This window comes from Drosophila eugracilis, unplaced genomic scaffold (genome assembly GCF_018153835.1).
Source record: "Drosophila eugracilis isolate 14026-0451.02 unplaced genomic scaffold, ASM1815383v1 contig_408, whole genome shotgun sequence".
In the NCBI taxonomy this organism is placed as follows: Eukaryota; Metazoa; Arthropoda; class Insecta; order Diptera; family Drosophilidae; genus Drosophila; species Drosophila eugracilis.
This window is the reverse complement of record NW_024573270.1, coordinates 341-139,859: the sequence shown is the minus strand read 5'-3', so window position 1 is coordinate 139,859 and position 139,519 is coordinate 341. Positions and strand designations below refer to the sequence as shown.

Below are 139,519 nucleotides of genomic sequence, written 5' to 3'. Positions count from 1 at the left end.
TTTTTAACTGTTGCTATATTATGGCTAATATTATTATTATTATTTGTGGTTTCTGTTGCGGTTTTAGTTTCAATTTCGCCAGCGTCGCCTGCGGAAAAGCGAACAAGTTGTTGAAACTCGAAAGGAAAATTTGAAAAAAAAATGGAAAACTCATCCATAAAAGGAGAACAAAATATCTATATATCGGAAGGACGAATTTTCAGTAATTTCAGTAATTCAGTAAGTAAAGCAACACGAAAACTGTTCAGTCAATAAATATTATTATTGCCTTTTTATTCGAAATATTTCTGAGTGTACTCTATTTTCTGTTTATTTTTCAATTTTTATATTTTTAAACATTTTGTTTTATATATTATATATATATGTAAATATCGTTTGTATATATTTCTTAGGTTTTTTCTTTCACACACACACTTTATGTCTTGCACTTTTTACACTTGAACAAAAAAAATTACTGGTCACACTGCCTATAATATCTCACTGGATATTACACAGTAAAAAAAAAAGAACTTGGTATGCAGAGCAGAGCTTCAGAGCTGCCAGTCGCGATGTTGTTTATGTTTATGCAATGTTCGCGCGCACGTGAAACGCAGAGCAGGCTACAAAGGACACAAAAGGTTATATTGGGGGGGGGTAGGAAAACGTCGAGCACTGAGTACTGAACACCGAACAACGAGCTACGAGAGTCCTGACTCTCTGGCTAAAACTCCATTTATATTTTTTGGAGCGACAAATGCAGCTGTCTGCTTCGCCGCAACTTCCTTTTACTCGAATTTGCCGTAAAAAGGAGCAGCATTAGTATATGTGTGAGGTCCTTTCGCCTTATGGCATATACACCACCCCGAAAACTTAAGTTGTTGTCAACACAGGTTTTGTTGTGCTACTCCACACCACCCCTTTTTCGCCGCTTATCCTTTCGCCTAACGCTATTCGCTGTCGTTTTTCGTCTTTTTCTTTTTTTTTTTTTTAAGAGAGAGACTTATTCTATTTTTAGGTCATAAAGCCGATGCCTTTCTCGATTTTCCACTGCTTTCCTACTAGCTTTGCCTACCCAAAACTCAAACTGCAACAGTGGGCCATTAGTTTTGTGTTTCTTTTTTTTTTTCTTTCGTCGTTTCGGTGGACATTTGGCACCAGTTGGACTGGTCAAGACCGACTGCGTTCATAACTTATGAGCCACGAATATGGAACACTGGTTATAATCACAAATCATGCTGCTGACCCGCTTTTCAGGAGGGGGTTCGGACAGCATTTTGTACAGCCAACCAACCAACCAACCAACCAATCGATCCAAACTTTATCCATTCAAGTTGTGGCGGGGTCACCAAATCGTCACCAGCTAGCACACACACTGCGTTTCTAATGTCCTTATAAATACTACATATGTACGAAACAAATTGGGAACAATAGAGTGAATGAGTGTGAGTGTGAGTGTATATGTTAACTGGATTGGGGTCACTAGTAGGGGAATTTTCAGTGGTCAAATAGTAGTCCTTATAGAGTCCTTATTTGAGTTTTCTAACCATAAGATTTTCTATCCATACAGTTTATAATCATCCCTTTGATGGCTATAATTTATAGTATTTTGCGGTTCTTGAGTAGAATCAGGTCAATAGAGTAATTGTTGGGAGTCGAGAAATCGTGGAGCTATTATCGAAATTATAGGATCTGGGAAAAGGGACATTTGCCAACGTCTCACCCAATTCACATGGAACGTTTTAAACTTAAATAATGGGATTTATATCCTTGTACTATTTCTGACTTAATTTATGCAAAGAACTAACAATTCTACTTTAATTACAAAAATCTCTTCGATCATTTCCCAAAAAAAAAGAGAATAAAGAAAAACTAGCAAATCATAGCAAATAGCCGTGGCCTTGGTTCCTAATTGAATTTCCAGTGAGGATCTCCGCATTCGACATTCGATTTGTCGCAGGTCACATATGGGCAATAGTTCCGAGAACGAGAACGAGAACGAGAACGAGAACACAATCTCCTTATTGGATTGCGTCCTGATTGCAAGCCCTGGGGGATTCGCACAATAGCACAGAGAACTGCACAGCACATGGCATTTGAGTTTCTGTTTGCTTTGCTCGACTGGGTCTCTCGGTCTCTCCTGGTCTTTGACCATTTGCACGTCACGTATTTAATAATTTATTTATGCGGCAATTTGGGTTATGTAAATTTTTTACACCGAAAACCAAACAAGAGCGGGGGCTAGCCTAGCAAACACTGAACAATGAAAGGAAAACCAATTGAACACGCACAGCCCGAGGGTAGATGGAACAGTGACTGCTGCTGCTGCTGCTGCTGCTGGTGTTTCATGGTTTTGGCATGGGATGGGGGTCCTGTGGCGCCTTCGCCCCAGGACGAGAACTGGCAATCATAGGCAAAGGTGGGCAAGTGAGAATGCTTAACCGAATCGAATCGCCATGGGCCCCGGTCTAACCCGCTGGGCCTTGGCCGAGCCACAAAGTTATCGTAGCCCCATTTTCGACCGGTCCCAATGCTGCTACTTCTTTCTACTTTTTTTGCTTCTTTTGTTTTTTTTTTAGCGCCCAAAAGTCGCGAAACAAACACACAGTCACACAGTCACGAATGACAGTTGGTAGTGCGTCGAAAGTTTATAGATTTTGGCCAAAGAAAGGAACATTTTCGCTTTCGATTATGGGCCACAATTGCGTGTCCTTTCGTTTTCAACGAGCTACTTAGAAGTTCTCGGAAAACTTTGCACATAAGCTTATAAAAGGAGAAAGAAAAACGAACGATTTGGGAAGGCAGAGAACTTTGTTAAAAGTAATTCTAAAAAAATAAGAAAAAAATAAGCTAATATTAATTGCTAAAAATATGTAGAAGAAATGCTTTCATTCTTTCAGTTCTTTTACATAATTTGGCAAGCTATTCTTCTGCATTATTCTTGACAAGTCTAGCTTTTAAATAATTATTAAAATATATATATATATTTTAAGCACAGAATACCTCTGGGTAATCTCCTAAAACTATATTCAAACTGTTTATTTATTGATTTTAAACATAACTGCTAGTTAAGATAGTCATAGTTAGTAACAAAAAACTTGAAATTAACCAAATTTCAGCCTTAAGATGCTGCTATATCCAAATCTAAATATACGAGTATCTAAATCAAAGATAATTCAAATTACTTTTAAAAACAAAATACATATGACTAACTAGCTTCATAGTAACCTCAAAACATTGATGTTTAAGGTATTTATTAGCTTTTGAATAGCTATCTTAAATCACTTTCAACAACCTAAAGCCAAAAAATAATCCTTAAAAGTTAATTTTCTAACTAATAAACCTTCGAAGGGACTATAATCATTTTCAGGTTTCATGACAGCACTTTCGTGACAATAACTGCCATTAATGGCTGTTGTAAATCATATATGAACAATTACAATTATCCGATTTTCAGGCAATTAACTGGCAGTCATGCCTGCCTATAATGCTGTGTCTTGATATATAGGGTTTCTATATATATATATATATAGCTAAGTACATAATATAAGGCCATACATTTTTCACTAGACATCAACTTCAAACTTCTAAAGCGTTGCACAATTTTGTATTTTTTTCCGTTTTTTTTTTTAGCCAAACCAAGGCAATTTGAGACACCCTTGTCCCTTTTACGCCAGAGACTCTGGCTCACGCTCTCTAATTTTCTACCTCTCTCTCTCTCTCTCTCTCTCTGTGTCGCTTTGAGTGCGCTCTCTCTTTTTTTTTTAGCTCTTTGGAGGGCTCCTCGTGGCCTCGTCCTCAGTCTTCGGTAACCCGGTACCCAGTCCCCTGAACCCACTAGTTTTGAGTACCCAGTCCACCGAGCCATATTGGGCCTCGGCTCTTTTTGCGCACAGCACGAAACAGAAACGCGATATGGCACACGCGCGACTCGAATCGACTCGAATTCGAGCAAGGAAAAAGCACAGCAAAAGCAAAGGCAAAGGCAAAGGGAAAAGCAAAAGCAGGATGAGGCTTTTAGCTGTACCCAGTTAGCAAAGAGGCGCCCAACTGACTGACTGACTGGCTGACTGACTGAGTTTCCAGCATGCCCCATGTCCGCTTCTAGCCAAATCCTCGCCTGGCCACTCCTCCTCTCTTTCTCTCTTCTACATTCTTTTTTTTTTTTTTTTTGTTCTCTGTTGATTTTCGGGGCGAGTTAAGTTGAATTGTGTTGTGTGTTGTGTTGCGTTGTGTTGAGTTTCGTTTCGTTTTAGGTTCGTGCTAGCGCATATGCGCGCTCCAAAAAGGAAAAGGCTGGCAAAAAGGACATGCCAGATACACATAACCTAAACAGCAGGCGAAATCCACAAAGAGTGGAGTTCGTAGGGGTTACGGGTGGTATGAGGGCCAAGAGGGGCAAAAGCGGGGCGACATCGCCAACAGTAACAACAACAACGCCAACAAAACCAACCAAAAACAGAAAGAGGAAACAACAAAGGACACTCGAGAACATATACAAGAAAACCGAGTCACGAAAAATCGAAAGTCCGCGGCACACACATAGTCAACTTCTGCTTTTGCTTCTTCTTCTTCTTCTTTACCCTCCTTATATCCCAAATAAAAGTGTATAAATGTGTGTGTGTGTGTGAGTGTGTTGTCGTCTGTGTGTGCGTGTGTGTCCTGCAATTTGTTGTAACCATTTTCGTTGCCTACTTTTCCGAGCACTTTGGTCTAAACAACAAACCAAGACTTTTCAACGAGGGGCTTACGAGGGGGGGTCCGAGGGGTTACTCTGCGTAACACGTTGTGTGTGACGCACACTCACAAGAAGCACAGACACACATTCTCGCACACACACACACACACACACACACACAGAGAGAGGCACACTAGGCGTATACGCAATCGTTGCTGCTTGCGGCCACATCAAGTATACGCCATGGCAAACACGCGCTTTTACACAATTCAAAAAAAAAACTAACCGAAATTTGGAGTTCACAAAAAAAATACAAGTTTTCTTAAGAAGATTTCACACACATTTGAAGACACTTGATTTGGGATTTGGGACTTTATATAGATTGTGGGCAGCGCAGCTATATAGTTTATTTGATTTTTGTGCTTTCCTTCTAGCTGGGATGGCTGCTGCTGCTGCTTCTTCTTCTTGCCTTCCTCATCTTCTTCTTCTTTTTGATTATTTTTGTTTTTGGGTCACACTCACGGAAAAAAAATATATAAAAAAAGGTGCCTGATTGAGGAGGGAGAACTTATGTAAAACTTTCTTTGGACTTGGCTCCTCGCTCGTCTGCCTGCCTGCCTTCCTGCGCACAGCTCAAGGCACTTGTATATTAGATATATATATATTATATACTATATGTACATATATATATATCTAGAAGGCATGGCAAGTGTATGAACTTTTTTTTTTTTGGTTTTCATTTTAAACAGGACTTAGTGCTCGAGGTTTTCTCGCCTGCTGGAATTTCATAGCTCTGTTCGAGGTTTCTCTTGAAGTTTTCTGTTTATATCTTTTCTTTTTAAATATTTTTTTTGTATTTTGTTCTTTCTACTTTTTTTTTGGTGTATGCTTTTTTGTTCTTTTATTTTATTCTCTGGCTGCTGCTGCTACTGCTGCTGCTGCTGGTGCTGTTTCGTTACCCGTAATCCGTTCGTCTCCGTGGTTTACTGAAACTGTCAGCTGCCGCAGCGCGTGTGCGTCCGCAGAGTGCGACTTTCGTTGAGTTTGCTTCGTGTGGCATTCGTTTGTGACTTCGGCAAAGCCTCGATTGGCATTCGTCACTCCTCGTTGAAAGAGCTCGGCCTGTGCCACTTTTCACTTACAGGGACTCGTGACGGTCGTGATGGTCGGTATATTCGACATATTCGGGATTCGAAATCGGCTGTCTTGCGACTTCTACGATTCTGCGGCTAAGAGAGAGCGAGGCAACGCGACGCGACACACCGCCACTCGGTCATTGGGACAGGCCCAAGAACAGGCCCAAGAACCCAAGAACAGGCACAAACAGCCCAACAGCCCAACAACCCAACACAAACCCAGGCCAGAAAGGCTGCAAAAGGGACACGCCAGCTATGCCATCTACCAGGCCAGGATAACAGTGGCGGCAAGTCCGGGGATGTTGGGAATCGGGGAGACCGGGTATCGAGGATTGAAAATCAGCGGGGCGGGTGGCAAGTGGCAAGTGGCATACGTCAGGCAGCTTGGCAAAGACAAGCTAAGACTCAAGAAGCCGAGGCGGTGGCAAGACCAAATTCACGAGGAAACCATGTGGCTTTGCATGGGGCATACGAAAGTACGGCTGCACTTAGAGCTTTGGCGAAATGTTTCTTTAAAAATATTTGTTGAAATGTTTTTAAGTTAAATTTCAAACAAAATTAAGCAGAAATGTGACTCCTATTTTTGATAGAAAAGGAATGTATTAATAGCTAATTAGGAGAGCAAGGACACTAAGCAGCTTTCTAACTTCACTGAGAACTTCAACTATTTGCAAGGTTAACATAACTATTAAGAGATTTAGAGTCCTTACCAGACTTTTATGCTAATTTATTTCCAATTTAAGTTTTAAAGATCAAAGTATCATATATTCTATAAACTTAAGCCAGGGCCTTAGTACTATAGTTAAGGCTATGTACACATGTGTACATTTTAGCAGAACGTAATTTAAGAACGTTCTATTTTCGTTTCATCACTGTTTATACTGGCTGTGTGGCAATGGCAATTGCGGCAAGATGGGCTAAATGCCGCAAATACTTAATTGTTTTCTTTTGTGTGAAACACAGCCGTGGCATTTCGCCCCCCAATTAGCCGGAAGTGGTAATGGCCCCCAAGGCGATGCCGGCGATCGGTATTCGCCCTCCTGCCAGTTGATCTACCTAATTGCAGGCAAACATTCAAATGTCCTTTAAGGACTCCTGTGTACGTCTGTGTGTGTGTGTTAGTGTACGTGTAGTTGAGGGAATTTGAACAGCGTCAAACGGACAAACAATAACTTCAATGTCGCAACAAATGACAATATTTACGCCAACAACAGCGACCAGTCCCGCCCACAAGATATTAGCCTCCCCCTTTTACCATACCCACTGCTCCTTTTCTCCATTATCCTGCCCCATGAGTGGTTGCGGATGATGTCAGCGAGTGTGGCGCAGTGTGTGTGCCATACAGTCGCATGTCCTCGCAGACACACACACTCACACGCACACGCTCCTTTCGCCGCCTTCTCTTCGCCTCTCTCTCTCTCTCTCGCTCTATATCTCTCTTGTTTGAATTCCCTTTTCTTTCGCGTTTTTTCCCCCCATTTCATTTTGCGGCCATTGCGGTTGTTGCAGCACTCGCAAAAAAAATGTTCTACCAAAAAATTATATGGTAATTATAAATAATAGAACTGACTAAGGTAGAAAATTAGCTAAAATTATAAATCAAGCCATAAGAAATCTAAAAATTTAACTGTTTTGTTCTTAAAATCTTTATCAAACTTTAAAATTCCATAACAAACATCTTCTTATAAACATAAAATATAGTTTTCCAGAAATATCTACCTAATAATAACCACTTTTAAAGATTTCCCTTTGAAAAGCACACACTAACTCCTTGAGGTATGCAACACAATTTGCAGAACTTTATGAAGTTGCTGATATTTTGTATTAGTATTGGTTTTTCTTACTGTTGTTGCTGCCGTATCGCCGTACCTTCTGCTACTGCTGCTACTGATGTTGGGTAAAATGTAAAAAGGCGCACATTTCATGAATGAACAATGACGACATTTTGACAGCGGCAACGTTTACGTTTCCCAACCCAACTCCTACTCAGCCATCAACGACACAAGACCGCTCTCCATCTACCAGCCAGATACCTTTAGCCCATGAACGGGTTTCCCACAGGAACCACCATCATATACCATCCTATATCTCATATACCATATATACGATATACTTTATAACATATAATGTCGAATGGAAATAAAGGAGAAGTGAAAGTGGGAGTGGCATTGCAGCGGTATCTGTCGTCCATCATCTTGTCAAGTGCAACTAAATTTTCTAAACCTTTGTTAACACACATTCATATACACAGGTTGTGTGCATGTATGTGCCGCCAGGCTAGAAGGCTACTTTATAAGCAGAAAATCGGAAAAGGTTTTTAAAGTTTCAAAAAAAAGAAAACTATATTTTGTAAGATAATTGCAATAATTATTAGCGTTTTCTTTTTAATAAGAATTATTTGTGAATTTATCAATTTTTTAGATAGATCTTTTTTAAGAAAGTTTCTGCTAGAAAATGAATGAAATCTACGCAAACTTAGGCTTAGTGGGGAAATAAACTTTCTTCTTAGCAAAATGTTTAATATTTTGTTTTCGATTTTGATAGTTAGTTAGTTAAAAACACAGTTTCTATTAATTTTTGATGTTAAGCTGCTTTGGCTGTATGATTTTTATGAACTTTTTTTAGCTACTTAAATGATAATTCAGTTTTATTACCTTAATTCGTAGTGAAAGTCTTCTCAAATTTGTAACCACAAATTACACTATCATTAGTATTATTAAATTATTAAAAAATATAACAATTTATGAAATTGGATTTGTAAAGCTCTTTATGAATGTGAAACAGTCTTTTGGTCTGCTGGTCGATCTCAAATGTATCCGGCTGGGCAAAAGGAAATTGAATATTTAATTTAATCGCTTTCGGTTATGGCAAACACTTTCCACTTGCACTTTCCATTTCCATGAGGGGATGGGCGGGGCGGTGGGTTATTATTAAGAATGTGGATGAGTAGGATGAGTATGGTGTGATGTCGGTGGACAGGCGACCCCCATAAATGCCAAAGCAAATGCAACGAATGTGTAATGTACACCTGTGCGTACCACACCCGTACTCAAACCAGCCACGAGTCCTGCACATTAGCATAACCTTACATTATTCAACTGTGCGTTTCCTTTGCACTTGCCACTTGGCTGGAGGTTAGTTGGTATACGATGGTTGGGGTGTTTAGATGCCAAGAAGGACAAGGCAGGAACGGCAGGGTAACTAAAGGACGAAGCGAATTTGCATAAATGTTGGCTCATGAGACGCGCACATGTTTAGCGTCCTGCCTTTTCTCAACAAATTATTATTTGTCAACATGGGTTATACCCTGTTTTGGGTCACAGATTGCAAGATTTTCAAAGACAAACAAAGCAGATTTTTAAATTTCATAATAAAGCCAGAAAATCTTTGATTTTCTTCCCAAAAACAAGAGTTCTTTTTTTTTGGTAATAATTTTCAAGAACTTTCTGACAATTTAAGGGGTATTTTATGCTTTGATTCTATGGTTTTTCCGGCTCAATATGCGTTGGCACATCGAGGACTGTATTCGAAAACAACAACAACAACAACAACAACATTTCCTTATAATAAGCGAAAACACAAGTAACAGGGCTAATTATGCCATCGCCATCTCGAGCGCCATAATTACGCATAATATTTAAGTACACGTGCTGGGGATAATTGACTTGAATTTTTTGCTCTCCTTTTTTTGGCAATTTTTTATGTATTTTTTCCCCCTATATCTGAGTTGCAAGTGAATTTCCTGGCAGATTTTCCACGCTTTTTCTTGCTGTTGCTGTTGTTTGTGCCTTGAAATGGAGACAGGAAATGAAGAGCAGCGAGAAGCGATTTGCCAACGCACCTTCCTCGGTTACCAAATAGGTTAGATGCCAAGCACCAAGCAACGAGCACAACCCCCCACACTCCACTGGCCACCTGTCACCTGGCAGGCAAACATCCAACCACCCAGCCGAAGCCATCACTTTCACAACCCACCATCACCCACCCACTGAAATTTTGTGCCCCACTGCTCTTTTGCATTGCATTTGCAGTTCGTGTTGTGTTGCTGTGGCAACCGTCAACTGAAAACGACTAGCGTTAAAATGTGCGCCAAGCACGCGATTAAAGTCGGCCAGAGGGTTAAGAAATGCAAGGAAGCAGAAGGAAGCACGGGGGGAGGGTGGTGAGGATTGGCTGTGTGTGTGTGTGTTTTTGGCCAGGAAATAGGCAGAAATCATCCAAATGTCACGAAACGAAACGAAACCAAATGCTTTGCTTTGACTTGTGGCCCCACTGCCAACGCCTGATGCCACTATTTACCCTTTGTCCGCCCCTTTCAGCAGTTTACCCATTTACACCAACACCCACCCAACCCCATTTTTCACTAGCCACCACATGCCTCAGTCATGCCCCAACCATCACCCATTCCATTCCGCACATTTCACTCAAGTGCAGTTGTACTGGCAATGGGGCAAAAGCCCAGCTGAGAATGAAATTGCCTCATCGAAAAACTGCTGCAACTCCTTTTCAAAGTTGTGTCTTGGCAAGGCACACAAATGGAACACTATGTGTTCACTGAGAAGAATTATGGGTATTCTAAGTTATAAACACTGAAAACTTTAGGAGATCTTAACACGAAACAAAAAGGATTCCTCGCAGGATTACAACATTTTCTGGAATACTAATAAGCGAAAAAGAAGAAAAAAAAACCAACTAACCATTATAAAACAAACTATTCGCAGTGTACTTGCTGCATTGTTCGTTTCGGGGTTAACTGCAATGCGCAGCAGCAGGCCAGAACGGTCAATGGAATCGCATATTATGCTGCACCAGGATATGGATAGGGATTGGGATTGGAAATGGGATTGGGATAGGTAGCAACCCAATCCCATCCTTTACTCTCCTCTCCACCATCCACATATCCCATACGGAGGCTAATGAAATCTCGAATGTCACTAAATCGCTGCTAAATGTGTGGCTTAAAAACCATACACCGTCACTTTTTCAATGGCCCTCCAGAGAGAGGCAATCGAGTTTTGGCCAAAGGAAAGGGTGTACATGTACGGTATGGTTAGTGGTTTGCATTTTTTGGAGCCGTAATCAAAGTCAGCAAACAAGCAATGAAATTCAATCAATGGCCAAATAGCTAAAGGGAGTTGAAACGAAAAACGGTTTTTGAAAAGTAGCAACATGCCTTGTAATGTTTGATAAATGGAAATTTAAAGGCTTAAATAGTGAAGAAATTGCTAAGGAAAGTAACCAACAAAAGCTTTCCCCTAATGCTAACGACATTGTTCTTTCATCAGGCAAGCCATAATAATATTAATAAACCCCTCAAAATTATATGGTTTGCTAATGAAGTACAAAATATAATTTATGTTCCAGTTAAAGATAGTTAGTTAGCTTCCTGTTAAAGTACGGTGTACACGTTATGTCATTTACCAACTTTGAAAAAGGTATTTATAACCGAAAAGACATTGTCAGGGCTGGCTAACGAGGTCGGCTGGTGGGGGAGGGATCGGTGGTTAGGTTGATGGTTCAGCAGGTTCAGGAGGTGTATGATGGGGCTCGGTAATGCGTTCCGCGCGTGAACCGTTAGTTGACCACGCACACCAGCACCAGCTATACAGCAGGCTGGCAAAGGTAGCACTTATTTTTATATCTTCTTCCCTACACAAACTCGTGTTTACATATATATATACATATAGTATATATAATATATATATATAGGTACTATATGTACTATATGTACTGTATGCCATGTTCGTGTGTCGTAATTGGCAGTCCTGCCTGCATCGCAACGAACTAAACTGATGACATCATGCGCCACCTTCCTGCGTTCCCCAGTGTCGAGCTTGTTTGTCCAGCGGCCAATGCTCCAAATTCCTAGTACATACGCAATGACCAACAGAACGACGTTGGCACACAATTTTATTTTATTGCCCTGCGCTGACTTAAAACCCAAATTTGCATGTAAAACGGACAAACAAACATGCCCCTATTAGAAACGTTTGAGTTTGATTTACCCGCGCTAAACTAAAGCCAATGCTACCAAGTGAAATGAGAACAGTGATGCCAATCATGCCAAAGCAGAAATCCCCTTTGGCGCGTTTTCAAATTATCGAATTATCGAACTAACGTTTAAAGTTATATGGGAAGCTTATACAAGCTTACAATTATATGAAATTACAATTTTTAAATTAAGACTAACTACTACTACTACTGCTACTACTACTGCTACTGCTACTCCAACTACTACCTCAAGTTCTACTTCTAACCTTGACTTAAGGCCGTTGGTAGACATCACTCTCGTGCTCCGCTATCAGCTCCTTATGATCAAAACCATCCGCATCTTGCCGCTTATTCCAGCCAAGGCAACGCCGTATCCCATAGAATATAATCACCAGAACTAGTGACATTAACGAAGATGCAATGGGCACCACCAGAACAAGATCCAATTGCGGTTGTTCTAGCTGACTAGACTGCAGCAGAACAATAGGCATAGTCATGTTCAAAACACTAGCTTCGATGGCCAGGGTCAAGGAGTCGGTGGCCGATCGACAGAGGAGCTTCGACAGCAGGTAAGTGACGAGATAACCGGCGAGGGGCAGGCAAACAGCTGCCACCAAAACCTACAAGGCACAAACTCATTAGTTTTTGGAAATTTAATGCAAAAACTTGAATACTACATTTTTATTTTACTTACGTGGGATTTGCTTATGCAAATCTAATATTTTTAGTACTCACCTGCCAGGTAAACTCGAGAAAGACAAACCAATTGAGACCCACGGTCAACCCCACCAGGCACAAGCTGAGTACCACGGACAGTGGCTTCAGGAAACGGAAGATGAACCGCGTGGTCTTTGGGACGCAAAGTCGCAACATGACACCAATGGCCAAACAGGCCACCAAGGCAGCAGCTCCGCCAGATATCTGCCCAAATGGCACCGTCAGCTCATCGTCTTCGTAGAGTAGCCTGCCCAAGACCATGATCCAAATGGGCAAAAAGGCCAAAGCCAACAGACTATTGATCGTTGTGGTGGCCACGGAAAGATTAATGTTTCCCTTAAGGAAAACGGCGCACACATTGGCCAGTCCACCACTGGGCGCCAAGGCTGTGTAGAACAGGGCCAATTGCAATGGCCATTGATCCGGCCAAAGACAGCGACCCAATCCAAAACCCAAGGCGGGCATTAACACAAATCGACTGACCACACCCACCACGGGGCCAACAGGTCGACAGATAATCCCCGCCAGTCGCTTCATATCCAGCACTGTTCCCAGATTCAGGAACATCAGCAAAGCCAAGGCGGCGGACACATAGGTAGTAACACGTTCGTCCACAACTCGCGATCTTAAGACTACAATTTTCAGAGGATTGCCGTAAATCTCAATCTCTCCATTCGAATGCAGTTCCACTTCCAGGGTACTGTATCCAAATCGTACAGCCGTGACATCAATCAATCCCTTCCAGCTTCCCAATATATCGAACTCTTCTTTCCATATGAAAACCTTCTGATCTGATAACTGATCATCCTTAGAGTACACCATAAAATAGTAATTCAACGACGAATCCTTGGGTATTACATTGTATATATGCAATTCCACTTGCTGACTTTCACCCTCCACCATTTGTAGCTTCTGCTGACCAAAATCCACTGACCAATTGCCAGCCAGATCACCATATTCAGCAATAACTCCTTGGAGTCCCAGGATCAAAAGTAGACCCAACTGCAGTCTGCGATTTGTCGTATAGCCCATGCTGCGTCGTTATTCTAACTGGCGAGAGCACTCCAGCCAAGTTGGGAAATGTATCGATCACAATGAGACCCTTATCTGGCCATTGAGTAGACGGACCGGATTGGTCTTATCACTCCACTTCACAGGTGCCGGACCGGAGGTGGGTCAATGGGTATGAATAATATTGGGCCCGTAAATCAGTGAGTTTTTTAAGTGAAAAAGTCGCGAACTACATTTTTTGACTTGACTCTAACTGCAACTTATCATAACTTATCTATAAGAAAGCCAAAAGAGTGATTAATAGTAGACAGAAAAAAAAAGAACTAAATTATAGAAAAATTGAAATTTGAAAAGTATAAAAGAAAAGATTTGATATAATTCTGAAAATAAATTTAAGAAAATGAAGAAAGAAACAACAATAAAGAAAAATGTATAGAAACTCTGAAAGTAGATTACAAGTTAAATTTTGAAAAACGGAAAGAAGAGACAGAAAAAAAGATCAAATTTAAAATTTAGTACAAAAAATATTCAAAAAATATGATAAGATACATAATATTTTGAGCTACTTAATAAATTATAGAAACTTAACATCAATATAAAAAATAATACTTAATAATTTTAAAGTTAAATAGAAGCTTAGTTGGGAGTTTTCTTGAAAATGGTTTATTACCAAAATGAAAACCTTCAAACATTTAGATCCGCTCCGTTTAGCTTTAAGAGTTTTATATTCTAAATTTTCTTTGTTTGTTGTTTTCACTTTATATTGCATTATATTGCACTTTATTTAGACGAATTTATATTGAGTATCGAGTATTGTTGGGCTACTGATTACGACCACAAAAGCAGGCGAATGACAACATTCCCATTGTTAGAATACCATTTTTAAGGCAATGGCCATAAATTGTTTTATTTGCTGTGGAAAATTGGAAGCGGACCGGCCATAAAACAGCGCAGATTGGATTTGTTTTTTTTTTGTTTTTTTGTTTTTATTGTGATTCTTGTTTTGTTTTTAGTTGGTAAAAAAAACCCAAGTCATTTACGTTTCAGCTTTAGACTACAGTATACTTCATACATAATTATGTTTATTGCATTTACTTATATAATTGGCATTCCACATTCATTATAAATATAAATATATATATACATATATTTTGATCAGATATACATAAATATATATATATATATATATATATAATATATATGCCGATAGTTAGTTTCGCATTTATAGCGTTCGCTTTGCCCCAACAATCATCAAAATTGCAACTAACTAGAAAAGGCAGGTGTAAAGGAAAATTAACACAAATTAAACACTTTCGGACTTTGATTATATTTCGTGTTTTTTTGTTTTTCTTTCGATTATTGGGCAAAGAAAAAATAAATGCATAAACTTGTGACTGACTTGGTTTATCTTTGTCTATTTGGAGATAACCCAGAAATGCTTAGATTAAGGCTGGGTGTCGTCGGTTCAATCAGTTTACTTTAGTTAACGAAAAAGCAGGATAACTTTCAACTTTAGCCCTCTCGCTCTCTCTCTATCTCTCTATCTCATTCTGTCCTGTGCAACTCCCTCGCCCTAATATTTCTTTCTTTTTTTCTCTGTCTCATCCACACACATACACACGATTTATAATCGCTGCTACTAGCAGACTTGGCCTAGTTAATACTTAAATGTGAAATACTCGCTTGAAATGAAACATTTTGCGTTTACAAAAATATCAATATGCACTCTAGTGGTGCAGAAAATGTATATATATATATATTATTCATCGAAATCAAGATGATAATCATAATAATCAATTAAATATACTAATCCGGGTTTACACAATTTTCCCCTACTAATCGGGTTACACTTATTTAACGCTCAGCTTGCGGCGAAAGAAATTAATTACAATTCATTGTACGGAAATTGAGTATGTCTGCGATGTATGGTAAGCTAAGACAAGTTAGTTAATGGACCGATCCTGCTCAACAGACACGCGCCGCCCACTCTAGAGCAGGCACACATAAAAACAAAAAAAAAAAAAGTACACACACATTAAGACAGATAAATCACGCGAAACGAAAATTTTTCAACTTATACGAACTAGCCAAAAGAAATTTGTACACTTGTTCATCGTTTTTCAAAGGGTCTTCACACACTATCTCACCACTATCCACCGCCTTTAGTGACTGATCTTTTGCAGCTTTTGCAACACTTTGAGGCCCTGTTCCTGGTACTCCTGCTTGGACATCCAGAAACCGTCGCGATCCTTGGTTACCTCCGCCAGCACAGCACCGCCGATGAAGACCATGTCTTTGCGCCGCGGTGGATCCTCAATACGTATTTTGAATTTCTAAAAAAATTATAATAAAATTTGTTAAAAGGGTTGTCAAGAAAATTAACCAAATATTGGTAAGAAACAAAAATATATTTAATTATCGACCTACCGCCAGCTTTTCCGTATCGTTTTTGAGTACTCGTTCCAAGTACAGCTGTTTGATCTCTCGCTCTAGTCGACTGGGAAGACCTGGATACATGGTAGAACCACCGGATAACACTATGTGCTTGTAGAGTTCGGGCCGGATATCAATGTCTGCCGCTTGGATAGTGTTGAAGGCCAATTCCGCAATACCGGGACCCTCAACGTTTATTAAATGGGGCTGGAAAAGGGCCTCGGGCGCCTCAAATCGCTCGCCACCAACCTTAATTACCCGACCATCGGGTAGCGTATAGGACTCCACCAACACTGTCGTCTCGAGGGCCAATCGTTGCTCCATCTCGATGTCATAGCCAATGTAGCAGAGCTTCTCCTTCATAATACGCACCGTTTCGAAGTCAGCGGAATGATTGAAAGCGTAGCCACGCAATAACAGTAACTATTGATTAAGTAAAACAAAAATATTAGCATGTAATTTAGAAAAATTTAGAAAATTTACGAGGAAATACCTTAATCAAATAACGAGTGATATCCCGACCGGCAATGTCCAATCGACGCGTCAGATGAGGCAAGGCAAACTCCTCGTAGACGGGACATATATGAGTTACACCATCACCCGAATCGATCACAACGCCCGAGATCAGACCCTGGGCATAAAGCGTTAACACAGCCTGAATGGCAATATATGTGGAATCAAAGCCGTATTTCTCGAACATCACCTGTAAAACAATAAGATTTTATGTCAAGTTCGATCGGGTTACTATATATATATTCTACTCACCTCGATCATTTTCTCGCGGTTCTTTGTGGGGTTCATTGGCGGCTCTGTTAGCAGGATTTTTGTGTTCGTTGGATCGATGTCCATCTTTTTGGGCCCAAACGTGTAGTCCCACACGTGGCACATGTCATCCCAGTTACGCACCACACCGTTCTCCATGGGATAGGAGACTTCTAGAAGGGATCTCAGCTGTGATGCCTCATCACCGACCATCAGATCCTGTAAATTCGTTCGTCAGATTACGTAGCATTAGTCTCCGTGAATTGGTCAATGGGTAAACAATGGGATTTGGATTGGGATTGGATTGGATTGGGCTTGGTTACAGGCGGGCTTTATTTAGTGACTGGGATGGTAAGCGTTAGTCTGGACATTCACAAGGTGGTTGGGGAAGGCACAATAACAGCAATAACTAAACTAGGCTAAACAAGCAACGATTAACAAGAGGCAACCATAAGCAAGAAACTCTAGGAAGAGAGTCCTTCCTCTAGGGTTAACATAAACTTAGACAAAACACACAGACGTGCAAAACAAACTGAGGTAATAAACTAGGCTTAAGCAACGAAACACAAGACATCATGCAGTCAAAAAAAAAACGATCAAAGATAATTAATAATATAAACAACAAACAACTGAATTAGGTAGCCTTAACGTATGTACAACAAAACAAAAGGGTAAGCTGGGTAAAAAAAAAAAAAAAAAACTAACGTTTTTGGTAAAAACAAAAGGAATACAAAGTTAAATAACAAAAATTATATTTACGTAAGTTTGTCATTAAATTGAATAAGATTTCATTTGAATTCATTTTTCAACACACGCCTCAGATTGTTCCGATTTAAGATTCAATAGATTTTTGTTGAGCTTGTGTATGTGTATATGGAGTACGATTATAGATGGTGGCCAAAAGGAAGCAACAAGAGATAGTTGGAATAGGGCCGGAATATAGTTGGGAAAATATTCAAGGCAAAAACAACTAGTGAAAATGTGAACAGTTAACAGTTAATTAGTTAATCCTAAGTGCGTATCTTTAACTAGAATTGTTCAAGAAAATTTCGTAATATTTTGTCAAGCGTGTGTGTTGTTTGGTGTTTTTTTTCTTATTTTTTGTGTGTGTGTAAAACGTATAAAAATTTTTATTATTTAAACTTTGCCGAATGAAATTCGATTTTTGTGTTGCTTGGTGATTAGATTTCTTAGTGGTAGTTTGGATTTTTTTGGTTTTTGTTTTTTGGTTTTTTAAACTATACAAACTTGACTTACATCGACATGTAAATCCTGCAAAATATTTGTTTTCAAAAAAATATGTAAAAAAAAGAACAGAAAAATGTATAAGAATATTAAAAAGAAAAGAAAGATTACAATTTTTAAAATATATATATATATTTTTTATATCGATTGTTTGTTGCTATATATATATCAAATTTGTGTGTGTTTTTTTCAATGAAAGTTTGTTGTTTTTTCTGTCTAAGACTAAAGTAACTGCTAATAAGGATCTAAGTGAATATAAAGTGGTGTTTTCTTTTCAAGAATATCAATATCAGATATGATGCACTAAAAAAGCTTAATGTCTTCGTGGTCCGGCCTCCATATCCATTAATCTTTGAGCTAGGCCTAAACCTGGGGGTTTCTAAGATAAGATATCCTCTGACCAACGTTTACCATAATACATATATAGTATGCATATGTATATATTATATAATAGATATATTATATGAAAGACCCACACACCGAGACCAATGCAACTCAAGCAAATATGCAATGTTGGGAAAAGTCCCCGTGATGAAAATCAAGATGAAAAATGAAATGTGAATGTAGGGGTAGAAATCGATAACAAAATGATATATAGATAGATAATAATAATAATAATAATGATAATAAGTAGATATGCCACACTAATAGACAGAATAGAAAATAGAGCAATTTGACTCAAAACTCAGATGGATTTGGGGTGGTGAAAATTATGGTGGATGGTTTTTGGGTGTATAGTGAACTTCTATGCGCTAAATGTTTGTTTGTTTTTTTTTCTTGCCGTTTAACTAGTCATGGATAAGTTACATCGAAAAAATGATATAATATTTATTAATGTATTTGATGGCCTGTGCAAAATTCGATATGTGTGTGTGTTTATGGTTGTACTATCTTCTTATGTTTGATTATTAATAATTAGTTAAATTGGTAAGTACGATGGATCATACCTTGACTTCGATATCGCCGATTTTGTTCACTGCCCGGATCATGGGTCGTCCCACCATCGAGGGGAAAATAAAGGTGGGGAAATTGCTGCCGGCATATCCGCACTTGACGAACTGCAAGAGTGTAAAAGAAATGGTAAGTTTTCTTTTCAGATATCGAATACATGATTAATGATTAAAATTACATAAGAAGCCCTGCCTCTATTGATTTATTATTTTAAAAATATTATTTAAATCAAATTTTATGTCAAATAGCTCAAAAATTGAGTAAGCAAGCAATTCAGATATAAAATACACAGAAAAAAAATGTAATTCCAATGCTAGCCACTAGTCAAAGATAATGAAATATATTCAAATTTAAAAATTATGCCATATGAAACTTTCTTAGCTTAACATTTAAAAAATATAAATTTGTATCTTAAAGACACCTGCTATATTATATGTTTTTAAGGCTATCTCCTTACTTTTCCTCAGTGTATCATATTTTTGCTCTTTAACAGCTATGGTTTATCGAATTCTTATCGAAATCGGGGCGTAATCACTAAACAAAAATTCTCGGGCTTGCCGATAAGAACTGAAATGTTGGAAATAGCCGTGTTGTATGTTGTTTTTGTTGCTTTTGTGCCGCTCTTTTTGGTTAAATATGTATGTAATACGTAGGTGTGGAAGCCAGTGTGCATGTGTGGGAGATACTGAGTAACGCGACTGGAACCTCTGAGTAATCGCCGATCGCTTGTTCCAATGACTAAAGCTAAGCGTAAAGAAGAAGAGATGCGAAGGAAATTGAAGAGAAAGAGGGACGTGCGTAATTGCAATTGCCGCAAACTGCTTGATTAACCGCGACGTCAACGTCCGTTGACCGGCAAGCAGTGTTCAAGCTCTGCTTAACCTACAAGAATAAGAAGAAGTGCAGCAAGAACAACAACAACAACAACGCGGCTCCACAACTGGAAATGTGTGTCACACACAAACAGTGTAGGTGTAATGCTAGCTTGCGGGTGGTGCGGGGGGTCTTCCCGTAAACTTACCCCTGTACCGTTATCACAGACGATAACATTGCGACCCTTGCTGTCCATGTTTTAAGGATTGTAAACTGGAGCTGGAAAACCACTGCTTCTGCTGCTGCTACGGCCACTCACTGCCTTTCCACTTCCACTGATGACGCGACTTGGTTGCCTTTCTGGGTGTTGGTTTCGGTGTTTTTTTTTTTTTTGTGTTGTTTCTTATTGGTTGCGGCGTCTCTCCTTGATAAAACAAAACAGAAACAACAACAAATACAGTTTGGCGGTTGGAAGTTGAACGATCGCGTTTCCTGCTTTCTGGCTCAGTCGTTCATTAAACACTACTGGTGAATGATTCTTTTTTTTGTGGGCCGCCAGAGAGCGACTGCACTTAATCACACACTTTCCACTTTCCTACACTCACACACACACACATGGACACCCGCCGCGCACTTATACATTGACAAACACGCGGGCGGGAGCATTTGTTTTCCGACTCTGCACCACTATATCTTACGTTTTCTTGCCGCTCTGCTAGTTGTTGCTTGTGTTATCCACTATTATTGTGCACTACCAATTTATTATAGCCAAACGGCTAGCCCTAATTGACTTTTAACACTTATAATTTACTTATTTTGGGCGGTCCACAAACTCGCTCTTCACTTCTTAGTGGTGGTATAGAAATCGATATTTATTCGATACTATCAATGGTGCCAGACAACTAAAAAATACTGTAATTAAATACTAGATATTTAGGATACCGTATTTCACTTCCCGGTTATCGAATGAAATTAAAATGTATTTCTCAATTTATAAATTAAATAATTAAAGATTTAGAAAAGCAAAAGGGAAACAAGACAAATAGTTACGCAATAAATAATCTCAAAACAAATATATGTTAAGAATTTCTCAAAATTATTTAATTGGTTGTTTTTTTAAACACTACATGAAAAATCGATTTATCTGCGCAGGTGCAACTTTTTAAGGGGATTCCCAAGGATTTCAAATTTCGAAAAATATATTGTTTTTATTTCAAATAAGACCCAAAATGTTCATTTATCAATATATTCAGAAACTGTTAAATAAAAATAATTTAATAGAACTTTTAGAGCTAGTACGACAAAAAAATTGTTTATAAAAAAGATTTTCTTCGATTTAAAAAAAAGATAAATCAAGAAATCGACCGCCATCAAATGGAAAGTTTGCTGCTGATTTATTTTATTCCGTTTATATAGTATGTATATGTATGTATAATTTAATAATATAATAAACGTTACTCATTTGTTATCTTTATAATTGCTTTAAGAGGCGAAATGTCTTATATATGTATGTATATATACCATGCAGCCGTATCGTTCCCGCATTTTCTTTTTGATTCTGCTTTTGTCTGGGTATTATTATTGTTATTATTATTATGCGTTATCTTGAACGTTTTTAATGCGTCTTTTAATAGTTCCATAAGTATGTCGGTATGGTCTTGATGTATTATCAAAATCTACTCATCTCCCTTTGACGGCCTATTAATTTATTTAGTTTTACTATGTGCCGGGAAGTTTGTTCTATGCCTCATGCAGTAGTTACTTTCATTACTCAAGGGAGCTAAGCAAATATATTGTTAGTTATAAATAATGTAGAATTACTCCTTAGCATAATACTTTACCATGGCATTTGATACACTCGGAATACAAATCGCCTTAAAAATTGAAAATTTACAATTAATTTATTTCAGACAAACATCTGACAATTGCCCTATGTTTAATGGCCTAAACTGTTTAGTTATTTTTGGAAAATTTTGTTATGTTTTTCTTTAAGAAATTATAATTAAATAAATAAAATATTTAAATTTGAATTACTGATATATGAATATTTTGATAGTTTTAATATGATTTATATACTAAACGTATGCAAAATTTCAAAATTATTCCAGAAATATTACCAATTTTTAACATTTGCTTCTAGACTAACAATATATTTTTTTTTTTAAATGAATTCTTTAAGAAGAAAAATACCGTAGTTGTTAAAAATATTTTCCACAAATATAAATGGCACCTTGACACCAAAAATCCGGCGATTTTCTAAGATTTATGCCGATTGGTTTTCTGAGTGTATACAATCATTACTTTGTTTTTTTTTTTTGGTATTGGTGTTCTCCTCTGTTTCATACTTTTGACTATTGTAATTAAATTTGATTTGAGGAGATTCCCCATTTCACTCGGCACTAACTAAATATTCATTTGCAGCATAACAGCATCAACAATTTAACCATATAGAAAACAGAAACATTGAAACTTAAACCTCGCTCATATCTTAACCTTTTCAATAATTATATAGTTATGGTTGCGGATTTGAAAAAAAAAACGGTATATATATATGTGTTTATATTTCTCAATTAGTTAAGTACGTTGTTTTCCGTTTTCCGTTTTTCTTTTGTTTTTGTTTTTTATAAAAGCTAAAGTTTCCCTCCTAGACTGTGGCTCATCCTTGATTTGTTTCTTTTAGCTACGATTTAATTAATCTTGGTATTGTTACGATACGTGCATAGATCACTAAAAACTAATTGTTTTCCAATTTCAACTCGTTATATAATATATATCTGTATAAATATTTTAGATTAGAGTTTAATGCAGTTATTGGTGGTTGAAGAGTCGAAGCAAAGTACAGCATAAATATTCTTTCTTTTTTTTTTTTTTTTTTTTGGGAAGTTGGATTTAAATGTGATCTGTGGATGAAGGCATTTCTTGCGTGTGTGAATAAATATATATATATATATGTATATTTAGGTTTTGATTTGATATTGATACTGATACTGGAGAAGCTGATACCATCAGTTTTGGGAACAGGTTGTTAGCGGAAATTGAGAAATTGATTGCCATCATTATCATTGAATTGATCTGAAACGCCGAAACTCATCCGTTTCTCACGTGTTCCATGCCTTATACTTACTTAAATACATCTCATATTTATTTTTGTTTTGTTTTGTTTAGCTTAATCATTTTCCAATTAGCTTTTTAAAAATTGAATTAGTTGTGTGTGTATTGGCTTATGTATTAGCTTTCAACAAAAATCGTTTTGCTAAATGAATTAATCTTTTAGTTCAATTTACACGCAGGAATATATTATATGTTATTATGTTTACATAGTAATTTATTAGTTAAATATTTGATTTGCTATTTAAATGGTAAACGATCCGTTTCTCTGTGTCTATCTCTGTGTGTGTTTGAGTGTTTGTTAAAAATGCATTTACTGTAATTAAATCGATTGATTAATTAGCTAGACTTGATCCTCAAAACAGCGATTATGTTTTATGTTTGTTTTTTTTTTTGCTTGCCGTTTTTAATTAGCCAAAACAACTGATAAAACGCAAGTAGTTATACACACACAGTCGTACACGTAAAAATTTAACATATTAAGTCGAAAGTTAGATTATGCAACAATTATACATATATATATATATATATATATATATATTTAAAAAAAAAATAAACTCTGTTTTCACTTTCAATATTTAATTCGTATAAGGAACATTTATGGACTATTGCGGCACATATTGCAAATGGTTTTTGAAATTGTTTTTTGTTTCTATGCAAGATTACATTTCTAAAGTTCAAGGATTACGACTATTACAAAAATGACCTTTGTTCATTTTGAATTTCATTACACTTTCGGTTCTATATATGCGTGTGTGTTTGTGTGTGCTTCGATCTTTCTATATAATCATATGTATACATATATGTACGCTTCTTTTTGGCGCTGCTAAATGTTTGAAACAGATTAGCGCTGGATTTTTTTTCCCATATCTTCATTTAGGTTAGTGCTTCATGCTTCTTTTAACATTTTATATGTTTTCTCTTTTCTTTTCTTTTTTTTTTTTTTTTTTTTTGCGGGTATGGGGTTTGCTTTAGGTTTTTTGTTCATTTTTCATTTTTAAAATTTGACCATTTCAGTTTTATACATTACAACTTAATCTAGGTTATGGGGTTGGGTTGTTTTTTCTGCTATTGAGAAAAAGGGGAATTTTTCTGGTTGCCGGCGCGCCAAAGTATGCCACATATAATTCTAATATCCAATGTGCGCGCGCCTGCGTAAAAACAAATCTCTGCTACATGCCAATCGGTTTGGAGGCTCTCTGGGCCATGGGCATAGGATCTAGGGCATGGAGCTGTCGCGGGATCACTTACGAAATGCATGGGGGGTTATGACAATTACTTAGAATTAGAATTAGTTTTAGTATTTAAGTTGTTGCTCTGCCACATTAAGCTTAATTAAGGTTCCGTTCGGTTGGTGTTCTTTGTGTTGCCTCCGCTCCTCTCCACTCAGCCCCTTCCTACAGACCATCTACTCGCCAGACGCCTCCGCGCCGCATCTGCATCCTGCGTTTTCTGCAGCCGCATAAAATGGCACCAGCTTACCCATGCCCTGCCCCATTGTTGCCTTGTTGACTATGCTGCCCCGACTGATGATGTGGATCCTCGCTGGGCGTTGGCGGCTGGTCCCGTCGCGGCGGCATCCGTTCGTTGACAGCATCCAGGCCCTTGGCCTCCGCAAACGAGGTAATCTTGTGGTTGGGCGAGAAGCCCTGCATGGCATTCTTGAGCGACTGCTTGCCGCCGGATAGGGCGCCGAGGGGCAGGGCGCCCGTGGGCGTCAGGCCCTTCAGCTGCAGCACCGACTCGGACTCCTCGCGCAGCACAGAGAAGACACGCGCCATCTTGCCGATGGCACGGATCTTATTGCGGATCACCTCCTTGCGCAACGCCGCCTCGTCGTCCGAGAGTGGCTCCTCGCTTTCCTCGGTCATGAGCTCATCATCGGAGCAGATGTTCAGCACGTTGACCAGCATCTCGGTGACCTTCTCGCCAACGAAGGGCAGCGACCAGGTGAACACGTCCATGAAGTTTGGCAGCCAGTACGGATGCGGCGAGCAGTTGAACTGCCGGATGTTCATCACGTTGTTCTCGTATTTCAGCACCGCTGCCTTGTTGTTGTACACGTCAAGATAGTTGGGCGCCGAGAAGATGGTGATCAGCGATGGGAAACCGGTAGTCTGGCTCTTGCGGTACATACGGTAGCCGGCGTCCTGCGCCTCGTGCGCCCGGATGATCGAAAGCAGGTTGTTGCTCTGCAGGAAGTCGCAGCAGGCGGCATAGCTGTAGAAGTACGAGCAGCCGCGCACGGAGTTGTGCGTATAGAAGTCGGAGTTCTTCTCATTGCCAAAGTCCTCCAAGGGATCGGACCACAGAAGGTCACACATAGGGCCAAAGGCTGGTGGCTCTTTGAAGCGATCGAGCTTCCGGATGTCCTCCAGTTCATGTATTTCGGGCGACAGTCCGCCGTGCACGCAGAGGAACTGCTGGTTCATGAGTGCCGCCAGCGGCAGGCAGTCAAATGCGTCCATGCAGGCGTCGTAGACACGTTCCGAGTACTTGATCTTGCACTCCTGCTTGAAGGTGAAGTACTCGGTCAGATGCCGGCACTCGTGGTTGCCGCGCAGCAGGAACAGCGTCTGCGGATAGGTGATCTTCAGTGACCACAAATACAGGACACACTCGATGCTGAAGTAGCCCCGATCGACGTAGTCGCCGAGGAACAGATACTTGGTGCTGGCTGGCGATCCGCCCACTTCAAACAGCTTCATCAAGTCATAAAACTGCCCATGGATATCACCGCATACCGTTACCGGCGCCTCGATATCGATCATTGTCTTCTCCTGCCTTAACAGTGCGGCACCGTCCTGGATGATTTTCAAAGCGGGCGCCTCCTCGATCCGGCCCTCCAGAATGAAATGCTGCTTAAGCAGCTCATGGTTTGGCTTACCGGTTCGCTGGTCGAACACCTCAGCCAAGGTCAGCTTGTGGCTGGGCGGGAAGGGAACGCTATCCACCACCCGTTCCTTGGTGTTTACCGCCGTGTGGCCACCGTGCAGCTTTCCAGTGCCCGTTCCAGTGGTGGGACTGCCGCTGTTGTCGCTGTTATTGCCCGCTGCAGCGGTACTGCTGCTATTGTTATTATTATTGTTGTTTGAGGCGGTACTATTGGCATCTGTGGCATCTGCTGCGGCGCTGGAACTGGCGGTACGGGCACTTGTTGCCGCCTGGCCAACGGTGCTGCTGCTCTGGTTATTCGAAGACATGTTCTGGGCTTCTGTTTCTGGGTTTCTATTACGGGATTCGGAATCGGAGTGCTCCTCTCCCGCTCCCACTTCCACTATGGTTCTTCACTTGCTCTCCCTTTCGCTCGGTCGCTCTCTCTCGGCTCAGTTCAGTTTCCACTGCCCACACACTTACTCACTCGCTCACTCACACGAACGCACACACTTGCACTTTCCCTGGCTGCTGCTGCTGTGTTGTTGTTGTTGGAGTGCCTGGTGAGCCGCTTTATCGCCTTCCAGCTTTGATTCGCTTTCCTTTCCGCTGGCTTTGATTTTTGAACGCTAACTCCACTGCTTTCCCTACCCTCTGCCGCTGGCCTAGCCGTTTACCAAAATGCTGCTTTCACTTAACAACAATCATAGTCACTCTGTCTCAGTATTTGCTGGTTTTTTTTTCGCTACGGGCCTGCAGACGTCGTAATTTCTCTCTTTCGCTACTTTTTTTTTCGTTTTAATGGAATTTTCAGCAATGTGACCGTAGCCCAAAAGCTCAAATACACTGCAGGGTGCATGGAATATATTATAGTTGGGACTTGAACCTGGAATGATTTGGAACTTGTCTAAAAGAATACATGCAAAAGTATATATTCTGGATACACAAGTCATTTATATTCTTTATAATTTATAGTTATCTAAATTATATAGTTATATATATTGTTACCTTTCATTTTTGCTATTCAAAAATTATGATAAAAAAATATACCACAAGGTGTGAAACTCTGCTATATGCCCAGAGCCATGTTTTTTTAGTTTAAAAAAAAAGTAACGGTTATCCATTTACGGATAATCAATTCATCCAAACTATAACTGGCAAGGTCCTGGAGATAATCCACTCCACCAATTTTTGATCTATCAGAAGAATGTCCCATTGAATTTTGGATAGTAAATCCCCAGGTGGCGAAATGGACTTAAACGAATTTTTAGAGGAAATAATAAATGTGCGCGCATTTTATTCTCAGGATAGGTACTTGTATATTTTTTTAATTTTTTTGTATTTGTTTTTGTTTTTTGCTTGTTTTTTCCTTTTTGTTAATATTAATTATGTTAATAACATTGATAATCATTTTGTTTTGTTTGGTTTTTCATTCATTTTGTTTTGCATTCACTTAAGGTTAAAACTTGTTGTCTGCATTTTGTTGTTGCCTTCATCATTTATTCTCCATCGTCTACATCCTCCATTAACTTTATGTTGTAAATTAATTTGTTATTCCTTGTGGATTGCATACAATTTGTTGTCACAACGGCGCAATTATTATGTAATTTTTGCCAGCCAGCTGCCCGTTGCAATACAGTTTATAAATTTGTTTATCCATTAACTTTTGTTTCGGTTTAATAATAAAATTGAAAATTTTTAAGAGATTTATCTAGATGTGATGTTTTTTCTTGTTTGTTAATTTGTTATGTTGCATTTTTAATATTATTTATTTTGTTTTTTGTTTGTTTTTTTTGTTTTTTTGCTTTCTTTCTTTCATTTGTTTTTTGTTTTTAATATAAGTATATAAACTTTTTGCTTGACAAAGTTTTTCCAACTTATATTTATCATACATGTTATATATAAATAAATGTTTAAATATATATAAAATATGCATTTAAATTGATTTATCCAAAAGGTAAAGTTTTAATTCTTTTTTGGTTTTTTTTTTTCATCATTTTGGTTTTTCTTGTTTTTTTGTTTTTCTTTGTCCTTTCAATTTTTTGTTTTTTTGGTTTTTTGTTTATAATATATATTAAATTGTTTTTTCTTTTTTTTCGTGTAAAGTTTTAAAGCATTCGAGGGCAGGAAGTAGATGTTGAAAAATACATGTATCAAAAAAATTAAGGTAACGTATATAATTACATACATACATATACATATGATGAAAAGGTTTTCATTTGCATTGCAATGGAGATGAGTGGAAACGAAAAACAAGAAATCTTCCCATTTTCTTTTTATTTTCGTTAAATTTAAAAGTGTATATACGTTTATATATATCTATATATATAAAACAAACAATTGGTTAACAAAATGGCTTACTTAAAATCGACTTAAGTATTTGATTGTACATAGTAGTTCAAGCTAATCGACAAACTAACAGTAGAAAAATGAACTCAAAACATGTTCAATATGCGTTCATTTTCTTTCGATATCAAACTGAAAGTGGAATTCATTGTAATCGGGTCTTTTCTGAGTTCAACTTTCGATAGAAATTCCAGTAAATTACTTATTGAATACCATTTACTTAGCATTCAAATCACTTTGAAAAATTTGCACAAATGTATGCTATAAAAAAAGATGAAGTTCATAGATCCTTCAGATGAGCTGCATCTATTTTTTATAGCATACATTTAAGCAGATTTTGAAGTGCCAACAAACTTCTAGCTATTTACTGTATACATTAATAACTGTTAAGTTCTACCGGAAGTAAAATTCATAACCTACCCGATTCGTTTTGGTTTTGAAATTGATTTTATTTTGTTGTTAGCTGTAATTGGTAATTTTGTTTTTGCTTTATATTCGCTTCTCTTGTATTTCATATTTATATATATGGTGTAGTAGAAAATGTACCGTTAAAAAGTGTTGTTTTATTCCCATTTGGTTTTGGTTTGGTTTCGCATTCTTGCTGGGTTCTTAGGTCACCGAAAAGACAGAGAGAGAGAAAAAGACATAGAGAGAGATAGAAGATAAAGGGTCAAGGTCGAAGTTGATGTCGGAAGTTTTAGAGTGCGAGGGAAACACATAATCAGAGATAGAAAAGGATAGAAGAGCGCAAAGAGCAGGACGACAGAAGAATGGAGTGGGTAGAGCGAGAGGGGGAGTCATAACTATAATTTTGTTTCGCTTCTGTTAAGTTCTTAGGCTTCGTGTATATAGTATAAAAGTATTTGTTTTTTTTTTTTTATATATTATTGGCTTACTCGTAATATGTTATATATTTTTGGTTTCTTTTGGATTTCTTCTCATATATGTGTATATTAATTAAATTTACTTTGGTTTTTGCATTTGCTTTATCTTTTATTTTAGAAGAGCGCGCTAATTTGTAAGTTTTCATTTTTTTTTTTTTTTTGGTTTTTCTTTTTTGTATTGTGGGAACGTTGGAGGAGAAAAGTATTCAGTTATATGCTATACATATGTATATGGGTTGCGGTAATTTAGTTAAAAATGTTCTCATTTACTTTAAAAATAATAGTAAGAGCTTGCTTTGCTGTAATCCTTTATTGGCTGTAATTATTGTTTATAATATTTGTATTATTCGTATTCTTGGTTTTTTCATTGAATCGAAATGCATAAACGTCTTGTAAATTGTTGTTTTGTCTGTGTATGAGTGTGTGTGTGTGTGTGTGTGTGAAACGCTTAACTTTAGATCGGTTTATATTGTATATGGATATATATATATATATATATGTAAATATATATAAATGTAAATCATCTGTAACCATTAATTGCTTGATGACGTAGCTGCTGCTGCTGCTGCGCATGGGCACCCGCGCAAAGGCAAAAAACACGCGAGGAAGAAGCGAAAAGTGGAAAATTGGCAAGAAAACGGAGCCAAGCATGCTTTTTGAGTGTGCTTGCCAAGCATGCTTTCCATCCCCCTCGCTCGCATAAAGCAATGCTGCGTGTGTGTGTGTGTGTGTGTGTATGTGTATTTATGGGTGCCTATCAAACTTAATTTGAATTTGTCATCGACTTTTAACTGTCCTTTCTGATTGCTGTTGCACCGTTGCAACATTTTGCATTTGCTGTTATCTGTTTTGGATTTTTAACAGTTTCGGTTAGCTGCCGCTCGCTCTTTATCTCCTCTTCTCTTTTCGTCACATACTTGTCCTATACGCACGACTTATTGGCCAATAATAACAAAAATGTATCGATAACCAATTGTTGTCCGATTAATTCTAGTTACTTCCCTTATTTGCAAACTAGTAAGTCACAAAAGCTATTACGGATTAAAATCTTATTTGCAAATTGGAAAATCAAAAAAGTTTGATTTTTTTTATTTGCATACAAGCCGTGCGTATAATCAACTTCGACCCTTAACTATTTCAAATATATATATATATATATATATATATATTTATATATATATATATGCGTGTATATACGTTCTCTTAGGCGTATGTATGTATATTTGTTTATAAAGTACTTCAAATTGCTATAAGTTTGCATTTTGTATTACATTTTTCATTAAACTTTAAATTGGGTCTGTTTGTTGTCTTCTCGAATTTGAAAAATTGTTTGTTTTTAGTTCTTTTTTTTGTTGTGTTTTTTGCATGCTGCACAATTGTTTGTTTGTTTTTTTTTTTTTTTTGGTTTCAACATATTTTTTTAGTTTTGTTAATGGTTGTAAACGTCGTTATTTGGTTTAATTTTCATCTTGTTGTTGTATAATTTAAACTTAATAGTTAATTCACATAGTTCGGTTTTTTGTTTTGTTTGTTTGTTAATGATTTTTCCCTTACGTCTTATTGTAGAATATAATTATTTTTGTTTAAGAAAACGTTTTGCCATTTGCCCATTGTTTTTGGCTGCAGGCGGTTTTTTTGTTTTGTTTAATTTTTCATTTTATTTAAATTCATTTAATTAAATTACTTAACGCTTATAGAAAAAGGTGTTGTAGTAAACAATAATGAAGTAGAAACAACAATTTAGTTTATAAATATATATATATATTTATGTATTTATATATTATGTGTGTTTTTGCTGATTGTATATATATATATATATATATATATATATATATATAAATAGTTTACAATAAATACAAATTATAAAAAAGATAACAAGAAATATTTATAAAAAAAAAAATTCAGAAATAACAAAATTCCCATTGCACACGTTAATTACATCATCTTTCTTAGTTAGGCGTCGCTTTATATATTTTCTGCTCTGCTCTTTACTGTTCTGTTCACTTTTTTCATATCCCCCGTCATCCTCTACATCGTCTAATCGTCTTTTTCTTTGACGTTTTTTTTGTTTTGTTTTTTTTTTTAAAGTAACTAAAATTCCATTAAGTATAAAAAGGATTTGCACACGCAGACGACTGTGAACGACGCAGGCGCAAATGTCGGAGGGAAATTGAAAGGAGATTGAAAGGGAGTTGTTGGTTAGATTGTAGATTGGTTAGCCTATCGACACGTTTTGAGATTCGATTATTTCGATTTGGTGGCAGGCTTGGAGTTGGTTTTGGGGCGGGTAGGCACAACACTGGCGCCTGCATCGCTGCATCGATGCCCATGCAAATGTATTAATTATATATTCAGCTAATGACTACGACAAAGATGGCACGTATATAAAGACCACATACACAATCACCAGATGAGAGAGTGTGAGGCGACAATGGCGACGATAAACAATTACCGATAAACGATTGGCGAGGTGATGATCAACTTTGAGTTGGATCAACGCCCCGCTTGTTTGGTGTATGTGTGTGTGTGTGTGTTTGTGTATGTACGTTGATGTTGTGTGTGCGAGAGAGAAAGAGTCGGATAGTTAGATAGATAGAGAGAGAGATTCAGTCGTTTCTTGTTCTTGTATTAAAATATTGTAGTAAAATATTGTTGCTGTTACTGTTGTTGTTGTTGTTGTTTTTGTTGTAGGAAGTTGTTTCTTTTCATTTAATTATTTAAATTTATTCTTTGCTTTGTTTGGTTTTTTTGTTTGCCTTTTTCTTTAGTTTTTAGTTTTTAGTTTTTGAGAAGAAGTCGCCGCAGACGCCACACAACGAAAGTAGTTTCGAAAGTTTCAGTTTTTTAGATGCTAGAATTAGTTCTCTTTCGCATTTGTCACTCAATTTGTTTTGTTTTTTGGTTTGACTTTACAGAGATGAGAGTTGGTTTTCGATTCGTTTTACAATTTGTTAGCAAATAATTGAAATTATCTAATTTGCTTGTATTAAGTTTAAGTTTGGTTTTCCATTTTGTCATACATATATATATATATATATGTATATATATATATATATAATTTTTTTTTTGAATTGGGGGAATGCGCGCAACTTGCAACTGCATCTGCAACTCTACTGCTTCTTCTTGTCAACTGCTTGCCAAAAGCTGGACTTCTTTCAACTTTTGCTTAGCTTTTACATTTGCTCTTTTGATATAACGTTGCACAAAATTTTGATATATATATATATATATATTTGTTTATATATATAATTCTATAATCTTTCAACTTTTATAATTATCTTCCATTTACGAGGGATGTTCTTGTTTTTCGCATTGTTACTGTCAATTGTTTTTGGTTTTTCCTTTTGCATTTAATACCAATAAGTACTCGTTAACACTTGCTGTGTGTGTATATATGTGTGTGTGTGGTTTTTGTTGTTGTTGTTGTGGTGTCTCTGCTCTTTGATCCTTACTATCCTTGACCAATTCCGCCTTCTATATATATTATGATCTTTCATTTAGCTGTGTGTTTTGTATATCTGTAATGCCCAGTTATCAATCTCCTCCTTTTGAGCCAAACTTGAGACTATTCTTATGTTCCGAACTGTTTTGCTGACTCCCTCCCACCGTTCGCTGCTTAACTGTCGACTACTAACTGACTTTGCTGCTCCTTCTCCTCCAATCCTTTGATCCTCCGATCCCCTGGATCCATTGACCCATCGATCCATCGATCCGACTGACTAACTTGACTGTTATTTAGCTGTAGCTGTAGCTTGGTGCTAACTGACTTAGAATTATCCATTGATTGAATTCGCATTTGCATTGGCCGCTGCTGCTGCCGCGGCTGACAGTGATTTCTGGCCCTCCTCCGCCGGCGATGGCGTTGCGTCTCGGCGCGGCGGCATACGTTCGTTGACGGCATCCAGGCCCTTGGCCTCCGCGAACGAGGTAATCTTGTGGTTGGGCGAGAAGCCCTGCATGGCATTCTTGAGCGACTGCTTGCCGCCGGATAGGGCGCCGAGGGGCAGGGCGCCCGTGGGCGTCAGGCCCTTCAGCTGCAGCACCGACTCGGACTCCTCGCGCAGCACAGAGAAGACACGCGCCATCTTGCCGATGGCACGGATCTTATTGCGGATCACCTCCTTGCGCAACGCCGCCTCGTCGTCCGAGAGTGGCTCCTCGCTTTCCTCGGTCATGAGCTCATCATCGGAGCAGATGTTCAGCACGTTGACCAGCATCTCGGTGACCTTCTCGCCAACGAAGGGCAGCGACCAGGTGAACACGTCCATGAAGTTTGGCAGCCAGTACGGATGCGGCGAGCAGTTGAACTGCCGGATGTTCATCACGTTGTTCTCGTATTTCAGCACCGCTGCCTTGTTGTTGTACACGTCAAGATAGTTGGGCGCCGAGAAGATGGTGATCAGCGATGGGAAACCGGTAGTCTGGCTCTTGCGGTACATACGGTAGCCGGCGTCCTGCGCCTCGTGCGCCCGGATGATCGACAGCAGGTTGTTGTTCTGCAGGAAGTCGCAGCAGGCGGCATAGCTGTAGAAGTACGAGCAGCCGCGCACGGAGTTGTGCGTATAGAAGTCAGAGTTCTTCTCATTGCCAAAGTCCTCCAGCGGATCGGACCACAGCAGGTCACACATAGGGCCAAAGGCAGGCGGCTCCTTAAAACGATCGAGCCGCCGGATGTCCTCCAGTTCATGTATCTCGGGCGACAGTCCGCCGTGCACGCAGAGGAACTGCTGGTTCATAAGTGCCGCCAGCGGCAGGCAGTCAAATGCGTCCATGCAGGCGTCGTACACACGTTCCGAGTACTTAATCTTGCACTCCTGCTTGAAGGTGAAGTACTCGGTCAGATGCCGGCACTCGTGGTTGCCGCGCAGCAGGAACAGCGTCTGCGGATAGGTGATCTTCAGTGACCACAAATACAGGACACACTCGATGCTGAAGTAGCCCCGATCGACGTAGTCGCCAAGGAACAGATACTTGGTGGTCGCCGGCGAGCCGCCGATTTCGAATAGCTTCATCAGGTCGTAGAACTGGCCATGGATATCACCGCACACCGTCACCGGCGCCTCAATGTCAATCATCGTCTTTTCCGTGCGCAATAGCGTGGCACCCTCCTGTATGATGCGCAGGGCGGCGCTCTCCTCGATCCTACCCTCCAGGATGAAGTGCTGCTTGAGGATATCGTGCTGCGGCTTTCCGGTCCGCGCATCAAATACATCTGCGCAGGTGAGTTTGCGACTTGGTGGAAATGGCACACTGTCGATCACACGCTCCTTTGTCGATATTGTGCTGCGCTTTGTGGGGCTCGATGGTCCGCTCGAGGTACCAGTTCCTGAGGTACCGCCCTGGCCCTGCTGTTGTGTGCCCACCGCCCCAGCTGCACCAGCTCCACCGGCCGCTGTCCCCGTCGTCGCCGTAGCATTCTTGTTGTCGTGTGTGTTATTGACATTAGCCTTTTGATTCTGCTGCTGCTGCTGCTGCTGGGCTGCGGACTGCGACTGGCTGCTGCTGCTGTTGCTCTGCGCCGCCGGCGAAGACATGGTTGCCCGTTCCTCCGACTGCCCCGCCTGCGTCCTCAACTCTGCTGACTTCGGTTTAGCTGTTAGCTGGCTGGCTGGCTCTTCCCACCTGAGATCACGTGTCACTGCCCCAGATGCGCCAGCTTCTGTTCCACCACCTGGTGTTGTTTGCTCCTTGGTCTTTGTTAGTTTTTGTTACTGGAATTCCCCTCTCTCGCTAGCTTGTTATTCCTTGGGCTCTGCAATGAAAAATGGTAAAGACACGTTAGCATTTGTATTTATATTCATGTTAGCGCACAAAACACTGGCTGGTATTAATAATAAAAGAGCCACAAATCCCATCTAGCATATATAGTATATATATTTTTATTCCTTTCCTTTCATCACGAGCCCATGAATCAGACACATTGTGTGGCGCATTCGTACAGTGCGTTTCATGAAGAACTTACTAAAGGATAAAAAAAAAAAATTAAACTATCTAAGAAAGAACTTAAATCTTAGCCCACTATATTTTATAATTTTTATTTTATTAGAATATTATAAAGTTCTATCAACTTGACCTCAACTGTTTTTCACACACTCTTAAATGTCTTACAGGTGTGTGCGTGTGTGTGTGTGTGTGTGTGTGGGTGGCATTTTACAGTTAAACAATTGCCCACAATTGCAGCAGTTTATTAGCCAGAAATGAGGAACGAAAAATCATTTCATGGCAACAGCAACAGTAAATCAAGAACCGAATTAGATGCCACAAATTATATAATTTATACAAAATTTGAAATGCAAAAACTACCTGCTGAAAAATACAATTGAAAGTCGAACAATGTTTCTAATTCTAATGTCAAAACACACATTATTTATTTTAATTTATGAGAAACATTTGAAATGTCAATGGCGGTAATAAATCAAATTCAAAAAGGGCATAACGAATTCTAAAGGTTATTAAAGGTTAAGGGAAACCGCAATAAAACAAGCAGAGTAAGACAGTAAGACTAATAAAGAAAATCATAACTTAAAAAAAAAAGCTTAAAATATAATGGAAAGTGCCATTTGAAGTTATAAAATAAATCAGAAAGAGAATTTATATTTCCTAAGCTTAAAATAAGTGACTAAACAACACAAATAACTTATTTTTGTTTACAGAATTTTTAAATTATTTTGAATAATAAATATTAATAGTGACAAAAGTCACACGACTGGTGTCAAGTTACAGTTAATTTGTGCTCTGAATTGGCAACAACCTGTTACCTGTTTCGCACATTTCGACGTTTTTGGCATCGTTTTTGGCCTTTTTGATTAATTGCAGTGTTTCGCAATAATGCCAACAGGCACCTGCACACATTTTCCTTTTGGTAGCTAGCTAGCTGGCTGGCTGGCTGACTGACTGACTGGCTTGGCTGTCATTCTTTGCACAAATGCAAATATGTGCAGATAAATTAGAAAAATAATCAACGCAGTCTGAATAAATATAGCGCTAACAATCACCGCAGCGGTTGCAAAACACACACACAGACTGTAACTTTTAGCAGTCTGCGAGTGACGTATTGACTGACTGACAGACAACTGCAGAATAATAGTAGCAGCAACAACCACCAGTAATGGCTAAAACAATAGGGCCCAAAAACACGTGCGTCCCTCCTGCCGACTGAACATATCAACCATACGCCCTGTGGAACCACAATACCCATACCAGGCAAATTAAAATTGAACAGCCGATGGGAATGACGCAAAAATTAACCTGCCTTTATATTCTATGTAAATCTTATTGGATTGTATAAGTCAAAAAGAGTGAAGTTTGGTATCAAAGTGTATGAAAAACAAAGATTTAAAAATGAAAATTTCACTTTCAAAAAGCAAATAGTAAAATCCAAGATAGCCAACAAAGTTTCAGTACTTCTTCTTTTTTTTTTTCAAAAATCAATTACCTTCTGACAAAGTAGTTTAACGACATAATGTCATGATTTTTCGCTGCAAGAAAGGCCATGAAAATTGATGACACTTACTACCGAAAACTGATTACCAGAGCAGCTTTATGGTTTGCAGTTAACTTGACTGCAACTTTGAAAGTGATATTTGAAGATTAAAGATTGTTAAATGCAATGTTAACAATCGGAAATCAAATATTTTTTAAGCACAAAGTATTTTTTATGCTAATTCATAAATGCTTTTTGATGTATACATCAAGATATAAAAAACACAAACAGGCACGAAGAGAGAGACTTGAGACTTGAGTGTGTGTGCTGATTTTTAATTATTAAACAAGTTTGCAAAGTGGAGAGAACAGCATTTTATCACTGCCTACACAGCTAATTTCATGCATATATTCCATTTGTTTGCTTATTGTTAGGTTTTTATTGCTTTGCGCATATTTTTGCGTTTACACGATCGCATCAACACACCCACAATATACAGGGGGTGGGGAAGGGGGGCTAAAAATGTTCGACATTCCTTGGGTGGGAACGTGTGTGGGGAGCACACCCCCCTTCCTTGCATTCAACAAAAAAGGGGACTCCCCCCCTCCCCACCAAGAACAAAATAAAACAAAGTCGCGAGAAGATACAACTACCAGACAAACTGAAATTATAGCAGAAACATCGTCGAGCAGGCTAATGAAATACAACATTTTGTTTACTTCCACAGAGTCTGTGCTACTTTTGCAACGATATTGGCTAGACAGTAGGCATTCTGAAACGTGAACCTTTTATTTTTATAAAAATTACTTTAGAACTTAACAAAAAAAAACTATAATTATATCATCTGCTATTATGTTACAAAATTGAAACGAAGTTATCTTAACTTTAAGTTACCACTTTAGCCACTAACTACTGTAACGATCTGTTACACATCTTGCCTATATAGATATATATATATTTATATATTTGCCTCTACAATGTGTGCTTTTATATGGTAATTAAAAGGCAATTATGCAAACATTACTCTATTTCTGAGGCTATTTTCGTTGCTATCAAAAGCAAACAGAGTCTAATGTGAAGGTTTCTTAACCAATCCAAGAATAAAAATAACATTCAAAATTCTTTAAAATCAGCAAAACATAAAATGTGTGTCTAAAACTCCAAGTTTATGAGACCAATCAATTTCCGTAAAACTAAATTGACTCCAAACTCTTGTCAAAATTTGTATAAAAGTTTTCCAATCAATTAATTTCGAAACCACTTAAACAACAGTGTCCTGTTCGGTTTAATACCTTAATTAATGGCTCATAAAATGTTACGGATTTTATTGAATTAATTCTGGCTGTCAGAATATGTACGAGATATGTGCATTGCACGACCCATATTAGAGGGGCTCGTCCCCAACGTGCAATTTATGTGCGCTATACGTTACGTTACGTTGTACACACAGAAACTTACACACACACACACACACACACACACAACCACACCAACACATACATTAATGTGCATAAATGGGCATGTCTTCATTTTGTATAAAGCTCAGCTCACATGTCGGCGTAATTATATAAGCACTCGTTATTCGATTCTCTGGAGTGCAATAATGTGCAGCGTTGGGCGCCACAAATCGAGAACGTGCGTCCAAAAACTAATTTGATTGTCCCAAAATGGTTTCACTACCAGTTTGCCGTAGGATAGCAGCAAATCCGATTTCGATTCTATAGATAAAAACAAAAACAGTTTAAAAAAAAAAAAAAGTAGAGTTAAGTAATTGATTTTATAATCATCCTGAAAGACATTACAAATTGTAAATATCTCCACGTAGAGTATATCGGATACGTGAATGACGTTGATCCAATTGGCTCGACTTTGGCTTTGGCTTGGCAATGACGACTTAACCGATAACCAACAACGGCTTCAAATTAGCACTCAGACATAGGAGGCAAAGGCATTAATAATTTAAGGAGGGGCGGCGGGGGTTGAGGTTTGGGGCGAGAGCGAGGCCAAATGCCGAAATGCCGTAATTGTTGAAAGGGCGACGTCACATGGGTAGTGGTTTTTGCGGCTGCCGCTGCGGCTGGTTGCGCGGTTTCTAATCGACCATTTGACGCATCAAATTGAACGCAAGCGTTTTAATGGATATGCATTGACAGTTGCAATAAATTTGCGCCATAGTTATTAACCTCAATTTTAATGCAAATAAAACACAGTTTGACCGCGTAATGAACACATATGTACATGTAGATTTTTTTTGTTTTTGTCTTGCTCTCCATCGCCGTGTCAATTGTAATTTGTGCTAATGTTTTTGCTCAATTTATTGCAATAAATATATTGGCACGCGTTTCGTGTGCTTTCATTAAAATGTCGTACAGTGCAAGCTGTTGACATTTAGCCATAACATATTTATAGGGAATATACATTTTCACTGACATTGGTTTTTGAGTTTCGTAAATGCATTAATTAGCCAAGGTCATTGGTAAAAGAGTACAAATTCATTGAATTTTTATATGGAATTTACACTTACACATCGATATTATCGATAACATTCTCTGGTTGAATACCAATAACTGTTCCTTTAGTTATCAGAAAATTTTAACATTCATCATTAACATACTTGGCAGAAGCTCTCCTTATAACAACTCACTTCTTTTTGGTTAGAATTTACTCTTATCGATATCTACATTTGATAACAAAAACTCGATAGCCAATTTATTTCCCCCCTCTAACAGCACTAATGGCAATCATTTGAACTTGACATTGGCCGATAACATAATTGGGCCATATTCTCACAATAATCGCTTACTTGCTTATCGATGGGATTTACATAAGTCCTTGATAGCCACAAAACTGAATGAACTGAACAGACATAACTTACATCGATTAGACGATTGGCTCGGGCATTTAATGCACTTAATGCGTCTACTCTCCAAGCGAAGCGAAATGAACAACAGCGGAAAATAATAACAACATCGACTGGTAAAAACAATTTGTACAACCCATTAACTTGGCATTTAATAGCCCACTTGGCCTCACTTATTGACGCTTTGTACAGGTGTCAGTCCGTCCTATAGAGACAAACTTTTTTCCCCCGCTGTATTTGTATGCCTTTCTTCTGCATTTGTTGTTCCCGTTTCGCTTCTTCGGTATTTTATTTTTCGTTTTAGACGGCTGCTAGGCGGGGTTTTGCGGTTTAAATTCTGGCAGGCATTGTTCTACGGTCTACGGTTTACGGTTGGTCGGTCGGTCGGTGGTTTATATCATGCGATAAACATGTGTGCCAGGTCTGGCAACCCAAAAAAAATAGAAATAAAAACAGCACCCAAACTCTTCTACACCCACCCCCAACCCACACATTTGTAATATTTCGACTGAAACTGAATCCATAAATTCAGTGTGTTCTGTATTTTGAATGTTTATCCAACAAGTAAATACATGCATGCCTGCATCTTTCGATTCGTTCGATTGTTTGTAACACAATTTGGTGCGAAATAACAAATATGCATGTATCGGTGGTTTAGGGTTGCCACCGTCACAATTGAAGCACCCATATCTTGTGGGCAAGCGAAATGAAAAACAAAACTGAATATAAAAATATGTAAATATTTATTGTTAAATGCAGGGAAATCAAGCGATCCAAGCCAACAACAAGTACAGTAAGAGCAATAGCAATATCAACAGCAAAAGGCCTCGTTTAATTAAAGCGGGCAGAGTGTGCTGTATTTGCTTACAACTATTTGCGAAATGTGGCAAAACTAATTAAAAAGTGTGTCGAATGCCAATGGCAAGAACAAAAGGCTAGACACCGAACCGAACCAAACCGAATCGAAAAACGAAACACGAAACACATTTTCTTGCTTAAGAGGGGTAGGGCAGCAGCGAAAAAGCAGCTGTTTGTTTCCATGCTTCTGTGTTTGCTTTTGCGGTGTCTGGTAAAGAGTAGTAAAAGAAAAAAGAAAGAAAAAAAAAAAACTGAAATATCAACAATTCTTGTTTGCATTTATGAACACAATAGAACGTTATCGAAAACTCAGACAGCATGACAATAATAATTAAGTTCGATTTGCATTTGAAATTGGTTTGGTTTTAATACTTGGCTTGAGCTCAAAATCAGCTATCTTTTCGACTCTTACTTTTATGATAAGCTAGAACTAGGTTTTGATTTGCAAACCTGTTTAAAATATGAATCAAATATTAGTTAAGTTTATTTCTTTAAGGTTGTTCCAAGCCTAAATTTAGTCAGAAAACATACCACAAGAACCAGAACAATCTTCAAGCAGGAAGCATATTTGTATTACAAAGTTAAGGGCACTTTGTGAAAGCGTAGAAAAGCTTCGATTATGTATTTGGAAAGGCTTAAACCTTCTTTACACAAGCTTAGTACTCATTTTGCTTGTAAAACCAACTTTACGGAAAGGAATCCCATAAAGTACCAATTTATTTCTATAAAAAAACTTCAAAAAACTTAAACCCGTTCTTAAGATACTTGAAAAATGGAATATGGGAGACACTTATATCTTTGTAAGATATGAAAATGGAACACGGTCACCGCGATAGATATACAGATGGACAAAAGCTGGTTGTCACAGCAGCCATTGGAACACCGTTATGTTATCCCTCGTCGCTGTTCTTGGCTTACTTAACATTTGCATAATTCCGCTTTCATGCGCATAAAATGGCTTAGCAATTGTTCTTATTCATTTTTATAAGCAAACATTTACGTGTTATTCTTTGTATTTTACTGTAATTTTTTTTCTTCTCCTTTCTCCTTTTTCACTCGTGTATTATTCCATCTATTGTCTGTGCGTGGCATTGTTTTCCACTGCTGGATGGCTGGCTGCCTGACACAGGGCGGCGCATGAGACACATGAAGGAGAAAAAGCGTTTTATAAATGCTAAATTATTCAGCTAAACTGGAGACTTTTGTCGCCCTTTTTTTTTTTTTGCTGAAAGAACCGCGTCAGAGCGTTAAAAGGGCTAATTTAAATGAGGAAGGAAACTTTCTTGCACAACACTACTATTAAAGGATGGCCCACAAAAGATTTTCTTCGAGCGTAAACTTAACCATTTCGTAAACCGCAGACCTTCTACTAAATATCTGACACATTGACAATGACATTCGAAATTTCAAAGTCACAATTATCGATAGTTTAAAAAGCAAACGCTACATGGGCCATGTACTTCGCAAAATGTGCATCAAAAATCTTGAAAAAGAAAACCCTAGAACTTTCGAGAAAGTCTTACCCTAATTTCGCCTGTTGAACCACAGCTAAAGTTTTTCTCCTATTTATTTTTGTGGGCGTGTTGCGTGCCTATTTGGTTTCTATCCCCCCTTTTTTTTTGTTTTGGCGGCGCTCTCAGTTGTTGTTCTTGCCAATTAATTATAATAATTAAGTTAGAAATGCGTTGCGACTAAGCAACAGTAACAGCGGCAACACCAAAAACCAGGGTGAGATAGTACAACAACAAAAACAACAACAACAAAAAAATAATAGAAAAAAAAAAGAGAGCGACAAAATGGGGAAAATGGAAATGTTTGGTTTCTACACGCAAACGCATTTTACGGCCGAAGCCAATTTGCCGGGCAATTCTTTGACGTTGCTTTATGGCTAGAAAATGTTTGCACAAAAAACCGCAAAAACGGAAAAACGGAAAAAACGCTCACATGAGCACACATAAATATTCATGCAATTGTTTTTCACGTTACGCAGCCCCGTCGACAATGATCATGTTTTATCATGATGAAGTCACGTTGTTGCCAAAAGAAAGAACAAAAAAAAAAAAAATGAAAATAAAAAAAAAGAAGTACAAAAAGGCCGAAACAAATAACCCAAAAACAAACAGCGCGCAAGTTCCGAAAACTCAACAACCCACCCACCCGCACATGCACATGTCACCGAGAAAAGCCTCACCACCCAACCAACCAACGAACCACCCACCTTCAAAAGCACACACACACGCACACATGGATACACACGCACACATGGATACACACACACACGACGACAGACAGCACGACGAGTAAAATTTTTATTTTCACATAAACAAAATGGGAAAAAAACGAAACACATACGGGCGTTAAAAACATATTTGTTCGAAATTTGAAGCGGATTTTTTCCTCTTCATTTTTTCTTTATTGTTTTTTTTTCTTTTTCTTTTCTAGCCACACTTTCTGTCTCGTTCTGTCGTTAGCAATTATTCTACACGCTGGTCGCACGCCATTTGGCCAATTTTTACCGTTAGGGCGCGCAAACAGAGTGTACAGTTACCCGAGGCATAAAGCCCAACAAGCACATACACCCATACAAGCAACACCCACACATATAAGCCACAAAACATTGGACACACGCACGAAAAAAAAATAAAGCTACAGTGTATATCGGTTATAGAAGATATAAACCTACTATACTTCTTAGGGAGTATTTTCGTAAAAACTCTTTATTGGAAAATATAAGAAGTTGGCTTTGAGTTTCCACTTTGATGGGCGGCACAGGGGATACAGAATGATGGTTTTATATGGGAAGAGTTATGACTTTAAACTAGCTTAACAAAGGTATTAGGATCATGAATCAATCATATAAAAATATATATATTAATGAACAGACTAAAGCTTCTAAGATCTTCCTTACTCAAAACAAACATAGACACCCACAGATTCTCAATCATTAATAACATCCTGTTGACTTGTTGACCCAAAATTTATAATCCATTTGTTTTACTCTACAAGTTTTGGGCATTCAAAATTTGAAATGCCAATTCAAAACTAGCTGCACATTTATAATAGTACGAGTATAATACTTTCCGAAAGCTAGAAAAAAAATGTGACATATATTCAGGAATTATAGAACATGCTTATCGCACTCGCAGTCGACTGTATTTAGCTTTTAATATATACACACTTTTCAACGTACAGAGACTTTTTTGTTCAACTAAATGTTTAACTTAATTTATCGTTTCTAAAGAGCGCACCACACCAAGGAAAAAAACAATAACAAAAATAAGTCCAAATCAACGCCTCGCACTTTTTTGGTGTCCGTTTGATTGACAGCTCTCGGACTCTCGACTTCACCTCCCTGAACCAGTGATCACCAGTCCCAAGACCCCAAACGCCCCCATTCATCTTAAAAAGAAGCAAACACACAACCACCCACCCCCTGTGCGGCTGCCTGCTCCAATAACTCAAGTACTTTTTTCACTCTGAGCGATTTTTCATATCCTATAAGTGTGTGTGTGTGTGTGGTAGTGTGTTGTGTGTATTGTTTGTTTGGTGCATGAAAATTGTCGCACAGCAAGATTATTTTTGGCAAATTGTATTCTACTGGCTGTGTTGCTGCTGTTACTGCTCGACCTAATTTTAGTGTGCTTCATTTTCATGTGTTTTCCACCTCACTCGCTTGCTTTTCCTTCTGTTTCTGCTTTCCCACCCGGCAATTAGCATTAGTCGTCCACTGCTTGCTGGCTGCTCAACTGGCGGCGGCGGTTTCAAGTGGGTATGGGAATGGGGCCAGGGCAGGGAATGTCCACCAATGCAGATATCTAGGTGGGTGCAGTTATACATAGGAGGGAGGGTTTCTGGCTAAGGTGTGCAAAGTGGCCAGCTAGAATGCGCATGCAATTGTTTATAAATAAATCCCTGCTATTAAGCTGTCTCTTTTAATATGCACTGGCATGCCCCTTAAGCAGTGCAAACGATCTGCCTGAATTTAATGGCTAAAATGAATGTGTAAACAGCCACGAAAAACACCGACACCCACAGACCACAAAATGAAGTTCTTATTGTACTAACTAAGGAATTTATTTAAAAATACAAGCTATTTCTGATATATAACAATAGTTCAGAAACAGAAAAAACAACATATAGTTTAGTTTAATCAAGTCTTTGATAAATGGAAGTGCTTAGGCTATGTTAATCACATTTAAACAAACACTACAAACTAAACTAATAAAACAAAGACCAAACTATCTATAGTTTTCTTCAATTAAATGAAGATATCTTGACATTTTCCTTAGACTACTACTGTCCCTTTGAGCCACCTGCAACTACTCGCTGAACTTTGAAAATGCCATATACTAAAAGCTAGTTAATCCCAAACCAAATAACGAACATAAGACCTTTTAAGTTAAAAGGATATGATACTAATATGATTTCGAACACAGCTAAATGCGACTTAAGTCGAGGCAAACAGCTGATGTGCGTATCGTGACCACATTTAAGCAATCACCTAAGACACACAGACACACAAACACACTTATACATACACAAACACACACACGCACAGAGCGCAAATCTTGTAAAATGCTTCGCATAGGTGTCAACGACAGCAACAAATTACCTATAAGCTATTTAAAAGCATTAACTTTAACGAGTAACCATAAACTGCAACATCACGTATACGCACGCACGCACACGCACAAGCATAAGCGTACAAGCACGTTAGAAAAATGAGAAAAGAGACGGGGCTATAGCTTGTCGTTAGACAGGGACAGCAAAGAGGACATGTCATTGACAAAGCCCGTTGGAAGGAGGATAAACGGCCAAGGCAACGTCATCATTACCATTATCCTTCCTCGCACAGTGGCGGTCATAAAAACTGCAGCAGCTTAGCCAAAATTCTTCTTCTTTGCGCTGTTTTTTCTAGATCGTTTTTTTTTTGTTATTTTTCCAGTTTTTGTGTGTGTGTGTGTGCAAATTTATGCAAAGCAGCAAACAAAACAAAAACAAAGCCAAGCTAACAAAACCAAAGCATCCGCCTTTGTTGCTGGCTAACAGCATTGTTTGCATGCTGAGTGCACTTACACAATCAAAGCGAAGGGAGGCCAAAAGGAAAAGTAGCTCCGCCACTCGATGCTGGCCAAGAGCTGAGCACAAAATCAAGCGGCATGACCAAAACATATACCGAAAAACAAGAATGTAGAAAGCAAAGATGCGACTTCTTTCATACCCTCAGGGAAGACCACAGAGACCACGATTGTTTCTATAACCGTCATTTGTTTTTTGGCCAAGAACATTATAATTTTATATGTGTAAGCTTACAAATTGTTTATACACAACACATATTAAGAACCCAGATTATTAACACTAAAGATGGATTATAGAGAATACTTTTTAAGGACCAGAACGATTCTCATATCCTCGTTACAAACATTGGAATGCTTTCCTCTAACCAATAAAGGGTATAAAAATGGGAATAACAACAACACACTGCAAAGTTTCCGTCATACAGCATAAAATACTTTGGCCAACAACTTTGCAAAATGCTGCCAACAAAAAAAGGTTAAGTAGCACAAACGCAAAACTTACACAGAAAGGCACCAACGCACTACCACCAGAAAAGCAAAAAAAAATAAAACAACAGCAACAGAAACAAGGAAGCAACTTTTCACTATGCACACGAATGGGTTAAAGTCTACAATAGACGAAGGCCAACTGGAATACCCTCACTAATCTACTCGAAATATTTGTCCTTTATGGATAAAGTTTTCGAACAGTTTCGAGAGTCATTGGGCATTATCGGTTATTATTTGAAGAGCTTGGATTGAGGATTAAGTCAAATGAAACTCCTATAAATGCTTGTTAATATAGAGGAATATATATAAATTGTTTGCTGATTAAAGTAAAATAAAAATTTCACCAGTAACATGGCCCGATTTTTACCATAATTATTTAATTTGAAGTACTGCGAAGGGTTAATATTGGTAGAGTGAAAGAAACATAATCTTTAACCTGGATTCCCTTTGTTCGAAATTCTCGACCCACTCACACATACACACTTGCACATACACACACACATATATACAAAGAGCCCCGGAACGGAATTCCCCAAGCGGTTTTTGTTGTTTCATTCATTCGCGTTGCGGTTTTTATGACCGCCAGTGTATGCGTAAAGTAACTGTAACGAAGCTCCCGGAGAGTGCGTTAAAACGAGAGAGAGGTAGAGGTAGCAGGAACAGGAACAGTAGCAGGACCAGGACCAGGAGCAGGAGCAGCTGTTTAAAGTGCGAAGCTGAAAGCGAAAGGGCGAAACAAAAGCAAGCCGAGAGAAAACACACACACACACACACACACACTCAGCTAGAGATGAAGGAAGAACTGGGGCGGGATGGGGGGTAAAAAGTCGCTTTTGAATATTTAATATTTATAACTTGAGCAACGAACCGAGAGATGATTTATATCCCCACCGGAAGCTAATCTCGAGTTGGTCTAACTGGGACGAGAGGGAGAGGGCTAAAACGAGAGACAGGTCGAGAAAGAGAAAGCATGACTGTGGAGCTTTTGATGGCGCAGCCATAACGCGGTTTGAGGTTATGTGCGATGGGTTGCCCAAGAATATAAAGCTGAAATATAACACACACCGTACCCAGTGGCTCCCACACAGAAAGAAAAGCCCCCGCTATCATTACATTGAAATGCGCAGGTCAAATAAATAATTACATTTCTAATACTTTCAGGGATTTCCAAATCATTAGTAAAGTTGTCCAGAAGTAGACAACGAAAATATTTCTTTCGAAATCTTGTTTATCAGTTTTTCTTCTTTACAAATATAATATTAAATGAATTTTTCTCTGTGTAGTGCTCAGTATTCTGTATCTGTAGCTGTGGCTGTGTGTATACGTAGTTTAAAGCATGTTGCACCAAAAATCCAAATAAGTATGCTTTATCGATTCCCGCAGAACAGCAACTCACATACAAACACACACACACACACACACACAGACCCCGAAATCCAATAAGACCAAAGAAGCGCGCGGATTTCGTTGGGATTCAGCTTAATTTCGTTGCCGTTGCGCTGGCTTGAGGGTTACCGAGGGGTTACGTGGGGGTGATTGCCTGGGTCCTGGGCTCTGGTTCCTGGTATCTTCCCTCCATTCGGCGGCCTCCTGCAAAAAGTCAACCCTGACCGCTGTTGAGGCGCATGCACGAACCGAGAGATACGGCCATACAGGGGCGCATTTAAGGTCCCACAAACACAGGCACACAAGCATACACGCACACGCCCGCCCAGGATCAGGATAACAGACGTACGCAGTCACTCAGTTAGTCGGTCATTATGACGACAACGATGTGGGGATGTGGTATGTGAATGGATACCTATCCCTATGCCACCCACTGTTTCTGCCTCTGTTGCTGGTTGCTTTTGCGTGTCCTGCGTCCAAAGTCCTGAGCCCTGTGTCCTGCGTCCTGTTGCTGGCACACGAGCAACAGAACAACAGAGCAACAGAGAACAGCAATAGCAAGAGTAACAGAGCAGCAGCGGGGGAAAGCAAATACAACGGCACGCCAATAAAAATGAAAACAATGCAACGTCACCATGAAAGAAAAACACCAAAAAGCTTAAACGAAAATAAGCGATATGAAAGGGCTACATAAACGTGAATATGTAGGTCGAAGTTTTTCTACTCTCAAAGGTTTAACAAAAATTTAAGAGTAGGTAAATAAATTGCTCAAATTTCAAATTTCAAAGGTAATTCCTAAATCCATCACTACATTTTCGGAAGTGCAATAATCAACAATCTAGTCTTTGGAAACTTCTAGGCAAATCTTGAATACCCCCAGAAAGAAAGAGCATGAAAAGCTTAATTGACCAGCAACGATTATGGTTATAAGCCACAAATTAATATTAATCGTGACTGGTATTTGTAAATAAAGTCAAACTACAACTGTAGTTAGCTAACCCTAACAAAAGATTAATTAATTAAACTACATTAGTAAAAGTTTAATTTTACGTTAGTTTATTTAAAACTCATTCCCTCATAAAATAGTGGTAACCTTTATGCCATTTAAGCTTATTTATTTAAAAACATATTTCGTACGAAGTCTTCCTTATAAATGAATCGATTTTTAATTGAGCAAATAATTGGTTTTTCATTACGAAGGCAAAGATTTTGAATTGTTACCCATATTTCGAATTTTAATTTGGGCACTTCATATAAAGGCCAACGTGAATTTCCTTTTATGTTTATTTTTGTTAGTACCTTTTTCCCACTTTTTCAACTTTCATCCTCGCTCGTATCCTTTTTTCTTGGGACCGAAACGTCATCTGCAGCAGAAAAGGATGCGAAGGATGAAGCAGAAATGGGAAAATGTGCCAAGTACAGTGGATCACAACGGTTGGTGGTCGGGCATAAAAAAAATGATGCTGATGTCATAAACAACAAGAACAAAAAGAGGCAACGGTTTCGAGAATCAGGTGGCCGCATATGAGTTAATACGAATTAAACTTACACTAAGCTTTGCCCATTTGCACCTTCTACCACACTTTTCGATGCACACAGAAAAAAAAAAAAGGTTTTTTTATTTGAAAGAAAATCAACAAAAAATTTTCCTTATTTACAAAACCTTTAGATACGATTTTAAGTTCTTTACATATCTGATCAAAAATTAAACTTAAAACCAACAAAATTAATCATAATAATTGGATTTTTTTTCTTTCTGTGTTAAAAGCTCTTCTTCTAATGAGGAAGTGCAGACGGCCCACGCATATCGTTAAATATTTATGGAAATTTTATAGGGGTGCGCGCTTGAAAACTTTTCTAAAAACTCAAGCCAAGAAGGAGCGTAACGAAATCAAGGCTCAATGTTTGAGCTTATCACGCCCATAGTGCGGTGACGTTTGGGTGATGTAGAGAGAAAGAGAGACAGGGCGCATGAAGTGGGCGGGTGTTGTGAGTTCGAATGAAAGTGTGGGAGTTGGATTGAGACAGAGAGAGAAAGCAAAGGACGAGGACGAGAACGAGGACGAGGGAGAAACTGTGTCAGTGTCTGTGTGCTTCTATATACACATGTATCTGTGTGAGCTTAGGCTTTGGCTTTAGCTCAGGCGATTTGTTGCGTGCGCTGCCGCGGCCTCTGCCAACGATAGCAGAGTTGCCGTGTTGCTTGTTACTTTTTGCGAGCTTTTTCCTTTTTTCCCCCGCCTCTGCTCACACAAACACACCCACAAAAAACACAGATAGCTGTGGGAAAACGCATATATGTATGCGTGTTTGTGTGCAGCACTACACTAAAAGTCAATTGACCCGAAACTGTTGGGGATAACTGTATATATGTATGTACATACACCTGTGCTCACAACAATAGCAACTTCAAAAGGTCCTTTGTGAGTATTTTTCTAGGAAAGCAAGAAAAAAAAGTTCGAAATTTAGTAGATATAAATCAATTTTTAAACGTTTAAACTTTTTTATGTTTAACTTTTCCTTATTGTATGATTGGTATTGGCCAACTCTTCGTATACTTAATATTTGTATGTCTGTTCGTTCTACAAAATGGTACTGATATGTTGAGCACGATTGTCTTATGTACAGTACATGAAACGTTCGCCTGGGCATGCCAACAAAAATATTGGCATTCCCCAACAAACAAACGTTCATTCAAACTTTACTCAAAATGCAAATGGGTTATATTAATATTTAATCAACAATTCAAAAATTATAAATTGTTATTCGTTCATGGAATCCAGGTCAACTTCATATTTCATCTAGTTTATTGCTAAAGTTGTCCTCTCATGCTTTGTAAATTTGAAACCTGATGCAGAAATATTTGTAATGTTCAAATTATTTTGAAATGGTTTACCAACTGACAAGTAATTTTCCAAAATTTCAAGTAGAAGCAATCAAAATTCAGAACTGACATTGTTTTAATAAAAATCGTTATTTTAGCTATGAATCCCTATAATTTTTTGAAGTGCAACATTTCATATATACATGAGAGCAGGGAAAACTAAACTGCAGCCGATTTGACTTCTTAGATTCCTATTCACGGAAGATTTCCACCCAGTTTTGTGGGCTTTTTTTAAGCATTTGGCCGTGTTGTTGTTATGTTCGCGTTCCTATTTTTGCGTAGAACTCTCTGTACTTCTAATAGTTTCTTCTGCCGCTTTTCTTCCGCTATTATTAGCGCAATTTGTGTGTACGAAAAGCAAGAGAAAAAAATATAACAAAAAAAAAATAGAGAAAAATAAAAAAAAAAGCCAACCGACCGCCGACCATCTTTTGTGTTTGCCATTTGCTTTGAAAATTCTGTGTGTTGGCGGGTGCTTTACTATTCAATTTCTATTCTTTGTAGTTTTGTTATTTATTTTTATTTTATTTTTTTGTTCTTTTTATATTTTCCATTTCTATCTCGTTTCAATTGTATTGTACATTCGGTTCTGTCTGTGCCTGCTTGTTGGCCATTTAAGTGAGTCACTTCTCATTGGCTTCCCACGCAGCCTCTCGTTACCACTTTCGAACAGCAATTGTCGGACAGCTAATTGTTCAAAAAAAAAAGCGAATGCATTTTGCACCTGCTGCCAAAGGGTTTGTCCCAGTAATTAGCTAACTGATAACTAGTAACTGTTAGCCGTTAACCGTTTGCCGTTTAGCTGTCAAACTGCATATTTGCATAGGTAATCACCGAATCGACAATTGGTGCATTTTCAAATGACAACACAGCCGGAACTCGAGTCGAAAAAAAACCCCTCAACTGCCCAACAACCACAACACACAATGCGTTCATGATGTTTATGCCGCTCACTCGGGAATTTGGGCAAATACAATTCGCGCTGTTTTCTTTTTTAAATTGAAGCACCTTTTCAATTGAAAACAATCGATTGAAAAACACAAGCGAATATCTTAGGTAAATTTTTTTAAGAAGATCTAAAAATAAACTATGTTAAAAACTATTGCTAGTAAAACAGATCATGTTAATTGTATGTCGAATTTCTTGACGCATAAACTCATTGATATCAGCTTTAAGGCACACACAGTTGGCGACAGTTTGTGGGCGCTGGACTTTAATTAGGGGGGCTGGGAATTTCGAATAGCGAAACGCTTGAAACGTCGATGGAGCAATTATTCGATGATTGCATTGGACGCCCCGCAATTATTAATGAATTGCAGCAGTTCCCGGCACAAGCTCGCCACTTGACACCTCCTGGCCGTTCCTCGTGGGAATCCAACCAGCTAAAGCTAGAAGAAGCTTGAGAGGAATGCAGGAATGCACACCGTTAGGGTTGAGGATGCAGTTGGGTATTATTTCGGGGTAACAATGGAGAATAAGAAGCAAAAGCGACGAGATGAGCCAGGGACCTTGGGACTAAGCTCTTGGAAAGAAAACACGCGCACAGTGGAACCTTGTGGCATGTCCCTGGAGTTGAGAACTCAGGAGTCGAAGGACAACAAATCGCAAGGAGGCTAAAGAGAGAGACAGAAAAAGAGAGCTGACAAAGAGAGACAAAACGGTAAATTGGACAAACAAATTTCAAAGTGCCACACAAATGTGTGTAGGAAAAGGAGAAGAATAAATATTTATATGGTATTACAAATTAATAGCAATTATTATTACCGCCCTTTAAATTCAAAAATGTCATGTTACTTTCATAAAGGTTTGACAATTTGTATAATCTTGTTACCACCATTTTAAACATCAAATTAAAGAATTCTAGAAAGTTTCTATAAGAAATTTCAATTTTTTCTTGCTGTGTATTCGACGTCGGCAGCGACTGCGCAGCAGCAGAGCAAGGAAAAAAAACAGAAAAAGGAGAAAGAAAAAAACAGAGCAGAAACACACACACACACATTGAGAAAAGCGAAGGAAGAACCGTTATATGCTGCTGCCACAGCATGAAAATTTTCGTAGCTTTTGCTTTGGTGTCCTGCCGCTCACATACACACACACATACACAGACGCAGGACGAGGAGAACCGTAATTTACGTGCGGCTCTCTCCGAGAAAATCTCTTGTTTGCACACACACACACACACACATAGGCACAAACACGAAAGTTTTCTTGTTGAATTTTACTGATATTTCCATTTCAGTTGCCTTTGGCAGCCTTTTACCGTTATGATTCTTTTTTTCACTTTTTCTTGCTGGTTTTTGCACACGAAAAAAATTGTTTTGGGGATGTACGAACGTACAGCTTCAGCTGAAATTTCATCGCTTTTCATGACACACACACACACCAAAGATGACTAATAAGAGAAAAAAATGTTGCCTATGTATACATATACATATATGTGTATATATATATATACATACACACACACACACGTATGTTGTGTGTATCATGTTATTTTACCCGTTGCACTCGCGTATTTTTGCTGTTTTTTCCTTTTTTTTTGGGCCAAAAATCGACAGGAAAATTAATTGAATCGGGCATGAGCGGACATTGACATTGCGTTTTTTCTTCCTTTTTTTGGCCCGTTTAATGCAATTAATGTATGTATGCACACACAACAAAAAAAAACATTTCACGTCTTGGCTCGTTCTTACAGTACATACATCTGTATGTATGCATATGTATATTAGTATATGTATATGCGCGCGTGTGGCTGGGCATGTGTGTGCGTGTGTTTGTTGGTGGTTTGAAACTGCTCCAAGCCTCCCATTTGCGTCTGTGTGCGTGCGTTTGTTGCACAATTGAATGGAAGGGGGCGGGGCGAACTGTGAAGGCGGGGGCGGGATGCGGGAGGATGAGAAGTAGAAAATAGCACAAAAAAAAAACAGAGACTGCTTGCAATTTACCTTAGCTTCGCTTTGCTTTTAGCTCAAATTTTCTATTCGTTTTTCACTCTCGACGTTTTAGGCTTTTGCTTTCTTGCTTTTGACTTCTTTTTTGTGTGTTAGCGAAGCGCGTTGGAAATGCACACGAGAGAAAAGCGCTGCGATATCTGATTTATACGGGAGATTAATAAAAAGTGCACGCGCGCAGCAGGGCAAATCGCAAATGTTGCACTCGATAACACGCTCGTTCGTTTTCCTTTCTTGTAATAAATCGATAGAGGCGTGATTTGTCTGGGCTTATCGAGGAACGATTCCGATTGGACTGAAGTGGAGTAGCTAGTGTTACCGTTTCGTGTTGTTTGAAAATATAGAAAAGCTCAGGCGAAAAATCGAAACCCTAGAGATTTATATTCTAACTTGGTAAAAATATGGTTAAATTAGGTATTTTAGTGTAAATTTGCGATTATCAAGTTAAGATCAACACAGCAGACCGTTTTAGTTCATACACATAATTGAAAAGTATTGTTTAAGAAACTAATAATAGTGTGAAACTAATAAAAGTGGCGCGATATTTAAATGTCCCAACCATAAATTCTAGCATACTTTTTGATGTCCATGCTTTAAGTGCAACAAGAATAAATAATTCCTATCAGAATCATAACGATCTAATTAAAAAAATGTTCTGCCCCTTGCTGTCTTAACGAAACTTTTTAAATTGTGTTGTGTAAAATCAAGATTGTAATCCAGAGTTACCAGGCGGTACAACTTTTTAGTATATTTTTCTAAGCCGTTTGGTATGTGTCTTACTATACCGCTTACCTTAAATCAAATTTTTGTAAACCCTTTCGAAAAAGAAATTTGCATATATTTAGATATAAATACATAATATAAATAGGTATTTTACCTTTAAAATAGTTACATATGAACAATCTTAAATTTTAATCGACACTCAGTTCAAACGTAATATCGATATATGAAGTGAAGTGGAAACATCGATAAATCAATTTGCGAATCGATATTATTTATGTATTTGTTGTAAACAAAAAGAGCGCGATTTTATGCAAAATCGCTGTCTACTATAATAAAATGCACATCAAGCAGGTAAGTTGAACTGCTCGCCATGCCCTGGCCAGCCTGGGAGACATCATATATCTTGATTCCCACTCGCAATTCCAGATTATTATACAAGGCTTCAAGAGTTACAAGGACCAGACGGTGGTGGAACCATTCGACAAGCGCCACAACGTTGTGGTTGGACGTAATGGCTCCGGAAAGAGCAACTTCTTCTACGGTGAGTAGCAGTGACAACAATAGCATCCATGTTCCACCTATCTCTAACGTGGTCCCTCCTTTTGCAGCTATCCAGTTCGTGCTGAGCGATGAGTTCACCCACTTGCGGCCAGAGCAGCGCCAGTCCCTACTCCACGAGGGAACAGGTGCCCGTGTCATATCCGCCTATGTGGAAATCATCTTCGACAACTCGGACAACCGAGTTCCAGTGAGTAGTTCATTACAGAACCTCTGAAATATAATGTGGACATGGCCCTGTGCCAAAACTACTGTCTTGGATGTGGGCTTGGTCGTAATATGAGTTTTGATAGTAGATGGGTGTTTCATAACTTGCCAATATTGTCATACTTTGAACGATCTTATGTACAGGTTTATGCTTTTTTCTAAAACTATAGTTAATTTACAGATCGATAAAGAGGAAATCTTCCTGCGGCGCGTGATTGGTGCCAAAAAGGATCAGTATTTCCTCAACAAAAAGGTGGTGCCCCGCAATGAGGTTGTAAATTTGCTGGAATCGGCTGGCTTCTCCAGCTCAAATCCCTACTACATTGTGAAACAGGGCAAGATCAATCAGATGGCGACGGCAGCCGATTCTTATCGCCTCAAGCTGCTCCGTGAGGTTGCCGGAACCCGAGTCTATGACGAACGGAAGGAGGAATCGCTGAATCTGCTGCGGGAGACAGACAGTAAGGTGGAGAAGATTAGCGAGTACCTGAAGACCATCGAGGATCGTCTGCAGACGCTCGAGGAAGAGAAGGAAGAACTGAAGGAGTACCAGAAATGGGACAAGACGCGGCGCACTCTCGAGTACATTCGCTACGAAACCGAGCTAAAGGACACCAGGAAGGCTCTAGACGAGCTCCAGTTGCAGCGCAAGTCCTCCTCGGATAAGAAGAAAATCTATAACATCGAGATCCAGAAGGCGCAGGAGAAGATCAAGGATGTGCAAAAGAACCTGAAGGAGGCCAAGAAAAAAGTACAGGGCACCAAAGAGGAGCGCTCTGTGCTGATGACCGAGCAGCAACAGTTGTTACGCGAGAAGACCAAATTGGACCTGACCATCGTCGATCTTAACGACGAAGTTCAGGGAGACAACAAGTCCAAGGAGCGGGCTGACCAGGAGCTAAAGAACCTCAAGGTAACCATAGCCGAACGGGAAAAGGAACTGGACGACGTAAAGCCTAAGTACGAGGCAATGAAGCGCAAAGAGGAAGACTGCTCTCGGGAGCTGCAACTCAAGGAACAGAAGCGCAAGGAGCTCTACGCCAAGCAGGGTCGGGGTTCCCAGTTCTCATCTCGCGAGGATCGCGACAAATGGATTACGAACGAGTTGAAATCCATTAGCAAACAGACGCGTGACAAGATCGCCCATCATGCTAAGCTGGTGGAGGATCTCAAGAAAGATGCCACCTCCGAGAAGGATTTGGGCCAAAAGATCGAGGAGCACTCGTCTGAGCTAGAGCAACTTCGACTACAGATCGATGAACACAACAAGAAGTACTATGAGCTAAAAAAGACCAAGGACCAGCACCAGTCTATGCGAAATGAGCTGTGGCGCAAGGAAACTCAGATGACACAGCAACTGCAGACGCACAAGGAGGAGCTATCGCGGGCCGACCAAGCGCTGCGCAGCATGGCCGGCAAACCGATCCTCAACGGCTGCGATTCAGTGAGAAAGGTTCTCGACAGCTTCGTAGAACGTGGCGGTCAATCGGCGGAGATTGCGCGAGCCTACTATGGACCTGTGATCGAGAATTTCAGCTGCGACAAAACAATCTACACGGCCGTCGAGGTAACGGCCGCCAATCGACTGTTTCATCACATTGTAGAGTCAGAATACGAAGGCACACAGATCCTTAAGGAGATGAACAAACTGAAGTTGCCGGGTGAAGTGACCTTCATGCCTCTGAACCGCCTGCAGGTAAAAATACACGATTACCCGGATGATCCTGACTCCATACCAATGATATCCAAGCTGAAGTACGATGAACAGCACGACAAGGCTTTAAGGTATATCTTTGGCAAAACGCTAATCTGCAGAAATCTAGAGCGTGCCACTGAGTTGGCGAAGAGCACGGGACTTGATTGTGTAACGCTGGATGGAGATCAGGTATCATCCAAGGGTTCCCTCACAGGCGGTTATTTCAATACATCACGATCCCGTCTGGAGATGCAAAAGAAACGAACAGAATATACCAGCCAGATTGCGGAATTCGAAAAGAAACTCGGCAAGCTGCGCAATGAACTTAAGTCCACCGAGAACAATATCAATTCGATAGTATCCGAGATGCAAAAAACGGAAACAAAGCAGGGTAAGTCAAAGGATGTGTTCGAAAAAGTGCAGGGCGAGATTCGGCTAATGAAGGAGGAGCTTGTGCGCATTGAACAGTACCGGGCTCCCAAGGAGCGCTCCCTGGCTCAGTGCAAGGCGTCATTGGAGTCCATGACTAGTACCAAATCTAGTTTGGAGGCTGAGCTTAAACAGGAATTGATGTCCACGCTGTCTTCGCAAGATCAGCGGGAGATTGACCAGCTGAACGACGATATTCGTCGTCTTAACCAGGAAAACAAGGAGGCATTTACGCAGCGAATGCAGTTCGAGGTGCGCAAAAACAAGCTGGACAACCTGCTAATCAACAATCTATTTCGGCGACGTGACGAACTCATCCAGGCGCTGCAGGAAATCTCCGTGGAAGATCGCAAGCGAAAGCTTAATAACTGCAAGACGGAACTGGTTTCCGCTGAAAAGAGAATAAAGAAGGTTAACTCCGATCTAGAGGAGATTGAAAAGCGGGTGTCGGAAGCAGTGCAGCTGCAAAAGGAGCTGCAACAAGAGCTCGAGACACATGTGCGCAAGGAAAAAGAGGCTGAGGAGAACCTTAACAAAGATTCTAAGCAGCTGGAGAAATGGTCCACTAGGCAGAATATGCTCAATGAGAAAATCGACGAATGTACGGAGAAGATCGCTAGTTTGGGCGCCGTGCCGCAGGTTGATGCTGCCTATACCCGCATGTCACTGAAAAATATCTTTAAGGAGTTGGAGAAAGCCAACCAGCACCTAAAGAAGTACAACCATGTGAATAAGAAGGCCCTGGATCAGTTCTTAAGCTTCTCCGAGCAGAAGGAAAAGCTCTATAAGCGCAAAAAAGAGCTGGACATCGGTAACCAGAAGATTCACATGCTCATACAGTCATTGGAGATGCAAAAGGTGGAGGCTATCCAGTTTACGTTCCGACAAGTAGCGCAGAACTTTACCAAGGTCTTCAAGAAGCTGGTGCCCATGGGCGCTGGTTATCTTATCCTGAAGACCAAGGACAACGAAGGCGAAGAGATGGAGAAGGAGGTGGCCAATTCTGATGCCTTCACAGGGATTGGCATTCGAGTTTCTTTCACTGGCATTGAAGCTGAGATGCGTGAGATGAATCAGCTGTCCGGTGGACAAAAGTCCTTAGTAGCCCTGGCCCTGATTTTCTCCATCCAAAAGTGTGATCCAGCTCCATTCTACCTGTTCGACGAGATAGATCAAGTGAGTAAATGGCTGATCTTGAGGTATTTTGGTTCTTGACATCTTGACAAATGTTTCCTTTTTATCTAGGCCCTGGATGCAATGCATCGAAAGGCGGTAGCGGACATGATTCACGAGCTTAGCGACACGGCCCAGTTTATTACGACAACGTTCCGGCCGGAATTGCTGGAAAACGCGCACAAATTCTACGGCGTGAGATTCCGTAACAAGGTCAGCCACATTGATTGTGTGACCCGAGAGGAGGCCAAGGACTTTGTCGAGGACGACAGTACCCATGCCTAGGAGATTTCCCCTGCCAAAATCACATCCTCAAACCCACCACACCCACCCCTTATCCCAGCCGGCAAACCCGGAACAATTATTAGTTTCTTAAGCCTAAATTTGGTTTCACATTCTTTTTGAATCATATATATATATATATTTAGTTTTTTTTTATTAAGCATAATTGCTACTTGTAATTTTCCTTAACAACGAGAGTTAGTTTTCGATATAGCCGCCTCCTTTGCGTCAAACACATCGGGCAGTGGTGGAAAATCGAGAGTTAAGTAACTCTGAACCCAGATCAATATGTAATAAAGCACATAGAGAAGTAATCTTAACTATATTTAAAATAAAAAAAAGTGTATTAAAAAATCATATACAAAACGAATCGATTGAGGCGTATGTGGGTAATATGGAGTATTTTTTAAAGTAAAACTTGACTTGAATGGAATATGATAGTCGTAATATTGATAACAGCGATGAAAGTTTATTACCCATATACTTAAATAAATATAAATAGTATATCATTTTTAAATGGAGTAGAATTGATTTATTTTACAAAAGAATTATTGATCAACAATGTACAGCTAATAAATTAAAGTCAATCGTAGACAAGAGAAATGTGCCTCAGATAAGGGTAACCAAGGCACCAGTCCTTGGTTGCCCGACCAGCTGACCTCAGCTGGCCACTGCATCCAGTTGTTCCTGGATGGCGTTCAGCGCAAAGATGGTGCTAAAGCACATGCCAATGGTGGCTACCTCCAGCTGGGTGATATTGTAGTGCAGCGGCAGTCGCCACAGGAAAAAGTGATTAAGTAGTATAAGCAGCGCAAGGCCAAGTGACCACCAGTGCTCGTCGACGACGGCAATGTGCCACAAGCAGAAGACATTCCAAACCACACAGAGACCCAACTGGGCCGCATCCAGTTTGATGAATGTTGCGCCTAGCGGACTGCGACTACTGCCAAACCACAAACTTGTGACAGCCAGTGCTAAAACACCACTCCAGAGTCCAAAGGCCAGACGCTCCCAGTCGGCTCCAAAGAAGTCACCCATTCGGGTGGCAGGATTCGCAGTCTGCAATTCACCAACTACCAGGGTAACAAACAGGACGCTTGAGTACCTCCTCGACTTCTCACACAACAGCCGCTGCACTGCCCCTGGATTGGGATGTGTGTGCCGCAGCAGACAGAGCAGACTATGGCCAAAGTAGATCCCAAAGGCGGCCATCGCCTGGCTGCCGGTGCTCCGTTTTAATCCCCAGCCGGAGATCACAGCCAGGACGAAGTGGATCAGACATACGGCAAGGCGGGAGGATCCACAATTGGCACCCGACAGGGGGCCATTATCCAGCGGAGGGCCACGGCTGTTTACCATGGTTATGGTAGCCGGTCGCCGGTTGATTTAACTCCAATTGGAGGATTCCCGTGTCCAGGAGGGACTGAAGAATTGTATCTATCGACTTATATGCGGTCGAGTTTAGGATCTTTAATCTAATTTAGTTAATTATTTGTTATCAACTTTGTTATTTTGACGCCAAGTTATCTTCGATATCAAGAGGCGTTATCGGGCCCAATAGTTCATCGATATTCTATAGGCTTTCCTGAAAAAAACAATTTTTAAATCCACATATTTACATATTAAAGACTATTCTTTAGAAAAAGCTCTTTTATTGAGCGGCCTCAAATGACAGTTAAATTGATTTGAATTTTTATGAACCGTTATAAATAGCTACCAATAAGGGGTATATTCAACCAATTGTTATTTTTAACAGGTCAAAGGCAATCTTCCTTTAAAATGATATTTTAGTTTTGTTTTATATATATAAATAAATGTATTATAACATCAAATTAGATTGTTAAACTAACTATTTTAGTTGCTGATTTTTGTTGGAAATGGATGGTCACATTGGATTTGTAACGTAAGACTTATTTATTAAACGTAAGATATGTTTACCTAAGTTTATGAAAGGTTTATTTACAACATGGAGCTATTCTAGGATTAAATTAAAATTATTGACGATATGAGACAAGCCAAAAAAAGAATATTTTAAAAAGGTAATGAGTCAACAAAGTACTTAATCTAGAAAAGTTTGAATACGACCACTCTAACTTATCGATAAGTAACGAATTCTGGCATCGAGTTACTCAGAAAATAAAGTCAAACCGTACATATAGACTGCCATTAAAACCCATTCGATACATTCGATATAAATAAACACCGAAAGGCTTGTGTTTATTATATTACGACGTGTCTGCACTTGACCCCGTGCCCAAAGATCTGGAAAGTGCGCGATCGCCACAGACACAAGAAGGACACCATTCCGTGGTGGAGCAGGAGAAGGAGCAGGAAGACTAGAAAGGGTAGCCAACGGTAACGCTAAGGAAGTTGGCAAGGCATCAAGGATGGCTGGATCCGCGTTGCGCCGCCTGATGGCGGAATACAAACGTAAGTGCAAAACTCTATAGACCAATGAAGTTTTCTCCATACCAATCCAATCTGCGATCCTCTCCAGAGTTAACACTTGACCCGCCCGAGGGCATTGTAGCCGGCCCCATCAGCGAGGACAACTTCTTCGAGTGGGAGGCATTGATTGCGTGAGTGAAGATCTGCCTATTTGCAGATATTGTTTGGTTAAACCAAACCAGTTTTCATCTCTTGCCCTTTGCCCTTTTGCAGTGGACCCGAGGGCACTTGCTTCGAGGGCGGTGTATTCCCCGCCCGCCTCGTCTTTCCACCCGACTACCCACTTAGTCCGCCAAAAATGAAATTCACTTGTGATATGTTCCATCCCAATATCTTCCCCAACGGGCGGGTCTGCATATCAATACTTCACGCGCCTGGCGACGATCCCATGGGCTATGAGCTGTCCGCGGAGCGCTGGAGTCCTGTCCAGAGCGTGGAGAAGATTTTGCTCAGCGTGGTCAGCATGCTGGCAGGTAAGGTGGAGTCACTAATGGGTTGGTTGTTGTTGCCTTGTTCATTTTTGTTAAGTAAATCTTTGTTAATTTGCTTACATGAGCATTCTTAGTAAGACACTTAGGCCAGACGGTGAAAGTTTTTGCATACAATTTTCTACGATGACCATGAAATTACATTTGAACGAAAATCAATCGTAGTAAATTTACATAGTTTGACCATTTGAACTTGGTTTAAGTCTTGCTAAGCATTTTTTACAAAAGAATGTCCCCATTGAATAATGGGTGGTAGAGTCAAAATACTTTTGCAAAAGGTGTAATACAATTTAAAATCATGTAAACAACCAGTGATTTAAAAGGAAAAGAATATTAAATATGTATGTTCTCTTAATTAATTCTACCGCTCATGAACAATACACCCTCAAAATATTTTGTCTTATTTCCAATCACTGATCTCGTTTTTGTTTTTCCACCAACAGAACCTAACGATGAGAGCGGCGCCAATGTGGATGCCGCCATAATGTGGCGCGAGCGGCGAGACGAATTCAATGCCATCGCCCGACGACTGGTGCGCAAAACCCTCGGATTGCCGCCGTAAATGATTTAAAACAAATTGGAAATGGACCATGTCCGCCACCGTCGACCCAAAACAACAACACGATTCCAAGATTGCGCCCTACACGAAATGCTAACACCACAGTTCCCAACCCATAACACCCTCGTTGAGCTAATCGACAAAGACGTTTCAAATTAGCAAAAATAAATAACCTAGAAATAAAATCGACTGTTAACCAAAATCAGGCAAACAGCAGTGATCCTTGGCTGATTCAGCGAATCTAGGAAGAGGGTTTTTTTAGCCACCAGAACTCACTAGGCAAAGTCTGAAGAATGTGAAAAGTCCGTATAAAATGCTTATATATCCTATAAATAAATGTTTATTTTTTATTTTTACATTTTCTGCCCGAAAAATAACATTAGTTATTGACCTTCATCGGATATAAGGAATAGGCTATCCCGATTATAATAACTACTTAATCTTAGGATCCACTGCACACACAAAGAAAAGTTGTAGGCAAAGTTAACTTTTATTAGGCTTTCTATTCAGTTTGTATAGGTCTTTACATACTCAATTAAGTCTAATTCCATTATTCCCAACTGATCATTAACCGAAATCCCACAAGCGAACGATCGTCGACTAGAAATTGTTCTACGTAGTCTTCATATCATATATATATATATATATATATATATATGTATATATATATTTTACTACACAATTGTAAATGTTTTTCACTTGATTAAGTAAATTGATTAATGTACACTTTGATAAGGCATATATATGACTGTATAGATATATAGGTATGTGGTAAATGCATTCTTATACGTTGGTTAAGTTTCTACGGGAGTGTGGGTTAGTTATAGTTATCTAATTGTTCAAGGTTACTAAGCCACTCGAATTTCAATTGACCCACTACGCATAAATTTATGCTCTCTTTTGCCATCAGGTCGAAAATGTTCATGTACAGCGAGCACTAGTGACTTTTATGGCCCACTGTAGGTTTCACCAGTCTTTCGAAACCTTACCAATTATGGAACCAGTGTTTCGGTCTTCAAAAACCCCACTGCACGGTGGGTAAAAATCAACAATGACTGCTTGAAATGTCTACTTGATGATCTAGTTTTGTTTCGTTTATGTTAAAGTGCAGTTCTTGTTGTAATTGGTCATTTATGGATTATTTTCTATTTAGATAATGGAAAACACTTCAAACCATTATCGTTTTTATGTCGTTTTTCTACAAACTCGTGGTTTTGGTTAAAAAACGCTTCTCTTTTGCTTAAAACAATATTTTAACATATAAGTTAAATGATAACTACTTATTTGTTGTAAGTTAGCAAGGATTTTTCTTATATAAGCTATTTCATTCTTCTATGTTTTGTGGAATCATAAGTTCTTTTAAAGCACTTTTTGAAAGGTAATACTTATTTTTAAATAAAAATAAAACAAATATGTATAGATAAATTCCCAACCTTATTATTTTGTTAATACGGTTGAAAGAAATCAAGTTAAAATATCGTTTTTATATAATATTTGTTCTACATTTTACTTTAAAAACTTTCAAAAATATCACTTTTCAGACTGCGGTTCTTAAATAATTCATAACTCTCTCTCTCATATTAGTTTCCAATATCATAAACTTGCAAGTTTCCGTGGAACAGCCATAACCTGGACTGGAAAACCAAATTGGGCCCAATATGCGGGTGTGTCATAGCGTAAATATGTGACTGTCAGTGGCGTAATTAACCTTTTGCGAAACCGGTTAAATAAATATATATCTAATGCCATGACACCGAACAAATAAAAATAACAAAATGACAACAGAGAGTCGGATAGAAGAACAAACATATGCAGACGAAAGCAGGATTCTTTGGTTGGGGATTGGGTGACTGGGAAAGGTAGTAGTAAACACAAACATGATTGGTTGGATAATTGTATAATTACATATAGTAAACGTTATTTTGAGGGTGGCGCTGAGTAAACAGCCAACACAAGCAAACTTAACATGGTCAACAAAAATAATATTCTGCACAGCGAAGACTAAAGAATAAAGATGTCCAGGGCCTCGGCCAGCTAGTCAACATGGTACTCCGTCCGATGGGGGGAGCCATGTCGCTTCTCGGCCACAAAAACGCCACTGACACCGGCCAAACTGGTAACGCCACGGACACCAGTGCTGCGGAAATAGATCAACAGATACTGTTCGCCGTGGCGTAGTTCCACATCGTCAGCGAAATCGAGACGCACCTGCTCCTGGGCATTCGCCTCTTGTTGGCGTCGCAAGCGTTGACGATTCTTATGATGATGACGACCCCTACGGTGATGTGAGGGTGTCTCAAATGGATCCGGTTCATGGTTAGAGTCCGAGGATGTTGGTGACTCAGCCTGATTGACGTACTCGTAGGCAACGTAGTCTGCCAAACTGGCATACTCAACCGGATAAATTCCAATCCAATCGTTGGGACCCTCATCAAACTCCGCCTGCTTGCGATATTCCACCGTGTTCTCGTCCCCAATCTTCCAGACCGTCAAGGGGGAGAACACTACACCCGGTGCACGTACATTAGGATACAGTTTAATGGTAAAATCACTGGTCACCGGCTTGTGATCACTGATGGTATACACGGGATGGGATTTGTAAGAGCACTGTTCGATGGACAATTGCATCCCAGGTTGTCTGTTCATTGGCTGCACCGCATACATAATCCGATCCGTCCACGCTGGGCGCCGTTTTAAGTCATACTCGGAGGTTCCCTCGCGGAACTTAAAGGTGGGCGGAAAGGCTGGCAATCTTTCGTGCATAACCTGAAAGGCCTGCTGCGATTTCTCGCGCACCTGATATAGTTGATCCCGCTTAATAAGAGCCTCATGCTGGGTCTCATCGCGAACCAGCTCACGGACTTCCGTCGAGGAATCCCCGCCCTGCAGACGGAAGTTGAGATCACCAAACCAAAAGACATAGTCGTGATCGTAAATCTCCCTGAAGCGTTTGACATGGTAATGATGATTTTCTAGGATCTGATTATAGTCCTCAATGCGCTCATCCAACTGATGATCATGGGCAGCCAGGTGAGCCACCACGAATGCTAAACCGCAACCGTAGAGGGTGAATCGAACGCTCACGGCTCCCTTATTGCCCCAAATGCCACCAAAACCGGTCCTCGTGAACTCCGCCTCGATGTCCTGCAAGTGCTCTACGTGCTGCCTCCGTACGAACATGCTCAGAAGGAGTCCCTGCATCTGTTCCGTCTTTACAGCCACATAATCATACCCACGAAGCAGTTCCTTAGCCTTGTGCGTCCAAGGATCCTCCTTAAATAGGCCCAACACTTGTTGCTGCGGCTGGGCATTGACCTCCTGCAGGCCAAGTGCATAAATGTCCGGCAAGTGGGCATTTGTCTCCTTAGACGAGGTCACATCCTGTAATCCCAGTAGCTGACGAAGAGATATGTTTTCCGGAAAACGGCTGCCCACATTCCAGGTCACCACGTACACCCGGTACGTCTCCACCTGCTGCTTTCCACTGCCCTTCGCCTCATCTGGCTCTGAGTCCGGAATCTTGGATGACTTTTTGGACTCCGTTTGGCTCATTTCCGCACAAATCGTATTGATAACCAAGTGGTTAACCTCTTCCAGCTGTTCAAAGCAATAAAAATTGTTTATCCAACCTATTGGGATTGTTTTGCAAACCAATTCTTTATGCTAGCGCGGATTATGTTACCGTAATCTGGGCTATTTCAGCTGGAGAAGCAGCCGTGTCGAGTGGTAATTGCTGAAAATATTGCAGCACAAATAGTTTTTAACACTTGTTTGCCCAGCCCAACAACAACAACAGAGCAATAGCAATAACAACAACTAGAGATGGTACTAGAAAGATGACACAATCGATTACCAATTTAAAAAAAATGTTAAACTCCTATTTTTATTATAGATACCACTATTTTTAAAACAAAAAGCAAATAAGTTCATGAATTGGCTATAATTTAGTACGATACACAATTTCAGCAGTTTTTTTTAGTAAATTTCAAATTTTGCCGCCACTTTTACTCGCTGGCATTAATTTGGTATATTTATATCGAAGCCACTCGCTGCAGTTTCACTCGTCATTCTTAATAATATGCGATTGTTTTAGGACAACTATCGATGCTTATTAATAATGTATGTAAATAAATAATTTTAAAACCTTACCTAACCTTTGCTTATAACGTCATTGAGATTAATTTTGTATTGTTGAAAAACCTAATTTATTTGTTAGAAAAACTTCAAATCATGTGTGCTTTCTGATATACTTTAAGTAAGTACCTATCAAATCAAATTGTATAAATGTTACTTTTAAATCGAGGTTTTTTGCCAACAAATTAAATCTCTTTTGGGAAAAAGTTGATAACCTATTACCGTTTTAATTAATGATATTTCATAATTTTCAATTCGTAACAGTGATAACAATCGACGATTGCAAAAACTATCGCTTATGGGACACTTCTAGAAACATCGATAATATCGGAGAAACATCGATTTTAGTTCCAGCTCTACCTTGTGGCCACACACGCGTTTTTTCCCAAATCGTGCTTTTTTGTGAAATTCATTTGTTACAAATCGGCATTGCATTACGATCGCGCAGCCAACGAAAATCTAAGCGCGGTCACGGAACTAAAATTGTATTTGCAAACAAATCTGTGCATTTGGCCGCACGAAAATGCTAAAATTCATACCGATTCGCAGCGCGCGTGTGTGTGTGTGAGAAGAGCGTGAAGAAGAGGAGCGAAGAATTGCGAAAGCAGTGTGTGCAAGGCGGAAGAAGCACAAAGACAAAAGCGAGGCGATAAAAAAAATTCGGACAGGCGGCGCTATCCGACAATAAAATAAAAACAAAAAAAATAAATCAGGCGGCATGCCGCAAAGCGGTAAGAGAAAATCCAAAAGAAAAAAACGATACTAAACGCTTTACCCGTATTTGGTACCAAATCCTTTTTCCCGCCTCTAATTTTACAGTGCCACTGGCCAGCATTTATCATCATCCAGTGGTGGCCAAATATAAATCTAAAGCGAGTGCTATAATATTGTGGCGCCAAACAGAATAGTTTCTAAAACAGTCTGCCGCGTGTGTTTAAAATCTCGGCAAATAAAAAAAAAAAAAAACGAAAAAAAACACGACGGCGTGCGTAAGCGCACACACACTCTCGCACACGCACGACAGTGAAGGAAAGAGACCGGTATAGCGGTGGGCAGTGAGGGCGAGTGAGAGAGTAATTCACACACAAACAGACACACACAACTCGCTGGCAGGAATTGCAACAGTGTGTGCTCCTTTTTTTCCTTTTTTTTTTTTGTTACTTACGTTTTGTTGTTGTGTGTGCGGCGGCGCTTCTTTTTGGCTTTTTGTGTCTCTCTTTTCTGCCGTTGCTTCGCCGGCTAAAAAGGAGAACCGAAATTAAATTGGCATAATGGAGGATGGACAGGAGCAAAGGGAATCCTCGCAAGCGGAACTGGCCAGACTGCATCCGATGACGCCGCTAAAGGAGCTGCCAGAAGAAGAAGAGGAGGAAGATGAATCCTCGGCGGGAGGCGACAACAACAACGTAAGTACAGTCGACAACGACACATTAATTTCCAAAGCAAGTTCCTAATCCCAACCACAAACCGAATCCTTAAATACAGTCTATACTGGGAAAGATGAAGAAGCGAGTATCCAGCATTTTTCCCACCTCCATAAGCGGATGGTTTTCGCCTTCATCTAAAGGTGGACCTGAGTCCGCCGCCTCATCATCCTCAGCTAATCTCCGCCAGCCACAGCCACGCCAGGCTAATGGACGCTCCACAACGAAGCGGAAACGTGGTCGTCGTCGCATCATGCTAGCAGATGCGGATGAAGCCGATGATCTGGACGATGGTACCGATGCCAACGGGCTAAATTATGAGGAAGTTGCCTTGGCTGACAACATAGCTGAGCATGACTTGGCTGCCGAGGATGAGCAGACGCGTCGCAGCGAGTACAATGTTTTCCTGTTGCGCAAGCGACGCGATGCTGTTGCCGCTGCCGGTGGTGACGATGAAGAGGCCGAGGACGATGATCTGGAAGATGAAGAAGATGAGGGCGACGAAGAAGATGACGACGATGAGCAGGATAATCTCCTCCAAAGCACCGCCGTTCCCAAGCGTCGACGTCTGGAGGTAAGTAAAATTATTTTTAAAATTCTGCCTACAATTCTCAATTAATCGTTAATCCCATCCAGCTGGAGACCACAGTCAACTTGCCAAACATGCGCCGTCTGCCCTTATTGTCATCTACTCCTGCTGCTCCACTCGTTGGTTCCAGCTCCAACTCCTCATCCCTCTTCCTCTTGGAGGGTGTAACGAGCAGCAGGCAGATTGCACCACACCGGCGCAATCACCTCAATTTATATGGTAGTCAACGGCAGCGCGAACCCGCTTATAACTTTTTCACGGGCAACGAAGCCGCCGAGGGCAGCACCGGGGATCTGCCGCACAGGTAAGTAACTCAAATCTAGTCCATCTCTTGTTCCTTACGACCTCTTGGAAAATCGATTACAAGCAAAAACAAATGTTCTTTCAGTTAACATTCATTAAAATGATTCCATATTCCTTGAATACTATAATAAAGTATTATTTAAAGAAATTATTAATTAGTTAAGCCTTGCTATCATTTTAGCATTCGCCGTTCGCTGAACATACCTTTCGGAGGCAGCAGCACCGCCACTAGACACAACAGCCTCTCCAGCCTTCCTAACCACAAGCGACCCTCGCTTATGGGCCAACGTACCCATCGTCAAGATCTTACTATGGACGAAACGGGAATTGGACTTGGTTTGGGTTCGGTAACAAATACCGATGGAGATCGCCTCGACCATTTGCTAAGAATCAGCAAGACCAATAACAACATTAGTAACAATAATAATAACAATAACAATGTTATCAAGTCAAAGTCAAGACGCACTGAATTGTCAGTGACCGGAGGAGTTGGCGGAGACTCGCAGTCCGAGAGCGATATGAACGATTATCACGACAATGGTGATGGCCACGATGGACTGCGACCGTCTCATCACAGCAGCAACAGTAACCTGGAGTTTTACGGCAATTTGCAAAGCACCAAGTCGATATTTAACAGGAGCAACGCCACGGCACAGCAATCACACCGGAATTCTACATGGTCGCTAAATTCTTTGAACCAGCGACGTCGCTTTAATGCCTCCATTTACGGAAGTACATCTGCGTTAAGCGACAGTCGTCTACTGAGTCGCAGCGCTTCAGCATCCGGTTCTGCATCTGCATCCAGTTCACCCTTTTACCAGGGACGGACCACCTTTGGCGGCAATTCTGCGAATAATCGCATATTCAGTCGAAGCAATCTGAGCTCCTCCGCTGCATCCTCAACAATGGCCATTAATTCTGCCGGCAGTTCTCCAGCTCATCCATTACAGGGATCTATGGCAGGTGGTATAGGGTACGGAATGAAAGCTGTGGACATGCAGCCATCTGTCAACAGCAATATTTCAGATATAGGTGGCATCAAGAAGTCTGGCTCCGGGCTATCAAATACCACACTACGCATCCTCAGCCTGCTGGACAGTTACTCAACGCCACTGATCGATGCCAAGCGCATGGGTAGCACCATCAAGGAACATCAAAGCAGCCGTCAACAGCGTCAGTCTACGTCGGCTACGCCATATCCACGTCCCTCGGGTTCCATTAGCCGCAATACTACGGTTCCAAAGGTAATGGACGAGTTGGCGGAAATGCGCTCTAACAAACTGCTGGTTCCGACAATGCAGCAGCTTTTGGAACGCCGACGACTGCACCGCGTTACCCAGAACTCGCGAGAGGTTGTGCACCAGAATGCACGATCTGGCACCGAGAACAACCAGGAGAAGGTCAATCAAACAACACCTTATGTTGCTCCGGTGGATCAGTCGTCCAGCCATACTCCCCATACAAACAAGATGCGTTCGCGACTGTCACACCAGCAGAGAAATAAGGAGCCACGCACAGAACTGGAGGAGGCACCCAAGCCGCTAGATCTGCCACAGATTAGCTTCCCAGACATGGCCAGCACGCCAAAGTTCGACTTGGTTATTAAACCATCGGTGCCAGTGGTTTCAAAACCATCTTCAGTAATCCCAATAATCAGTAACAAAAGCAACAATAGTAATATAGCGGCCAACTCCAAGCAGCTGCCCAACTTTTTGGCTAATCCACAGCCTGCGGAGCCAATTGTTAACTTTTCTGCCAATGGCAATACTGTTGTTGCATCCAGTAAACCATCGGGACGCAACTTTAACTTTTCGGAACCCATAGCTTTGTCGAATTCGCAGGTAGACTCCGTTAGCGATCTGGCAGTTAAGCGCAATTATTTCTTCCCTTCACCGGCATCACTGGATGACGTGCCAAAGCCGTCGCAACCAACGATGAACGGAGCACCACCACTGGGATTCGGTGAGCAGTTCAAAAAGTCATCCAAGGAGTGGGAGTGTGATGTGTGCATGATCCGCAACAAGGCCGAGGTTAACAAATGTGTAGCCTGTGAGACAGCTAAACCAGGAGCAACTCCGCCTATGGCCGCTCTTGTCCAGGCAGCACCACCCACGACAGCTATTGTCCCATTGTCTGGCTTTGGGGACCGCTTTAAGAAGTCTTCTACCGCTTGGGAGTGCGACGCATGTATGCTGTCCAACAAGGCGGAGGCCAGCAAGTGCATTGCCTGCGAGACTCCACGAAAAGCGGCGGCACCAAAGGTTAACAACTTTCCGCAAATCACAAACAATTCAATAACCGGATCCGGGTTTGGTAATGCCTTCAAGCCAAAGGCCAATACGTGGGAGTGCCAGACATGCCTGGTAATGAACAAATCAAGCGTCACGGAATGCATTGCCTGTCAGACGCCTAACTCACAACCTAAAAGTAACAGCGATGTATCCGTACGGAGTCCATCTGGATCGTCATCGTCTTCGACATCATCCTCTGGATCATTATCTGGATCCTCATCCGGATCACTATCCGGATCATCCGCTGCTCCATCTCAAGCCAGATCATCCGGAGCGTCATCGTCGTCTATCATTGGCTCATCTACCGACAAATTCAAGTTTGGCTACGGTTTGGGATCATCAAATGAAGTACCCAAGCAGGATACGGGATTTCAACAGCTGGTGGCAGCACAAAAGGCAGCGAGTTGGGACTGCGATGCATGCATGGCCCAGAACGATATGTCGCGGATCAAATGCATCTGCTGCGAACAGCTAAAGCCTGGAGCCACTGGCGTCACCTCATTATCTACGAGCACGACTACCTTCGGTAGCAGCGGTTCAACGATTTCCTCCGCCAGTGCGGTGCCTAAATTTAGCTTTGGATTTGCGACTGTAAAGGAAGTCGTCAAGCCTTCTGTAGAAACGGCTGCACAGGGTAAAGATGTGGCAGACAGCAAAAAGTCGGGAGAACCCATCCCGAGTTTTTCGTTTGGAGTAAGCAAAGTTGACCTGCCCAAGACTGTAAGCTTTACTACAGAAACGAAAGCACCAGCCGCCGCATCTAGCACAGAAACGACAGCTCCGGCTGCTGCACCAAGCCTCCAGTTTGAATTCAAAGCCCCAACTACTGCGACCACGGCAGCCAGCTCACTCACTACCACAACAACCACCACTCCTGCTCTGGGTGGCTTTAGATTTAGCGCTCCACCATCATCATCGACTGTGTCCAGTTCCACGGCTAGCTCGAGTGCGAATCCCACGGCTGTGAAGCCAATGTTCAACTTTTTAGTAAGCAGTACCAGTAGCCAGCAGCCAATGGCCAAGGTGGCGGCAACCCCGAGCTTAGGTGTTTCATCAAATACCATAACAACAACGACGACCTCTACTTTAACACCGACAGCTACACCAGCTGCAGCCGTGACTACCTCAGCACCAGCTCCAGCTGCCAACTTTAGCTTTGGAAGTCAGGCGAAACCGGCGGCAACCCAAAACGCTGGAACTTTCTTCTTTGGCCAGACAGCTGCCTCTTCAGCTAACCCAGTCAGCACCAGCGTTAGCTCTATCTTTGGGGCACCTGTAAATACCACAGCCAACACCAGTTCCAGCTTGAGTGTCACGACTAGCACCACAAATGCCGTGGTTCCAAGCTTTGAACCCACCACGACCCCACAGCTCTTTGGCAGTTGGGGCGAAAAGAAAGCGGTGACAACGACTAGCAGCACTATCGAGCCTTTTGCCTTTGGATCTTCTTCGGGACCGGGAACGACGGCAACACCCAGCTTCGGTTGGTCAAACAACGGAGCAACCGCTGCAAAGAGCAATAGCATTGCTGTCACCAGTGTGGGCATATCAGCTGCCCCGGCTTCTACAATGCCGACAGCAGTGTTTGGCAGCAGTTCTATGTTTGGAGCTCCGAGCAACAGCACCACAAGCACCAGTAGCTCTCTTTTTGGATTGACGGCAACATCACCTGCCGCAGCAACACCGGCGGCAGGCAGTTTAGGTGGTAATGGAGCAATCTCTGGGGTCTTTGGAAATATGGGCAACTCTCTGGCGGCAACTGGAGCACCGACGGCCACCATGCCCGCTGTGTCAGCCGCTGCACCGCTGGCCAATATCTTCGGTAATCCCACGACAATTGCTGCGGCAGCTCCTGTTTTCGGCAGCAGCAGCACAAGCGGAGGTTTTGGAGCAGCTGCAGCGTCGGCTACAGCGGCGACATCAGGATCGAAGGTAGCATTTGCTTTTGGTGGAGCGACCGCAGCCGCGCCAGCTGTGAGTATATAATTACTTATTCATGCATAGGTTTATGTTTTTTTTTTTTTCTGATTTACCCAATCTGTTTGTTAACTTTTGCAGTCCTCAAATGCACTATTTAAATTTGGCAGTGCCAACAATGATCAGCCGACCGCCAAACCTGCGTTCAATTTCACAGCCTCCGCGGTGAGCTCGACTCCCAATGCGCAGAGCTTTAATTTCACGTCCAATTCGGCAGCTACTAGTCTCTCCGGCGGCGATGTAAGTAAATCAAATACCCAATAATCAATCCACTATCATCATACCTGACGAATTTACAAAGAAATCCAATTAATGCCCAAAAGATATGATCGATGGGAGCAAAGCTCCAACTGAATGATGATGAAAAATTTCTCTCATTTTCATCCATGCAAATTTGTTTGCGGTTGTTTGTAGTCGTAGAACTGTCGGTCATAAATATTTCCTTTTGATTTTCCGTCTTGCATGCCACCGTTAAGCGTTATAATTAGCGATGATAACAATCGATCGATCCTCCTAACATATCTGACCGATTATATATATATATATTTTTATTTAGAACCACTTACCTTATTGATTTGAACTATTTAACCTACATATAGAGATATCTATATATATATTTATTTGTATTCTTCTCTCCTTTTCTTTTTTATCTTTTTCCACAACCCTTTCTACATAAATACACACAAACGATCGTGCGTGTTGTTACTGTTGAAATATTGTCGTATACCACCATGTATTTTATGTATACTCCTTATAACTACGCAACTTCCATAAAATCTGTAATGTACACTATCCTGTACACACTGAAAACTGAAAACTTTGTGGTCACGGGCACGAAACCAACTTTACTACCATCCATCTTACCTACCACCTATATGATTACCACGATTTTGATAATGAAAACGAATCAAATGAACAACCCAAATATTAATGAACACGAAAATGAACTGAATGGGATATGAATTTAAATCACAGTCACAGCCACGGATCTTCCAATTTGGTAGTCCGTTAGCGGCGGTTAATAACCAGGCTAGTGGACCAGGAGGATTAAACTCCTCCTCCTCCTCCGGCGGTATGCCCATGCTCAATTTTACCGCCACGTCGCCGCAGATGCAGGTAATGCGAAGTTATGGTCAATAATCAGAGAGTTCCATTAACTCGACTAAAACAATAACCGATTGCTAATATCAACTCGTATGCAATAATATTTACCAAAGAGAATGCCAAAGAAATCTGCACAGAATTCATTTTATTTATGTTTTGTATAAATTATTAGCTAGTAATAGCTTGTCTGTATCCATACTTATGTGTAAAGTTTTGTATGATTTGAAGGAATGATTATTTTTAATGTTTTATCACTGATTACTGAAGAAATGCATATTTGAAATGAATTACTTTAAGGTTGAATTCTTAAATTTTTACTTATCAAAAAGTTACCAAATTGTTACCAATTGTTTGTTGTAGATTTCAGTGGCAGTCATCCTGGTAAATAACAATAATATCATAAATGTATCATTATCATTAGCTTTTATCATAATGCTTGAATATTAACTGTACTCGCATGCTTAGTCAAATGTATTTATGTCGCTTTTGAACTTCGGCTTGAAAGTGCATGTGTTGCAGGGCTTGTCAATATTTCTTTTTAAAAAATATAAATTAGAATTAGAATTCAGTTAGTTTTTTGCAAACTGCTTGTAGTGTATTTTTGCATGCTATTTTTCCGAATATTTTGACAAGCACTCACACATGCATACAAGCGCTCCACAATTACATATCCCCAATCTTAATCCCCACCCCAACCCCCTTCCTACACACACACACAAACACACACATACCACAGACCCATACCAGCTGTCATTTTTCATGTAGCCATTTCATTCCTTTTTCGCACTCAATTAAGAGTAATTTTTTTTTTTTGTAAATAACCCAAAAAAAAAAAAATAAAACAACCCACCAACCATCGTGAACCTGTCGCTTATATAAAAAAAAATTACTTGCAAGAACAAATCAAACTTACCAAGGAAAACAAACAAAAAATATTCTTCTTGCAGTCAACACCGAATGCCAATGCACCGTTCCCATTTAGCGCCGGTTCCCCAGCGCCAGCTAATATATTTGCGTAAGTAAGACAGAGACGGGTGATCCGTTGCGGCGGGCGGCTTCAGCCTTTTTTCTATCCCGCCGGGATGCGAGCGGGATAGAGAGATAGCGGGCACGAGTAAAAATGATAACGCATTTTTTTTTGTCTCCCTCTTTTCCCCACATTGAATTGGTCAATTTACGAATACAAGCAAACAAACAGCCAAACAACCACAAAACACTGATTGCTTTTATTTAAATACACACTAAACACAAACACAAACACACACAGCTGCTTATTAACCGTTTTAATTGCATTTGTGTTTAAACTAATTTTTAAGTCATTTGTTTTTGTGCGTTTGTCCAATTAGTTTTATTTTTGTTTAGTTGCAGCAAAAAACAAAAAAAAGAAAAGAAGAAAGTTAGATTAAATCTATTGCTCAGTTATTACATTAACATTTACAAGAAAGATACTTTTGTCTTGTCAACTGGAAATTTTGGAATAGCTTAAAAATTATATTATTTTGTTTTTTAAAACTTATAATGGGTTTCCTTTCAATTTACATTGTAAAACAGTAATTTTTCATGTTAAATGACATGCTATTTGCATTTGCATTTACAAGAAATTAAAATAGACTGAACTTTATTCATTAAAAAATTACAAATCTGATCCACTATAAATTGTTTCACATTACATTTTCATTTCCGGAAAACCATCAAGGAGTAAGAACTGTTTCATAAGAAGAAAAAAAATTGGTGTAAAGATCTCTTTATTAGAACTAAAACCAAGTTACCATTTTTCATTTTGCATTAACGTTGTTCTCAACGCATCCATTTCCCCCATGGAATCGGAATGCATATCGTCTTAATGTTATATTTAACTCTACATAAATAGGATATAAGATTTCGAATATCCTTTGTCATTGTTCAACTATTATTTGTGTTTTTCGTCTTATATTATTCGTGTGTGTATCATTGTTTTGTTTTTGTCCACAGCACTTGCCATTTCATTGCCATGATTATTTTGTTTGGCTAATAATGTTTCTTTTAGAGTTAAAGAATATAAAATATTCTCGCTCCGCAGCAGCCGCCCGCAGACGTTTTATAAAAATCAATGGATTAACATAACACTAATCCTATATATTATTAATCCGCAGCTTCAATCCGCCAGCCTCTGGCAATTCGGCGCAGAATTCTCAAACTGCGCGCCGCAAGATCCGATCTGCAGTGCGCCGTCAACCGCCTCGGTAGAAATGGCATCGCAGTCGGCCGACGAGATAGCAATTGCATCTGCTCAGGCCGCCATCGGATTAGGATTAGGGGAATTGAGGAGATCGCCAGTGGATAGACATGGAGGAGGAGATACAGGAATAGTGGCGGTAGCGACAAGGGAATTTTCAATGGAGACCGACAGCAGCAGCAATGGCAGTATCAAAAGTACACCGATTCAGAGACGAATTCGCCGACACCACGAGCACTGGCATCATCAGGAGCACCAAGTGCTTAAGCCGCCTCAGCACCATCAGCCGGCTCAGCGCACTCAACTGCCCCGTCAAAGCAAGTATTGCTATGTGCGTGAAGGTAGCTTGGACGCTAGACCCGAAAAAATCTCTACCAGGACCAGAGGACGCAACGCGGAAGAAGCAACCAAAGGAGGAGGACGAAATGGTGGTAACGCTGCCGCTGCCGCTGCCCCAACTGTAGCTGCCATAGCACCCAGGCAACAGCGACTGACACGACGCAACCGTGAGGCAAAATCTGTCGAAAACAAGGACAACCGAACGGGACAAACAGGATCTGGAGCAAAAGGTGGTCACGTACTCAGGAGTCGCTATAAAGTTGTGCGTCACAATAGCTATGAGAAGAACTTGTCCAAATCTTCCAAATGAGAGTCAAAAACCACCAGGATGAACAACACAAAGGAAGCGAACAGGATCTTGGGCAACAGGTGGTACTGATTGTGAGTTAAAAATCACCTGGATGCTACCAATCCTGCCGCACGTTCTTTCCACACCCTGCTGCGTATGGAGAGCAGAGCACTCGAGGATTGGCCAACACTATACATATAAAACAAACAACATCAATGATTACAAATTATATAAAAATTTCGTTCGTTTATTGAAGCACTGAACGCCGCACCATTAAAGCGGAACGTGTGTAATTTTAATAATATTTTTAAAAATTAATTTTTGTTGATTATAAATACTTAAACAATAATTATGTAATAATTATTTTGTGAAAAATGTGTAAAGAAACTGCTGCAACTTATACATATATACAGATGCGAATGAAAAATATAGCGCAAAAAACGTAAACCTACCATTATATATATTATACATACATACATTAAAGTAAAATTATCTGTTTAGACAATTTACGAACGCGGAAGTGTGATCTCAGCTAAGATGTGCTGAGAAATATAATGGTTGCAGCCAGATAAAGAGAGAGACATAGAGAGTTTGTATTAAGTCTTAGTTTTTGTTATTCATTTTAGATTTTAGATTTATATACAATTCAATACAAAATTTGTGTTGCACATGGAAGTACGTGCAACAACACAGTGGTGTGCAGCTGCAGAAGCCAAGGTGGAAAGCCAACAAATTAAAGCAAACAACTATCTAGCAACGTAAATAAACAAAACCTATAGCTAACAGATAACAGATAAGAAAGAAGAATCGATAAAGAGATGATGGGTGGCATTATTGATGGAGTGCGGAAACAGTTACGATTATGTGCATGTTTTTTATATACATATATTAATAAAAAACATTGAATATTTTATTATAATTTTAAATTGATCATTTTTAAGTCGAAAACAGAAATGGAAATCAGAAGTCTTAATGTTGAGAGAGAAAAAGGTATCATAATGTAAATAAGTAAATATATGCGGTATGATAATTTAAACTTGACTTTGTGCATTTATTTTGGCTCTGGCGGTTTTCTAGTGTGTTTTATATACAAATTCTTTATGAAATATATATACATTTATATATATATTAAAATTATCATTACAAGACAATAACCGGAACTCGGTATTTCTTTTATTTATTCTTAACCATGATTTCACTTCCAAAATGTGATAGACTGATTCATAACTAAGCCTATCTCGTTGAGCGTGTTTTCTAATTTTAATCAAATCTACATTCATAGTTTGAAAAGTCAAATTCCCTTATCAAAAATGCGAAATTTGATTTCTGCATATTTGCCCCTCAAAATACCTGTATTTTGCCCATAACTTAGCCAATAATGGCCAGAACGTGGAATGTAATACCTCGATGAGCTTGTTTTTTTTTTTAAATTCTAATCAAATCTGTATTAAAAATGTTTCCAGCTTTCCGCAAAAATAGATGACCCCTTATCGGAAATGCGAAATTTGGATAGGTCCGATTTTTCCATCAAAATTTTAAATTTGAATGGCCGTTAATCAGAAGTAAACTCACCACACTTTACTTACAATTCACAATACCGATAGTCGATAACGATTAGCCTCGATTGTTTATGCCAGCACTAGTAGTCACGATAAACACCACCTCTATTTCTGGCATCGGCAATTATTTCCCTAAGTTTATTATTTTTTGTTGCCCGAATTGCTTGTGTTTGCGCTGTTCGCCTTAGAAACCAAAATGTGCTGATCAATCCGGCATTTGGAGAATTGGTTGCGGATTTCGATTTGGATACCAATCCCAGTTTCCCAGTCGCGTCCGCTGCTATGTGTCTGTGTGAGTGCCCCTGTCCGTGCATTTGTGTGTGTGAGTGAGATCGGGAAGAAATTGTTGTTGTTGCTGCCGTTGGAATTGCCGTTGCCATCGCTTGTTGTTTGTGCATTTTCCATTGTCAAGCAAGGCAACGCAACATAAAAAATTAGAAAAGAAAAGCAACAACAAAAAAGGGCGGTAAAAGGGCAGAAATTTGGAGCACGGGAAATCCGAGTCGTTGAAGATGTTCTCGAAGAAGAAAAAGAAACCACTGATCTCGATGCCCAGCAATTTTGAGCATCGTGTGCACACAGGCTTCGATAAGCGGGAGAACAAATACGTTGGCCTTCCCCTCCAATGGGCTTCCATTGTAGGAAACAACCAGATCCTTAAGTCCTCGAACCGCCCGCTGCCACTGGTCGATCCCTCGGAGATTACACCCACCGAGATACTGGATCTTAAAACCATTGTCCGACCGCATCATAACAACAACAAGGCGGACACTACATCGTTAAATAGCAGCAGTACAATGATGATGGGCGGCTCCATGACACCGATGAATACAATGGCACCCGGGTCGCATCCAATGATGAACCATGGCACTGGCATGATGTTGCCACCGGAGACGGGTGGCATAATCCTGCCCAAGACTTCGCATGTGGCCAGATCCAACTCCCTGAGAAGCTCAAGTCCGCCGCGAGTTCGCCGAGTGGCGAATGTACCTCCAGCGGTGCCTGAGGAGGAGGGTCCAACGGCAGCAGGTCCGCCAGGAGGTGGCGGTAGTTTGTTCAAGCCACCCGGAGCCCATCCTTCCCTGCTCTATAACAGTCAGCATGCGCACGCCAATGGAGCAACAGGACCGCTGGCAGTGCGCACAGATCAGACCAACCTGCAGCAGTATCGCAGCAATCTGGCACCGCCATCCGGTGGCTCCATACCCCAGCAACAGCAAACTTCGCCAGTGGGTTCGGTGGCCAGTGGCTCGCGATCCAATCATTCGCACACGAACAATGGCAATAGCGGCGGCAGCTATCCTCCCATGTATCCCACAAATCATCATCAACAGCAACAGCAGCAGCAGGCCAAACAGGGTGGCGATCAAAACCAAAACCCCTTACATCCACATGCCCATCCGCATCCGCATCCTCATCAACATCTGGCTAAGTCGGCATCAAGGGCCTCCAGTTCTAGCGGAGGTGCCAGCAGTGCTGCCCAACAGCCTGGAGGAGCCGCTGGAGCGGCAGGTCAGCCAAAGCAAGACCAGCGCCTAACTCACGAACAGTTCCGTGCCGCCCTTCAAATGGTTGTTTCTGCCGGAGATCCCCGCGAAAACCTCGACCATTTCAACAAAATAGGCGAAGGCTCCACGGGCACCGTTTGCATTGCTACAGATAAATCGACAGGTTAGGATTCCCCAAATCTTGTCAAGAAATTGTATTAATGGCCTTGGGTATTTTTTATTTTGCAGGTCGCCAGGTGGCCGTGAAGAAAATGGACCTGCGCAAACAGCAGCGGCGTGAACTGCTCTTCAATGAGGTGGTCATCATGCGGGACTACCACCATCCCAACATCGTGGAGACGTACTCCAGCTTTCTGGTCAACGACGAGCTATGGGTGGTGATGGAGTACCTTGAGGGCGGCGCCCTCACCGACATTGTCACCCATTCGCGGATGGACGAGGAGCAGATAGCCACCGTCTGCAAGCAGTGCTTGAAGGCTTTGGCCTATTTGCACTCACAGGTGCGTGACCAGCATGACACTGCCCAGTTCTCGTTCCCTTGTCACTTGTCCCTTGTCGGGTTATTTCTTCTCCATTGTCTGGCCCAACTATGCATGTACTCACCATGGCGATTCTTTATGCCATTGCCTTGCCATTTGTGGCGCTTTCTTCGCCCTCCGCTTTCGCGTGGCTTTGGTTTCAATTTCTAAATGTTGTCACCAACAAAAGTAGTCGGCCGTACAGTGGGGCGATCACTAGCGCTGCACGCCCAAACTGCCAAGTGAAATCGCACGTGCATGCCCTACCCCAAAGAAATTGTTTGGCCAACAGCGTTTTTCAATTAAAAGTTATTTCAAGTTTATGGGAACTTAGACCAACCTTATTAACCAACTAGAATACTCGATTCAAATTATACAAACTGTAAGTTGGAAATAGTTAGGAAGTTTAGAAGACAAAATTTCCCAAGAGCAGAGAATTCGTATTGGGCGTTACAGGGTTGAGCTGGTTTCTTTTGTGCATTTTTGTCCCACGTTGGCTCGTGTAATGCGATAAGTGTCTGGGAGAAAGGGCGGTGGGTTGGGGGAAAACCGCAAACTGTGAGCACTTTTAACCAATTTCCCTTCTTCCCGTCTCTTTCGGTGCATCCGTTGGCAAACAGGGCGTCATTCATCGTGACATCAAATCAGACTCTATACTCCTGGCCGCTGATGGACGAGTAAAACTGTCGGACTTTGGATTCTGTGCCCAGGTATCCCAGGAGCTACCCAAGCGCAAGAGTTTGGTTGGCACGCCGTATTGGATGTCGCCGGAGGTCATTTCGCGTCTGCCATATGGTCCGGAGGTGGATATCTGGTCACTTGGCATCATGGTCATCGAAATGGTGGACGGTGAACCGCCATTCTTCAACGAGCCACCGCTGCAGGCGATGCGCCGCATTCGTGACATGCAGCCACCTAATCTGAAGAATGCCCACAAGGTCTCGCCGCGTCTACAGTCCTTCCTTGATCGAATGCTGGTGCGGGATCCGGCGCAAAGGGCCACGGCAGCCGAATTGCTGGCCCATCCATTCCTGCGGCAGGCGGGACCACCGTCGCTACTGGTGCCGTTGATGCGCAATGCGCGACACCATCCGTAGATGGAACTATCCAGCCAGAGGACTCAACCACTAACCAGGCTGATTGAAACCAATACCCCCCCACAAGACAACGGTCCCCGACCCGTGGGCATCCATCTATCAAATTCTAGTATTAACATTCAGTTTGGCAACTGTACTTATATACCCGAAAATCCCTCGAAACGTTGTAAAGTCATTTAAGCCAGCACACCCACATATTTTAGCCAAGCGACACTATTTCTATATCACACTACTACAGCTATCGTTCCCGAAGAGAACGCAATGTGCCTTTCATTCGCCTCAAAAATCCAAAAAAAAAAAAAAAAAAAAACAAAACATATCCATAATACGGATTGAAATCGATATAGCATTTATCTGTCCCGAGGATCGTAATATATCGATCCTTAAAACACATTTATATATATATATATGTAATAATTTCTGCATTTTGCTCTCTCTTCTTGTCAATGTTAATTTGTGTGCGTGTGTGCATGTGTTTGATTTTTTTTAACAAACATTTTAAACATTGTTCGAATATATATAAGCTAAGAGATAATGTTAAAAATCGATATATATATATATATACACATATATTTTTTATAAAAACAAAACAACTTAAACCTAAGCAAAGTGAAACAACGAAGGTGTGAATCGAAAAGAGACAGAACCGTGAACACGGAAAACGAGAGAGAAAGAGATACATAGATAGGTTGAGAAGAATATTAAATTTTGGACATATATATATATATATATATATATATATATACGTTAATGCATCTGATACATAACCGTGCGAAATGTTCACACACTCCCGACATACATTATATATTTAAAGACATTCCCGATTTCGAAAATATTTTAAATCTTTTAGCTTACATTCTTTGTTCTGTTTTTTTGATTTAACCCGTGTAATTATTAATTAATAATGAATAAACTTAAATGCAAAAATGTTTAATTTTGTTGTTGTTCCGTTGATCGAATTTGATATAAATCAAAAGATTTATCTTTAGGTCGATAATTTCTCATAATTAAAAACAAATTTTAGATTTTGTTGTTTTTATTACTGGTTGATTGATTGTTTGATTGATGGTTGTGAAGAATACATAATTTGTGCCCGTGTAAATATCCGTCAATATATTCGCGAAATATATATTAGTATTTAACACGGACATGGAGGATGGTGGGGAGGTCTGGTCTCTAGATAGTGTGCGTCGTGGTCGTGGGCGTGATTGAGTGAGTCTTGTGTGAATGTGTATATGTGTGTGTGTGTTTGTGTGGTGTGTGTGTGCGTGTTTTTGTTTACAACATAAAATTACAAATATATTACATACACAAAAAATCAATTGCGAACTAAGAACTAAGGGGCAGATCGGGCTGCCACATAGCTAGCCATATGATTCGATGGATTGGGATTGGAGTTAGGGATAGGGATTTGTGGCATGAAGTATGGGGGCACTGGACTTTTGAATACCCAATACCGCCTAGTTGCGCTTTCGCAGGGCCAGACGAGCACCAATGGGGCGCTTCGGCTTTGTCTCCTCCTTCTGCTGTTGCTCCGATTCCTCGGCGGCAGCATCATCCAACGCCTCCACGGGCGCCGCCTTAACGGGTTTCGAAAGCTTGCGACGGCTCACTAAGGGAGGGTAAAAATATATGACATTAGTATTGGAATTATATATTTTTTGAGCCCTAAAAATTACTCATTCGACCTGTTAGCCAGATCAGAGTTTAACTAACTACTTCTTGCTTAACTTACATGCTGAATTGCCCTTGTAGCCCTTGGCTGGACTGGATGCTGGGGCGGGTGCTGGCGCGGATGCCGGCTCCTCCTGCTCGCCGGAGTTAGAATCCTCGCTCTTCTTGGCTGGCTTGCTGGGACTTGGTGGCTTCTCGGCGCGGTGTTTCTTGGCGTTCGCCTGACGACGCTTTAGAGAGTTGAGGAAATCATCGTTGGAACGGAATGGCCGGATAACCGGACCGACCTTCTTGGGCGCCTCAGTGGTGGTGGTGGTTGTCGAGCTAGCAAAGGCCGCCTCATCGCCCTCTTCGCCATGATCACCGTGTTCGCCGACCTCCTCGTCGTATTCCTCACCCTCACCGCCGGCATCTACATGTGCTGGCGCCGGTGTCGTCGTAGTGGTCACCTTGGCTGCCTTGCCAACAGGACGGCGTAGGGCGGCGATCCTTTTGGCCGGCGATACAGCCGGACCACCTTCATCCTGGGCAGAAACCAGGCCGTAGCACAGTACGCAGACGATGAAGAGCAGGCAGCTGTAAGTACAAAAAAACATTTATTAATATTGCAAAAATATGGAATGCTAAATGGAAAATTCATAAATCATATCTTTATCTTTTTAGTCAATAATTTTAAAAGGAAATTAGCATTTAATTCCAAACGCCCCTTTTTTTAATATTGATTAAGTGCTTAAATATTCAAATTTTGCATAAATCAATTCTGGGTAATTGTCGTAAAAATCCCAATGGTCGTTATACGATCAATGTTTCATTAATTACCAGAATTTACTGGAAAAACTTGATTTCTCAAGACTTTTAAGGGGATTAGTACTTAGTACTCCAAAACTTGAAATGCATAAATCAAGATATTAAAGGGATTTGTTGGTCCCAAGATTGGGGATAATGTGGGTGCTAGTGAATCCCCCCTGGGCAAGGTTGCCCAACCACGCATCTAATCCTCGTGACTTCCAGCTCGAACCCAACTTTTGGGTGATCAGCCAAGTCTGGTTGGACGGGTTATTCAATACAGAACCTGAAGTCGTAAATATTGCGTACATAAATATGTACCCGCCTCTACAAATATACAGTGTAAATAGACTAAGTAAAACTAACTAACAAAATCTATATAAACTCTTCTATTCCTTATTGAAGTAACTAATTAATTTTATTTTGCAATCATAAAAGTTAAATAAATAAACCAAAACCTAATAAATACATCAAAGCAGCCATTAAAAGTTGGAATTTTTAGAGACAAATAAAATCATTTATGGAAATGGAAGCCACTGTTTATTAGACTTTAAACAAAAAGCTGTAAGATTTCTTAGTATTTTTATATATATATATATATATATTTCGCTTGCCGTCGGAGGACAGAGATGTGCTAACAAATATTAATGTGTAAAGGTCAGGCAAACGGGTTTGTTCACTTTCGATTTCGATTTGGATATGGATATCGCCTTAATGCCGAATTCGAATGCGAATGAATGTTGCTCTGTTTCTGTTAGCTTCTATGGCGGTTGTTTTTTGTAGTTTTGTATTTGTTTTTAGCCGCTGGCAACGGTGGCGGCTTCACTGAGTCGAAGTCAATTGCTCATATTTTATGCAAAACAAAAGACTTAGGCAGCGAACTCGTTTTGAAATTCTTTCCTAGGCAACGGCGACGTTGATGTTGCTGTTGTTATTGTTATTGTGATTGGAAAGAAGGGGGGTTGGGGGTTGGGGGTGGGGTGGCGACAGAGTGGCGGGTGGGTGAGTGGCCAAAGGAAACAGGTGCTTATGCAAAAGGCAGTCAACAAACCAAGTGAGAAACCAGTTGGCAGCCAGCACTACGCCAGAATAAATTTAAGTGCTCGCTCTCTGCACTGCAGTTGGCTAATAACGGTAAAATGTGCAAGCCAAGTTTTATTTTTAGCCAACACCAAACACCGTTGTTCATTTTTAATTCATTTAAATATTTTTCTTTGATTACTCATTTACTTTGCATTTAGCTTTGCTGCATTTCCCCAATAAGGTTTATTTGCTTTTTGGGGTCAATCGATTGCTTGGCTTGGATATGGATATGACTATGGATATGGATATGGATGTGGATGTGGATGTGGCTGCGGATGGCCCAGTTAAGCGAGCGCTATTATGCAACTGGCAAAGGTGAAAGGCGTGGGCTCAATTTTGTGGGTGCGTGCCTGGCATCTCCAACTTCCCAGTGCCCCTGCTCGCCACGCTATGGAATTATTTTGTTAAAGTCTTCAAGCTATGCTTTTCTCTGTACTAATCAGTCTTGCACGTTTTGGTCACGAAAATTACCAGTTAAGAATTTGCGTTCTTAGAAAACAATAAGCTATTGTGACATCTTAAGGGTAATACCCGATACCGGCATTTCAGATGTGCAAAAGTATAAGCAATAATAAGCTTATATAATATCTGACCCCTATTTATAAACATTGTCACATGGTCTTTCTGATGAGCCCAAAAAAAGTATCTCCAATCTCTAATTTCCAGCCAGGTTGATTGTCGGTTTCTATGAGTCTGGGCATGACATTTCGACTAGGGCCCCCTCCGCCGGCTTGAGCTTCTTGGCAACCGGTTCCGTACATTTGAAATATGCCAACGGGAACAATCGCAGACGATGGCAGTCCACACCCACAACACGTTGAGATGGTAGAGGGGCAGATTGGCAAGCTGGAGGACAGGTAGACACAGGTACCAGGCACATTTCTAGCCGTGGGCTTGTTTGTAAACCGTCTTTAGTGCCAGCCGGTTATATAAGCCGACATTAGTTTGCGAATTTATGATAAGCATCGCGTTGGCGAGAATATCGTTGGGCAGGCGGAACCACTTATTTAATGCAGCCTCATCATCATCATCATCTCATCATCCTCTTTGAGAGCTTGGTCAACAAAAAATTGGTTTGACTTTTAATTTATTTCATTTCATTTCGCTTTTTTTATTTTGTTTCGTTCTGTTTTAGTTTTTTTTTTTCCTTTTCTGCTGGCTGGCTTATGGTCTTCTTGGCTTTTAGTTCGATTTAATGGGATGGCGTCATTGGGCCTACTGCGGATGTGACAATGGAAGCCACAGTGGAACTTGCAAAGCTTAAAGCCATTTATTGTGTTTGTCAAAAACACTTAAAAAAAAAACTTTAAATACCGGAAGTTGGACGGTTTTTTTATGTCTAGTTTTTATAAATTTTGTATTTTTGGGTATCGTTTTAAATGTATTTTGAAAAGTGTCATATTAACGAAACCCATTTGAATGGAACTTAAATGATTGATGCTTCATTTTATTTCCTTGGAAATAACTTTTTAACCCTGAAAAATAGATTTATTCTATAAGTTTTTGAGACACTCGAAAACTTTGTGAAGAATGTCAGAAAAGATATCTTTAAAGATTGAGATTGATTTTGAGACTATTAAGGCCTTTCCAACTCAGAGAAGATCTTTGAGGAAAAACCTAAAGATAACTTTCAGAAAAACAGTTTTCAAGTTTCCAAGAATCTATTTCAGTTGATCTATCAATTTCCTAGTTAAATACAACACCTGCCGCCCCAGTTTCATCTATGCACGTTTTCTAATTGCCCTGGCGCCCTAATTACGCGTTGACGCCCTCTTGCCCCCTGCCCCCTGGCCCCTGCCGCTGCCAAAGCACTTGTGGCATATATAGTATGTATGTGCAGGCACTTATTACAGGCCAAACGTGCACATTCGACACCGAATCGGATTCAAATTCGAATTCAATTTGATTGTAACTGCTTTTATTGCTGCCGCGTTGGATCAAGTTGAAGCCAAGTAAGCCAGTTGAAATGTGGAAAAGTGGTATGGGGTGGAGTGGAGAGTTGAGTTGATCTAAAATTAAGGCGAAAAAAGCCAAGTGGCTTAAGGCAAGTGGGTTCAATAACGGTGCATTGTGTCGTTGTTAGTTGGCCAAGTACGTGTTTTGATTTTTGGTACGTGCTTTTGTTGTTGTTGTTGTAGTTGTTGTTATGGCTACCACTGCTGTTGGCTGCATGCCAAATCGATCGAGTTCGCTGCCTAAGTCTTTTGATTTGGCCCAGAGTGGTGTTTATGTTTTTTTTTTTTTTTTTTTAGTTTTTTTTTGTCTACTTTATATTTATTCGCAGTTCGGCTCGCATTGAATTCGCTTTGGCCTATGAAGTGCAGCATATTACCAACACACATTGCCAATTTCAGACCGAAAAAGTCCTTGAATCTTGAATGTTGAATCTTGAAGGCATCGTGTCGTTGTTTTATTTTTGTTTTTCGTATATATTTTATTTAAATACAAATTGCATAATGCTTTTGTGGAACGGAAAATCCTGATTTTGCCGTCAACCTGGCGGCTTTACCAATATCTCTCTCTCTCTCTCTCTCACTCAACAGCAACTCCAACTCCATCTCCATTTCGATCTCGATCTCGAGTGATTAATTCCCGCATACAACGCAGCGATTAACACATATATCTATGTACGTACGAGTATATATGTTACACACCCGATCGGCTAGTGGTATTGCATTTATGCGGCGATAAATGCATGCAGATATGCGGTCTGTCTGTCAGCTCGCATTAAAAATGCAACCGTTAATTTATAAGACAACCGCAGTAATTAATCCAATATACTTAATTTGCTGCAGCTGCGGAAAGTCCAGGAAAGTGGTGTCATATATATAGTATGCTGAAGGGGCGGGTGGATAGGGGCGAGGCAACAGAAAGAGGAGCCACATCAGCTGTAGACGACCTTGAAACCCCCTCTTTAGCGTCTCCTTTGAATCTATCTTCATCATCATAAGCTTTAACTTTTGCCATTTCTTTGCCGGCAAAATGCCAACCTCACAGATCCCGTGACAACTTCATTTGGCAAATACATCATGATCATCATTATGATCATTATCCAAATCCACAACATCATCGTCATGACCAAACTTTGGCATTTGCGGCTTCGCTTGATAGCCAGCTAAAGCTAGCTCAGTTCCAGTTTGGAACAACGGCGTGTTAAAGTTCAAATTGGCATTAAGACGAGCTTACACCTGCATGTGGTCGTGCCCCAAAAAGGTTGCAAGTCAACCTGCGACATGCAACCAAGTCGATTGCCAATTCATTACGACAGTTGGCAACAAAGTTGCAATATAAAATTTTAAATTTAGGAAATTGAAGAGAGACATATGAATTAGTGCCCCTAAGAAGTTGATAATATAAAAGAAGCTATAGTGTCTTAGAGCTTTTGGCTATTTTATAAGCTAATTTGGGCCTTAAACTTCCCAATCTTTGAGATTTCCGCAATAAGAATTTCTCATTTAAGCCGTTAAAGTCATCACTTAAAAAAAATTGTTATATCTTCTGCCAATCACATTATTCAATTTTCAAAAAAAAAAAAAAAGATTCCTAATAGTTTTTATATTTATAGATCACTCACATGTTGAAGTACTTCATATTGTCTGGGGTGTGTGTGAGGTGTGTGTGTGTGTGTGGTTTTAATGCGGGTGTCTTGGACCAACAACAATTGCAATTAACTCAAAGAGCGCGCGCGTCTTAAACTTAAACTAGAAAAAAAACACTTGTATATATTTTTGATGTTTTTTTTTTTTTTATGTTGAGGGGGTTGGGGGAGTATTGAGGGTATCGGCTTTTTGTTTTTTTGGTAGCGAGCGGAACTGACTGGCCACGATTCACGATCGACTTCTAGAGGCAGACTGAACGATACTTATGCCGTGTGCACAGAGTTAACCTACGGCCATCCAATATTTTGTGGCAGCGACGGTGACTTCGACGGTGACTGCGGCAGCGGCAGCAGCAGCAGCAGCAGCAGCCGAGCAACAGGTTCAGACCGCCCTAGCCAAACCGCCTGCACCTCCAACCCGTGGCCACTGTCTCCTCCTCCTCCTTCTCATTCTCCTTCTCCGCCTTCGCTCAAAGCTCTGCCTGTGCACGGTAAGAAAATTTAGATTAGTTTCACTGATATAATAGCTCTCATTCTGGATACATAAATTCAATGTTCTTTCTTTATATATCTTTCCTGTATATCCTTGAATTTGGGGAAATTAACTTTTCATATATTTCTGAAAGTTAAGATAGGATTAGCTTTTGTTTTCTAAGACCTCTTGTCTACATCATTATTCTCTGATAATCTAAGATTTTGCCTTAATTTATGTTAACTCATTTGACACAACTTTTCCAAATGCAGGGAAGAGGTTTAATCTTTTATTAAAGACATCATTGTTTAAACTTTTGGGCGGCTTCCGATGTCCATATAAAACTGATTTCCATTAACCATTTATTTACATATCAAAATGATATATTAAAAATGCAAATTTTGAATGCTTTTTCACCGTGTGTCCCATGCGCCTCGACGGTCGATCTATGCTGGCAGAGAGTGCAGGAGTACTTCTGGTTTTTTGGAGCCAATTTGTCACGGGCCTGGGCTCTGGTTATGACAGGTTTTTCGAACCCAATCCACTCCAATCCAAGCCAAGTCAAGCCAAGCCAAGCCAAGCCAAGCCAGGCCAGGCCAATCCAATCCGAGCCGAGCCAAGCCGAGCTGAGCGCAGCCAACATTCAACATTCAACATTCGCAATTTGTATATTTTATTAATTAATTTATTGATTTTAGGCCAATTGTTGTTTTGGCTCTTTGCCGATCTGGTAAATCCCGATCAAGCGACCCATCCCCAATCCCCAAATGCCCCGTCACCCAAAAACCCAACCCAGGGCACATCTGTCCCGCATGTAAATCTCTTAGTTCACGATTAAAAATCAGCCAATGAAACACACAAAAGCTAAGTAAGTGAGCAGACACTGCAACTTATCACCGAATTTTGAATACTCTAAAGAAAAGTTCATGATTTTCAGTCATTCAGATAAGCTTGTAAGTTCTAAGGACAATAGATGCTATTGTAGTTATTGGTAAGATTCATTTTGGTATTTCTATGCATGCTGATCCTTTCTTAAAATGTATTTAAAAAGAGATTTTTATTTATTTAATAGTTAAATAAATAAACAAAACTCGCTGGCAAAAAAAAACCACTTAAAATCGATGTCCAAGTAAGAAGACCTGAACCAATTGAAAGTATAGGATGACACCAAATTAAAAAGCTGTAAATACAGATAAAGCCAGAAATATTTATGCATATTTTGTGGGTTCGTTGCGGCCTTGAACTGATTGATCAGGGGCGGAATGAAGGGGCGAAAAGGGGTAGGGCAGGGCCAGAGGGACAGAGGGACAGAGGCAAGGTTTGAAGGGTGACGGGCTGCAGACGTTTAAGCAAAGTGACAAAGATGATAGACGCTAATTAATCTTCCACACCCAACTAACGATCGCTTTGAACTCTTGCAGATGTTCTCTGCGGCGGCCAGGTGTTGATTTTTTTTTTTTTGGCGGCACTCGGCTATTGCCCATACTAATTAACTCCAAGCTCCAGCAGACTGGGCCAACTCACCTTGAACTACAAAATGTCAGCCAAAATGCCAAAAAAAAAAAAAAAAAAAAAGAACAACAAAAAAAATGTATATAGTAAAATACAAAAATGAGAGAAACATAGATGAGAGGCAGATACACAGATACAACGCAAGTAGAAACTTGTTAAAAAATTATTAATAAAATATGCAGTGGGACAATGGCTGCCATTTCCATCCCAGTTCCATTAAGATCGAAATCAAATCCAAATGCAAATAGCTCCATGCAAATGGAGCTAATGGACCCGGTGATTCCGGCATATTTCCATGCCCATCACGTATTTAGGGGTCAGATTAATACCCTAAGAGATACAAAGATACGGACCCAAATAAAAGACCATTTTTATGCAAGTTATTTTATGAACCACTTTAGTTTGGTTTTGATCAGACTTTCCGTTTCTTGGGCTTAGCTCTAGTTTAAATAACATATTACATAATCAGATCTTTATATGATATATATATATATATATATTGGTATATTGCTTCAGATTACTGTTGATTATTCCATTTTCTCCATTAAGGCAGCTAATAGACAGTCTCATCGTTGGTATATGCTGTTCCAGCCAGAAGATCTATGATATGGGGGTTAAGATAATGATAATGGGGGGACTATCAAACCAAACCAAACCAAAAGAAACAAAAACAAACAAAAAAAGATCAGTGAAAAACAAAGGAATACTGATTTTATACACATTATCATTTTATTTGCTTGACGCTTGCAATTCCATTTGGATGCCAGTCGATTCGAGTAGATTCGAGGACAAATGCAATTACAAACGTGGTTAAACTAGAGAGTACAATTAAACATAAACGTAATACGAATGATCATCATAATAATAGTGCAAATAAAGTACAAAGTTAAAATGAAAGCAGCGCTTCGATCTCAATATCGAAGTCCGAACTTAGCAGCTATATTTGCGGCTATCGATAGACGGTTAGCGATTTAATAACTAACTAACCGACTACCAATGTAAGTTCGAAACTTCAAAACATCGCCATTATCTTCGTTACTGTTTTTAAATGCAAATTTCGCTGGCGCCTCTCACTCTGTACACACTCTGTAAAAACAAACTACTACTAATTTTCAAATTACAAAACTCAAAAAAGGGTTGGGGGCATTTCGAAATCATAAGTAAAATCAACATTAATTGGAATACAAAATCATACAAATTGTAGAGTGCTAAGCTGCTGCCGTTTCTGTTGTCGATAGCTAGATGGCGCCATCGAACAATGATATAAATAAATAATTTGCTTAGCTTACAACTAGAACATATTGGATATTTAATACTTAGATGTAGCCTTTTACACACACAACACTGTGTCGCATCTTTCATTTTGTATAGTTAGGTGTACTTTGCTTTACTTTACTTTACTTTAGTTTAGTTTAGTTTAGTTTCGATTCATGTTTCGCTCTGTCCATGGCTAGAGACAGCCTATTCTATTTCGTTTTCGTTTTCGTTTCCTTTTCCGGTTACCATCAAAGGCCAAATCGGTATACTTCCGCTTTGCCGCTAAGGTTGAATGTTGGAAATTAATGATTTTGAATTAACTCCTTTCGAATACTCTTCAAAATCCGATTTAGAATCGGAAACTAGAAACCGAAACAGGACAGTGTATTTAGTTTGCTTTTGCGTTTGCTATTTAAGTAACTGATTTATACTCGCTTCTTTTTCGATATCGCGCAATTCGTTCCATCTTGTACATGTAAAACTATAATTATTTATATAAAAAAAGAGTGCTCATTAAATGGAATACAAGTTAAAGCTTTGTAAAGTGGCTTTAACTTAGTTCTGGTTTGTTGGTTGCTCGATTCGTTTGTTGTTAGCTTACAGGATATGATCTTGGGTTATATATATATATCGTTTAGCTCTGTTCATATGCGATTATTTGTTATCTTCTCGTTTCATTACAACTAAGAACAACGTTTGGCCAATCGGATTTGCTACACAACAACAACAAATATCTCTCTCTATATATATATATATATATCTATAAATATATATATATATATATAGTTGTATCAAAAAAAAAAAGGTCATACAAGGCATCAATATGTAAAAAAGGGAGACGTCGAAAGAATCAACTCAATCAAACTTCTTCTCCCTTTCTACGGCATGGATTCACTTAACTAAACTACAGCTCACATCGTTGTGGTGAGCGTGGTGACAGAAGACAATAGCAAGCCGTACAATACCATATCGTATTTATATTTATATAAATTATATAGTATATATAGAATAACGATGCCACAAAACAAATCCATGGTTTATCTCTGACCCGCTTGACGTTGCCAACTCTGTTCTAGACATTCTCACCATTCAGTTTTTGATGTTAGGTAAGCGTTAAACGAGTTGCATTGGCTTTACATATTCTTTAAGATACAGTTTTAGTATTAGTTTTAGTTTCAGTTTAGTTGTAGTTTAGTTTTTAGATTGTAAATTACTCAAAAAATATTTATAGATTACTGTAGCATGTATGTTTGGAGCGTAAATTTAAGATAGTAGTTGCAGTTGCCATTCAAATTGCAGTTGCTCTCTCTTTTTTTTTCTCTCTATATCAGTATCAGTTTTGCATAGCTATAGTTTCGTTGGGGCTGGAGACGCTTGACTCCTGGCTCCAGCTGCATTGCCATGCCTGGGATCTGGCATCTGGGATCTGGGATCGGATTGGATCGTTTTGGCGTTCATTTCAGCGATGAATTGGCTGGCAGCGTGGCGGAGCGTTGAACATTAACAGCATACGGTTTGTAGGAGGAGCGCGTCGATTGGCTGCCAATTCGGTTCGGGAGATGAATGAATAGTGATGATGTTGTATGATATAGTGGTCATATGATAGTGATGATCATGATGATGATGATGATGATGATGAGTTGATGGTGGTTAGCAGCGACAGTAGGAGGGAGAGAGAGAGAGAAAGATAAATACCAATCGAGATTAGAGACAAACAATACAGATACGGGGGAACACAAAAGCCGGGGGATTCACACAATTTAAATCAGTTAGTAAGGGTGATTTGAGAAGCACTCTGACTCCTGTTGACTCCCTGGCAACGTCAAGGGCTTTGGTCCTTGGCCTGTTGTTTACCTGGGCGATATCTTGCTGCCATCGGTGCTGTTGTTATTGGACGAGTTGGCTTTGTATCCACTCTTTTGGATACGCTTCTGCAGGCGCGCCACCCACACCGACTGCTCCTCGGGCGTGGCGGCCAGCAACAGCATGTCTCGGGCACTGCGCGGATCGTGATTCAGCTTGCAGGGCGCCAGTGGGTCGTGTTTGTCCACATGCTCCTTGTGAATCTTGTTGCGGCATCTGGAAATGTAGATACACAACAACATTATATAAACGTTTAAGTTATTAAGTTTCTTATGTAAACTAACCTCTTGCATTCGTAAGCCGCCGGCGGCTTGAACATGTGCCACAAAGGCTTCGGGCACACCTCGCAGGCCGTAGGCATGTGGTAGGTAATGTGGACAAACTCATGACCTATTTAAATGAAATAAATTAGTCATTAAAGTCATTACACTTTAAGTCAGCTAGCTTAGTTGTTACCTTTGTGGACTATGGTGCCTGGGCGCTCCTCGTTGCTGTTTCCGTGCAGCACACTCACATCCAGTTGACTCTGCTCATCAGGACGATGAGAAGCGCCCTCACCGGCGTACAGCAGCTGGAAGATGCGCGGAATCTCTTTGGCATCGGCGCGTATGACATCGCCCTGAGTGACGCTACGAACGTGGTATACCTTGCTGCAGGGTTAAAAGAAATCGCATTAAAAACCTGTTTTTTGATAGTTTTCTTAAAGAGTTTTGAACATACCTCAGGTCCAGGATGAGCACGGCATCCGTTGTGTTGTGCTTGTCAATATCCGTGTTGTAGAAGATGATCTTCCGCGACGACACGATGACGTACTGCCGCTTCCAGCCGTGGCCACGTCGACGGTTCTGTTTGTTGGGCACACTCAGCCAGCCCTCGAAGACCGAGTCCTGTGTGAGGGAGAGCAGAGAGGAGTGCTAGAGACGCCCGAACGGAGTGGATGAGCATATGTGTATATGGTGTAAGTTTTGTGTGAGTGTTCTGTGTGTTCGCTGGGCACTGGCAAATTATGCTTACCTGGCTATCCTCGGGATCGTTGTCCGCCGAAGACAACGACGCTGTCTCGTTGAGCTTGCTCTGCAGGTGCTCGATCTCGGTGGCCTTGCAGTCGATTTCCATGACCATCTTTTGCTTTAGCTGCTGCTCCTCGGCGTATTGTTGCTGCAGGTCCTGGTGCTTTAGCAGCATCTGGTTGTACTTGTCGCGCTCCTGCGACAGCTCCTGCTGCAATCGACGCATCTCTTTTTCCTTTTTTCGCAGCTCGGCAGTAGAACGGGCCTTGTTCTTTTGCTCTGTGAAGTGAAAGTTTTTGGAAGGTAATTAGAGGAGGTGTTTGGAGAAAAATACGATTGCAACTTACTGGGCAGGTCGGAATCGCGACGGTTCATCACTTCGGCCAACTTGTTTACCGCCACCTGTTTGAGGAGGATTTCGTTCTTGCACTTGTCCAGCAATTTGTTTATCTCTTCGTCCTTGCTGTTCCTCATCAGTGTCAGCTCGTCCTGCTGCTTCTTGTGCTGCTGGACAAGATCTTCGTATTCTACACTCTTCTGACCCAGCTTTTTGTGCAATTCGATTTCGGCCTCCTTGAGTGTGGCCAGGGCCGCTTCCTTGGCATTGATCTCGTTGCGGTGCTTCATAACGAAGTCCTTTAGCTCCAGCTCTTTGATGGTCTTTTCCTTCTCGAGATCGGCTACAGTCTCTTCGGCAATAGAGCGGGCCAAGGCCTCCGAATCCGCGCGGGCAACGGCCACCTGCACCTGGTGCTTTAATGAAACGCGTTCCTCCTCGAGGTCCTCGATCTTGGCCAGTCGCTCTGCACTTTCCTCTCGGTTCTCGTTGGCCTGTGTCTTGTACAGCCGTGAGAAGCACTGCTCCGCCTCAAGCTGGGCTTGCAGCTCACGGTTGTTGGCCAGCGCCTCGTGGTGAGTGCTTTTCAGCTGGGTAAGGTCCTCCTCGAAGCGACGCTTAGCCTCGCGTTGTACTGCCAGTTCCTTCTGCATCTGATTCTCTCGGGATCGCAGGTGGGCCACCTCCGAGCTGTGCAGACTTAGCTCCGAAAGCAGGGCATTGCGTTTACTGTGCTCCTGATCGAGCTGGGATTGCAGAGCTGCCACTTTCTCAGACTCCTGGCGACACTCGCCCTCGAGCTTTTGGAGTCGCAGCTGGATTTGGCGATAGTCCACGGAAAGCATACTTAATTGTCGCTCCTTCTCCTGCGAATGCTGGTCGGCCTTGATGCGAGCGGACTTCTCCTCGTTGAGCTTGGACTGCAGAGCCTTAACCTCTTGCAGATTAGCTTCCTCGCGGGAGACAAGGCGCGATTTTTCGGTCTCTTGATGGGCCTTGACCTCCTGTTGGTATCGGCCCTGAGCCGCCTTTAACTCAAAGTCAAGACCGGCATGCGCCTTTTCGAGGTCACTGATCTTCTCCAACAGTGCACGGTTGTCCTCCTGGGCTTTCTGCTCGCGACCCAGTGTCCGCTCGATATCATTGATCAGCGTCTGCATCTTGTTCTCGGCCTCCTTGTGCATCTCCTTAAGCTGCGATCGCAGATTCTTCTCCTGCACCACCAGCGCCTGCAGCTCGGCATTCTCCTGACCCAGTTCATCCTTGTGCTTTTGAAGCGTATCGATCATATCGACCATGTCTCGCACTTTGTCCTCCTGTGACTTTACAGTGAAGTCCAGCTCGGCGTTGTGCTTCTTCAGCTTCTGAGTTTGCTCCGTCTCCGTTTTATAGCTCTGCTCCATCTCGAGCAGCTGCTTCTCCAGCGAGACCACCTTGTCGTTTATGTTGAGGTCACGAGCTCGCGTCTTCTGCTCATTCTCCAGATTGCGCTGCGTTTCTACGAGCAACGCCTCCGTCTTCTTGCGCAGCTCGATTTCTTGTTCTACCTTCTGCATGGCAACCTTGTAGTTGTGCTGGCGCAGAGCCAGATCCTTCTCGTATTCTGAGGCTATCCGCTGTAGCTCCGCCTCGCGCTTTGTTATCAGCTCGATTTGCTGCCGCAGACCTGCGTCCTGTTGCTCAAGCGCCTCCGATCTACCGCGCTCCCTTTCTAGCAGTGCCTCCAGGCGCTTCAACTCATTGGAATTCGATGGCCGATGGCGGTGATTGTGCCCGTGGCCGTGATTATTACTGGCAGCACCGCTGTTCGCCACATTGGTCTCCTTGGACTCAGCGTCCACGGTGTCACTGGACAGCAGCTGATAGTCGCCTGTGTAGGTGAAGCCGATAAACGGCAGGTGGTTGCCATCGAAACCCTTGGGAACGGGAAATACTTCTTCTGGCTTCTCATCCCTTTCGATGTCTTCGAAGTTTCGCGTATCATCATCGGATGAGAGTTCCGGCACAACTGGCGGCACACTCTCACGAATATTGTCGAACGACCAGGTATCGTTGCGGAAAAATGGATGGGCCTTTATGTCCTCGATGCCATAGCGTCCCAAACGTTGCGTCCGATCTGTGAGGAAGGCACGGATCAAGGCCTTGGCCTGCTCACTAATCTCCACCTCGGGTGGAAAGCTAAGCGAGTTTTTGTGGTCCATGATCTTGCCGTAGGTACCGACCAGAGAGTCCGCATAGAAGGGCGTTTCACCGAATAGCATCTCATATAAAAAGATGCCCACCGACCACCAATCGCACTCCCTTCCATACTCATTGTCAACGCCCTGCGATTGCAGCACTTCCGGACTAATGTAATCCGGCGTGCCCACCGCATTGCTGGACACCACTTGACCATTGGCACCCATTCTCATACAGGTTCCAAAGTCGGCCAGCTTCAGATGGCCATAGCTGTCGAGAAGCATGTTGTCCGGCTTGACGTCGCGATGGACGAAGCCCATGTTATGAATAGTGTCCAGAGCCAGTACCACCTCCATCGTGTAAAAGATAGCCCACTTCTCTGGTATGTCGTAGTCACCCATCAGGGACACTATATCGCCGCCGGGCATGAAGTCCATCACCATGTACAGATATTTGGCATCCTGCGAAGAGAGATTTAGTGATAAGTTTTGGGATATAACTTTCATTAGCAGATATTTTATAACTTAAGAAGATCTCGTTTTCCAAATCCACTCAATTACTACATAATCTTAGAATCCTATCTTTGACAAACCTTAACTGATTCTTATAGAACATACAATTGTTTTAAGTTTTATAGACGGTTAACAACGATTTTTTTATTCAGATATGGCATTTGCTTTTCAGTTTAAGATAGTGATTAGTAACGAAATCGAAAGAAATGAAAACATGTGTAATTATGAAGAAAAGTGAACTTGTCGTCAAATCAGATGCGTAAAAATCCAAATTTTTTGAGGGACACATCGATTTTTGGGTCCTCAAGATCTTCCGGTTGCGGTTCAAAGTGGAGCAACTCCTCAATAGTATAACGTTGAACCACTTTTGGGATCTTTAAGTTTGACATATTCATTGGAGTTCTAAAAGTTTTACCGAAAGACCACTTTGGAATCTCACGATAATGAGTGATATTTCCATTGCGTCTCTCCCCTACGAGTGGATGAGTTGGTGGACGCCAGTTCCGATTGGTGGGGACATCAGGATTCGCATTCCTTATAATCTGTGATGGCGCATTATTGTTTTCATTAAAGTTCGTTAAAATTCCCTTGTTTTTAGCTGGTTTCTTATTCTCCTTTTCGGCCTCAATCTTGGCCAAGTGTCTAGCACGACGTATCTCGTTCCATTGTTTGGCCGTGGGTATATATCTTTTGGGCACGGTGTCGCTGGTGGTGGCCATGGCCACCTCCTCTTCATTTGTCGAATTCCTTTGATACCGACCACGTGCTAAGTTTCTTTCTTGTATCCCCAATCGCAAGTTCTCTTGGTCCTCCTCCTCCTTGGCCATTTCGACAAGGGCCTTTTCGATTCGCTCCTTCTTGGCAACTCTCATACGATTAACTACAACTCTTTCCTCCTTCGAAAAACTTATAGGCAATCGTGAAAGATGCACAACCGGCTGGACTTTCTCAGGTTTCCCATTGTTTGGATTGGGAATGGAAACGAATGGGCCCCTCAGGCGTCGCTGTTCAGCCAGTTTCAAGGCTTCCACAGCTACCTTTCTTTCCTGTTCACGACGTCTCTCCCTGGCAGCCACAAGCCTATCATTAAGTGGAGGAAAGTCCGGAAGGACATTGGATGCATTGGTAGCCAATTTGTCTTGTGTAGCATTTTCCATGCCGTCTAAAGGTGTTTTCGGTGTATCAATTTGTTTTAATTCTTCATATGATATTTTCCTTCCCTTGCTGCGCGGGACAATTACATAGTCCGAGTCGTCAACTAACAATACCTCAGAATTGCGAGAATCTAGATGGGAGAATAGTACAGGCATATAGAATGCTGCTATTAAAATAGAAATAATTTCATTACTTCTCTCAAAGATCTTTGGAAATCCTTTCCATGGCAGTAGAGCCAATGTTGGCTTAGCATTCTTTTGCTCGTTCTCCACCATGAAGATGTTCCTTATATCGGCCAAACCGACATAATCTTCATCTTTGGCCAACTCTTCCGACATTAAGCTTGGCACAAATTCTGGAGCACTGGCACTTAGCTTCACTAGACCTCCAGCTACCACATCCTTGGTATCAGACTCCTCGCCGCTATCATCAAAGTAATTATCCGGCAAAGGATTCTTTAGGATCGCGAAGAGTGCACGACTTTTTATCAAATTGTGCATGGTTTTTTATTATTTTTTAACTCTGCAATATTTCTTTTTTTTTTTTAAGATTTGTTGCCTCGTCTTGTGAATGTTAAGTTCTGATTGTATGGAAATTTTCAAATGTGGCTCTATATATACGTTTAGAAGGAGCTACTGTCAGTGCTTGTCATACTATGCCCATACTGTGTTCTTACTAACATGGCCTACTACTATAAGAAAAATTATTAACTAAATTTGATGTTAAAGCCTCGATCACTGCGGCCATACTATTGTCATATTAACAAGGCCTACTACTATACCTCGGTCACTAAGTTACTCAAATATGTTTCTTATTTGGTAAGCAAAATAAAAGCTGAAAAGCCAAGCCAACTTACCTGGAAGGCAAAGTGCAGCTGGACGATCCATTCGGAATTGGCATGCGCCATGATGTGTCGCTCCTCCCAGAAGAAGGCTGAATCTGGTCGTTTCATCATCTCGAACTTGGACAGCCGCTTCATGGCATACACCTGACTGGAGGATTTGTGCCGCACCAACTGCACTTCTCCGAAGGCGCCGGCGCCGATGAGTTTAATGAAGTCGAAATCCTCAACGTTCATGCGCAGCTGATTGATTTGCAACGCCAATGGTTTATCTGTAAATTGAGAATACCAAATTATTAATGATTTTGGATATTGAATATAAGGATTTTCTCACATTTGGCCGCATACTGTTCGATGTTTTTAAGCCGCCTCAGGGAGTCGTGGTCACAATCGCTGACCAATGCCGATACCGTGTCCAGCAGGCAGTCCACATTGCAGATGCTGGTCGGATCGCGCATCTCGCGCTCGAGCGTATTCGCCCTGCAAAATTGTAACAAAAACGAAAATTTTAATCAAATTTTAAATTAGAGGTGTTCCACAATCCGGATTAATCATCTTCACGATTCGTTCATTGTTTACATTTCGATGAGTGTTTGATTGTTCAACTGTTCTTCCGTTGGTCGTCATGCAAATCGTTCGCATAAACAAACAAAAAAAAAAAGGGGAAGGAACTATGAGGGAAAAGTGCGCAGATTACTCATGGACGTCTAAACACCATTTTCCCGGTACCCCCAACCACAAGCCTACATCTGCTGCCCAAATAATGGAATTAATAACTTCGCACATCGTCTACATTAAGGATTTGTTATTATTTCCGCTTAAACAACTTTTATTGGCCATGGCGATAGAAGTAAACATATTTGTGTTGAAAATACTGCATTAATATAAAAGGAGCTGGGACATATCAAATGGGTTAAATGGCTTCCAAAACGTATCTATAGAACCCTAAAAGTCTGAATATTTTTGAAAAATGAGAATGCAATACAAGTGAGTTGTTTTTAATGATATCAATTCGATCCCAACTGTCTGAGCTTTGACAATATAAACGAAAACGAAAGACAGCCAAGCTGTCGAAGTGCTATGGGGTTTCAGATCTTGAAATTGGAGTGACGGTGAGTCAGTGAGGATTGGACATGAAATGCCCCGGAGAATTGTCCCAATCTGATGATTTGGTGGCAGACAAATGGTCGCCGCATGACCGGATATCACACATTGAAAACCTGGCAACAAAAAAAAAAAGAGTTGTCCGGATGTTACAGGGAACCCATGAAGAAGAGGAGGCCACGACGTTATCGCCCTGCGCTGTTGACTTTGATAAAATGTGAATGGAATGCAAGCCATGTGCAGGCCACTGACAGCAACTTGCACAGTGGGAGCTGCCATGATGATGATGATGATGATGAGCACTCTGGGTTTGCTTTCCTCCCCTCAGGTTACAGACTGCATTGCTTTTGAATGAAACCAGCCACCTTCGGGTTTTTTTTTTCCGTGACACCCATTGAAAACTAGACTTATGTACACAGCTATATGGACAGCAAAGTGGCCAAGGAAAAATCAAACAAAGATAATGCTTTTGCTGTGTGCCTAATCTTATATTAAACACAAATTAATTACGCTTTTTTAGAATATTAATTGGAGCACCAGTTTAGGCAGATTAATTCTGAATGAAAACAAAAATATAAACAAATATTTTATAATTAAAAAAAAAAAAAACATTTATCATCAAAACTTTTTATGTTTTTTGTGAATGAAAATGTGATAATCATGAAAAAAATTAGCGTAAACATAGTAGCCTAAATGATTTAATCAGTGAGCGTAAGTTCACAGGCATACAGCTGGTATTAAATACTTGAAAAGTCCATTAATCATCAAAAATTAAACGAATGCAGTGAAATAAGCAAACCACAAAGAAAATAAGGAAAAATTCGTATGGCAGGAAAATGAACTGAACTGATATGGCACGTTTGCTAAATTAATTATAAGAAATAAGTATTTGCATTCAGGATTACTAGACCATAGAAAAGCGATCTTAATTTCCGTGAATAATTAAGTTACTTATTCGGAAGAGAACAAGGCAATCAAATTGGGCTGGGCAGCTGTTTTTCGATATATCCGAATTTAAAAGTATTTTCTAGATATTCACCGTACCCCAAGTGGGTTGGCCCAAACGTAACCAAGATTTATATGCAATTAGCTGGCCAGAAAGGCAAATATTTGCACTGCCACCAAAACTCAATACTACGAAGTTGGCTTCGAAGCCAAGCTATAAGCTCAGACAAAACAGCGATGACAGTCGGCGCTAAAAATTGATACTAAAAGGTGTTTGAATTGTTGTGATTTCATCATCGCCACTTACGGCATGACAGAAAACCCAAAAACAAAACGTCCAAGCAATAGCACAGCACAGCACAGCACAGCATAGCAAACGCAAACAGCAACTTGGGAAAGTGGAATTTTCAAAAATGCTGCGATGAATTTTCGTTTGCCGCTGTTGATTTCGATTTGGCCAAAGCGGCAATGGCAACAACAACATAATTATTAACAAAAACAACAACAATAATAATACATAATATTGCAACGACGACGACGGCAACGACAACATTATCGTCACCTATAGACAATATAATTTTCAATTTAATTTATACATCGTCGCCAAATTTGATCTGGAAAGAAGTTAATGTTGTTGTTGTTTTTTTTTTGTCTATTTAGCAAATTTAATGCTTTATATTAAGTCTTAAGACTTAGACTACATCATCTGCATCTGCAAATGCGTTTCAAAAATCTCTTCACAACTTATTAATTCTAATTAATTTTCCAATAGCACAAAGAAACTGCTGGCTTTTATGGCCAAATGCGCAATGCAATTGTGGGCCTTTGTTAGTACGCAAATACTTTTCCATTTGCGCTTATGTGTGCTTACAGCAACAGATAAACCGAGTGGATGGGTAATTAAATTTAAGAATTTATATGCATACTCAAAACTACGGAATTGTTTTTCTTCTGTTCGTTATGAAGGTGTGTTCGTTCAGGAGTGTTGGAATTTGAAATAAAGTTTTGGAATGTTTTGAAAGCGTAGCAGGACGAGCTGGGAGCGTAGAGAGCAACGTACCGTTCCGGCTCGCTCGAATGGAGGGCGGCGGGCATTAGCCATGGCCACATGCCCTATACCGTCGACTGTCCAACGGGGAAAACCAGGGGTTCCTCTCCCTTTTCTAATAACTCTCCTATTTGCAGATCTTGGTATTCGTTTCCTTTTTGGCCCAAAACAAAACGATGCAGCCGATGCAACGCGACGCCTGCAACTGACAAACAGAGCGGCGGCGGCGGCATCAGCTACTGCGTTCGTTTCAGTTTGATTTTGGTTTTTGGTGTGGTTACAAATTTTAATGCGAAAATGGCAAATTTATTATAAAGTCGCCCCCCGTTTTGTTCACTCGCTTGTCAATTTGATTGCCGCGCTGTCGCTTTGAACATGAGATATGGAAGGTGTTTGCCAGCGGTGTATTACTTTTTGATTTGTTTTTGGCCTGGCCCGTTTGGCTTGCGCTGAATTGTGCTAGCTAGCTAGCTGGCTGCCAGCATAGTTGAACAAATCACAAATCTGTCTGTACAAATCGCACGTATCTGTGCGATGGCTACTACTACTGCTGCTGCCATTCGGGTGACAATTAATTGAGTGGAGCAGTCGCTTTTGGGCCGCCATCTCAAGCACTCACCGGCGCCTTCGTTCCACATCCATGCTGCGCTGATGTCTGGTCACAGGTTCTAATCCAGCTGGCATGCAAATGTAAGATAATATAGCCGCCGTTGCTGTTCCTTCCTGGTGGTTAGTAAATGTTCCTCTCGCTGCTTAGTTGCTATTTCTGGTACACCTGTAAGCGCCAAAAACTAAACTAAAGTGGTGGTTTAGATAGACTGCATTAGCTTCTATTTACCTGCCAGGAGTTAGTTGCCTGAATTCCGGGGAATGCTAATGGTAATGAGGAGGCACGCGTTAAGCGCTGGCTTGCTGTTGTTCTGGCGATGAGGTCACGAGCGTCGTTTGATTTCTAGCTAAGTGCTTTAAAACCGCTGCCACTGTATGCGATCCGAATGCGGACGAGGATTTAGCACTTGGCGCTGGCTTCTTTTGGTGGTCTGCCGCCAACGCCACATGCGGACGCAGCCGGACACCCGGCCGTATATATCCCGGTCGCAGAAGTTTATCAATTCGCGGAAAATGTGCTTCTACAGGTAGTACAATGAGAATCAGGAGTATGACCAGGATGTTTGTGGGTAAACAGAAGAGCTTGGCTGCCAGTAATCCGCTTGGCATGCAACAGTTGAGTCAACACTTTTTGGCAAACCTGGCCAAAAGGGGGTGTTCGATTTGGGATGTTAAAGATTAGCTTTGTTTCTCGGCTTTTAAGTGTTTTTCTTCTCCAATCTTGTTGGTTTTTCCTTTTTTTTTTTTGTTAATTCCAACGATACCTCTTTGCACACACACACACTCTTTCGCCTCGATCGCACACCAGTGCACTGCGAACGGCGAACGTAGCAAGCGCTACAACAACAATAACAAGGCACACCACACTCACACACACCGATGTGCGTCACACCGACGTGCTGTTCGTCGGCAGCGGGAAACGCGCAGGGGGCGGGACGGGAATGGGGGCGGCTGACCGCCCAAATTGCGAATGTCCAGTTTCGGCCGCGGCCAAATCAATCAATTTGGTTTTAATTAGACGCTGCGCTTATTTTATTTCGGCTCGGTGCTGGGGTAGTGATGGCAATTATGTTTACATATCGTCGATATGATATCGAAGGTGAAATATCGTAGTGATCGCGGTGTGACCATCGCCTGGGTTGAAGTGTGGGCGAAACTAAGCCTCGAAAAATACCTTAACATACCAAATCAAACGCTATCGGTAGAACTTGCAATGCGGCTGTGAAAACCGCGATTCGATAAGCCTTATTGTGCCCAAGATAATATTCGATACTCACAAAAGATTTATTTCACAAAATAAATAATATGATTTAAATAAATATATATTTATATTATTTTCTTTAAGCTCATAATATGATCAGGTTGTATTGCCTAGAATTGATTGGAGAATTTTTTCTTCAATTTCTGTTGCGTTCAAGCTAAAATTCAATCAGTTTTCAGTTCATGTTGATGAAGTATTAGAATTTATTCATTTGTTGATTACAATACTGCTTTAGGATATACAGAATTAAAATTAAATAAATGTACTTATTTATGTATGTATGTGACGGAAAAATATTTATGTACATATATTAATTTTTAATACTACTTTACCATATATTATGACAAATAAAGGCATAGTAGTTAGATGACCAGGATTAATGGAAACAATAACGTTCAGTTTATTTTGTCTAGTATTGTCTTAACTATTTTTTAGTTGAAGAAGTTTCAACTTTAGGAACAATTTGTATTGCGTTCAACGTAAAGTTCAATCTGTTTTCAGTTTATGATAAAGTAGTAGAATTTTATTTGTTTATTAGAAGGAAGTCATAATGCTTTATGATATACAGAATTAAAATCAAATAAATGTACTCATTTATCTATTTAAGTGACGGAAAAATATGTATGTAGAAACATATTAATTTGTAATACCACAGAATATGACAAATGAAAGCTTAGTAGTTACATGGCCAGGATTATTGGAAACAATAATTGTTTAAATTTTAAAGCTATAAAAATAGACTAAAAATATGATTAAAATAAAATATATATATCGGATTGATAAAAAAAATAGAAATTAAGGTAAATGGTGGTGAAGATTGTAGGCTATCGCTCTTGAACACCTCGATAGTTTTTGGGCAAGTAAGTATTCGTTTTATCGATAGCATCGTAAGGGATCAGCTCAGCTCTAAAAAGCGCAGCCAACTTCACGCGCCTTGTTCTTTTTTCCGGTTGACTTTAACGAGAAAGGTTGTGTACGAATTCTTTTTAAGTGAATTATTTTTTTTTATGTTTTGAATGGGTGAAATTAAATGAAAGCGCCCATACAAAGTGGCGAATGACAAAATGGGCAGGCTGTAAGCTTGAGAATATTGATTTTCAATACGAATAACCCGGCTGGCTGTTTTTGTTGTGCCCGTGCGTGTGTGTGCGTACGAAAGAGTGCGCTTGTGTGTGTGCGAGAGAGTCGAAGAACTCGCGACAACGTGTTTTTGGCAAAGTTTTAATGGTTTCCTCATTTGTTTGGCTTGTTTTCCCACAGATGCCAGGCGTCACAGTGAAGGATATTGACCAGCACGCGGTTACCAAGGCGGTCGCCGTCTTCTTGAAGAAGTAAGTACTCTTAAATTGGGAACAAATTCAGTCACATAACCTCTAAACCTTTTTGTTTATCACCTTAAAAACTAAAAGGACTGGCAAGTTGAAGGTGCCCGACCAGATGGACATCGTCAAGACCGCCAAATTCAAGGAGCTGGCACCCTACGATCCCGATTGGTTCTACGTGCGTTGCGCCTCGATCCTGCGCCACCTGTACCACCGCAGTCCCGCTGGTGTTGGTTCCATCACCAAGATCTACGGAGGACGCAAACGCAACGGTGTCCACCCATCCCACTTCTGCCGTGCCGCCGACGGTGCTGCCCGCAAGGCTCTCCAGGCCTTGGAGCACGCCCGCCTGGTCGAGAAGCACCCGGACGGTGGCCGTAAGCTGAGCTCCATTGGACAGCGGGATCTGGACCGTATTGCCAACCAGATCGTTGTCAAGCAGCGTGATGCCGCCAAGCAGACCGGGCCCCTTGTTATTTCCAAGTAATCACACGGCGCCCCTTCGAATTCTAAAAAAAAACGCATTTTTAGACTTCTATTGTAAGCGCTTTTTGTTTGCACGAGAGAGATGAGAAAATAAAACCAACTACAAATTATAAAAGTCTACGAAATGAGCGTTGTTCGGATGCCTAATGCATTTTTTATGTTGACTGTCATGAGGGGAAAAGCTATCAGCTCGTATTAAGCATACAAGGAACGATTTTATCAAGATGTTAATGTTAGTAATATGCTTTAAACAATGTGGTAGACGTCTTATGATTGCTCAACAAGTCATGTAAATGAGTTAATTGGCAACTGGTTTTCTTCTATGATCCAAGTCATCGCAATTTAATAGTTTAAACCTTTAATCATCTACCATAAATCCGTTATGAGTAAGCAAGGAACTACAATATTTTTTAGAAACAACGCCAAGACAGCTTTATCTTTTTTTATGTGCCTAGAACTATGCATTTAGATGATATACGGATTTGTCAGGAAGTAATGCGCCAAGTCTTGGCCTGCCTTAATATCAAAAAGCTTTCAGCTTTAGGCCTAGCTAAAAATTTATGAAGATAAGCACCTCAATTATTAAATTAAAGCCTTGGCAATATATTATAAATTAGTTAAACTAATATACACGTTTTTTATTACAAAAAAAAAACGAACTTGATTAAGTTAAACTATAGCTTTCTTGATAGTTGTACTAAAGACGTATACATTGTGTAAAAACAATTTAGCTTACATCAAATGCAATTTCATCACATTAGTTTACTTAAATGGAAAGTTTCGGAATATTAAGAAATGATGCCTAAATAGTGGTCTGGTTTTTATCTAATAAAACCTCTTGGGCCAGTTTTCTAGTATTCACAGAAAATCAAAGAGAAAACTTGCGGATCCCAGCCGTATGTTTAGCAAGATAAATTAGTTTTAACTTATTAAGGCAGTTATTTAAAAAATGTGCCTTGTATTCCTCTAACAAAGTCAAGTAACAAGCCAATATCGGACAAAAAGACAAGAAAACACGATGGCATGCTTACCAAGCAAGCTATTGGTTATAAATATTAGACTTTTGTTAATGCCTTTTTGTGCAGCAATCTCTCAATTTCAGTCATATCATAATCACCCAACAAAATGGTAAAACATTTTGCAATGAGTTTCTAAGTTGTCTTATTATTCGGTAAGATGAGTGTAAGGTTTATTTTATCTTTTTAGTTAAGAATTTGTGTATTTTTCTGACGGTGTACAGCGCGCATGAATGTTTCAGAGCCTTAAGACTAGACACTACGGCTAACAGTTTTTGGGTGCTTGAGGTTATTGGGATCCGAGGCGAGTGCTAAACCCTGTCCAGAGCTTCAACCATGACGATGCTGTTGCCGCGGATTACCTAGAAAAGTGGAGAATGTTATTAAAATTCTAATTTTGTGTTAGCTATCGATCATCTTACCACCATTCCGACGTTGTTCTTCGTGTTGTCCTTGCACTCCTCTACAGTGTCGTCCAGGACCACGTTCATGAAGGGATCGAATCCTCGCAAAATGCCGGTGACGGCGCGTCCTCCGTTCAGTTTTAGCATCATACGCTTGTCCATGTACCTGGAATGATTCCCCGGATTTCGATTTATAAAGGTAATCTTTAAAGCTATATTTGACTCACTTTTTCAGCTCTGGGGGATGGGCCTTCGACATTTTGTTAGTTTAATTTGCAAAAACGCGAAAACTTTGGGTAAAAATGCGGCCGATGCGATAGAGATGACACTATCGATGGGATAGGTAGTTTGATTATCGACTACGTTTCGATTCCATCTAGAAACGATATATTTTGTTTAGCGGTAAACAGTTTTTTACGTTTTGCAACACTATTCATGCTAACAAGTTTCATACAAAAAAAAACTTGAAATAATAAATTCTAAGTAATAATACTATTATTATTTATAACGGATTTGTTCCCAAAGTGAATTATGGGAACAATAATTAACTATTTAAAATATACATTTTTTTTAATATATTTTTTCATGCAAATAATGATAATGTTAAATGTATGTATGTATATATGTCAGGAAGCCAAAAAAAACTTTAGAAAATAAACTCCAAATACTAACATTATTATTATTTGTTAAGGATTTGTTTCCGAAGTGAATTCTAAAAGAATAAATAAATATTTAAAATATACATTTATTCAGTAGTATATTTTTCTTGCAAATAATGATAATGATGAATGACGTGCATATATGTCAGGAATGTTAGTATGTTTATTTTATATTTTTAATGTTTGTATACGTTTAAAATTTATAATTTGGTATTTATGTTATACGTTTTAATTGTGGTTAAATTCGACGGCCTTTTTTAAATGCCTAATTATACAATTAAGACAACCCTAGTCTACTTCCAAACGATAGATGTGACCGTACGACTGTAAGTATTTGGACAGTATAGCGCAAGGGTCGCACTGCAAAGACCCATATAAGGTTCCCCCCTCTGATCATCGAGAGTATTTCCAAAAAAACGCGAGGAAAAGGTTGCTTCGCTTTTAAGCCAGAGCACAGTGATTTTTTTTTTTCACCGCGCGATGTGTTTACGACTGAAAATTGAGACAACAAACCTTGGTGGGAATAACACGAAATGATATTCGCTTTTCGCATCAATTTTAAATAAAATTGTGATATACATATATACATAATTCGCTGACAACACGATTTCATTGAAGGCGTCCATCTCAGCCTACCCGTGTGTTTATTTTACGCGATCCGACGACGATTTTCCAGCGACGACGCCTCGATTTTGTTTGTTTGTTTGCCCAACTTAACGGAGGTGAAATTTTTCATTTTCCCCTATTTGTTTACGGGCTAGTTGAAAGAGAGGAAAAGTGAAAAGTGTTATTCGACGAAGCGAAACGGAACGCAAAAAGATCTTAAGATATGTGTACATAGCACATAAATTGCAGATTGAGGCCAAGACAAGGCAAAAAGAACCTGAAATCTAAAGATCTTGACGACGGTAGCAAAAGCGACAACGACAACAAAAAAGAACATGATGGATTTCAGGCTGCTTATCAGGAATTGTGGCCTACTTATGGGCGCAATCCTGCTACACATTTCGGTGTCCTTGTGTTTGGCCATCGAGGAGCCTACAGCCCCCCTACCTCGCCCGTCTCCACCGCCCACCGTGAAGCTCAACAAGTGCTGCCACACGGGGGAGTATTTAAACGAATCGAGTAACGCTTGCATCGCTGGCAGTGAAGCCTTGTGGTTGCCTATGGTCTATCTGGTTCAGCAACAGCGATTCTTCGAGCCGCTCGGAGCCAGCCCGCGCTTTATGAAGTTTCTCCCCAATATCAGACCATCCTGCCGCCTAGATCAAACTACGGAGATTTTTCGTAGCCGCGGCGCCAACGTTATGCTCTTTCCTAATGGCACATTGTATGTGCGGGAACGTGGTCTTATGGTTCAGCCGTCAGACTACTGTGTCGACTGGGAAGTGGCGGTTGTGTGTGTTGACAGCCTACCGGCCGACGCTTTAGAGGTTCCAGGACCAGGAGCAACACACGTTCAGAAGGAGGCGCCGGTTAGCCTGCGATTAAACAAGTGTTGCGGAAAGTGGGGTATCTACAATACTGAGCAGCAAAACTGTTACTTGAAGACCAGCAATCAAAAAGCCGCCGATGGACTACTTCGACTGTCACCACAACTTCCTGAGGGTAGCTATCTGACCAGCTATGGCCTGCCCGTATGTGCTCGTCCCGGGGGTTATTCCATAGCCGGGGATTGGCAAGATGCCAAGCTGGATCGGGCAACGGCCAGACTGCAGTTGCCGCACAAGAACCTCAGTGCCGAGCAATATTGCCTGGAGCATACACAACGTGAGGGCGAGGTCAAAATCATAGCGTGCCAGCATTTATTTAGGACTGACGGAGGAGGAGATGGGACACAGGATGGATCCACAGGAGACTCTATCGAGGAAGTCAATGGTCAGAATTTGCAAAAGGCGGTTTTAACTGGCGGCATACTTGTATCGATTGTGTTTTTAACCGCCACTTTGGTCGCCGGCTTCCTGCTGCCCGCCGTCCATCATGCCCTTCACTGGCGTTGCCAAATCTTTTATGTAACCTGCCTGCTGATCGGCAAAGTGTTGCTGGCCATTGAGGAGCTGAGCTCAAGTTTGCTACCAGGAAGTGTGGCTTGCCAGGGACTGGCCATCTGCATGCAGTTCTTTTTCTTGGCCGCGTTTTTCTGGCTGAATACCATGTGCTTTAATATTTGGTGGACTTTCCGGGATTTTCGACCCAGTTCGTTGGAGCGCAATCAGGAGGCCCTCCGGCGGTATCTGTATTATCTGTACGCTTGGGGCGGCCCGCTGCTCATCACTTTTGTGGCCGCCTGTGTGGATCAGTTGCCGGAGACGACGCTACTGAGACCAGGATTCGGGCAGCTGTACTGTTGGTTCGACAATCGGAACCTCTCCATCTTTGCCTACTTCTACGGACCCATTGGTCTCCTATTGTGCGCCAATATAGCGCTCTTTGTGTCAACCACCCATCAGTTAACATGCGGCCTGTGGAAACGGGATGATGTCAAGTCCTCCACGGAGAAGTCTGCTTTGGGCAGAGTCTGCCTGAAACTGGTGGTCGTGATGGGCGTCACCTGGATAGCGGACATACTATCCTGGCTGGTGGGTGGACCACATGGCGTATGGTTCTTCACCGATTTGATCAATGCCCTACAAGGTGTCTTCATCTTTCTCGTTGTGGGCTGCCAGCCGCAGGTGTGGACCGCCTGCCGCCGGATCTTCTGTCCAAGATTGCGCCACGACATTACTAATACAACGAACGGAGTTCAGCATTCGAGCAGCTCACAAGGAATGCCATCATTGGCCGGTGGTACGGAGACAACGCAGAATACCACCATGCCCAGCAGTCCGGCGGCGGATAGTGGACTAGAGGATGACATACTGGAGAAAGCACCGATACCCCCCGTTCCCACAATCAAAATGGAGACTGTTTGCTAAACGTAAGTTGAACACCCGATAACCCAGTGTAATTCTAAAGAGATAGTCACTGTTTGCCGAGGCAAACACAGCGCTTGCAGTTCCCACTCTGTGTTTACAAAGCGGCTTACAATATGTGGCTTTAAGCACACACTCACTACTGATAGACTTATCGGCTTTAATGGGCTTCAGGTCCGATCAGGAATGCAAAGTATCTCAATGAGTTGGTTGTTTGTTCGCCGGTTATGCCATGCATGGTAGCAGGTTCGGTCCTATAAAGTACACGTACAGGTGGGGCCAATGTTTTGCATATCATTACAAAACATCGCATTTCGTTGAAAATGTTTCTTTTATATCATAGATAGTTTGTAAAGTTTCAAATAAGTGAGTTGTTATAAGATAATTAACGAACCCAGAAGTACCTTTTGTATTTCTTGGCTTTCGTTTTAAATTAAATTAATTTAAAGATTAGTACCTAACTTTCTTCATTCTGAAAACTGAACATATTGCATCATTTTATTATTATGATTTGGTAGCTGCTGCTTCACGTACCGCAGCTACTATTAACCCGAAAATAATTAGAACGGTCAACATTCAACTGGATTTTCTGGTATATGACTAAAAATGTAAGCAACATGAATATCACATATGTCAGAGAAAAAAGTATTATTTTTTCCCATTCATCTGAGAATCACATGTGTGATAATTGCTCTGCCAATAGACTTAACCCAAATACCTAAGATTTATTTAAAAAAAGGTAAAAACAAATATGAAACTTCGAATTCGTCATAGAAATAGTAGTGTGTTTGCGCTGACAACTTTTAGGAACCAACCACCATTTGATATTGAAAAAACTAGTTTTGTTATCTAGTTGTTTGTTAAAGGGAAAAATCTAGTACATTTTTTGGAGTTTTCATTTAATTGAGTTAGTTTCCCTTGGACATGGTCCTTTTTGGGAAATATCCTTTCATCACCCCCCATGTAGACTCATTTTATCCAGATGCAATTTTAGGGTTTGAGATTTCCTAGGCTACCTGGGGCGATTTCCCAACGAGGCGCCGGGCGAAAAGTCCAGCACGTTTCTTTTCCTTTTTTTTGCTTGCTTGCGTTTTCCGTTGTTTTTATGGACTTGGGAAATTTTACTTAGGACTCTTGTCGTGTTGGTCAGTTCCATTTGCATGACCATTTACCATTTCCCAAATGTTTTACAACATGCGCCAAGTTTACGATTTCGCGTGCAGCACTTGAGTTCGAGAATGTCCATAAAGACGAAAAATTTTGATGCCGCTGTGCCGTTATGTTTTTCATCGGAAAAACTCTGACGCCGGTTCGTCCGATTTCCTGTCGATTTCCACATGGCCATAAAGTAATCAGCGCAACCCTTGACATACACGCAAGCGTAGATAATGGAAAACCGGGACCGGGACCGGATCGTTACGTTAACGTTATACTATCTGGCATCCGTCTGTATCTGGGATACGTATTCGAACGTGAAAGGGAAAATTGAGTTTAAATTGGACTCACCGGCGACGGCGACGGATGACGATAAGCAGCATATCGCTTCGTCTTGTTTGTGTTTCAGCTCATTTTCCCTTCATACTTGTTACTTTTGTTACTTTACTTCGGTTGCCTCAAGTGGTTTTGACACATTCCAAAATGATCCAATGCAAACTACAGTCGGGCTTCGGCACTTGCAAACATTAAATATCTGAAACAATCTTACTATTTATAGACATAAGTACCTTGGTTTAGAAAGATAAAAAAAAAGGTGAAGTTCTAGAAAAGGTTTCAGTTTAGAAGGTAATAAGATCGAATGGAAGAAATTTTTGGGGATCTCCTGTAAAGCATATTAAATTTTCCCAAAAAGAGGGACATGTTTATTACAAAGAATGTAGGATTATATTGTAGTTCTATAGAAAATGTGATATCATTTCAGTATGTATCCTTGTTAAGTGTGACAGCTGTTGGTAGCAGTTATTGTTGTATGACTGTATTTCTTTACCCTCGTGTTTTTTGTTTGTTACTTTTTTTTTGGGCCCTGATCGCGTCATTTTTTTTTTTTTTTTTGTGATCCGCGTCTGTCAGGGGAAACAGATGTGTTGGTACGTCCGCCTGTCCGTCGATGACTGTATGTCCGAATCCGAATCTGAGGTTTTGCCCAACGAAAGAGAAAACAAAACAAACACTGGGTTTTTGGCCCATGGGCCCATTCAAGGGGATTACGCAACCGAGTTATTTGGCCTGGCCCCTGAAATCGTACCTCGTGCACGCAATAAGATTGGGAGAAACCAGTCGCTCAAAAACTGTGACCGGCATGCGAGTGTGCGTGTGTTGCAATGCCTCAAATGCTATGCAACTGAAAATGCAGTTGCAACTGCAGCTGCTGTGCCATTTGTGTTCATCTGCATAATCTCAGAGCACCATGTCCCCGTCACGCTCATCAAAACACGGCAACGACGGTGCAAAAATAAGGGAGTCGCAGACTGTGCTCCTCGTTTGTCAACCAAATTGCACAGATGCACAATAGGACACAGGGAAACCTCTGGGCAAATTTTCATCATTTAGCAGTTTTTAGCTATGTGATTCGAAGAATTGAAATTTTACAATGGATAATCACACATGATCATCAGCGTTTAATTACAAATTCACGCAGTTTAAAACCGTTGAGAATTATAGAGGCGTAGAAGCCGTAAACTTTTAAAACCAAACATCCTAAAGATGTTTTCCTAAACCACAATAAATCTAAAAGCCTATCTATCATTAGCAAATCGTTACTCAAAAATTCTTTGAAAAACCAGAAACAAAAGCGAAAGTTTTCTGACAATAACTATTGTGATAATTTAAAAACACTTTCGTTAATTAGTAATTTCCCTGATTATCTTGTGTGGGTCAGCAATCATGGCGATCAAAGACCGGAAAACTACATAGCTATTCCATGAGAAATATGAGATTGGCTACGCTTGAGTTCCACTTTTTATCCCCATCACCACTTAATTATTTAGTTTTTCGCTTATGGTTCTATTAAACCATTAAGCAACTTTTTATTTAAAATTTGATGATTAGTACATGTTACTTGTTTGACATGGGTTAACTATAAATGATTACTAATTTAATAATAATTCGTGGTACTCATAAAGCTTATATTATTTTACATTTTTGTTCATAAACGCAGATAATTCTTGCCCGTTGTCGAACGTGACCCATACTTCCCGCCTGAAATGGAACCGTTAAAAAGAAATACGAGCCAGTGCTGATTCGTTGTGAGTTATTGTTTAAGTGAAAGAAGTCGAAACTTTGTAGTTTTCATCTGGGTCAGCATTTATCTGTCTAGTTTTCCATGATACTTCAAAGTATTCACTGCTTGGCAGCGTAATGAATTCCTTCCTGTTGACTTTTCCACAAATTGGCACACATTTCGCTGTAAGAATACTAAATGTCCATCTCCAGACGCAATCGCACACACGCACACATGCTCTGCGTTAATTTGAGTTTAGCGGCAATTTTTAATTTGAACGTTCTGCAGTTTTTCAACTTATAATTGCACTGTGGCCCATTTACATTTTACGCAGGGCATTATTTTTTTAATTTATGCCTGCAACGTGGGTCGTCATATGATTCCTTACCGGTGGAAGGAAATAAGGGGAAGATATTGCTGCCACAGTTGTGGTTGATATTTTAGCTCAGAAATATTTATACATTTACTTCTTTGTATTTAAAAATCATAGTTTAAGATTCGGATTCGGATTGTTAATTTGTGCAGGCGATCTGAAATTTTGTATATGTTATTAGGCAGGAAGCAATTTAGTATTCCATTAACTAGATACTCATACTTGTATTCATATTCGCCCTGGTATCTTTTTCCAAGAATTTGGAAAACAAAATAAATCTGAGAATTTCTGAGTATGCCCTGCTTGTTTTGTTCATTCTAATAAGATTATGAGCAATCAGGAATTGTTTTAGCCAAGACACTTAAGAATACTGACTGTGAGTTGAAGCCGTTCATATTTTTCTAATAAGAAATCTTCTTCAATAAAAGACCCTAGAACTAAAACAGCACCCTCTCCAACACTGTTCCTTAGTGCTAATACTTTGAGCGCACTGTACCTTGCATACGCACGCAGATCATATAAAAATTTGTACTTATTTTTGCCCCTTTTCTTTCTTTTTTTTTGCAGACAACTGAGACGACGAGCGACACTGCGAAAGTCAGGCCCGGACACAAAAGTCCAGACCTCGAACGAGCGAAATAATGGCAATGGGCAGCTCAGCAGAAGCAAAAAAAAAAAAGCGAACAAAAAGCTGCTAAAGCTGGAGTTTCGAGACGGGAGGCACACACTTGCGCAATCGCAACAACAAAAGCAAGCTGACCAGCTAATTGTGCGGGTAAATGTGTGCATGTATGTGTGTGTGTGCTTGTGAGCGTCTTGCTCGTGATTTTGAAATCGGCCAACAACCGCTGTGGATCGAAAAGTACTCAGTATGCCAGTATTCAACTTCAATTTGAGCCAGCACAAAAGAAACGTATTATTTTATTCATCATCAACATTGCCATCATCATCGCGAAAAGCAGTAAAAGCAGAATAACGGTAGAGCAGTTCGGGTCACATTAACACGTTCTAATTGGACACTCTGGTCAGTGTTGCGAAATGCTTGTGGCTAGCAAATGGAATGTGCAGCCAAACAGGAATTCAGAATAGACAAAACAAAGCAGATCTATTGTTGCTCTTTCATCCAACAAGCACTTTCAAGCAACAATATAAAAACAACAGAGAATCAGTTTATATCTGTGTGTGTATGTATGTGTGTGTGTGGCAACCACAAGGAATTTGCTGTTGAGGCACTTTTGTTGTTGTTTAGTTAAGATAGCTACTCTGCTTTTTCTGACTCAAATCTCAAGTGTGAGAAAAACAGCAGAGCACAACACACATTAACATATCGGATGTTTAACATTTAAATTAGCCGATTCTGATTGGTATTTCTCGATTGACACTGCCTGCATCCAGTTTTTTGTTTTTGTTTTATATTTGTGCTTGACATTTGCATTGCCTAATCACTATTTTTGCTGGAATACTGGATGGAACAATGCTGACTGAAACTATTTTTATATTTGCCGCATAATCTTTTTCATCTGAAACATTTTTGAATGTTTTTCTTATGTGCAGAGTAAACAATCGAAATTTATTTACTTGGAAGCATAAACAGAAACGCCACACACACACACACATGCATATAGTTATAAGCGGAAACAATCAAATTGATCATGGAAAGTTCAACGATACCTATCGATCAAGGTTAAATGGTATAAAAAAGAAAGCGTGCTTAATTAAGCAATGATAAAGCAGTACACACATTCTCTGAAACTTCCAAGCAAGCAGTGCCCATTGTCCTAGATCCTGCTTATGGCGCCAAATTCAAAAATGTATTCCCCCAATCCCCAATGTATTTTATATATTTTAGGTCTTGAAAACGCAGAAACTACAATGCAGTACAATTATTATTTCTCATTATTATTATTTAATTCATTAATTATTTTATATTTTTTTTTGTAATTGACTAATATTAATTTATTGCTCAAGTTATGATCACACGTTCAACGTGTGCATGAGTAACACATTTGTATTATTTAGTAGAACTTCCAAAGTGTTCAGGCCAAAAGTAATTCTCCCCGTACGAGCATACTTGATACTGGTAGGATTCGAGTGTTTATATATATATAGATAGTTATTTGTAAATAATCAACGAGGAAATTACTTTCCATTCTATAAAGTTTATATAATTATTTTTCTTGATCTAAGCAACGAATCGAATATGAAATTACCGAATGACTGAGACAAAGGCAGCGAATACTTTTCACCAATTTAGATATAGATTTTAATTTTGATACTAACTATTGACTATTGTATATAAACGTATTTTGTACAACTTATTGGCTAAGCAATTTTATATATATATTATATACATTTAAATATCTAAGAACCCCGAGGGTGGAGAAACAACGATTGTTAACTTTATTGTCCATAATTCGAAACCCTCTTAACTCCACAACGAATAGTTAGTAAGTTTTAGCCCTTATATCATATCGATGATGATAAGATTCTAAGAATTACCAAACTGTTGTTAACTAAAACTATAACAAAAACAAACGAACAAGTCTGCAAAGCAAAAGCCCACTTAGTCAGCTGCTCCTCGCCCTCAAAAGCGAATTTCGAACGATTTCCCTCGAGAGCATGAGTATTTTAACGATAATTATCATATAATGTATGGCATTCATAAGGAATATATCAATAATTCGCTTTTGGAGGCGTGTGCGTACGCATCTCCGCTGCCTCTGTTTGCTATTTAATTTATGGCGCAGAGCGGGAACATTTTATAGATAAACATGCGGAACAAAAATTGTCTGAAATGGCAATTAAATGAAACCGAAACTGAAACTTGGCATTAATGTGCAGCTATATAGAATAGATATTTACAGTACCCCGATATTCACACAATACACCCGCAATTATATACACTAAACACAAAATGATGATGGCAAATGCCATTGACGACCAAACAAACAACCACTAAACTATTTATATTTTACCGTACAATAAAGCTTTTTGGCAAATATCAATGAAACAAAACCAACAAACAAAGAACCAGGCTAATAGCGAATGTCTTTCAATTGTCGCCAACGATGGGATCTCATGGGGGCACCTCCTGCACATTGGAATGGCATTGTGGTGACCCACTTTAGAATCAGATGCCTTTGAGTGCCTTAAACCTTTGTCGTTGTGGGACTGGAACCACAATCTTCTATCGCCACCTCCAGCAGTTTGTCAACTCTTCCCCTTTTGTATGCAAATTATCCACAGGCACAGTGGGTACAACAGGTTAGTTTATGGTCTCTAAAGCATTTCAATAAGAATTTAATTCAGGTGTTAATGGTCTTACTTACAGAAAGACAATTTCACAATGATTATAAGACAACTTAATTTTTAGGGAGGCTTTTCATTTATTTCATCAACATCAACAGATTATTTAGCTAACTCTTTAGTGGATAACACTTTTGCAAATACTATGCCTTTTAGTCCCACAGTGTTCAGGTGTGGCTTTTATTTTCAGTTTGTGGTGCAATCAACCTTTAAGGCAATGTTGAGAGAGCAAAAAACCGGTTAAATATTTCAAATACGCCGGGATTCAATAACACCGTCATGACGTCTGCTAATAGCTAAATAAAGAAACGAAGTGTGATGCAAAAAAAATGTCGAGTTAGCATGTTGGCTATGTTACTGACCCAAAATTATGATTAAGTTAAATTGCCTACTGAATCACCGCAGCTGATGGGTCATTTTTCGTATTGAATTTAAAAATAAACTGAGCTGAAATTATAATTAGACTGAACCACTTCTATTGTTTTATGCGTTTTTATATAAAATAATCGTTGTTTTGATCTTTTAAAATGAAATATGGTTTATTGGGGTATTTATAATGCATTGAAAGATATAAACGTTTTTAAAAATAGCGCCAAAACGATATAGACATCATCTACCTCAGCTAGCGAATACCCATACCGCTTGAGTAAGGAGGGTATAAGAGGTGTACTGGCTACCGTGACGATATCGATATCAGAGATTTGATAGAAAAACTATCGCCATTGCGATTGTCACCTACCGCGACTAGTAAGAACACACACCACGGTAGGGCGTTACGAAGGTGTACTCGCTAATGCGAAGAGCTCGATATTACAGATCCGATAGGAAAACAATCGATATCTGGAGATGCCATTGTATATCGAGAAGAGCAGCTGTACGGTCACATTGACGTGCATATAAACGCAACATTAATAAACTGAACAAAAGGGTAGCAGTGATAAACTAAACCAATTGCATTATATGCTATATGCCAGTCGCAAGCAGTGCCGTGCCAGCATTGCAAACACAGCCGGAAAGTCAGGAGAACCCGAATTTAGGACAAACAAAATTCCCAGTGACCGTAGAAAATCAAAACAAGTGAAAAGTCATAAACAAAAGGAAAAAAAGCATTAACCATGTGTAAGTTACGGAGTTACAAAAAGTCCTGTTCATTTTACTACATAATAACAATTTTGAAACTAATTTCCGGGCGACATTCTTTTGTTGTTGTTGTGATGCGCGGGTGTGAGTGTACGAGAAAGAAAGAGATGGAGTGATGGAAGATTTGCTGACGCCCCAGCAACGAAAACAAATTAAAACCAGACGAAAGTAAAATTTCACCCAAATTTTTGTTTGTTTTTTTTTTTTGGTTCGCCAAACTGGAAAAACGAGTTTTTTTGGGTTTGTTTAGACTGTTTTTGTGCCGGCTTTCCGCGAAAGTTTTAAAACGGCACTTTGCCTGCCCCTCTATTCTACCTCACTTTTTTCTCTTCCTTTTTCTTCGTTCTTTCACTCCCCACCCGCTACTTAAGTGTACATATGTGTGTGTGCGAGTCCCGTTAAACTGGTTCTGGTTTAATCGCATCTTCCTCTCTTTCGCACGTAACGGTTTTTAATAGGTATTTCTTAACTGCTTTTAATCCGTTAGCTACACTTATCAGCATCACCCACAGTCAAACTCACCCACACACACAAATGTACACCTGGGAAAGTACATAGATAATTAATAAACACAAAGCGCAGTAAATGGCAAAAAGAGTAAAAGAGATGTGAGATCCAAAGTGCATAATGGTAATGCCAATGTTAATGGCCCCGCAACGCAGCTGTTCTTTTTGTTCCTCACATTTGTTTTAATCTTTTTTACGTTTCTGCCATTGTACGCCTCGCCACGCCCACCTAACGGGAGGAAACCCTGGAAGTTGGCCAAGTAGGAAAAAATAAAAATAATGCCCATCTTTGTCAGATCTTTTTCCGATTGCGTCACAAGACGGTTCTAACGCTGCTTTACGTCAGATCTTAAAGATAGATTTTGAAACCAAATCTTACAGATATAGAGTGGGGAAAATCTGAGATTTTTCATTTTAGTGTTTTATTTATTTAAGTTATATTCAGTTTTATCTTTATCAATTTAAATGCACAGCAATGTTTCACTTTTTGAACCACATTTAGGAACTTTATTATTAAGATTTTTCCAATTTGCTTCTAAAAACTTTCAAGTAGAATAGTTAAAAATGTTGAAAATATAGTTTAATGATATTGTGATATGTACATTTAAGCTACGTTCTGGAAAGTTTGGAAGCATTATCTTAGAATGTTGTTATCACAACCAATCTTCTTAACGATCGTGTTTTTATTACAATTGCCGCACAGCTGCGGTTAAAAATATAGCTTAACGCTTTACATTTTTCTAAATTTGTTATTTATTCGGTATCGTGAAATATTTGTATTATTATTTAATTATTCAACATCTGTTCTATGCATGAAATATGACATTCTCAAGCAATTTAATAGCCAATTCATTTTAAGCAGCTCAGCTGTTTTTGTCGTTTACATTTTCAATGTCTGTTTTTTTAATGTTCAAAATGATTTTCTTAAGAACAAATTACACATGAAGAAAATACAAACGTTATGTTCCTAACTTTATAGAGAAATAGATGTCTTTCCTTATTTTGTCATTTAATAAACAATTCACAACAGGGCACAGGAAATTTATAAACTGTCAGGGTTTGTATAATGAATAATCAACTTTAGAGATCGCTCATAAAGTCCCTAAGCGGTATTTGCAGCCGCCTTATCGCTTTTTGCTATCCAAATTTGTTATGTGTTTTGTGTTTTGATCCAGCAGTAGTCAAAATCAAATTGTTTACCTGCACCGTCACCACAAAATTCTCGTTTTTGGTTTCTTTTCTGGGTAACCCGATCCTCCAGTTTGGGCGGTGAGGCGGGCAGTGAGCAAGATCAAGATCAAGACCCCGAAACTGAGTCAAGATCAAAGTCGATTTCTGTTCAAGATGTGGCAGCAACAGCCGACGAAATACTATTCGACCGAATCCGTTCGAGTAACTCACACAATATCCGGCGAACGTTGCCACTCCAATTTACTTGCAGCTGACAACAACAGTGCGTCCGGTGGCGGCTCCGGGAACAATAATACTGCTAATTGCGGGAAGAACTCGACGCACAAGCTAGATGAGTCGTGCGGTTCGAGTCCCATTACCAATCAATTGCTGGGACAATGGCGCAAGAACTTTTACAGCGAACCGAAGAATCTGCTGGCGCAGAACGTCTGCTCCCGCGTTGATCCCTTTGATGTCTGCCTATCAAGAAAGGCTCTGGAGACTACCAATCATGTGTTCAATTACAAGGTGGAGACTGAGGGAAAGCCGGTGACCAATCAAAGGAGCTCCGGCCGCTGCTGGCTGTTTGCGGCCCTCAATTGTATCCGCCTGCCATTCATGAAGAACTACAATTTAGACGAGTTCGAGTTCTCGCAGGCTTTCCTCTTCTACTGGGATAAGATCGAGCGGTGCAACTACTTCCTTAACAACATTGTGAAGACGGCGCAGAGGGGCGAGAAAGTAGACGGCCGACTGGTGTCCTTCCTGCTCCTCGATCCCACCTCCGATGGCGGCCAGTGGGACATGCTGGTCAATCTGATAACCAAACACGGCCTTATGCCAAAGAAATGCTTCCCTGAGAGCTTTAGCTGTGAGTCCAGCATACGAATGAACGCCATACTGAAGAGCAAGGTTAGTTGGTAAAATGGTTCTTACAGTTTTTGCAGTTTATATATTGTAGTCAGATTAGATTTTGTCCTTTACTTTTGTAATTCGAATTATAATTGTACTTAAAATGTATATTATTTTGTAGCTTCGGGAGTACGCCCGCCACCTACGCGTGCTGCTGGATCAGAATCCAACGGAGGAGGAGATCACCTGTAAGATCCAGGAGCAGATGGCTGAGATCTACAAGGTGGTGGGTATTTGCCTGGGAATACCCGCGGAGACCTTCACCTGGGAGTACTACGATAAGAGCAAGAATTATCAGTCCATTGGACCAGTTAGCTCGCTGGAGTTCTACGAGCGCTATGTAAAGCCGTATTTCAACGTGGAAGACAAGGTTTGTCTGGTCACTGATCCTCGGCCGACGAGTAGCTATGACCAGGCCTACACTGTCGACTGCTTGGGCAATGTGGTTGGCGGCAGACCCGTACTGTACAACAATCAGTCGGTGGAACTGCTCCTAGCTGTGGTCACCAAGTCGCTGAAGGCCGGTGAGGCCGTGTGGTTTGGTTGCGAAGTTAGCAAGCGATTCGCATCCAAGCAAGGTATCGAGGATGTGGACGTGTGAGTGATTTCTTTTATGTACATTTTCAAAGGCTGACATAAGCTGCCTTTTCATGCATTGGCATCTAAATTAAATTTGATTTTTATTCTATTATAGCCACGATTTCAAGCTGGTCTTTGACATCGACATACAAACTACATTCTCGAAGGCGGACCGCTTGATCTATGGAGAGTCGGCAATGACCCATGCTATGGTTTTCACCGCCGTCTCCGTGGACGTGAGTTCTATGAAGTAACCGCAATAATACCCTTACTATTTATTAACTTGTCTTGCAGAAAGCCGGAGTTGCTCAGAAACTGCGGGTGGAGAACTCCTGGGGCGAGGATCGCGGAGAGAAGGGCTACCTAGTAATGAACTCCGATTGGTTTAGGGAGTTTGGATTCGAGGTGGTTGTGGACAAGAAGTACGTTCCCGAGGATGTGCTACGTGTGTTCGATATGGATCCAATTGTCCTGCCCGCCTGGGATCCCATGGGCACGCTAGCGCAGTAGGATGCCATCCATATATATATATATATCTATATATATTTAAATACAATATATGCAAAGCTTTACGAGCAGCAATCTTCGAGCGGCATCCAAGTGTTCGAGTTACCAGCTTTCAGTTTTTGTGTACATTATTTTCTCTGGCCAGTTGCCACATTTTCAAACTCCTTCCCAAGCCTTCCAATCCCTAAGGTGGTGTATCCATATGCAATATATCAGTCCTTGTCTCTAAAGTCCTTGTCAATTCTGTAAAGCAATAATTTTGTGTTTAGCGCCTAAGTAAAAGAAATTTCTCAGTTCACCCCCAATTATGTTTATCCTTGATTTTGCAACGGGCAGTTGAAAATATATACAATACAAACGAGAAATAAATGAATAATGTAAATGCATTTTTTACGTATATACAATTACATATTAAATAAATATATTGAAAACAATATTCTTTACTTTGAACTCGATAATCAGTAGGTATGGCGGGTAGCTTGCCATTTTAGAAAAACTAATGTATTGGAATTGGTTCTCAAAGTTTTAATATTGTACATTGCAGTCAGATTAAATGTTGTCCTTCACTTTTATTATTCAAATTATAATTGTACTAACCAAAATCAAATATTGTATTGTAGGTTCGGAAGTACGCGAAGGAGGAGATCTCTCGCAAGATCCACGAGCAGATGGCTGAGATCTACAAGGTGGTGGGTATCTGCCTGGGAATAAATATTGTCGTTTTAAGGGGGAAAACCCTAAATTGGCATTTTCGATAAGCGATAACAATAATTTCTTTTATTTCGTGAAAAATAGCATACTTTAAACTTTACAGATTTAAATGCCAAACAATAGTGAATTAAATTATGAGCTTAAAAAGGTAATACATTCTACATTGCTCTGACCAAAATACCAATTATTTATAGACAGTTTTGATGTAGCTAAAACATTGTTTTTGCAACGGGCGGTTAAAAATATATACAAAAAACGATAAATAAGTTAATAATGTAAATGCTTTAATGTTGTATATACAATTACATATTAAACAAAATTTTGAAAACAATATTCTTAACTTAATGCTTGCATAATAGAAAGGAACTCCGAGCCGCTCTCATTCCCAATATAATTTACAATTTGAAATAATTTGATTTGTAATATACAATTTTAAAGGCATATATATGATTGGATCTTATTTGGCCTTTATCCGCATCCGCCTCTGCTCGTACTCATAGCTAAGACGCTGCCAAATACCCAGGCACATCCGCACCAAACGCATATCCTTTTCGGCGTTGCTCTTGGCGAAAGCGTACTGTTCCCGAATCACGTGTTTCGCAGTTCGGAGGTGACCCCGCTGTATTAGCGAGATGCTAAAATACAGCTTACAGCGAGCTTGGAGGAAGGGATCTCCGAGACGTAGACCAATCTTTAACTGCTGCAGTGAGATCTTGCCGGCCGTCGCCGCCTGAAAAAGGATTTAATATTAGAAACGTGTTTAGAACAATTTACATTTAAAAAGCTAAAAGACAAGTAATAATTAATAAAAGCTAACAAAAGTTATTTTTAGATTTTCGATCTGCACTATGCAGCGAGAGAAAAAGTTACTACAATTATGGCAAACTATGAAGCAGGATAGATTATTAATACTAACACTAATGGTAGTTATGAAAAAGACTACCAATAATCAAGGTTATTACATTTTTCAATAGTGCTGGTTATTCCTTGCCAAAATAATAAATAATAATAAAACATACCTGACATTCAAGAAACCGGTTTTAAAATGTTTACTTAGAAGTATGAGGACAATCTGTTTCCCGCCAAAAATGGAATAGATTGTTTGCATGACTTACGCATCGCTCAAACTGCTCGCCAAGGGCAGAGAAACCGCCACCAAGTGTGGAGAGCCAGGACATAAGGTGATCCACCTCGATATGCTCCCATAGTGTGTGTGCTAGAATGTCCGCGAATCTGTAGTCGACAGTGTCTTTTTCCGGCGGCTTAAAGGACAGCCAGAGCAACTGGACGCCATGCTTGCTCCTCAGTCTCCTGCCCAGCTCCTTTTGATAGAGGAACTCGCGCAGGTAGTAATTTCCATTAATGGCATCCACGTTAATGATAAGCCTTCTTAAAGGTTTCGATTCTCGGCAAGAGTCGCCGGCTTCCCGATTTGGACGATTGTGGAAATGACATTGCTGCCAGTAATCGCAAACGCAAATAACCAAGGAATCAGACATCTAAAGAGGATTAAGTTGTTAAGCCCACTGTAATATTTTATAATCTTTTATCGATCTATTGAAATCTAAATGCTAAACTATTAGGTAGATTCCACAGGTTCCTTGGTCTGGATACTTTCGGTAGCCTTCAAAATCAAGTGGAAGTCACCATCTCTGATCTACACTGGTTTGTCAGCTCAGTTTGGAGTCATAATGTCGGATACATTAACCGGCATACAAGGTTCGATGAAAGTTTTTTTTATTGTGCTTTTGCACTTTTATCACAAGTATTTGCTAAAAATTGTTAATAAGAATGTGCCCACATTTAGGGCGCAAAAAAATACTACGATCATATGGTAGCACTGGCGGTCTGGCAGCATCTTTGCATATGGGCGCCAAAAGTTATCGGCTTTCAATAGCTATGTATGTAATTGTGTATTTCGTTTTGTTACCATGCGAACAGAAACGCAGAAAGTAGCTTATACTTTTTCAAGGTGGCAAATTATTATTTGATATTGCGAATTTCTGTTAAAAATAGGTTTCCTGATTTCTCAGCCCCTAAATTAGAGCTCGCACCGAAAAATCAGAGCAATAATGATAAAAGCAAGTATAGGGGTTTTAAGTTTCGGTTTTTAACTGCATAAAACAGTCATTGGCTTATCCGTGCGTCTTGTATTAACAAAGTTAGAGCTAAGAGACTGCAACAAAACCGGAATTTCTGCTGCTAAAAGACGTATACTTGATTTTGGGCGGAAAAAAATCGGTTTTGTTGCTATAGCACAGCCATAAATGGTCCAAATGAGGAATGTAATACCGCGTAGGACTCGTTACTTGATTGCCATGATTCCCAATTGATTTGCATTCAAATCTGGGAAACTTCATTTTTCGGCATTTTTTGAAAATTTTGACGATGGTACCCCTTATCAAAAATGCGAAATTTGGGCCAAAAATGACTTTCCCAAAATCGAAAAACGGGTGATAGGGGTGGTTAGTATTGGTCGTTAGCAGCACGAAACAGTCGTTCTTTTGGCTGTGCGTCTTGTTTTGGCCGAGCTAGAGCTAAAAAACCGAGCATAGTATTGCAAATTTCTGTTAAAAATCGGTTTCCAGTGCTCGCACCGAAAAATCAGAGCAATAATGATAAAAGCAAGTATAGGGGTGTTAAGTTTCGGTTGTTAACTGCATAAAACAGTCATTGGCTTATCCGTGCGTCTTGTATTAACAAAGTTAGAGCTAAGAGACTGCAACAAAACCGGAATTTCTGCTGCTAAAAGACGTATACTTGATTTTGCGCGAAAAAAAATCAGTTTTGTTGCTATAGCACAGCCAAAAATGGTCCAAATGAGGAATGTAATACCTCGTAGGACTCGTTACTTGATTGCCATGATTCCCAATTGATTTGCATTCAAATCTGGGAAACTTCATTTTTCGGCATTTTTTGAAAATTTTGACGATGGTACCCCTTATCAAAAATGCGAAATTTGGGCCAAAAATGACTTTCCCAAAATCGAAAAACGGGTGATAGGGGTGGTTAGTATTGGTCGTTAGCAGCACGAAACAGTCGTTCTTTTGGCTGTGCGTCTTGTTTTGGCCGAGCTAGAGCTAAAAAACCGAGCATAGTATTGCAAATTTCTGTTAAAAATCGGTTTCCAGTGCTCGCACCGAAAAATCAGAGCAATAATGATAAAAGCAAGTATAGGGGTGTTAAGTTTCGGTTGTTAACTGCATAAAACAGTCATTGTTTTAGCCGTGCGTCTTGTATTAACAAAGTTAGAGCTAAGAGACTGCAACAAAACCGGAATTTCTGCTGCTAAAAGACGTATACTTGATTTTGCGCGGAAAAAAATCAGTTTTGTTGCTATAGCACAGCCAAAAATGGTCCAAATGAGGAATGTAATACCTCGTAGGACTCGTTACTTGATTGCCATGATTCCCAATTGATTTGCATTCAAATCTGGGAAACTTCATTTTTCGGCATTTTTTGAAAATTTTGATGATGGTACCCCTTATCAAAAATGCGAAATTTGGGCCAAAAATGACTTTCCCAAAATCGAAAAACGGGTGATAGGGGTGGTTAGTATTGGTCGTTAGCAGCACGAAACAGTCGTTCTTTTGGCTGTGCGTCTTGTTTTGGCCGAGCTAGAGCTAAAAAACCGAGCATAGTATTGCAAATTTCTGTTAAAAATCGGTTTCCAGTGCTCGCACCGAAAAATCAGAGCAATAATGATAAAAGCAAGTATAGGGGTGTTAAGTTTCGGTTGTTAACTGCATAAAACAGTCATTGTTTTAGCCGTGCGTCTTGTATTAACAAAGTTAGAGCTAAGAGACTGCAACAAAACCGGAATTTCTGCTGCTAAAAGACGTATACTTGATTTTGGGCGGAAAAAAATCAGTTTTGTTGCTATAGCACAGCCAAAAATGGTCCAAATGAGGAATGTAATACCGCGTAGGACTCGTTACTTGATTGCCATGATTCCCAATTGATTTGCATTCAAATCTGGGAAACTTCATTTTTCGGCATTTTTTGAAAATTTTGATGATGGTACCCCTTATCAAAAATGCGAAATTTGGGCCGAAATTGACTTTCCCAAAATCGAAAAACGGGTGATAGGGGTGGTTAGTATTGGTCGTTAGCAGCACGAAACAGTCGTTCTTTTGGCTGTGCGTCTTGTTTTGGCCGAGCTAGAGCTAAAAAACCGAGCATAGTATTGCAAATTTCTGTTAAAAATCGGTTTCCAGTGCTCGCACCGAAAAATCAGAGCAATAATGATAAAAGCAAGTATAGGGGTGTTAAGTTTCGGTTGTTAACTGCATAAAACAGTCATTGTTTTAGCCGTGCGTCTTGTATTAACAAAGTTAGAGCTAAGAGACTGCAACAAAACCGGAATTTCTGCTGCTAAAAGACGTATACTTGATTTTGCGCGGAAAAAAATCAGTTTTGTTGCTATAGCACAGCCAAAAATGGTCCAAATGAGGAATGTAATACCGCGTAGGACTCGTTACTTGATTGCCATGATTCCCAATTGATTTGCATTCAAATCTGGGAAACTTCATTTTTCGGCATTTTTTGAAAATTTTGATGATGGTACCCCTTATCAAAAATGCGAAATTTGGGCCAAAATTGACTTTCCCAAAATCGAAAAACGGGTGATAGGGGTGGTTAGTATTGGTCGTTAGCAGCACGAAACAGTCGTTCTTTTGGCTGTGCGTCTTGTTTTGGCCGAGCTAGAGCTAAAAAACCGAGCATAGTATTGCAAATTTCTGTTAAAAATCGGTTTCCAGTGCTCGCACCGAAAAATCAGAGCAATAATGATAAAAGCAAGTATAGGGGTGTTAAGTTTCGGTTGTTAACTGCATAAAACAGTCATTGTTTTAGCCGTGCGTCTTGTATTAACAAAGTTAGAGCTAAGAGACTGCAACAAAACCGGAATTTCTGCTGCTAAAAGACGTATACTTGATTTTGGGCGGAAAAAAATCAGTTTTGTTGCTATAGCACAGCCAAAAATGGTCCAAATGAGGAATGTAATACCGCGTAGGACTCGTTACTTGATTGCCATGATTCCCAATTGATTTGCATTCAAATCTGGGAAACTTCATTTTTCGGCATTTTTTGAAAATTTTGATGATGGTACCCCTTATCAAAAATGCGAAATTTGGGCCAAAATTGACTTTCCCAAAATCGAAAAACGGGTGATAGGGGTGGTTAGTATTGGTCGTTAGCAGCACGAAACAGTCGTTCTTTTGGCTGTGCGTCTTGTTTTGGCCGAGCTAGAGCTAAAAAACCGAGCATAGTATTGCAAATTTCTGTTAAAAATCGGTTTCCAGTGCTCGCACCGAAAAATCAGAGCAATAATGATAAAAGCAAGTATAGGGGTGTTAAGTTTCGGTTGTTAACTGCATAAAACAGTCATTGTTTTAGCCGTGCGTCTTGTATTAACAAAGTTAGAGCTAAGAGACTGCAACAAAACCGGAATTTCTGCTGCTAAAAGACGTATACTTGATTTTGCGCGGAAAAAAATCAGTTTTGTTGCTATAGCACAGCCAAAAATGGTCCAAATGAGGAATGTAATACCGCGTAGGACTCGTTACTTGATTGCCATGATTCCCAATTGATTTGCATTCAAATCTGGGAAACTTCATTTTTCGGCATTTTTTGAAAATTTTGATGATGGTACCCCTTATCAAAAATGCGAAATTTGGGCCGAAATCGACTTTCCCAAAATCGAAAAACGGGTGATAGGGGTGGTTAGTATTGGTCGTTAGCAGCACGAAACAGTCGTTCTTTTGGCTGTGCGTCTTGTTTTGGCCGAGCTAGAGCTAAAAAACCGAGCATAGTATTGCAAATTTCTGTTAAAAATCGGTTTCCAGTGCTCGCACCGAAAAATCAGAGCAATAATGATAAAAGCAAGTATAGGGGTGTTAAGTTTCGGTTGTTAACTGCATAAAACAGTCATTGTTTTAGCCGTGCGTCTTGTATTAACAAAGTTAGAGCTAAGAGACTGCAACAAAACCGGAATTTCTGCTGCTAAAAGACGTATACTTGATTTTGCGCGGAAAAAAAATCAGTTTTGTTGCTATAGCACAGCCAAAAATGGTCCAAATGAGGAATGTAATACCGCGTAGGACTCGTTACTTGATTGCCATGATTCCCAATTGATTTGCATTCAAATCTGGGAAACTTCATTTTTCGGCATTTTTTGAAAATTTTGATGATGGTACCCCTTATCAAAAATGCGAAATTTGGGCCAAAAATGACTTTCCCAAAATCGAAAAACGGGTGATAGGGGTGGTTAGTATTGGTCGTTAGCAGCACGAAACAGTCGTTCTTTTGGCTGTGCGTCTTGTTTTGGCCGAGCTAGAGCTAAAAAACCGAGCATAGTATTGCAAATTTCTGTTAAAAATCGGTTTCCAGTGCTCGCACCGAAAAATCAGAGCAATAATGATAAAAGCAAGTATAGGGGTGTTAAGTTTCGGTTGTTAACTGCATAAAACAGTCATTGTTTTAGCCGTGCGTCTTGTATTAACAAAGTTAGAGCTAAGAGACTGCAACAAAACCGGAATTTCTGCTGCTAAAAGACGTATACTTGATTTTGGGCGGAAAAAAATCAGTTTTGTTGCTATAGCACAGCCAAAAATGGTCCAAATGAGGAATGTAATACCGCGTAGGACTCGTTACTTGATTGCCATGATTCCCAATTGATTTGCATTCAAATCTGGGAAACTTCATTTTTCGGCATTTTTTGAAAATTTTGATGATGGTACCCCTTATCAAAAATGCGAAATTTGGGCCAAAAATGACTTTCCCAAAATCGAAAAACGGGTGATAGGGGTGGTTAGTATTGGTCGTTAGCAGCACGAAACAGTCGTTCTTTTGGCTGTGCGTCTTGTTTTGGCCGAGCTAGAGCTAAAAAACCGAGCATAGTATTGCAAATTTCTGTTAAAAATCGGTTTCCAGTGCTCGCACCGAAAAATCAGAGCAATAATGATAAAAGCAAGTATAGGGGTGTTAAGTTTCGGTTGTTAACTGCATAAAACAGTCATTGTTTTAGCCGTGCGTCTTGTATTAACAAAGTTAGAGCTAAGAGACTGCAACAAAACCCGGAATTTCTGCTGCTAAAAGACGTATACTTGATTTTGGGCGGAAAAAAATCAGTTTTGTTGCTATAGCACAGCCAAAAATGGTCCAAATGAGGAATGTAATACCGCGTAGGACTCGTTACTTGATTGCCATGATTCCCAATTGATTTGCATTCAAATCTGGGAAACTTCATTTTTCGGCATTTTTTGAAAATTTTGATGATGGTACCCCTTATCAAAAATGCGAAATTTGGGCCGAAATCGACTTTCCCAAAATCGAAAAACGGGTGATAGGGGTGGTTAGTATTGGTCGTTAGCAGCACGAAACAGTCGTTCTTTTGGCTGTGCGTCTTGTTTTGGCCGAGCTAGAGCTAAAAAACCGAGCATAGTATTGCAAATTTCTGTTAAAAATCGGTTTCCAGTGCTCGCACCGAAAAATCAGAGCAATAATGATAAAAGCAAGTATAGGGGTGTTAAGTTTCGGTTGTTAACTGCATAAAACAGTCATTGTTTTAGCCGTGCGTCTTGTATTAACAAAGTTAGAGCTAAGAAACGGCAACAAACCCGGCTCTTTGCTGCCATAAGACGTATACTTGATTTTGGGCGGAAAAAAATCAGTTTTGTTGCTATAGCACAGCCAAAAATGGTCCAAATGAGGAATGTAATACCGCGTAGGACTCGTTACTTGATTGCCATGATTCCCAATTGATTTGCATTCAAATCTGGGAAACTTCATTTTTCGGCATTTTTTGAAAATTTTGATGATGGTACCCCTTATCAAAAATGCGAAATTTGGGCCGAAATCGACTTTCCCAAAATCGAAAAACGGGTGATAGGGGTGGTTAGTATTGGTCGTTAGCAGCACGAAACAGTCGTTCTTTTGGCTGTGCGTCTTGTTTTGGCCGAGCTAGAGCTAAAAAACCGAGCATAGTATTGCAAATTTCTGTTAAAAATCGGTTTCCAGTGCTCGCACCGAAAAATCAGAGCAATAATGATAAAAGCAAGTATAGGGGTGTTAAGTTTCGGTTGTTAACTGCATAAAACAGTCATTGGCTTATCCGTGCGTCTTGTATTAACAAAGTTAGAGCTAAGAGACTGCAACAAAACCGGAATTTCTGCTGCTAAAAGACGTATACTTGATTTTGGGCGGAAAAAAATCAGTTTTGTTGCTATAGCACAGCCAAAAATGGTCCAAATGAGGAATGTAATACCGCGTAGGACTCGTTACTTGATTGCCATGATTCCCAATTGATTTGCATTCAAATCTGGGAAACTTCATTTTTCGGCATTTTTTGAAAATTTTGATGATGGTACCCCTTATCAAAAATGCGAAATTTGGGCCGAAATCGACTTTCCCAAAATCGAAAAACGGGTGATAGGGGTGGTTAGTATTGGTCGTTAGCAGCACGAAACAGTCGTTCTTTTGGCTGTGCGTCTTGTTTTGGCCGAGCTAGAGCTAAAAAACCGAGCATAGTATTGCAAATTTCTGTTAAAAATCGGTTTCCAGTGCTCGCACCGAAAAATCAGAGCAATAATGATAAAAGCAAGTATAGGGGTGTTAAGTTTCGGTTGTTAACTGCATAAAACAGTCATTGTTTTAGCCGTGCGTCTTGTATTAACAAAGTTAGAGCTAAGAGACTGCAACAAAACCGGAATTTCTGCTGCTAAAAGACGTATACTTGATTTTGGGCGGAAAAAAATCAGTTTTGTTGCTATAGCACAGCCAAAAATGGTCCAAATGAGGAATGTAATACCGCGTAGGACTCGTTACTTGATTGCCATGATTCCCAATTGATTTGCATTCAAATCTGGGAAACTTCATTTTTCGGCATTTTTTGAAAATTTTGATGATGGTACCCCTTATCAAAAATGCGAAATTTGGGCCGAAATCGACTTTCCCAAAATCGAAAAACGGGTGATAGGGGTGGTTAGTATTGGTCGTTAGCAGCACGAAACAGTCGTTCTTTTGGCTGTGCGTCTTGTTTTGGCCGAGCTAGAGCTAAAAAACCGAGCATAGTATTGCAAATTTCTGTTAAAAATCGGTTTCCAGTGCTCGCACCGAAAAATCAGAGCAATAATGATAAAAGCAAGTATAGGGGTGTTAAGTTTCGGTTGTTAACTGCATAAAACAGTCATTGTTTTAGCCGTGCGTCTTGTATTAACAAAGTTAGAGCTAAGAGACGGCAACAAAACCGGAATTTCTGCTGCCAAAAGACGTATACTTGATTTTGGGCGGAAAAAAATCAGTTTTGTTGCTATAGCACAGCCAAAAATGGTCCAAATGAGGAATGTAATACCGCGTAGGACTCGTTACTTGATTGCCATGATTCCCAATTGATTTGCATTCAAATCTGGGAAACTTCATTTTTCGGCATTTTTTGAAAATTTTGATGATGGTACCCCTTATCAAAAATGCGAAATTTGGGCCGAAATCGACTTTCCCAAAATCGAAAAACGGGTGATAGGGGTGGTTAGTATTGGTCGTTAGCAGCACGAAACAGTCGTTCTTTTGGCTGTGCGTCTTGTTTTGGCCGAGCTAGAGCTAAAAAACCGAGCATAGTATTGCAAATTTCTGTTAAAAATCGGTTTCCAGTGCTCGCACCGAAAAATCAGAGCAATAATGATAAAAGCAAGTATAGGGGTGTTAAGTTTCGGTTGTTAACTGCATAAAACAGTCATTGTTTTAGCCGTGCGTCTTGTATTAACAAAGTTAGAGCTAAGAAACGGCAACAAACCCGGAATTTCTGCTGCTAAAAGACGTATACTTGATTTTGGGCGGAAAAAAATCAGTTTTGTTGCTATAGCACAGCCAAAAATGGTCCAAATGAGGAATGTAATACCGCGTAGGACTCGTTACTTGATTGCCATGATTCCCAATTGATTTGCATTCAAATCTGGGAAACTTCATTTTTCGGCATTTTTTGAAAATTTTGATGATGGTACCCCTTATCAAAAATGCGAAATTTGGGCCGAAATTGACTTTCCCAAAATCGAAAAACGGGTGATAGGGGTGGTTAGTATTGGTCGTTAGCAGCACGAAACAGTCGTTCTTTTGGCTGTGCGTCTTGTTTTGGCCGAGCTAGAGCTAAAAACCGAGCATAGTATTGCAAATTTCTGTTAAAAATCGGTTTCCAGTGCTCGCACCGAAAAATCAGAGCAATAATGATAAAAGCAAGTATAGGGGTGTTAAGTTTCGGTTGTTAACTGCATAAAACAGTCATTGTTTTAGCCGTGCGTCTTGTATTAACAAAGTTAGAGCTAAGAAACGGCAACAAACCCGGAATTTCTGCTGCTAAAAGACGTATACTTGATTTTGGGCGGAAAAAAATCAGTTTTGTTGCTATAGCACAGCCAAAAATGGTCCAAATGAGGAATGTAATACCGCGTAGGACTCGTTACTTGATTGCCATGATTCCCAATTGATTTGCATTCAAATCTGGGAAACTTCATTTTTCGGCATTTTTTGAAAATTTTGATGATGGTACCCCTTATCAAAAATGCGAAATTTGGGCCGAAATCGACTTTCCCAAAATCGAAAAACGGGTGATAGGGGTGGTTAGTATTGGTCGTTAGCAGCACGAAACAGTCGTTCTTTTGGCTGTGCGTCTTGTTTTGGCCGAGCTAGAGCTAAAAAACCGAGCATAGTATTGCAAATTTCTGTTAAAAATCGGTTTCCAGTGCTCGCACCGAAAAATCAGAGCAATAATGATAAAAGCAAGTACAGGGGTGTTAAGTTTCGGTTGTTAGCTGCATTAAACAAACATTGTTTTAGCCGTGCGTCTTGTATTCACAAAGTTAGAGCTAAGAGACTGCAACAAACCCGGCTCTTTGCTGCCATAAGACGTATACTTGATTTTGGGCGGAAAAAATCAGTTTTGTTGCTATAGCACAGCCAAAAATGGTCCAAATGAGGAATGTAATACCGCGTAGGACTCGTTACTTGATTGCCATGATTCCCAATTGATTTGCATTCAAATCTGGGAAACTTCATTTTTCGGCATTTTTTGAAAATTTTCATGATGGTACCCCTTATCAAAAATGCGAAATTTGGGCCGAAATCGACTTTCCCAAAATCGAAAAACGGGTGATAGGGGTGGTTAGTATTGGTCGTTAGCAGCACGAAACAGTCGTTCTTTTGGCTGTGCGTCTTGTTTTGGCCGAGCTAGAGCTAAAAAACCGAGCATAGTATTGCAAATTTCTGTTAAAAATCGGTTTCCAGTGCTCGCACCGAAAAATCAGAGCAATAATGATAAAAGCAAGTATAGGGGTGTTAAGTTTCGGTTGTTAACTGCATAAAACAGTCATTGTTTTAGCCGTGCGTCTTGTATTAACAAAGTTAGAGCTAAGAAACGGCAACAAACCCGGCTCTTTGCTGCCATAAGACGTATACTTGATTTTGGGCGGAAAAAAATCAGTTTTGTTGCTATAGCACAGCCAAAAATGGTCCAAATGAGGAATGTAATACCGCGTAGGACTCGTTACTTGATTGCCATGATTCCCAATTGATTTGCATTCAAATCTGGGAAACTTCATTTTTCGGCATTTTTTGAAAATTTTGATGATGGTACCCCTTATCAAAAATGCGAAATTTGGGCCGAAATCGACTTTCCCAAAATCGAAAAACGGGTGATAGGGGTGGTTAGTATTGGTCGTTAGCAGCACGAAACAGTCGTTCTTTTGGCTGTGCGTCTTGTTTTGGCCGAGCTAGAGCTAAAAAACCGAGCATAGTATTGCAAATTTCTGTTAAAAATCGGTTTCCAGTGCTCGCACCGAAAAATCAGAGCAATAATGATAAAAGCAAGTATAGGGGTGTTAAGTTTCGGTTGTTAACTGCATAAAACAGTCATTGGCTTATCCGTACGTCTTGTATTAACAAAGTTAGAGCTAAGAGACTGCAACAAAACCGGAATTTCTGCTGCTAAAAGACGTATACTTGATTTTGCGCGAAAAAAAATCAGTTTTGTTGCTATAGCACAGCCAAAAATGGTCCAAATGAGGAATGTAATACCGCGTAGGACTCGTTACTTGATTGCCATGATTCCCAATTGATTTGCATTCAAATCTGGGAAACTTCATTTTTCGGCATTTTTTGAAAATTTTCATGATGGTACCCCTTATCAAAAATGCGAAATTTGGGCCGAAATTGACTTTCCCAAAATCGAAAAACGGGTGATAGGGGTGGTTAGTATTGGTCGTTAGCAGCACGAAACAGTCGTTCTTTTGGCTGTGCGTCTTGTTTTGGCCTAGCTAGAGCTAAAAAACCGAGCATAGTATTGCAAATTTCTGTTAAAAATCGGTTTCCATAAGAGCAATAATGATAAAAGCAAGTATAGGGGTGTTAAGTTTCGGTTGTTAGCTGCATAAAACAGTCATTGTTTTAGCCGTGCGTCTTGTATTAACAAAGTTAGAGCTAAGAAACGCCAACAAACCCGGAATTTCTGCTGCTAAAAGACGTATACTTGATTTTGGGCGGAAAAAAATCAGTTTTGTTGCTATAGCACAGCCAAAAATGGTCCAAATGAGGAATGTAATACCGCGTAGGACTCGTTACTTGATTGCCATGATTCCCAATTGATTTGCATTCAAATCTGGGAAACTTCATTTTTCGGCATTTTTTGAAAATTTTGATGATGGTACCCCTTATCAAAAATGCGAAATTTGGGCCAAAAATTGACTTTCCCAAAATCGAAAAACGGGTGATAGGGGTGGTTAGTATTGGTCGTTAGCAGCACGAAACAGTCGTTCTTTTGGCTGTGCGTCTTGTTTTGGCCGAGCTAGAGCTAAAAAACCGAGCATAGTATTGCAAATTTCTGTTAAAAATCGGTTTCCAGTGCTCGCACCGAAAAATCAGAGCAATAATGATAAAAGCAAGTACAGGGGTGTTAAGTTTCGGTTGTTAGCTGCATAAAACAGTCATTGTTTTAGCCGTGCGTCTTGTATTAACAAAGTTAGAGCTAAGAGACTGCAACAAAACCGGAATTTCTGCTGCTAAAAGACGTATACTTGATTTTGGGCGGAAAAAAAATCAGTTTTGTTGCTATAGCACAGCCAAAAATGGTCCAAATGAGGAATGTAATACCGCGTAGGACTCGTTACTTGATTGCCATGATTCCCAATTGATTTGCATTCAAATCTGGGAAACTTCATTTTTCGGCATTTTTTGAAAATTTTCATGATGGTACCCCTTATCAAAAATGCGAAATTTGGGCCAAAAATGACTTTCCCAAAATCGAAAAACGGGTGATAGGGGTGGTTAGTATTGGTCGTTAGCAGCACGAAACAGTCGTTCTTTTGGCTGTGCGTCTTGTTTTGGCCGAGCTAGAGCTAAAAAACCGAGCATAGTATTGCAAATTTCTGTTAAAAATCGGTTTCCAGTGCTCGCACCGAAAAATCAGAGCAATAATGATAAAAGCAAGTACAGGGGTGTTAAGTTTCGGTTGTTAGCTGCATAAAACAGTCATTGTTTTAGCCGTGCGTCTTGTATTAACAAAGTTAGAGCTAAGAAACGGCAACAAACCCGGCTCTTTGCTGCCATAAGACGTATACTTGATTTTGGGCGGAAAAAAAATCAGTTTTGTTGCTATAGCACAGCCAAAAATGGTCCAAATGAGGAATGTAATACCGCGTAGGACTCGTTACTTGATTGCCATGATTCCCAATTGATTTGCATTCAAATCTGGGAAACTTCATTTTTCGGCATTTTTTGAAAATTTTGATGATGGTACCCCTTATCAAAAATGCGAAATTTGGGCCGAAATCGACTTTCCCAAAATCGAAAAACGGGTGATAGGGGTGGTTAGTATTGGTCGTTAGCAGCACGAAACAGTCGTTCTTTTGGCTGTGCGTCTTGTTTTGGCCGAGCTAGAGCTAAAAAACCGAGCATAGTATTGCAAATTTCTGTTAAAAATCGGTTTCCAGTGCTCGCACCGAAAAATCAGAGCAATAATGATAAAAGCAAGTATAGGGGTGTTAAGTTTCGGTTGTTAACTGCATAAAACAGTCATTGGTTTATCCGTGCGTCTTGTATTAACAAAGTTAGAGCTAAGAGACTGCAACAAACCCGGAATTTCTGCTGCCAAAAGACGTATACTTGATTTTGGGCGGAAAAAAATCAGTTTTGTTGCTATAGCACAGCCAAAAATGGTCCAAATGAGGAATGTAATACCGCGTAGGACTCGTTACTTGATTGCCATGATTCCCAATTGATTTGCATTCAAATCTGGGAAACTTCATTTTTGGCCCATTTTTGAAAATTTTGATGATGGTACCCCTTATCAAAAATGCGAAATTTGGGCCGAAAATGACTTTCCCAAAATCGAAAAACGGGTGATAGGGGTGGTTAGTATTGGTCGTTAGCAGCACGAAACAGTCGTTCTTTTGGCTGTGCGTCTTGTTTTGGCCGAGCTAGAGCTAAAAAACCGAGCATAGTATTGCAAATTTCTGTTAAAAATCGGTTTCCAGTGCTCGCACCGAAAAATCAGAGCAATAATGATAAAAGCAAGTACAGGGGTGTTAAGTTTCGGTTGTTAGCTGCATAAAACAGTCATTGTTTTAGCCGTGCGTCTTGTATTAACAAAGTTAGAGCTAAGAGACTGCAACAAAACCGGAATTTCTGCTGCTAAAAGACGTATACTTGATTTTGGGCGGAAAAAAATCAGTTTTGTTGCTATAGCACAGCCAAAAATGGTCCAAATGAGGAATGTAATACCGCGTAGGACTCGTTACTTGATTGCCATGATTCCCAATTGATTTGCATTCAAATCTGGGAAACTTCATTTTTCGGCATTTTTTGAAAATTTTGATGATGGTACCCCTTATCAAAAATGCGAAATTTGGGCCGAAATTGACTTTCCCAAAATCGAAAAACGGGTGATAGGGGTGGTTAGTATTGGTCGTTAGCAGCACGAAACAGTCGTTCTTTTGGCTGTGCGTCTTGTTTTGGCCGAGCTAGAGCTAAAAAACCGAGCATAGTATTGCAAATTTCTGTTAAAAATCGGTTTCTCCATTAAATCAGAGCTCGCACCGAAAAATCAGGGCAATAATGATAAAAGCAAGTATAGGGGTGTTAAGTTTCGGTTGTTAACTGCATAAAACAGTCATTGGCTTATCCGTGCGTCTTGTATTAACAAAGTTAGAGCTAAGAAACGGCAACAATCCCGGCTCTTTGCTGCCATAAGACGTATACTTGATTTTGGGCGGAAAAAAATCAGTTTTGTTGCTATAGCACAGCCAAAAATGGTCCAAATGAGGAATGTAATACCTCGTAGGACTCGTTACTTGATTGCCATGATTCCCAATTGATTTGCATTCAAATCTGGGAAACTTCATTTTTCGGCATTTTTTGAAAATTTTGACGATGGTACCCCTTATCAAAAATGCGAAATTTGGGCCAAAAATGACTTTCCCAAAACCGAAAAACGTGTGATAGGGGTGGTTAGTATTGGTCGTTAGCAGCACGAAACAGTCGTTCTTTTGGCTGTGCGTCTTGTTTTGGCCTAGCTAGAGCTAAAAAACCGAGCATAGTATTGCAAATTTCTGTTAAAAATCGGTTTCCAGTGCTCGCACCGAAAAATCAGAGCAATAATGATAAAAGCAAGTATAGGGGTGTTAAGTTTCGGTTGTTAACTGCATAAAACAGTCATTGGCTTATCCGTGCGTCTTGTATTAACAAAGTTAGAGCTAAGAAACTGCAACAAAACCGGAATTTCTGCTGCTAAAAGACGTATACTTGATTTTGGGCGGAAAAAATCAGTTTTGTTGCTATAGCACAGCCAAAAATGGTCCAAATGAGGAATGTAATACCGCGTAGGACTCGTTACTTGATTGCCATGATTCCCAATTGATTTGCATTCAAATCTGGGAAACTTCATTTTTCGGCATTTTTTGAAAATTTTGATGATGGTACCCCTTATCAAAAATGCGAAATTTGGGCCGAAATCGACTTTCCCAAAATCGAAAAACGGGTGATAGGGGTGGTTAGTATTGGTCGTTAGCAGCACGAAACAGTCGTTCTTTTGGCTGTGCGTCTTGTTTTGGCCGAGCTAGAGCTAAAAAACCGAGCATAGTATTGCAAATTTCTGTTAAAAATCGGTTTCCAGTGCTCGCACCGAAAAATCAGAGCAATAATGATAAAAGCAAGTACAGGGGTGTTAAGTTTCGGTTGTTAACTGCATAAAACAGTCATTGTTTTAGCCGTGCGTCTTGTATTAACAAAGTTAGAGCTAAGAAACGGCAA

At 40.3% G+C, this 139,519-nt stretch overlaps 18 protein-coding genes across 27 annotated transcripts in view; 7 read left to right on the top strand and 11 right to left on the bottom strand.

Annotated features, from left to right (window-relative positions):
• The window catches only part of LOC108103798 (P3 protein), a 14,015-nt gene extending 137 nt beyond the window's left edge, over nt 1–13,878 (bottom strand). The window contains exons 1-2 of the mRNA XM_017209479.1: nt 12,517–13,878; nt 12,048–12,401 (exon numbers count right to left, since the gene is read on the bottom strand). Of these exons, the coding sequence (XP_017064968.1) occupies nt 12,054–12,401; nt 12,517–13,530 (1,362 nt within the window). The 5' untranslated portion in view covers nt 13,531–13,878 and the 3' untranslated portion in view covers nt 12,048–12,053. The remainder of the gene's footprint in view (nt 1–12,047; nt 12,402–12,516) is intronic.
• Nucleotides 13,879–14,469: 591 nt separating this feature from the next.
• Nucleotides 14,470–20,589, bottom strand: LOC108103930 (actin-related protein 2). 3 transcript variants are annotated; one of them, XM_017209683.2, is made up of 8 exons: nt 20,412–20,589; nt 19,922–20,137; nt 18,897–19,007; nt 17,962–17,976; nt 16,708–16,923; nt 16,436–16,645; nt 15,937–16,365; nt 14,470–15,842 (listed from the first exon to the last, which is right to left on the bottom strand). In XM_017209683.2, the coding sequence occupies exons 2-8, from the start codon at nt 19,967–19,969 to the stop codon at nt 15,672–15,674; spliced, it is 1,200 nt and encodes a 399-aa protein (XP_017065172.1). In that variant the 5' UTR covers nt 19,970–20,137; nt 20,412–20,589; the 3' UTR covers nt 14,470–15,671. The 3 variants fall into 3 exon arrangements, with proteins under 3 accessions (XP_017065172.1, XP_017065171.1, XP_017065173.1); XM_017209682.2 differs by lacking the exon at nt 20,412–20,589 and having other exon boundaries at nt 19,922–20,377; XM_017209684.2 differs by lacking the exons at nt 17,962–17,976; nt 20,412–20,589 and having other exon boundaries at nt 19,922–20,376.
• Nucleotides 20,590–21,095: 506 nt separating this feature from the next.
• Nucleotides 21,096–26,545, bottom strand: LOC108103908 (serine/threonine-protein phosphatase 2B catalytic subunit 2). The gene has a single exon (XM_017209656.2). It carries the CDS (start codon nt 26,022–26,024, stop codon nt 24,300–24,302), a length of 1,725 nt encoding a protein of 574 aa, XP_017065145.1. The 5' UTR covers nt 26,025–26,545; the 3' UTR covers nt 21,096–24,299.
• Nucleotides 26,546–31,613: 5,068 nt separating this feature from the next.
• LOC108103876 (serine/threonine-protein phosphatase 2B catalytic subunit 3) lies at nt 31,614–53,149 on the bottom strand. Of its 2 annotated transcripts, none has more exons than XM_017209602.2 (2): nt 52,849–53,149; nt 31,614–34,677 (listed from the first exon to the last, which is right to left on the bottom strand). In XM_017209602.2, the coding sequence occupies exon 2, from the start codon at nt 34,457–34,459 to the stop codon at nt 32,699–32,701; it is 1,761 nt and encodes a 586-aa protein (XP_017065091.1). In that variant the 5' UTR covers nt 34,460–34,677; nt 52,849–53,149; the 3' UTR covers nt 31,614–32,698. The 2 variants fall into 2 exon arrangements, with proteins under 2 accessions (XP_017065091.1, XP_017065092.1); XM_017209603.2 differs by lacking the exon at nt 52,849–53,149 and adding an exon at nt 39,224–39,295.
• Nucleotides 53,150–53,825: 676 nt separating this feature from the next.
• Nucleotides 53,826–58,290, top strand: LOC108103922 (structural maintenance of chromosomes protein 3). Its single transcript, XM_017209674.1, has 5 exons — nt 53,826–53,928; nt 54,004–54,118; nt 54,186–54,325; nt 54,524–57,643; nt 57,713–58,290. Exons 1-5 carry the CDS (start codon nt 53,914–53,916, stop codon nt 57,923–57,925), a joined length of 3,603 nt encoding a protein of 1,200 aa, XP_017065163.1. The 5' UTR covers nt 53,826–53,913; the 3' UTR covers nt 57,926–58,290.
• A 138-nt stretch (nt 58,291–58,428) lies between these two features.
• Nucleotides 58,429–59,475, bottom strand: LOC108103923. Its single transcript, XM_017209675.1, has one exon. The coding sequence runs from the start codon at nt 59,279–59,281 to the stop codon at nt 58,583–58,585; it is 699 nt and encodes a 232-aa protein (XP_017065164.1). The 5' UTR covers nt 59,282–59,475; the 3' UTR covers nt 58,429–58,582.
• Nucleotides 59,476–60,056: 581 nt separating this feature from the next.
• Nucleotides 60,057–61,773, top strand: LOC108103875 (ubiquitin-conjugating enzyme E2 G2). The gene is made up of 4 exons (XM_017209601.1): nt 60,057–60,352; nt 60,420–60,501; nt 60,584–60,843; nt 61,302–61,773. The coding sequence occupies exons 1-4, from the start codon at nt 60,310–60,312 to the stop codon at nt 61,418–61,420; spliced, it is 504 nt and encodes a 167-aa protein (XP_017065090.1). The 5' UTR covers nt 60,057–60,309; the 3' UTR covers nt 61,421–61,773.
• A 1,525-nt stretch (nt 61,774–63,298) lies between these two features.
• On the bottom strand, nt 63,299–65,209 carry LOC108103874 (inositol polyphosphate 5-phosphatase K). Its single transcript, XM_017209600.2, has one exon. The coding sequence runs from the start codon at nt 64,967–64,969 to the stop codon at nt 63,452–63,454; it is 1,518 nt and encodes a 505-aa protein (XP_017065089.1). The 5' UTR covers nt 64,970–65,209; the 3' UTR covers nt 63,299–63,451.
• A 652-nt stretch (nt 65,210–65,861) lies between these two features.
• Nucleotides 65,862–77,118, top strand: LOC108103873 (nuclear pore complex protein Nup153). Of its 4 annotated transcripts, XM_017209597.2 has the most exons (9): nt 65,864–66,282; nt 66,371–66,957; nt 67,037–67,549; nt 67,612–67,868; nt 68,049–72,132; nt 72,217–72,375; nt 73,111–73,251; nt 74,187–74,254; nt 75,372–75,569. In XM_017209597.2, the coding sequence occupies exons 2-9, from the start codon at nt 66,823–66,825 to the stop codon at nt 75,463–75,465; spliced, it is 5,451 nt and encodes a 1,816-aa protein (XP_017065086.1). In that variant the 5' UTR covers nt 65,864–66,282; nt 66,371–66,822; the 3' UTR covers nt 75,466–75,569. The 4 variants fall into 4 exon arrangements, with proteins under 4 accessions (XP_017065085.1, XP_017065086.1, XP_017065084.1 ...); XM_017209595.2 differs by lacking the exon at nt 74,187–74,254 and having other exon boundaries at nt 75,372–77,118; XM_017209599.2 differs by lacking the exon at nt 73,111–73,251 and having other exon boundaries at nt 65,866–66,282.
• A 609-nt stretch (nt 77,119–77,727) lies between these two features.
• Nucleotides 77,728–81,636, top strand: LOC108103936 (serine/threonine-protein kinase PAK mbt). Its single transcript, XM_017209693.2, has 3 exons — nt 77,728–79,312; nt 79,378–79,649; nt 80,288–81,636. Exons 1-3 carry the CDS (start codon nt 78,154–78,156, stop codon nt 80,762–80,764), a joined length of 1,908 nt encoding a protein of 635 aa, XP_017065182.1. The 5' UTR covers nt 77,728–78,153; the 3' UTR covers nt 80,765–81,636.
• Nucleotides 81,637–81,782: 146 nt separating this feature from the next.
• Nucleotides 81,783–88,168, bottom strand: LOC108103938 (dihydrolipoyllysine-residue acetyltransferase component of pyruvate dehydrogenase complex). The gene is made up of 3 exons (XM_017209696.2): nt 87,882–88,168; nt 82,500–83,014; nt 81,783–82,376 (listed from the first exon to the last, which is right to left on the bottom strand). Exons 1-3 carry the CDS (start codon nt 87,896–87,898, stop codon nt 82,225–82,227), a joined length of 684 nt encoding a protein of 227 aa, XP_017065185.1. The 5' UTR covers nt 87,899–88,168; the 3' UTR covers nt 81,783–82,224.
• A 2,425-nt stretch (nt 88,169–90,593) lies between these two features.
• On the bottom strand, nt 90,594–103,890 carry LOC108103893 (rho-associated protein kinase 1). Of its 4 annotated transcripts, none has more exons than XM_017209636.2 (11): nt 102,978–103,890; nt 102,759–102,935; nt 99,377–99,522; nt 99,058–99,314; nt 94,367–96,995; nt 94,024–94,298; nt 93,730–93,923; nt 93,466–93,659; nt 93,294–93,399; nt 93,001–93,225; nt 90,594–92,685 (listed from the first exon to the last, which is right to left on the bottom strand). In XM_017209636.2, the coding sequence occupies exons 2-11, from the start codon at nt 102,821–102,823 to the stop codon at nt 92,601–92,603; spliced, it is 4,176 nt and encodes a 1,391-aa protein (XP_017065125.1). In that variant the 5' UTR covers nt 102,824–102,935; nt 102,978–103,890; the 3' UTR covers nt 90,594–92,600. The 4 variants fall into 4 exon arrangements, with proteins under 4 accessions (XP_017065125.1, XP_017065126.1, XP_017065123.1 ...); XM_017209637.2 differs by having other exon boundaries at nt 102,759–102,930; XM_017209634.2 differs by having other exon boundaries at nt 102,759–102,914.
• Nucleotides 97,157–99,049, bottom strand: LOC108103894. Its single transcript, XM_017209639.2, has 2 exons — nt 98,395–99,049; nt 97,157–98,331 (listed from the first exon to the last, which is right to left on the bottom strand). The coding sequence occupies exons 1-2, from the start codon at nt 98,699–98,701 to the stop codon at nt 97,298–97,300; spliced, it is 1,341 nt and encodes a 446-aa protein (XP_017065128.1). The 5' UTR covers nt 98,702–99,049; the 3' UTR covers nt 97,157–97,297.
• A 1,023-nt stretch (nt 103,891–104,913) lies between the features above and the next one.
• Nucleotides 104,914–105,937, top strand: LOC108103947 (40S ribosomal protein S19a). The gene is made up of 3 exons (XM_017209711.2): nt 104,914–104,977; nt 105,270–105,340; nt 105,419–105,937. Exons 2-3 carry the CDS (start codon nt 105,270–105,272, stop codon nt 105,816–105,818), a joined length of 471 nt encoding a protein of 156 aa, XP_017065200.1. The 5' UTR covers nt 104,914–104,977; the 3' UTR covers nt 105,819–105,937.
• A 1,079-nt stretch (nt 105,938–107,016) lies between these two features.
• Nucleotides 107,017–107,591, bottom strand: LOC108103820 (probable small nuclear ribonucleoprotein G). Its single transcript, XM_017209507.2, has 3 exons — nt 107,465–107,591; nt 107,256–107,403; nt 107,017–107,195 (listed from the first exon to the last, which is right to left on the bottom strand). Exons 1-3 carry the CDS (start codon nt 107,494–107,496, stop codon nt 107,145–107,147), a joined length of 231 nt encoding a protein of 76 aa, XP_017064996.1. The 5' UTR covers nt 107,497–107,591; the 3' UTR covers nt 107,017–107,144.
• A 697-nt stretch (nt 107,592–108,288) lies between these two features.
• On the top strand, nt 108,289–116,940 carry LOC108103927 (probable G-protein coupled receptor Mth-like 1). Its single transcript, XM_017209678.2, has 2 exons — nt 108,289–110,813; nt 114,966–116,940. Exon 1 carries the CDS (start codon nt 108,838–108,840, stop codon nt 110,809–110,811), a length of 1,974 nt encoding a protein of 657 aa, XP_017065167.1. The 5' UTR covers nt 108,289–108,837; the 3' UTR covers nt 110,812–110,813; nt 114,966–116,940.
• Nucleotides 116,941–118,559: 1,619 nt separating this feature from the next.
• On the top strand, nt 118,560–122,904 carry LOC108103928 (bleomycin hydrolase). The gene is made up of 5 exons (XM_017209679.1): nt 118,560–118,823; nt 120,792–121,432; nt 121,554–122,029; nt 122,127–122,247; nt 122,306–122,904. Exons 1-5 carry the CDS (start codon nt 118,820–118,822, stop codon nt 122,519–122,521), a joined length of 1,458 nt encoding a protein of 485 aa, XP_017065168.1. The 5' UTR covers nt 118,560–118,819; the 3' UTR covers nt 122,522–122,904.
• Nucleotides 122,905–123,492: 588 nt separating this feature from the next.
• On the bottom strand, nt 123,493–125,019 carry LOC108103929 (uncharacterized protein F58A4.6). Its single transcript, XM_017209680.1, has 3 exons — nt 124,807–125,019; nt 124,345–124,728; nt 123,493–123,959 (listed from the first exon to the last, which is right to left on the bottom strand). The coding sequence occupies exons 2-3, from the start codon at nt 124,726–124,728 to the stop codon at nt 123,687–123,689; spliced, it is 657 nt and encodes a 218-aa protein (XP_017065169.1). The 5' UTR covers nt 124,807–125,019; the 3' UTR covers nt 123,493–123,686.
• Between the last annotated feature and the right edge of the window lie 14,500 nt (nt 125,020–139,519).

Coding starts and splice junctions, on each gene's coding strand:
- LOC108103930 (XM_017209683.2), bottom strand. CDS start 19,969: ATGGACAGCAAGGGTCGCAATGTTATCGTCTGTGATAACGGTACAGGG. Junction 16,646..16,707: donor ACCGCGAGAAAATGATCGAG/GTGAGTAGAATA, acceptor ATTGTTTTACAG/GTGATGTTCGAGAAATACGG. Junction 15,843..15,936: donor ACGATACGGAAAAGCTGGCG/GTAGGTCGATAA, acceptor TAATTTTTTTAG/AAATTCAAAATACGTATTGA.
- LOC108103908 (XM_017209656.2), bottom strand. CDS start 26,024: ATGTCTTCGAATAACCAGAGCAGCAGCACCGTTGGCCAGGCGGCAACA.
- LOC108103876 (XM_017209602.2), bottom strand. CDS start 34,459: ATGTCTTCGCCGGCGGCGCAGAGCAACAGCAGCAGCAGCCAGTCGCAG.
- LOC108103922 (XM_017209674.1), top strand. Junction 54,119..54,185: donor AAAGAGCAACTTCTTCTACG/GTGAGTAGCAGT, acceptor CTCCTTTTGCAG/CTATCCAGTTCGTGCTGAGC. Junction 54,326..54,523: donor ACTCGGACAACCGAGTTCCA/GTGAGTAGTTCA, acceptor GTTAATTTACAG/ATCGATAAAGAGGAAATCTT.
- LOC108103923 (XM_017209675.1), bottom strand. CDS start 59,281: ATGGTAAACAGCCGTGGCCCTCCGCTGGATAATGGCCCCCTGTCGGGT.
- LOC108103875 (XM_017209601.1), top strand. CDS start 60,310: ATGGCTGGATCCGCGTTGCGCCGCCTGATGGCGGAATACAAAC. Junction 60,502..60,583: donor GAGTGGGAGGCATTGATTGC/GTGAGTGAAGAT, acceptor GCCCTTTTGCAG/TGGACCCGAGGGCACTTGCT. Junction 60,844..61,301: donor CGTGGTCAGCATGCTGGCAG/GTAAGGTGGAGT, acceptor TTCCACCAACAG/AACCTAACGATGAGAGCGGC.
- LOC108103874 (XM_017209600.2), bottom strand. CDS start 64,969: ATGAGCCAAACGGAGTCCAAAAAGTCATCCAAGATTCCGGACTCAGAG.
- LOC108103873 (XM_017209596.2), top strand. CDS start 66,823: ATGGAGGATGGACAGGAGCAAAGGGAATCCTCGCAAGCGGAACTGGCC. Junction 66,958..67,036: donor CGGGAGGCGACAACAACAAC/GTAAGTACAGTC, acceptor CCTTAAATACAG/TCTATACTGGGAAAGATGAA. Junction 72,376..73,110: donor CTAGTCTCTCCGGCGGCGAT/GTAAGTAAATCA, acceptor TTTAAATCACAG/TCACAGCCACGGATCTTCCA.
- LOC108103936 (XM_017209693.2), top strand. CDS start 78,154: ATGTTCTCGAAGAAGAAAAAGAAACCACTGATCTCGATGCCCAGCAAT. Junction 79,313..79,377: donor TGCTACAGATAAATCGACAG/GTTAGGATTCCC, acceptor TTTATTTTGCAG/GTCGCCAGGTGGCCGTGAAG. Junction 79,650..80,287: donor TGGCCTATTTGCACTCACAG/GTGCGTGACCAG, acceptor GTTGGCAAACAG/GGCGTCATTCATCGTGACAT.
- LOC108103938 (XM_017209696.2), bottom strand. Junction 82,377..82,499: donor CTACAAGGGCAATTCAGCAT/GTAAGTTAAGCA, acceptor ACCCTCCCTTAG/TGAGCCGTCGCAAGCTTTCG.
- LOC108103894 (XM_017209639.2), bottom strand. CDS start 98,701: ATGCACAATTTGATAAAAAGTCGTGCACTCTTCGCGATCCTAAAGAAT. Junction 98,332..98,394: donor TCCAAAGATCTTTGAGAGAA/GTAATGAAATTA, acceptor TCTCCCATCTAG/ATTCTCGCAATTCTGAGGTA.
- LOC108103893 (XM_017209636.2), bottom strand. CDS start 102,823: ATGCCAGCTGGATTAGAACCTGTGACCAGACATCAGCGCAGCATGGAT. Junction 94,299..94,366: donor TCGCGATTCCGACCTGCCCA/GTAAGTTGCAAT, acceptor TTCACTTCACAG/AGCAAAAGAACAAGGCCCGT. Junction 92,686..93,000: donor GGCAGCAAGATATCGCCCAG/GTAAACAACAGG, acceptor CCGAATTGGCAG/CCAATCGACGCGCTCCTCCT.
- LOC108103947 (XM_017209711.2), top strand. CDS start 105,270: ATGCCAGGCGTCACAGTGAAGGATATTGACCAGCACGCGGTTACCAAG. Junction 105,341..105,418: donor GTCGCCGTCTTCTTGAAGAA/GTAAGTACTCTT, acceptor AAAAACTAAAAG/GACTGGCAAGTTGAAGGTGC.
- LOC108103820 (XM_017209507.2), bottom strand. CDS start 107,496: ATGTCGAAGGCCCATCCCCCAGAGCTGAAAAA. Junction 107,404..107,464: donor CATCCCCCAGAGCTGAAAAA/GTGAGTCAAATA, acceptor GAATCATTCCAG/GTACATGGACAAGCGTATGA. Junction 107,196..107,255: donor AGAACAACGTCGGAATGGTG/GTAAGATGATCG, acceptor CCACTTTTCTAG/GTAATCCGCGGCAACAGCAT.
- LOC108103927 (XM_017209678.2), top strand. CDS start 108,838: ATGATGGATTTCAGGCTGCTTATCAGGAATTGTGGCCTACTTATGGGC.
- LOC108103928 (XM_017209679.1), top strand. Junction 121,433..121,553: donor ACGCCATACTGAAGAGCAAG/GTTAGTTGGTAA, acceptor ATTATTTTGTAG/CTTCGGGAGTACGCCCGCCA. Junction 122,248..122,305: donor TCACCGCCGTCTCCGTGGAC/GTGAGTTCTATG, acceptor CTTGTCTTGCAG/AAAGCCGGAGTTGCTCAGAA.
- LOC108103929 (XM_017209680.1), bottom strand. CDS start 124,728: ATGTCTGATTCCTTGGTTATTTGCGTTTGCGATTACTGGCAGCAATGT. Junction 123,960..124,344: donor GCGAGCAGTTTGAGCGATGC/GTAAGTCATGCA, acceptor ATCCTTTTTCAG/GCGGCGACGGCCGGCAAGAT.